The 112,049-nt window shown below is 31.8% G+C and overlaps 8 protein-coding genes and 5 pseudogenes across 10 annotated transcripts; 12 read left to right on the top strand and 1 right to left on the bottom strand.

The window, feature by feature from the left end:
• The first annotated feature begins 13,330 nt into the window (after positions 1-13,330).
• On the top strand, positions 13,331-15,618 carry LOC123192883 (annotated as a pseudogene).
• A 2,661-nt stretch (positions 15,619-18,279) lies between these two features.
• LOC123226799 ((-)-germacrene D synthase-like) lies at positions 18,280-20,664 on the top strand. The gene is made up of 7 exons (XM_044651320.1): positions 18,280-18,422; positions 18,638-18,911; positions 19,007-19,379; positions 19,470-19,688; positions 19,776-19,914; positions 19,999-20,247; positions 20,336-20,664. Exons 1-7 carry the CDS (start codon positions 18,318-18,320, stop codon positions 20,627-20,629), a joined length of 1,653 nt encoding a protein of 550 aa, XP_044507255.1. The 5' UTR covers positions 18,280-18,317; the 3' UTR covers positions 20,630-20,664.
• Positions 20,665-23,410: 2,746 nt separating this feature from the next.
• LOC123192803 (uncharacterized mitochondrial protein AtMg00240-like) lies at positions 23,411-23,785 on the top strand. Its single transcript, XM_044605496.1, has one exon. The coding sequence runs from the start codon at positions 23,411-23,413 to the stop codon at positions 23,783-23,785; it is 375 nt and encodes a 124-aa protein (XP_044461431.1).
• Positions 23,786-27,369: 3,584 nt separating this feature from the next.
• On the top strand, positions 27,370-31,019 carry LOC123214941 ((-)-germacrene D synthase-like). Its single transcript, XM_044634973.1, has 7 exons — positions 27,370-27,559; positions 27,787-28,078; positions 29,032-29,404; positions 29,512-29,730; positions 29,797-29,935; positions 30,019-30,267; positions 30,518-31,019. Exons 1-7 carry the CDS (start codon positions 27,416-27,418, stop codon positions 30,809-30,811), a joined length of 1,710 nt encoding a protein of 569 aa, XP_044490908.1. The 5' UTR covers positions 27,370-27,415; the 3' UTR covers positions 30,812-31,019.
• A 3,296-nt stretch (positions 31,020-34,315) lies between these two features.
• On the top strand, positions 34,316-36,567 carry LOC123219132 (annotated as a pseudogene).
• A 12,730-nt stretch (positions 36,568-49,297) lies between these two features.
• On the top strand, positions 49,298-51,849 carry LOC123219099 ((-)-germacrene D synthase-like). 2 transcript variants are annotated; one of them, XM_044640853.1, is made up of 7 exons: positions 49,298-49,492; positions 49,605-49,878; positions 49,977-50,352; positions 50,423-50,641; positions 50,717-50,852; positions 50,962-51,210; positions 51,292-51,849. In XM_044640853.1, the coding sequence occupies exons 1-7, from the start codon at positions 49,361-49,363 to the stop codon at positions 51,580-51,582; spliced, it is 1,677 nt and encodes a 558-aa protein (XP_044496788.1). In that variant the 5' UTR covers positions 49,298-49,360; the 3' UTR covers positions 51,583-51,849. The 2 variants fall into 2 exon arrangements, with proteins under 2 accessions (XP_044496788.1, XP_044496780.1); XM_044640845.1 differs by having other exon boundaries at positions 49,299-49,492; positions 50,717-50,855.
• A 1,627-nt stretch (positions 51,850-53,476) lies between these two features.
• Positions 53,477-60,147, top strand: LOC123192627 (annotated as a pseudogene).
• Positions 60,148-64,779: 4,632 nt separating this feature from the next.
• Positions 64,780-66,470, top strand: LOC123192549. Its single transcript, XM_044605172.1, has 3 exons — positions 64,780-65,410; positions 65,507-65,734; positions 65,875-66,470. Exons 1-3 carry the CDS (start codon positions 64,780-64,782, stop codon positions 66,468-66,470), a joined length of 1,455 nt encoding a protein of 484 aa, XP_044461107.1.
• An 8,020-nt stretch (positions 66,471-74,490) lies between these two features.
• Positions 74,491-77,037, top strand: LOC123219083 ((-)-germacrene D synthase-like). Of its 2 annotated transcripts, none has more exons than XM_044640811.1 (7): positions 74,491-74,745; positions 74,859-75,132; positions 75,232-75,607; positions 75,678-75,896; positions 75,972-76,110; positions 76,217-76,465; positions 76,547-77,037. In XM_044640811.1, the coding sequence occupies exons 1-7, from the start codon at positions 74,614-74,616 to the stop codon at positions 76,835-76,837; spliced, it is 1,680 nt and encodes a 559-aa protein (XP_044496746.1). In that variant the 5' UTR covers positions 74,491-74,613; the 3' UTR covers positions 76,838-77,037. The 2 variants fall into 2 exon arrangements, with proteins under 2 accessions (XP_044496746.1, XP_044496755.1); XM_044640820.1 differs by having other exon boundaries at positions 74,492-74,745; positions 76,047-76,110.
• A 7,650-nt stretch (positions 77,038-84,687) lies between these two features.
• On the top strand, positions 84,688-85,438 carry LOC123192463 (annotated as a pseudogene).
• A 4,564-nt stretch (positions 85,439-90,002) lies between these two features.
• Positions 90,003-92,395, top strand: LOC123219094 (annotated as a pseudogene).
• A 349-nt stretch (positions 92,396-92,744) lies between these two features.
• LOC123219121 lies at positions 92,745-93,712 on the bottom strand. Its single transcript, XM_044640875.1, has 2 exons — positions 93,303-93,712; positions 92,745-92,990 (listed from the first exon to the last, which is right to left on the bottom strand). The coding sequence occupies exons 1-2, from the start codon at positions 93,608-93,610 to the stop codon at positions 92,933-92,935; spliced, it is 366 nt and encodes a 121-aa protein (XP_044496810.1). The 5' UTR covers positions 93,611-93,712; the 3' UTR covers positions 92,745-92,932.
• An 11,151-nt stretch (positions 93,713-104,863) lies between these two features.
• LOC123219113 ((-)-germacrene D synthase-like) lies at positions 104,864-107,204 on the top strand. The gene is made up of 7 exons (XM_044640865.1): positions 104,864-105,071; positions 105,185-105,458; positions 105,558-105,933; positions 106,004-106,222; positions 106,298-106,436; positions 106,543-106,791; positions 106,873-107,204. Exons 1-7 carry the CDS (start codon positions 104,940-104,942, stop codon positions 107,161-107,163), a joined length of 1,680 nt encoding a protein of 559 aa, XP_044496800.1. The 5' UTR covers positions 104,864-104,939; the 3' UTR covers positions 107,164-107,204.
• The last annotated feature ends 4,845 nt before the right edge of the window (positions 107,205-112,049 follow it).

Here is a 112,049-nt window from a genome sequence, read left to right as displayed (position 1 = left end):
ATTATTTAATTATTTTTCACAATATTTTCTCTTATTCTATTTCTTCTTCTCCTGGCACATTGCCCTCATAATCACCAGCAACAAATTCTTATTAATGGCCACTGACTGTCAAATCTTCATCTTCAAAATTTATGTCATTGATCTATTTTCGTATAAACTATCAGTGTCAAATAAAATGAAAAGAAAATTATGACTATGACTGTAAATCGGTCTAACATCTTAAATTTCTCAATTAATCTTTCCTATGATCTTTGTCTAAACTACACTTTGATTCTAACTCAAGATTGTTTATGCTATAAAAGGATATGATCTTTGTCTATTTCATTTTCTATAAGAGCATTTTCATCAGCGAACATTCTTCTGTTGATGAAAATATCATTGTTAAAGTATTGTGGGGGTGTAAATCTCTTTTTAAAAACTTATTAGAGACAAATAAATATTTCTTGTATCTTTTTTTAAAAATTATAATACACTCATTTATTTTTAAAATATAATTATATCTTCGATAATTTATAAAGTGATATTTGCATTCTTAATTTATTGCGTTTTGTTCATTTCTTTAGAATATAATTGTTATTTTTGAAACTATCAAGAATATATAGAAGTTTAAAAAATTTTAAAAACATTCCAAACTTTTTTGAATTTCAAAAACTCTTTTAAAATTTTTTTAACACCTTTTTTCAAAAAGTTATAATATATTTTCAAATATATGATTTATGTTATTGACACCTTCATCTATATTTATATTAATAAAAATTTTATTTTTTAATTAAAAATAATATAAATTAAGATAACAAATTATTTAATAAAATTTAATAAAGGGAGGAAAATTGATTTTTTCCAAACTTAAAAGTGGGGGAATAATTTGATCAAAACTTTGGTGAGAAATCGTCAGTTGGTCAATCTATATTTATAGAAAAAATATAATATTCCCAACATATGTTACATCAATCACTAATCTCCTATAAGGACAACTTAATTTTAAAAAAATAAATAAACTTTTCTGGTTGGAAATTGGAATAGTACTGTGATATGTTTTGGTTGGCTGTAAATACACCCTTCTGGAGGAAGTAGTTGTCTCACAGTAGCCTTTAAACACAACAAGCTACCACAAAATCTAGATACTGTTATAAATATAACAAAATAAATATACGAGAAAGAAAATTTGAGAGAAAAACATAGAGTAAAACAGAAAAAAATAAGAGCAAAAGCTAACGGAGAGAAGTAAAAAATGTGAATATATATTACTTTTTTGAATGAACCAAATACAAAAAGGAGGGTATTTATAAGCGGAGCTACTGTTATAGAAGCCCAAATTTTTTATTCGGGAAATTTTAAAAAATGGCCAAAATGCCCTCCCATTAGGTAAAAATGCCCAAAATCACTGTTTCAAAAAAAAATACCTATGACTTTTTTTGAATACCAAAATTACCCTTCCTCTCATATTTATATAACTCTCCCACTCACTATGGGGGTTAAATGTAATTTTAGATAAATATGAGAGATTTTTGGATATTTTACATTATAAAGACATTTTGATATTTATTTATTTATTTCAAACTTTTTCTAAAATGTCAAAATTACCTTTCTCTTCATTTATATAACTCCCCTCACTCACTATGGGGTTAAAATAATTTTAGATAAATATGGAGGTTTTTGGATATTTTACATTATAAAGGCATTTTCATATTTATTTATTTATTTCAAACTTTTTCTAAAATGTCAAAATTACCCTTCCTCTCATCTATATAAACCCTCCTCATTCATTTTATTTACACACACTTCTCATATCACTCAAACACTCACTCTCACTTTCATTTTTTTTTCAACATCAATTAGTAGGGATTCGTTCGGATGAAAAAAGTTTGTATTTCTGAATTCGACTCGAAAAAATACTATTTATCGAAAAAAGGTATTTATGCCAATCTTAGCCTAAAACTTAATTTTATTTGTAAAGTCTAGTTTTTATGTCATAATATGGGGGTTAAATATAATGTTTGACAAGTATGGGGGGTTAAATATAATTTAGGATAAATATAGGGGGGGTTTGGATATTTTATATTGTAAAGGCATTTTCATATTTATTTATTTATTTCATTACTTTTTCTAAAATGTCAAAATTACCCTTCCGCTTATCTATATAAACCCTCCTCACTCATTTTATTTACACACACTTCTCATATCACTCAAATACTCACTCTCACTTTCATTTTTTTTCAACATCAATTAGTAGGGATTCCTTCGGATGAAAGAAGTTCGTATTTTTAAATTCGATTCGAAAAAATACTATTCATCAAAAAAATGTATTTATGCCTATCTTAGCCTAAAATTTAATTTTATTTGTCAAGTCTAGTTTTTATGTCATAATATGGGGTTAAATGCAATGTTTGACAAATATGTGGGGTTAATGTAATTTTAGATAAATATGGGGGTTTTTGGATATTTTACATTATAAAGGCATTTTCATATTTATTTATTTATTTCATTACTTTTTCTAAAATATCAAAATTACCCTTCCCCTCATCTATATAAACCCTCCTCACTCATTTTATTTACACACACTTCTCATATCACTCAAACACTCACTCTCACTTTCATTTTTTTTTCAACATCAATTAGTAGGGATTCGTTCGGACTAAAGAAGTTCATATTTTTGAATTCGATTCAAAAAATACTATTCATCAAAAAATGGTATTTATGCCAATCTTAACCTAAAATTTCATTTTATTTGTTAAGTCTAGTTTTTATATCATAATATGAGGGTTAAATACAATGTTTGACAAGTATGGGGGGTTAACTATAATTTAGGATAAATACGAGAGATTTTTGGATATTTTACATTGTTATGGGGGTTTTATATATTTTATAATATATACAGGATTTATATAACATGTTAAAAAAAATAGGTATTGATTTGATACAAGACAACATACAAGGGTGTTAAATAAAAAAAGAGATAATTGAGGGGTCAAATGAAATGTTATTAAAATTAGGGAGCATTTTCATATTAAATATTGTAGGCGCATTATAATTGAAATTATAGGTTTTTTCGAGTTTCACCGCTTTAGGATATATCAATGCACATTTTCCAGATTTCTGAAGAATTTTTCGATTGTTGCCATACTAGGGTATTTCAACTTTTAGATTCCGAATTTCAGTTTTGTTATTTCAAATTTCATCGCTTTAGGATATATCGATTCGTATTTTTCAGATTTCTGAAGAATTTTTTGATTGTTGTCATTCTATGGGATTTCAACTTTTAGGATTCAAATTTCAGTTCTGTTTTTTTGAATTTCACTGTTTTAGGATATATCCACTAGTATTTTTCAGATTTCTGAAGAAATTTTTTATTATTGATATTTTAAAGTATTTCAAAGTATAGAATTTGAATATCTATTTCAAAGTATAGATATTATAAAAACGTTTTAAATAGAACGTTACAAACAGATAGATGCATTTTGATATAAGATAACATACGAAAGTGTTATATAAATTGTTAAATAATTATTGGGGGATAAATAAAATATTAGAAAAATATGAGGAGTTTTTTTTTTTAATTATTAATAATTGTACGACTGATTTACATAGTTATTATTGATTTTTTTTTATTATAAATGAATAATTATCTTCAAAAACTTGTCATTGTAGGATTGATAATTAAAATGGATGGTTATGCATTGGTTCGTTACCAGGGAGAATGGATTCAAGGTCACAACAACACAATGAAATATGTTGGAGGAGCCAAACAATTGATTAAAATCCCTTATGGAACAACATTCGAGGAATTTATTGAGCTTTTGACGGAGTCTTGCAGTATTGATCAAATGAAAAACTACATTCAAGTATCAATGAAGCCAAAAAAAATTGAGCTCGACTGCCCCATCCAGATCCAAAATGATGAAGATGTCTAGGGTCTTCTTGATATGTCCCAGTACTTTCAGGAATGTATTTCTGTTTTTGTTACATGTACCCCAATTGAAGGGTAGAAGGAAGAAGATGAAGATGAAGATGAAGATGAAGATGAAGATGAAGATGAAAAAGAAAGTAGTTGGGTCGAAAAAGAATACGATTTGGAAAAGTTGATTGATTTCAGTAATGACCCGTTATATATTGCAAACTCATGGGCTCATGGAGAAAAAGATATAGTTCCCTATTGGGGTGACTTTGATGGAAATGATATGCCCGACATTCCTTCAGAAGATGTAGAGCCTGAGTATATGGCATCAGTTACCGAGGGTATGGATAGTTTGCAGCTTGAAGATCCTACTTCAGTTGGTGGAAATTATTCTGGGCCATTTTTTGACAATGTCCCCACTAATCCATTTAGGTGGCTTCTTGATTTTCCCCCACAGCCATCAGCATCATCAAGTGGTTCCAGATCAATCTGAGAGGAGAATGGTGTCAAAATTGGTGATATTTTTCATAATAAAGTCCAATTGAAAGACGCCGTGACGCAATTCGCCTTACTTAAAGGATTTCAATTTGGTGTCAAAAAGTTTGACAAGAAACGATGGGAAATTAAGTGCAAGACTGAAAATTGTAAGTGGTATATACATACAACCAAGTCCACTGTCGGTGATGTGTGAGGGATCAACTCTATGAATAGTTGATCAAATTATGCCACATCACAGACAAGCTGGGGCCCGAGCTTTAAGTCAATTAATGAGATCAAAGTTTGTGATGATTGATCAAATTTATCGGCCTAAAGAAATAATTGTGGACATCGTCGATCGATATAAAATTGATATTTCCTACTCACAGGCTTGGCGAACAAGAAATTGGGCTATCAATTCATTGAGAGGTTCATCGGAGGAATCATTTATGCGTTTACCAGATTATTGCTACAATCTACAACGTACTAATCCGGGTACCGTTACTGCTATTGAAACAGATGATGACCATCGGTTTACGAATTTTTTCATGGCATTAGGATGTTCCGTTCGTGCATTCAGAGAATATTTTCGCCCTGTTATTTGCATTGACGCTGCTTTTCTTAAAGGTCGATATCTGGGGCATTTATTTATTACGGTGGCTCTTGATGGTAATAATCAGATATATCCTATTGGTTTCGGTGTCGGTAAAAAAGAAGATTACGACACGTGGTGTTGGTTTCTTATGAGAATTAAAGAATGCATCTCTGACCTCTCTGAGCTTGTAATAATCTCAGATCGACATCATGTTATCTACTCGGTAATGGCTGAAGTCTTTCCAGATGTCCACCATGGATGTTGTTGTCATCATCTTCTGTGTAACATGCGGGCAAAGTATAAACGAGACTCAAAGGTATAGTGTAAACAAGTATTTAAATTTATAACAATTTATCCTTTTCATAAATTTATAAGTAGTTTTACAACCTCAACGACGGGGGTTGGATATGTACGCGTGACGATGTCCTCCAAACGAGTCATACGATCCTCTAATCGAGTCATCTGGGAATAGATATCGTCACGTAATTGAGTCATCTGAGAAGAGATATCGTCGCGAAAACTCGATATCTCATGTAAAATCATAGCACCCCAGTGCACTAATGTAGCATCTGATATAGAAATACTGGGTGATACGAATGGGGGACACTGCTCGGTGGCATGATAGGTAGTGCGGTCCTCCACGCCAGGATGCTCCTCCACGCTAGGGTGGTCCTCCACTCCAGGATGGTCTGTCGTCCGTGGGCTCTGAACAATAGGGAAACATATAGGCTGCTCCATAACAAGAGGCTGAATAGGCTCCTCATGTGTCTCAAAAGTCTTTACGGGTACATTTGAAGGTCCCGAGGATGGAGGAGCCCCGTCTTCAGTCGCGATCGGGATCGAAGAAGATGAGGAGGAATTAGCATCCGGTAAACCGGTGTACTCACGAATCTCAGCGTACCACAGTAAACCCTCCTCGATCACTGATGGACAAAGAGGGAATGTGACATCCTCCTAATGATGAAGATATATAAGTCAAAATAATTGTAACATATAATGAATTAATCGACTTATTAATTTACTAGTACATACCGGAAATCCAGTGAAAATACGACCGATATGAGTCCAAACAGGGACGTCTCGCGTACGCCACCTCAACATCCGTGGGGACGCATAGAGATCGACAAGGTCAATCCAATACTGCAATATAATCATTTACGATGTAAATAAATCAATTTATATTTTTGCCAATTAATATATATAAATAATAATATAAAACTTACCTGAAATGTGAAAGGAAATCCGTAAAGGTCGTATTTACGGATTTCCTGCATCCGTCCGGAACAGACTCTCTCACTCGCCTGTGACATAGAATCGTATGTCATTTGCCATACAGCGACGCCCCAAGGGTAGGAATTAAACCCGTCCAAATGATCAACTAACTGTAAGTACTCCGTGGACACCTTCTTTCGTCGATCATTCCCCAACAAAACCATGTGTAGAATATACAACAAGGCGAGCTTGACAGCGTCAATATCGTCATCCCCCCATGGCCTCGACAAGAAAACACGCTCGATGTCGTGATACTGCACCTTCGGATAACTGCGAAAGTACGTAGATCTGATCCTATGTCCGGAGGAGCGAGGAATATATGAAGAAACATCAGTCCGATGGCTAAACGAAAGCCCTGCCACCAACGCAAACTCAAATGGGCTAAACCTCACATCAACCCCGCTAATCCTAAACCAAAACTCGTCTCTGGCAAAGGGTGGATGTAACTGTCATAGTAGAAATGCATAAACCAATATCCCGCAGAATTTGGTTTCGGGTAAACGAAGGAAGGACCCGAAACATGTCCTCTCAAATAGTCGCAGCTGACACAGGGTCAATGTAGAAGAAATCCAAGATAATGCGGTACGCTGTGCACGAGATATCGCATCTACCCGAAAGTGTCTGGACTCATCGGGAATGCGCAACTCGCTGTCAACCCGTCTTCTTTTGCGAGAAATATCCTATAACAATCACGTAAAATTTGTTAGACATTCATAAAAATAAATATGTAAACAAATGTATTAGTGAAAAAAACATAAAAAGATGAGAAATACCAAATAATCAAAAAGAAAATGATAAAACTTAACAAATAAGAACTGAAATTCGAGTTCTATACGTTCAACTTCTGTAGAATGTTAACAATCAAAAAATCGATCAAAAATAACAAAATATGAATTAAATTATCCTGAAATGACGAAAAATAGATAAAACGGAACTGAAATTCGAATTCTATACGTTGAAATACCTTAAAGTAACGATACTCAGAAAATCGTTCGAAAATCGTGAAAATACGAATCGATATATCCTAAAATGGTGAAATTTAAAAAAACAGAACTGAAATTCAAATTCTATACGTTGAAATACCTTAAAGTGACGATAATCGAAAAATGATTCGAAAATCTTGAAAATACAAATCGATATATCCTAAAATGGTGAAATTCGAAAAAACGGAACTGAAATTCAAATTCTATACGTTGAAATACCTTAAAGTGACGATAATCAAAAAATGGTTCAAAAATCTTGAAAATACGAATCGATATATCCTAAAATGGTTAAATTCGAAAAAATGAAACTAAAATTCGAATTCTATACGTTGAAATACCTTAAAATGATGATAATCAGAAAATCGTTCAGAGATCTTGAAAATACGAATCGATATATTCTAAGATGGTGAAATTCAAAAAAACAGAACTGAAATTCAAATTCTATACGTTGAAATACCTTAAAGTGACGATACTCAGAAAATCGTGAAAATACGAATCGATATATCCTAAAATGGTGAAATTCAAAAAAACGGAATTGAAATTCGAATTCTATACGTTAAAATACCTTAAAGTGACGATAATCAAAAAATCGTTCGGAGATCTTGAAAATACGAATCGATATATCTTAAAATGGTGAAATTAGAAAAAACGAAACTGAAATTCAAATTTTATACGTTGAAATACCTTAAAGTGACAATACTCGAAAAATCGTTCGAAAATCATGAAAATACGAATCGATATATCCTAAAATAGTGAAATTCAAAAAAACGGAACTGAAATTCGAATTCTATACGTTGAAATACCTTAAAGTGACGATAATCGAAAAATCGTTCGGAGATCTTGAAAATACGAATCGATATATCCTAAAATGGTGAAATTCAAAAAAATGGAACTGAAATTCGAATTCTACACGTTGAAATACCTTAAAGTGACGATATTCGGAAAATCGTTCAAAAATCGTGAAAATACGAATCGATATATTCTAAAATGGTGAAATTCGAAAAAACGGAACTGAAATTCGAATTCTATACGCTGAAATACCTTAAAGTCATGATAATTGAAAAATCGTTCAGAGATCTTGAAAATATGATTCGATATATCCTGAAATGGTGAAATTCGAAAAAACGAAACTAAAATTCGAATTCTATACGCTGAAATACCTTAAAGTGACGATAATTGAAAAATCGTTCAGAGATCTTGAAAATACAATTCGATATATCCTGAAATGGTGAAATTCGGAAAAACGGAATTGAAATTCGGAAAAACGGAATTGAAATTCGAATTCTATACGTTGAAATACCTTAAAGTGACGATAATTGAAAAATCGATCAGAAATCTTTAAAATACGAATTGATATATCCTGAAATTGTGAAATTCGAAAAAACGGAACTGAAATTCGAACTTTATTAGTTGAAATACCTATGAATGTCGCTAACCGAAAAATCATTTGAAAAATTGAAAAAAACGAATCGATATATCCTATAAACGAAAAAATCGAAATATTAAGTTGAAATGACGTCGTTACATCGTAAGTTGTGTCAAAAAGCAGCAAAATTCGAAAACTCGAATTTAAAATTTGAAAAATACATATAGAAAAACCTAAAACAGAAAAAACGGATATAAAATTCGAAAACTACACGATCAGAAACCGTAGATAAGAAAACTCTCAATTTAACCCCTCATGAAAATTCTTTAATTGAAAAGGTCCACTGTTATATGATAAATTTCCAAAAAACCCGCTGTGTTGTAACAAATCTCATCCGGCTCCCCAACATTTTAAAAAACCCACTTTACCCCCTAACTAACCATGCCCAATATGCTGCCGTGGGAAAATTCGTGTTGCCGTGGGAAACGCCGTTCTCACGGCAAGACTGTCGATTCATTTGGTAGCCATTTTCGGCCAAATTTTGGTCGTTTCGACCTCCGATTTTCACATACATCAAAGCTAGACGTTGTATAACATAAAACCCCTTAATCAATTCAACCAAAACAACCAAAAATCGAAACATTTTAAGCATTGTTCAAACCGTAAACCCTAAAATTTCAAACCCAAAATTCTCAATCAAATCTCAATAATATCAGCAATAACTTGATCCAAACAAGATTACGGGAGATATACTAACCTTCTTTGCCATTTGCGGTTGCCGGAAAGCAAGAAAATCGACGGAAATGACCTTTGCCGTGGGATTGACGTAGGAGGTGGAAAGCTTTTGGAATTTTCATGGAAATGCACAGTGAAAATGCAAGTTGCCGTGGGAAGAAGTGAAATTTTGCTGTGCTTATAAAGGGGGGTAGTTTCGTAATTTCACTTTTCCCACGACAACGTGTGAAATTTCATAAAAACCCGACGTGGGCTAAGCATTTCCCCGACACCCCAATGTTTTAAAAAACCCACTTTACCCCCTAACTAACCATGCCCAATACGCTGCCGTGGGAAAATTCGTCTTGCCGTGGGAAACACCGTTCCCACGACAAGACTGCTGATCCATTTGGTAGCCATTTTCGGCCAAATTTTGGTTGTTTCTACCTCCGATTTTCACATACATCAAAGCTAGACGTTGTATAACATAAAACCCCTCAATTAATTCAACCAAAACAACCAAAAATCGGAACATTTAAGCATTGTTCAAACCGTAAACCCTAAAATTTCAAATCCAAAATTCTCAATCAAATCTCAATAATATCAGCAATAACTTGATCCAAAAAAGATTACAGGAGATATACTAACCTTATTTGCCATTTGCGGTTGCCAGAACTAAAGAAAATCGGCAGAAATGACGTTCGCCATGGGATGTGGGAAGCTTTGGAATTTTCTATCGCTTGTACAATGAAAATTTGCTGACTTTATATATGGGGGCAGTTTCGTCATTTCACAAAACCTGGGCATTTTTGCTTAAATCTAAATTTTTTGGGCAATTTCACTTTGACCCTTTTAATTTTGCCTATTTTTAATAATTTCCCTTTTTATTCTCTCCTTATTACATTCATTGTTTTCATACTCAAAAGTCATATATGAAGAATTATCCATGCCAAGTGTTCTTATGGTGGGAAGCCACCTTATGAATAACACTCCCTAATAGTTTTAAAAATTGTTGTTTGCTACCTAAATTTTTTAAAATGGAAAAATAGAAAGAATTAAAGAGAAAAAAATTAAAAATAAAGAGAAAATTAAAAATAGAAAAATTTATATAAAATAATATTCTTATATTTCACTTAATATAATTCATCAATGAAAGTAGGTGATAAATGATAATTTATCTCTTTGAAATTTAAAAAGTAAAAATTTTAGTTTTAACAAACATTGGGTGGTCACTAGTCCTTTGGCCTCTTTTATTATAAGCTAACTTGTTGCCATCCTATTGGGTGGAGGTCTTTTTGGTTGTTGTATTTAATTTTTCATTAACTAATCAAGGTGACAAAAGAAATGGAAAATTGAAATTTTTACCACTATTTTAATCCATATATATAAAAATGCCACATATCCTAAAACTTAAATAAATATACCACAACAATAATCAACTTTTCCAAAATACCTCTCTTTAATTTTTTATGCAGACATACTCTCTCTTCTTCTCTACAACTTTTTTTTCTCTTCTTCCTCTTTTTTCAAAGTGATAAAGGAATCACTCTCTCTTTTTCCTCATCTTCAAAAACAAAAGAAGGAAGAAAAATACTGAATTATTCATATTAAGAATTCTTCAAAGTAAGGATAATAAAAAAAAAAGAGTAACCCATAAAAACTCAACCATATCTACTTTATAGGCTGAAAGAAATAACGATTGAAGAAGATCATTTAGTAGGATTTAACTGGAAAAAAATAAAAAATTAACATTTAAGGATTTAAACTGAAAAAAAAAATTTGTATTTAACAAAATAAAAAGAGTAAAAAAGACGTGTGCTGGGAACCAAAGGTTGGCATCAACGCTGTATTAATTATATATAAGGGTTGGCGTACGCCAACCCTTATTGCCTTTTTATATATATATTATATTATAATATATATAATATATAATATTTTAAATTATATTATATTATATTAAATTATATTATATTAGGTATAATATTATATTTTAATTATAATATAATATAAATTATATTATATTATAATATAATATAATTATATTGTATTATAAAGGGTTGGCGCACGCCAACCCTTTGCCTGCTTTTTAATATATTTTGGGTTGGCGTGCGCCAACCCTGTGCCTGCTTTTTATTATTATGGGTTGGCGTTACGCCAACCCATTGACGTTGGTGTCAATGCCAACCTTCAAAAATCTTTTTTTTTTTTAGTTTTTTTAAAATTAAATATCAATCTTATTCTGAGATTTGAAATCTACAGAATAAGGTTATATAGGTCTACCAATCAATTTTTTTTTAAGTTTTTTAACACAATATTATAATTAAAATATAATATAAATATAATAATATATTATTATATAATATTATAATATTAAGAATTCTTCAGATTAATATAATATAATATAACATATTATATATATTTTTATTATATAATTTATATATAATTATATAATATATTATATTATATAATTATATAATATAATATATTATATAATTATAAATATTAAATAAAATATATTATATATTAATATATAATATAATTATAATTAGATAATTATATTATAATATTATATAATATAATATAATTATATAATATTATATATTATATATTATAATATATATAATATATATAATACCTAATAAGGGTTGGCGTTTATTAGTAATGTATATAATATTTTTTATATATATATATATATATATATATATATATATATATATATATATTATATATATAATATATTATATTATAATATTATAATATATAAAATAAATATATTATATATTATATATTATAATATATTTTATATATTATATATTAATGTTAACCCTTATATAATATTATATATTATATAATTATAGAGTCTTGCAGAAGCCCACCTTTTTATGTTGTATTATATATTACACAGTTAACGCCAAGGGTTAGCTTATAATTAAGCAAGGGTTGGCGTCACGCCAACCCTTATTTTCGGGTTAACGCCAAACTTGTTTTACGTTTTTTTTTTAGTGAAATACAAAATTTTTTTTTTTAGTTTAAATCCTCAAATGCTAATTTTTTATTTTTTTCAGTTAAATTCTATTAAATAATCTTTTTTAATTGTCATTTCTTTCAAAGTATAAAATGGATGTGGTTGAGTTTTTTTGGGTTACTCTTTTTTTTGTTATCCTTACTTTGAAAAATTCTTAACTGAAGAATTTAGTATTTTCTTTCCTGTTTTTGTTTTTGAAGATAAAGAAGAAGAGAGAGTGATTTTTTTATCACTTTGAAAGAAAAGGAATAAGAGAGAAAAAAGTTGCAGAGAAGAAGAGAGAGAAAATTTGCATGAAAGATTAAAGAGGGGTATTTTGGGGAAGTTGGTTACTGTTGTGATATATATGTTTAAGCTTTAGGATAGGTGACATTTTTGTATACACAGAATAAAATAGTGGTAAAAATTTCAATTTCCCAAAGAAATATTCATAGAGTAGAATCTCGATTTCACTAACCCTAGCCAATTGTCCCATGTTTGTTATCTTATTAAGACCATTTATGGATACTATTCTATTTGATTATGGGTTCCTAAATAATTGATCTAACCTTTTCCTATTAATCTCTCCCACATCTATTTTTGTTATAATTCTGTTTGTTTATATGAATTATTTGGTTGTGACTAGTTGTGATCCTAATGATTATTATAAATTGTATATCTACCTCACATCCAGCTTTTTTTTTTTCAAATCTAGACTTGAGTTCATTTAACGTTTTCATTGAAATGGAAGTTGTTCGACAATATACAATTTTTTACCTTTCTTGACATTTCTACATCATGGATATGCTACAATGCTTCTAGCGTGACACTTGTGCTTCTTGTACCACACCTTTTGTCTACTCTAAGATGTCATATTCTGTTGACAGTGAATTATTTTCTGATGCCACACTATCGCAACATAATTGGTAGTCTTTAATATCTTACCTTTGCTAGGTTTGATATTGTATTTTCTGTGAATCATGTTAATGATTCCATTATTCACTTTTACTCATCTGAGACATGCATGTCATCAAATGCATTTTTTTGGTACATCAAGGGCATTCTATTTCATGGCCTCGCCCTTTTATCTCCTGACTTATTCTATAAGGTTGGACAGGACTGTCAATGTTTTCACTAGAGGATCTATTACTGAAGCGTGGCTGTGACGATCTAGAACAGCTGATGACTATTTTTTCTCCATTTTATATTTTAGGAAAGTGATGAAACGAAAAAACAGCAAAAACTGAAGGACGAGATTAAAAGACTGCTATTAGCGAAAGTGAAAAAGCCAGCAGAGAAACTTGGGTTGATCGATGCAATCCAGCGGTTAAGCGTGTCTTACCGTTTTGAGACCGAGATTGATCTACTGTTAGATCAAATCTATCAGCTTCACCAACACATTGATTTCGGAGATGACAACGACCACATATATTTTATCTCTCTTCAATTTCGATTACTTAGACAATATGGCTATAGAATCTCCTGCAGTATACTTCTTTCTCCGTGTCCCTTTCTTCTTCAGCTTTAATTAATCACAGTACTGTTTAATTGTGTTATGTGCTGAATTAATATGCAGATGTATTTATGAGTTCAAGGACAACAATGGGAAATTCAAGGCTTCTCTTGCGGAAGACATTCGAGGAATGTTAAGCTTGTATGAAGCTACACATTTAAGGGTGCACGGAGAAACTATACTGGATGAAGCGCTTCTTTTTTCTACTACCCACCTTGAGTCCATGGCAGCCAAATTAATCAATCCACTTGCAGCTCAAGTTAAGCATGCCTTAAATTGACCTCTTCGCAGTGGTTTACCAAGATTAGAGGCAAGACATTACATGACTATCTATCAAGAAGAACCTTCGTACAATGAAGTTCTGTTAACCTTTGCCAAGTTAGATTATAATTCATGACAAAATCTGCACAAGAAAGAACTCGTTGGAATTTCCAAGTAAGTCATATATAAAAATTAAGATTAATTTCTCGCTAGGCTGTACATGCGCTAATTTATCATTGAAATGAGTTGTGTCATTTAGGTGGTGGAAGGACTTAGGCTTCGCTAAGAAGCTACCATATGCGCGAGATAGAGTGGTTGAGTGCTACTTCTGGATGGTGGGAGTGTATGTCGATATGAATTGGCTAGAAGATTTTTAAGCAAACTGATTGCCATAACTTCTATTATCGATGACACCTATCATGTGTATGGCACAGTCGATGAGCTCGAGCTTTTTAACTCGGCACTTGAAAGGTTCCGTTTCCACACTTCAAATTTCCATCTTTAGCTATCTCAAATCCAAATTTTATTATAATGTTTTTAGTTTATTTACAATAAGCTAGAATTTTCCTTTTCAAGTGGAATACTAGTGCCATAGATGAGCTGCCTGATTTCATGCAAATATGTTATGCAACGCTTCTTGGTGTTTACCTGAAATGGAAACAGAAACGGCCTCTAAAGGAAAATTATACCGCGTTCAATATGCAAAAGAAGCGGTACGTTTTATAACAGTCCATTTAAATGTTGTAATTAAAAGCAAGTGGAGGACGCATGTAGGATTCCTGCTTAATTAACTGGCCTTCATTCTTATGCTAATAATTTAGAATTGGTTTTTTGGCTTCTCAGATGAGGACTCTAGTAAGGAATTACTTCATTGAAGCCAAATGGGGTCATGAAAATTATGTACCCACCATTGATGAGTACATGACTGTTGCATTGGTTACTAGTGCCTAACAAATGTTAGCCACAAATTCTTTTGTGGGAATGGGAGATGTTGCAACCAAAGAAGCCTTTGAATGGTCACTCAGCAACCGTAAACTTTTAAGGGCTGCCTCAGTAATTTGCAGACTCATGGATGATATTGTCTCCCACAAGGTATGATTATATACAATATTTAGGAAAGGTGCAAATTTTTTTGGGTAAAATCCTTAATTGTTACCCACTTGCGTCTTTATACATGCAGTTTGAGCAAAAGAGAGGCCTTGTTGCCTCAGCCGTAGAGTGTTTCCAGAAACAGTATGGTGCAACAGAAGATGAAGCATACAAGGCATTTCGAAAACAAATTACGGAAGCCTGGAAGGATATAAACGAAGAACATCTCCGCCCAACAGCCTTGCTAATTCCACTCCTTGTACGAATTCTTGATTTTGCACCAGTGATAGATGTTGTTTACATGGACGGCGATGGCCACTTTTTGGCTCAAATTTGCCTCAAGGATTATGTTGCCTCTCTCTTTATTGATCCTGTACCGATGTAAGCATTCACATGAATAAATTACTATCGTACGTCTTGTTAGAAGTGTAGCGTCCCAGAATAAATAATGGCAGCATGCTATTCTCCCGTCTGTAATTAAAAAATTATTATAAGAATTAATCCGAGTATTTTTATGATAAAATTATATTATAAAAACGTTTGTCTTATCTTTCGTTCTTCTCTTAACACACACAAAAAAAGACAGATAAAGAATATGTTATTTATTTTCAGTTCTTGTATATACATGCTAAAATGAACGAATATATGAATATGAATCGACTGTATTTATATAAATGGTTAATATTGTACATATAAATCCTACATACAAATTGAGGGACATTATTTTAAGATACAGCATTGAGTTGCAGAAATATAATAGTATCCTTCTTGAATGTTCTTCAAGGAGATCTCACAGCATGAAATTCTTTAATAATTTTCAGTGTATCCTTGTTTTGATTTTGAGCTTTAATTGGGTCTTCAGCTCCCAAGTCATGAGATATTATAATTGAAAAACTTAAAAGTCAAAATATGTGGACCAAGTCTGAAGCAGATAATATCAAATTAAAAAAATAATAATAATAAGAGAAGAATTAAGTTGTTACAGTACTATTTCTAGAAGAATTTGTCAGATTGGGTGATAGAAGTAGATTGGCATGTATTATATTTAGAGTTTGTATTTATATATTTTTTAATTAAAGTTTAGAGTTTATATAACTAATTAAGGTTTAGGGTTAAAATTAAAATGTGTACAACTTCCATTTATTACATAAAAATAGATAATAATAAATAACTATTCTAACACTCGTCTAATTAAATAATATTACAATGTATTTTTAAATAGCTAAGTAATATATATAATTATTTATTATTTTATATCTAATTAAATATTTAAAATTTATTTTATATATATTATTTTTGTCTAACAAAAATATATGAAATTTTAAAAAATGAGTGGCTAATAATGTACGATGAGTGAATTTAAATTCAACTAAATGGACTTTAGATCTGCATGGGTCCATCAAATTTTATATATGTGGTCAGAGATTCGCGAATTTGCAAATCAGCCGGCAACGATGGTATTTTTCTAAGTTTGGATATGACACCTGTCCTTCGAATAAATGAAAGTAAGAAACGCAAGGGTTGTGAGTATGACGCATGGGCGAGGAAACAAAATTTCAACTTTTCTAGGCCCAGTCTACAATAGTGGATCGTACCAGGGTTCACGGGTTGTTATAGTGCTATAGACCTTATAATTGTTATGAGGTAACCCCGCTTGTATTACCCATATTATATTATGTGTTGACTAATTAAACATAGTTTACAAACATGATGAATTAAAGTAAGATTGATCCGCTCTGACTAATTGTCGTATTTATACTCAGTTATAAATAGTTTCTTAAAAAATAATTTAATATCTTATTGTTACTCAATTGTTCTCTATTTTGATTATTTTTCCATTAAATTATCATTGCTTTTTTATGTTAAAATTTGTATAAAAAATAATAACAATAACTATTAAAAAGTAAAATTTGATGTGAACTTCAAAAAATAAAATCAATGACATAATTTAGTTCAAATCTTAATTTCAAAACAAATCACTAAACATGGAAGGGACCTACTTATGAACATAAGAATTATATTGGAAATAGATAAGATTTGAATAAATAATATATATAATATAAAAATTTGGTGGAATAAATAAATAATACAATAAAACTTTGAATATATACTTATATAAACTTTGCTCTTTGGCAACATAATAATCAGCCTAACTAACAGGTGGCATTATCGAATAATTTCTTCAGAAAAACACAAAATCCCCTTAACAAAAGTATAAAAACTCATATAATAATATATAATGCTTTTCAAAATTAATAAATTTGTTTTATGTTAAACAATCTAAACAAATCAATAAGCGATTTTTTTTTTTTTTTTTTTTTTTACAAATCCAAAATATCCATAAGAACAAACTTTTACATGTTAAATCAACAGTGAAGAACCGTTTGACATGGATTTCAATACAGTGTTAAAAAAAAACAATAAATTAAAAAAATAATAAACAGCTATAAATGTTATTTTAATAATTTTAGTTATTAATTATTTATATTTTAAATAAATTTGTAACTTTAATAAAAAATAGCAATTAAAAATCTATTTTCTTTTATTAAAAAGTTTTAATAATAAAAAATTTTTGTTATTATTTGACGTTATAATTTTTTTTTTAAAATCTTTAATTTTTTTAATAGAAAAAGGTATAACAACTAATGATGACAAAATTTTTTTGTCACTAAAACTTTCAATAAAATAATATGAATTTATTTTAAATATATAAATAGATATATAGTTATTTGTATTATTTTATAATTGAGTGATTTTAAATTAAAAATAAAGTAATATTTAATCACAAAATGACACATATAAATATGTACTTATTTGTAATGACACATATAAATATGTACTTATTTGTGTAGTCAAAATAACTATGTATAATATTGTTTATGAAATAGCACTTATAATAATTAGGTGCTTTATTTATTTTTTTATTTTTTGTTATTGCTAATTTTATTTAAGGGAAAAAAAGCGTACAGAAGAGCCCATAAAGGGGAATAAAAAAAGGTTAAAACGAGTTAGAAAAAGAAAACGTGCTATACGAACTATTGGCTTTATTCTATCTCTATATAATACATGAGCCTGAAGCCATTCTTATACTCAATTTCGTAAACATAAATGGTCTAATTGCTCTTGTTTTCTCAACCAGAAATTCGTAATGGCTCTTCCAGTTTCAGTACTTCCTACTTCAAATCGTCGCTCAGCAAATTTTCATCCTAGCATTTGGGGGGATCATTTTCTCTCTTATGCTAGTAACTCTCTGGTAAAACACTGCTTATTAATTTCTCTTAATTTAATTTGAACTTGCTTCTAACAGTTTCTTTACTAAGTTTTTTTCAAATGTTACATTGTAAGTTTTACATAGGCCACTGGCGGTCCTCTTTACCATACATAGACAATCCTCAGTTATATATATGTAAATAATCCTACATGTATATTTTTGCTAATTGCCATTTTTTTTCCCATGATATTTTGTAGGAAAGTGATGATAGGGAAAAGCAACAAAAACTGAAGGACAAGATTATAAGAATGCTATTAACGGAAGTGAAAAAGCCGGCAGAGAAACTTGGGTTGATAGATGCAATCCAGCGGTTAGGTGTGTCTTACCATTTTGAGACCGAGATTGATCAACTGTTTGATCAAATATATCAGCTTCACCAACACATTGATTTCAGAGATGTCAACAACGACTTATATTTTATCTCTCTTGAATTTCGATTACTTAGACAACATGGCTATAGAATCTCCTGCGGTATATATATGTTCTTTTTCCTTGTCCCTTTCCTCTTCGGATTTAATTAATCACAATGTTTAATTAATTTTGATGTGTGCTGAATTAATTTGCAGATGTATTCAACAAGTTCAAGGACAACAATGGAAACTTTAAGGCTTCTCTTGCAGAAGACATTCGAGGAATGTTAAGCTTGTATGAAGCTACACATTTAAGAGTACATGGAGAAACTATACTGGATGAAGCGCTTCTTTTCTCTACTACTCACCTTGAGTCCATGGCAGCCAAATTAAGCAGTCCACTTGCAGCTCAAGTTAAGCATGCCTTAAATCGACCTCTTCGCAGGGGTTTACCAAGACTAGAGGCAAGACATTACATGACTATCTATCAAGAAGAACCTTCGCATAATGAAGCTCTGTTAACCTTTGCCAAGTTAGATTATAATTCATTACAAAAGCTGCACCAGAAAGAACTCAGTGGAATTTTCAAGTAAGTCATATATAAAACCACTACCACTATTAATCTCTCGCTAGGTTGTGCATACACTAATTTATGATTGAAATGAGTTGTGGCATTTAGGTGGTGGAATGATTTAGGCCTTGCCAACAAGCTACCATATGTGAGAGATAGAGTGGTAGAGTGCTACTTCTGGATATTGGGGGTGTATTTTGAGCCTGAATATGAATTGGCTAGAAGGTTTTTAACCAAAGTGATAGCAACAACTTCCCTTATCGATGACACCTATGATGTGTATGGCACAGTCGATGAACTTGAGCTTTTTACCTCGGCAATTCAAAAGTTCGGTTTCTACACTTCAAATTCCCATCTTTAGCAATGATCCCAAATCCAAATTTTATTATAATAAGCTTGAATTTTCCTTTTCAGGTGTAATACAAGTGCCATAGACGAACTGCCTGATTACATGCAGGTAATTTGTGCAACGCTCCTTGATGTTTATCATGAAATGGAAACAAAAATGGCCCCCGAAGGAAAACTATACCGCGTTCACTATGCAAAAGAATCGGTAAGTTTTTATTCCAGTCCATTAATTGGGGTAATTTAAAGTAAGTGGATTGCTTAATTGGCATTCATTATTATGGTTTCTCAGATGAAGACTCTAGTAAGGAATTACTTTATTGAAGCCAAATGGTGTCATGAAAATTATGTACCCACCGTGGATGAGTACATGACTGTTGCAATGGTTAGTAACGCCTACGCTATGTTAACCACTAATTCTTTTGTTGGAATGGGGGATGTTGCAACCAAAGAAGCCTTTGAATGGTCAGTCAGCAACCCTAAACTCTTAAGGGCTGCCTCAGTAATTTGCAGACTCATGGATGACATTGCCTCCCACAAGGTATCGGCATATACAATATTTAGAAAAAGTTCAAGTTTTTTCTGATCCAATATATATCAGTTAACCAATGGTGTGTTTATACATACAGTTTGAGCAAAAGAGAGGCCATGTTGCCTCAGCCGTAGAGTGTTTCCAGAAACAATATGGTGCAACAGAAGAAGAAGCATACAGGGAATTTCGAAAACAAATTACAGATGCCTGGAAGGATATAAACGAAGATCTTCTCCGCCCAACAGCCTTGCCAATGCCACTCCTTGTACGAATTCTTAATTTTGCACGAGTGATAGATGTTATATACAAGGAAGGCGATGGCTACTCTTTTGCTCATATTTACCTTAAGGATTATATTGCCTCTCTCTTTATTGATCCTGTGCCGATATAAGCATTCACATGAATAAATTACTATTGTACGTCTTGTTAGAAGTGTGACACCCCAGAATAAACAATGGCAGTACGCTATTCTCCCGTGTGTAGTAAAAAAAATTATTATAAGAATTAATACGAGTGTTTTTATGGTAAAATAACAGGGGAAGGTCTCCATGAATACACTGGACATACGAGGTGTCATGAAAATAATTTACCCAACATTGGATGAGTACTAAGCCTTTGAGTGCACTCATGGGAAAAGAAGAGTAATATTATTTTATATATATATATATATATATATATAAATTAAATATATTAATAATATGTTATCATATTGTTGATGTTATTTTGTTTTAATTTAAAATTATTTAATTACGTAATAATATATTATTTATATATATAAACTATATACAAAAATATATATATACACATAATTTTATTAGAAAGGAAATTAGTCCAGCTTTCATTATCTTCTTAGTGTGAAATTTTATTAATTAAACGTTGCATTTATTCCCAATGATGAGTCATGGATACAATTGTGATCAAAAGTTTAACACTCTGCCTGAAACCAAAATTAAGGTTGTCAATCAATATTCATAATACAGAATGAACGATTAAAACAAATTTTTTTATTTGTTATAATTTTTTGTATATATATTTTTGGTTATAAAGTGGGTTAAAAAGTGTACAACCTTCATTTGATACGCAAAAAGCGATAATAATAGATAGCTATCCCAACACCCCTTTAATTAATTAATAGTGCAATGTTTATTTTTAATTATCCATCTTTAATTTCTTGTGGTTTTTATTTTATCTAACAAAATATGGAATTTAAAAATATGTCATAATTTCCAATGATTGAATTTAAATTCAACTCGATGGACTTTAGATTTACACGGGTCCATCAAATTTCATATTTGTGGTCAGAGATTTGCGCATGTGCAAATCATTGTTGGCCAAATAGCTATGTCCCACCCAAACTTTGATGACATCATTTCACCCAAACTTTAGATGTAAAAGTTCAATTTCTCATCCATGCGTCAAGCCAGTTATTGTAAACCGTAAAATTATAACTACACTTAATATTTAATACAAATTTCAAGGACCAATTTATCTTTATTTTGTTAAAACTACAAAAATAGTCTAAATTAATTTTAAATATTAATTATAATATATTATTTAATTATTTTTCACATATTTTCCCTCACACTATTTCTTCTCCTAACACGATGTCCTTGCAATTACCACCAACAAATTCTTACTCACCACCACTAACCGTCAGATCTTCATCTTCAAAATCCATGTAATTGATCTATTTTTATATAAATTATCCGTGTCAAAAAAAAAATGAAAAGAAAATGTCGCCAGGGCAGGCACCATTGGTGGCTCATCTATTTTTCACCCTAGCATTTGGGGGGCTCAATTCCTGTCATATGCAAGACACTCCATGGTAAATAATGGTTGTAATTGTTGGAAGTGTTATAATGATTATTTGTATGAATTTACCTTTTTAGGCAAACTCAACATTTATTCTAATAATATTTTTTTTGATAATTACTTTTCTTTAGTTGTATTTTTTTTTTGACATTATACTCTAGTATCATCACATTTATTATAAGTTTGATAACTTATGAATTGAAACATTCATATACTCGTTAAAAAATAAATCAATTTTTGGTTGAATTATTAATATGTCCAGATTGAAACGAAAAACAAAACAAATATGAGCATAAGTGCAAAAAGTATGAATGCGAGTGTGAGAGAAAATGTGAGATTTTAATATTTCAAAAGTTGTCTAAATTATGAATTAAAAATTTGAATAGAAACAATTTTTTGACATTAACATAAAATATATGTATATAAAAATATTTATATATATGAGTACAACAAGTGCGAGTTATAATATAAATATTTATCTAAATATATTATATTTATATAATTATTTATAAAAATATTAATATATATGAGTATGAGAAGTGCAAGAGCATTCTCACACTCATGTCTTATAATTTAAATTTTTATTTTATATAAATATTTATATTATAAGATATGAGTGTGAGAATGCTCTCATGTATATAAATATTTTTTATATTAATGACAAATAATCGTTGCGATTTAATTTTTTAATTTATAATTAAGAAAATTTTTGAAATAATGAAATCTTACATTTTTTCTTGCACTCGCATCAACACCGATACTCACACTCTTCTCACTTTTCGCACTCGCACTTTTTGCACTCACACTTTTCACACTTTTTGCATTTTTCACTAGTCCTAGCCATGGGCCATTTTGGCCTAGAAACCGGATTGAAACCAGTTTGTGTAAAACTAGAATCAAAAGTGTTAGAACCAAAATCAATTTGAATGAAAATCAAAACCAGATTTTGACAGTTTGATTCTGGTTTTGGTTTTTTTGAATCGACGGTTAAACATCCAATTCAAAGAGTTATGAATTGGTGGTTCAATAATTTAATTTAAAAAATTTTTAATTTTAAATAAAAATCATTTAAAATTTTTTTAATTTTTTAAATTTGAAAATAACCCCTGTTTTAAACATTTGTAGGGAAAATTTGCAATGCTTCTGCAGCAACATGGCCGTTAGGCTTAGGCTTTTTTTTTTTTTAATTTTTAATATAAAATTTTACTTATAAATACTATTCAATCTTTTAACTCTCTCATTTCTCATTCTTCCAACTCTCTCACTCATTCTCTCAATTCTTAATATTTTCTCAATCTTTCAATTAAATTCTCTCAAATGCAATTAAATTCTCTCTTTATTTTTATCAATTCCAATCAACATGGTTAATTGCAAGGTTGCACCAGTTAATTTAAATGAGAAGATGCAGGTTGATGATGGTACTGAACCAGTAAATGCAAGACACTTCAGAAGCTTGGCTGGTAGGTTAATCTACTTAACTCATACCAGGCCGGATATTGCTTTTTTAGTTGTGGTTATTTCTAGGTTCATGCACTGCCCCTCAAAACATCATCTTGGAGCTGCAAAAAGGGTCTCGCGTTATATAGTTGGAACAATTGATTTTGGGCTGTGGTATGGTCATGTTTCGGATTTTAGGTTGTGTGGGTTCACTGACAGTGATTGGGCTAGCTGTTTGGAAGATAGAAGAAGTACTTCGGGCTACATGTTAAATCTTAGGTCAACTGCCATTTCATGAAGCTCTAAGAAGTAGAGTACAATAGCTCTGTCTTCTTCATCAGCAGAATATTCAGCTGCAACTTCATCAACATGTCAAGGAATATGGTTAAGGAGAATACTTACAGATCTTTGTCAAGAACAAAGTAGGGCGACCGAAATATATTGTGACAACAAAGTAGCATTTGTGATGACTAAAAATCCAGCCTACCATGAAAGAACAAAGCATATAGATATTCAAGTTCATTTTATTCGAGATCTTATGGCCAAGAGGCTGATTATACTGTTGTATTGCAATACACATATGCAGTTTGCAGACATCCTTACAAAGTCTCTCCTTCGTGACAAACATATTTATTTCAGGATTAAGCTTGGCGTTTGAAATTTTGAATCAAGGGGGAGTCTTGAAGGTCGATTCAGAAATTAGAATATGTTAAATATCAGTAAGACTTGGTCTTTAGTTAGTTGGAATAATTCCTAATTTTTCTACATTATGGTCCTATTTTTTCTGTTTTCTTGTTGAGTCGAGGCACGTCTGTGATAGTGCCCAGTTTTTTTCTCATTCTGTTTTTGATATTTTTCTGTTCTATGTAATACTTATTTACAAGCTGATTTAGTTAATGAATAAATATGCCTCTGAGTTCAGTTTCATAGAGAGATAATTGTTTTATTTTTTTGTTAAAATCTGAGTTCTTTTCTCAACAGTAATTAATTTTGGCAGTACATATTAGCCTGACACTAAATCTTGATGTATAAATATCTTATATGCTACAGATATGTTATTAATGAGAAAATAGTGGAACTTTTTTCAGTATTTTTTGCTCTTTTTCTGTTCTTGGTAACTAGATCTTCACGATTGTACTTCCGGAGATCTCACAGCAGAAAAGTCTTTGTTAATCTTCAGTGTATCATTAGCATCCCCTTGACTTTTTTTTTTTTTTTTAATAAATAGGCCAAAGGACTATTTCCCAACCAAAGTATGTTTTTTTTTCTCAAATCCCTCTCCGTTAATTTTGAAAATCTTATTTATCTACTCACAGGCTATTAAAATTAACTGAGTCAGTTAATTATATCATTCTCTCTCTCCCCAAATCTTAAAAACTAATAATTTTCTTTCAGCCTAAGTTTTCAAAAACTGTGTTTTCCCCCTAGGGTTCTAAACTTTTGGATTCAATTTTTTTGACGATAATCGGTGATCTGTTTGAAAAACTCTTTGTCTTCTCCTACGAAGCTTTTTGTCTTTCACGGCTCCTCCGATGTCAATCAGATGTCCACATGGGTGGAGAGAGACAATTGGAGGAAAATGAAGCTTCGAGAGGGAGAGGCCGCGGTAATGGTGTTGAAGATTTGAAAACAAAACCTTAGGGGAAAACTGTCATTTTTTAAAACTTAGGTTAGAGAAAATTTTAGTTTTAAAGTTTTGGGGGGCAAAAAGAGATAAAATTTTAAGAAGTTAAAGTTTCGTTAATTTTAACTACTCATAGATAGGTATTTAAAATTTGTAAAGTTAAAGAAAAACTTGGAAAAGCAGCGTACCTGGGTGGGGTGGGAAATAGTCCTTTGGCCTATATATATATATATATATATATATATATATATATAAAAGTAAGATCTAATTAATTTTAACGGATTAATCTTCCGTATTAAATGAGGTTTAAATAATTTTTTTTAAAGATATAGAAGATATGTATTTAGTAATATTGATTAATTAAGGGCTAAAATAAATACTTCATCGTAGGTTTTGAACGCTCGGGAGGTCTACGAGGCTCTTTCTTAAGTACCCAAGCAGACAATATAGGACAAAGAATATAGAATAAACTGACTGAAAAATAATAAAGAATAAGCGCACTAGAATGTTATATCTTCCTTCACTTTAGATGTCTCTGGAAGAGGGGAGAGGCTTCAGTAGTCAATGGCTGCTCACCGTGGCGAATTAGATTCCAGGCATTAGAAATTTATAATGCAAGTCTCAATCAGGGTGGTGGAGATCAACGTGAAAGGAAAGTTTGGTCTGTAAATGAGTTTGCTGACAGTTCAGATTGCTTGAAAATCGTTGGACACATTTTTGTTGATGGCTCAAATTGCTCAAAAATGGGTTTGTTGATGGTCACATTACCATGTTTACCTTCGGAAACTTTCCATCCTCATTATGCTCGTGAAAAGTGGGTAAATTTTTTTTTTTGGGTAAAAAAAAGTGGGAAAATCTTTTATATTCTGATCGTTCCAGAAGGTTTCAGATTTTCCGAATATTATGTCTTCAGTGTTTCCTTAAATTCTCGTAGTTCATTTAAATTTATTTATTATTTTATTAGATTAATATTTTTTTCATAATTAGTCTATATCTACTATGGGTTTGTATACAAATAATCAATTCAAAGAGTTGTTGAGTTTAGAATTAAAATGGGAATCCATGTTCCCATCCTTAACTAACTAATAAAAAAAAAAATACCAAAATACCACTTACCATTTTAGTTTTGTAAATTATCATATATAATTCCTTCATCCAGTTACTAGCGTTGATATCATTGGAATTATACCAAACAAGTGTGATTTGAGGAATTACACTTGCTTGGCGTATCTTTGACATTGTAATTGCACCTCTTTCATATGTAATTTCGTAAAAACTGTATCTAAAGAGGTGAGATCTGATTGGATTGCACTTGTTAGTGCGGTTTTCGTCTAAAGTACACTTTTCTTGATGCAATCAAGTGACTAGTGCCGGCGATTTTTTTTTCATTTTCATTTTTTTTAAACTTTTTGGAAAAGAAAATGACATTCATACTTTTTTGTTGTTAATTTTTTTTTTAGGGGGCGTTTGGTTTGAATAATATTTTATTATCAAAATAAAGAGATTATTTTGAAGATAGATTACTTAGAAGATTATTAAGTATAAATTATTACGATTTTGATAAAATTTAATAGATATAAATAATTATTGTGCTTGGTTAAAAGTAATAAAAGAATACTAACAAATTATTTTACTTAAATATCCTTGAATATAATTATTTTAAAATAATTTTATATTATTTGTTATATTAATTAAAAATAAATTTATTTTTGTTTCAAAAAATTAATAAATAATAATATAATTATAATAAAATCAAAATTACCTTTATAATTTTTTAATATCTAAAATGAAGGTAGTAATCAGATTACCACCTATATTACCTGTCATATCAGTATTGATAATAAAATATTACTGTAATATTTTATTACTAACAAATCAAATAAGATAATATAAATAATAAAAAATATATTATCAAGATAATTTTAAATGGGTAGAACCAAAACGCCCCTTATAGTAAAGTTGGAATAGCTAGTGGGAACCTAGTTTTCTTTAACCTTTTTTTTCTTCGGTAACGAGTTTTGTCTAACGTTGGGTGCAAACATTATCTCATTTTAATTTTATTTCTAATAAAGTTGGAACAGCTGGTGGAACCTAGTTTTATCTAACCTCTTTTTCAAACCTTGAGTGGAAACATTTTTTCCCTTTTTATAATATTCATACCAAGGTCCGTCTACGTGTTCAAGTCCATCCACTTATTAGTGACCCCTTGATTGATGGCTATAAAAGACCAATGCCACCAACACTTTCAAACCACAAAATCGAATCATTTTCATCCTAAAATTTTCTCTTGCCAAAGTTAACATAATGGAAGCTTGGAGTTCTCTTTACTCGAAGGCCTTGGCACTTGCATCAGCAGAAGAACCCAGAAAAGCTGAGGTGATCCGTCGATCATCTAATTATCACCCCAGCGTTTGGGGTGATTATTTTGTTGTCTCTACTAATGATATGGTATCTATATTTATAAAGCATTTATATCATCATCTTCATATATACTGCCATCAACACTGAAATTCTGTTTTTCAATTTCTGCTACCAAAACGCCATGCGTGTATTCCATTTTTCTCACAGAACAAGAAATTGTCACGTCCATGTTTGCTTCAATACTAGTTATGTTTTTTCATCAAGTTTCTTCATCAAACTAACTAATAATTTTGTTTGTCTTATCTGTTAATGAGAATGACGATCCGGAAGTTGAGGAGAGAATTGAAACACTGAAAGAAGCTGTTGGGAAGATGCTGAGCAATGCAACAGGCAAAGCAATAATGGAAGAACTGTTAACTTTAATTGATGCACTTCAACGCCTTGGCGTGGCCTACCACTTTGAATATCAAATCAACCAGGCCTTACAGTCAATTTACGACAACTATGTCAATAACAACAGTAATAATGGTTGTGAAGACGATGATCTGTATACGATGGCTTTACGCTTCCGGCTTCTAAGGCAACAAGGTTACTCTGTGTCATCAGGTAAATATTATCAAGGCCAAATGACTAGTTCCTACCAAAGTTTGATGAAACAACAGATTCCCACCTTTAAGTTTAAAAAAGTCAATGTCTTATCTTATATTAAAGTTAACTGTTAATTTTAACAGTTAAAAGATATTTATGTAATTTTATCTAAATATTATAATATAAAGTGTAAGGGGGTATAAGTATCATTTGCCAAAACTTAGTAGGGGCTAATGAATATTTCTCCTATCTTATTTCTAAAATTATCATATTTATTCCGCATATTTTAAAAATATATTTACACTCATAATAGTTTTAATATAATATTTACATCCCTAATTCATTGTATTTTATTCAATTCTTTGGAGGTATAATTGTAATTTTTGAAACCATTGAGGAGCATTTTGAAGTTTAAAATTTTAAAAATACACCCTCAAATTTTTTAGAATTTATAAAACCCTCTTAATTTAAAAAAAAATACAATTTACTTCAAATATACCATTATATATCATTGATACATTTATCTATAATTAGTAATTTGTTTATTTTTAATTGGAAGTAATATAAATTAGTGGAATAAAAATTATTTAATAAACTTCCAGGATATATTATTATTTAACTAAAGAGTTCTTTTTTTAATCTTTTCAATATTTTTATAAAAAATTTAATGGATTTTTAAAGTAAATTTAACAAGTGGGGGTTGGAAATTGTTTGTTCATATTTTTTTAAATTTCAATTCATCAAACCTTGAGTGGGAATTAGTCAATTGACCTATTATCGGCTCTATATTTAACATTTACTATTAACTGATATAATAATTGTGGTCGAGTCATTAGATTTAGGGTTTACCTACTATTGGTTCAGCTCTGAAAAGATTATCCAACTCGGATGAAGTTCTCTGTAAAAGAAAAAAAAAACTCGATTATTAACATGTTATATTACTTCATTAATCTAACATTTGGTTTAAACAGATGTTTTCAAGAAGTTCATAGATGCTAACGGTGAATTGAAGGTCACACTGGCAAATGACGCAAGAGCTTTGCTGTGTTTGTATGAATCATCGAATTTGAGAATGGAAGGAGAAGAGATATTGGAACAACTCTTACAATTTTCAACCAGGCGATTGAAATCAATGTTGCCTCATTTAAACACTTGTTTAGCTCAGCAAGTGAATCATTCTCTAGAGCTACCCCTGCACAAAAGGATGCCAAGATTAGAAGCAAGGCAATATATCTCTATCTATGAAGCAGATCCCGCTCGAAGCGATCTATTATTGGAGATAGCAAAGTTAGATTTCAATTTCTTGCAGAAATTGCACCAGGCAGAGCTCCGTGAACTCTCAAGGTTATTATCAGAAAACAAATACGAACAATTAACAAGATTCTCTATATGTAGTCATTTAATTTCCATATGAAATTGGGTTTTCATTTATAAGCGGATTTTTAATTCAGGTGGTGGAAAGACATCGAATTTGCTACCAAGCTATCTTTTGCGAGGGATAGGTTGGTGGAGTGCTATTTCTGGATTTTAGGAGTTCACTTTGAGCCCAAATATTCAGTCAATAGAAAATACGTGACAAAAGTCATTGCAATATCCTCTACCATAGACGATATCTATGATGTATATGGCACAATGGATGAGCTCAAGTTGTTCACTAATGCTATTGAGAGGTAAAAATTTGGACTATAGAATAACTATATCTTATGAACACAAGTTTACATCATGCTTAAATTCAGGTGGGAAGTTTTGGCTGGAAATGAGTTACCCGAATACATGCAAGTATGTTACTTTGCTCTCTTAGACGTTGTGAAGGAAATGGAGGACAACCTGGTGAATGAAGGACTATCTTACCAAGCGGAATACGCGAGAGAGGCAGTAAGATTTCTGAATAATTAATCAGCTAGTGAATATAACAGTATAATTGCAAGAAGATTAATTTAAATTATTACTTTTGTCAGATAAGGGCCCTGGTGAGGGCTTACTTCGTGGAAGCAGTCTGGTTCAATACTAAATATGTGCCAACATTTGAAGAATACTTGGAGATATCCATGATCAGCGGCGGATACCCTATGCTTTCTGTCGAAGCTCTTGTAGGTTTACAAGAAGTGGCAACTAAGGAAGCCTTCGAATGGGCAATTAATGTTCCCAGAATCATCAGATCTTCCGGTTTAATTGCTCGACTTGTTGATGATATCCATACTTACAAGGTTCTCATCATTTATTTGCAAAATCAAATGCATTTGCAACCATGATTATATAAATAATAAAACTATGTATATATGCTTTTAAATATATAATTAGGTATACAAATAATGTATAATCATATAATTAGTTAATTTTTAAATTAAAGATAAAATAATCATTAGATAACAAATTATATGTATATCTAGTCATATAATAAAAAATATGTATATATAACATTGCTTTAATATAAATTGGTTTAACTATTATAATTAGGTTGAGGAAGAGAGAGGGGATGCGCCATCGGCAGTGCAATGCTACATGAAAGACTACGATGTGTCCGAGGAAGAAGCATGCAACAAAATAAAAGAGATGGTGGACATTGCATGGAAAAATATTAATGAAGAAATTCAAAAACCAAACCATCCTCCTTTGCCACTTCTTCTTCCACCTCTAAATCTAGCTCGAATGATGGAGGTGTTATATGAAAAAGGAGATTGTTACACCAACTCATCGGGAAAAACCAAGAAGAGAATCGCTTCAGTACTTGTTGATCATATTCCCATATGATCATATCTGGACATTTTAATCAATTTCCACAAGAACTTATAATTAATCATAATATTATAAATAATTTGGATGGCTAAAGATTGTACTACCACTGCAACGTGTGTTACAATACATAGACATGTATTTTGAAATGTTGTAAGGCCGTTGTTGTACATCAAACCCCTCTCTCTATCAATAACAAAAAATAAAATCAATTGATCTGTCTCTATTATAGATTAAAAACATTACTAAAGTTTGTATTTTTTTTCCTCTATGGTTTGTACAAAAATTTACTCTAATTTAAAGTCTGAAATCTAAATTGATTAATTTGTTTTTTTCTCTATGGTCTGTACATTACTTATCATATAAAAATTTGGATAATGTATTATATTATATTAAGAATAATAGTTAATTAAATACTTTATATTTGAATTATTATATTAATTTTTAATAAGAGATTCGTGAAAAATACTAAAACTTTTATGAAATTATCATATTTTAAAAAACGTATTATTAATGATGTATTATAATAAATCTGTATATGCACCTTCTATATTTTTTTGATATACAAATTTTATTTTTTGTAAGACCTTTGTTGTACATCAAACCGTTTTCTCAATCAGTAACAAAAAATAAAATCAATTGATCGGTCTCTATCACAGATTAAAAACACTACTAAAGTTTGCATTTTTCTCCTCCCTGATTTGTACAAAGACTCACTTTTATTTAAAGTCTAAAATCTAAATTGATTAATTTGTCTTTTTTTTTTTTTGTGGTTTGTACATTACTTATTGTATAAAAATTTGGATAATGTATTATGTTATATTAAATTTAATAGTTAATTAAATATTTTATATTTGACTTATTATATTGATTTTTAATAAGAGATTCATAAAAAATACTAAAACTTTTATGATATTGTCATATTTTCAGAAGCATATTATTGACGATGTATTATAATAAATCCGTATATATACATTCTATATTTTTTTGATATAAAATTTTAAGACTTTTTTATAATTTATGTACTATTTTTTTTTCTTTCCTGTATTTACTATGTAGGCCTCAAATTAAATCTTTTAATCGAGATTTAATTTGAAGAAAAGAAAACATCCCGATGTTATGGATCATACACGCCATCTGTCGCCTAACTTAACACATTCATGTTGAAATAGTACACTAAAGCAACTTATTTTTTCTCATTTTTTTATTTGATATTAATATCCATCAATTCTTTACAAAAAAACAACAACAATTTTCTATCGTATTTAAACATTATAAACATGAAAATTTTCATCCTCAAAAAGGTTTAAAGACGTACAAATTAAGCTTTGATGTTTTTTCCATTCTCCGTTATTTTGAAATTATTTATAATTTTAATAGTTATAATATAATATTTATATTTATAATTTTTTATATTATGTTTAATTTTTTATGGGTATAACAATTATCATTTTTAAAATTATTAAAGGTATATTGATATTTTTAAATTTTAAAAAAAGGTTCTCATATTTTTTAAAATTATAATTTATCTTTTAATATACGATTATACGATAAATATTCTTCTATCTATAGGAAAAGAGAAAAAATAATAAAAGTGAAAAAAAAAATATATAAATAAGAGGTTTTTTACATAATTTTGGATGGAAAAATGTTATTTATCTCGAGCAATATTATATACACACATTTTTAGTATTCAATTTTAGTACAGAAATAATATATCATTATGTGATTTGATATTATTTTATTTTTAATTTAAAATCATCTAATCATATAATGATATATATCAATATATCTAAAGTATATACAAAAAATATGTACATATAATTTTATTAATTTATCTTAACTAGGGGTGTAAAAGTGTTGTTAGACTAAACCTTGGATAGGAAAATGTGAATTACTCTTTAATTAAAATGTCTTATGATTTGAACCTATCCTCGACTTGTACGTCTCTATATCTTGGTCACTTAATATTATCCTTTGTAGTGATGCATCTTTGATAGTTATGATTAATTAAGACGAGATATTATTTTGATAATGTATTATTATATGATTTGAATCTGATTTACACATTATAGAATCCACTCCACTGGATCAAGAGATAAAGACGAGATTATGACATAACAACAAAAAATGAAATATCATGGGGCCTAAATGTAATATGATTAGGTGTAAGTTGCTTTCTAATATGTGAAAATATAATTTTATATAATATTTTTTCCAGTGAATAAATCTTACTTGGAATATATGAATCTCCTTGTTTATATAATTAAATTAGTAGTCGCCTGTAAAAGAGATTCAATCATGGTCACCCAACCCATTGATAACCACATAGTATATAACAACGTTGTGCAAATTGTCAGCATACACAAAAATGATTTTGTATACAAAATCATAGTATACAAAATCATGGACAACATGATTTTGTATTATTTTTACTCAAGGGTTACATTGGCATACACAAAAATGTGACTGACTTAGTGGCTGCTAATTTTGCATCTCACCTCAATTGGATTTCGTCAATGAAAATGTCTTTTTGCTCACAACTTCATATTTTCTTGCATCCAGTTAGTTTTATTTATATCATGTAGAAATTTTGCAATATAAAATTCCATTGAAAGCAGCAAAACACAAGGTGATTTTGATTTTTTTCAAACTTTATGTATGTGACTTTTGAAATGCATTAAAACTTGGGTGAAAATAAGTTGGTTGGCCTGGAAAATGTGATTGACTTAATGGCTGCTAATTTTGCATCTCACCTCAATTGGATTTCGTCAATGAAAATGTCTTTTTACTCACAGCTTCATATTTTCTTGCATCTAGTTAGTTTTATTTATATCTTTTGTGTGTTTCTTTTTTTTTTTTTTTTAGTCTCCATCGTTGATCTTCTCTATGACAGCTTCTATTGGCATTATTTTTTTTATTTTAATATATAAATAATATATCATCATATTATTCAATAATAATATATCATCTCATTATATAATAATACAACATTTATATATCTAAATTATATATAAAAAAATATATACGTATAGTTTTATTAATTTATCTTAATTAGGGGTGAAAAAGTTTTAAGACTAAACCTTAGGTGGGAAAATATAAATTACTCTTTAATTAAAATATCGTATGATTTGAATCTATCTTCACCTTATATATCTCTATGTCTTGGTCATTCAATATTATCTTTCATAGTAATATATTTTTAATAGTTATGAGTTATTAAGACATATTAGTTTTAATATTATTTTGATTATATGTTATTATATAATTAAATATTATTTTATTATTAATTTAAAATTATTTAATTATATAATATATCCTAAACCTAATATGAATTTATTGAAAAAAAAAGACAAAAATCTAAAAACATAAACACATCACGTGGCCAGGGAAAAATCTTCATGCTTCTTTTTTCTCGGGCTGTGTCTATATATAGAGTGCGTTTGAAGACTCTGAAAACTCACACCATCTCTTGAAACAAAGCTATATTAAGCATTCTGCGCCATTTATCCTTTTCTTTTCTTGAAATAAATTATAATGTCTCTTCAACTTTCATCCGTTCCTTCTTCGGTAGAAAATAATGCCAAGCAAGAAACTAAACGTCGATCGGCAGATTATCATCCTAGCATTTGGGGGCATCATTTTCTCTTATATGCTAGTGATTCTGTGGTAAATTAATTGTTTCTTCTAATTTGCAAACTGCAGTGATAAGCTGCTTAACTAATCAAAATATAAGAATTAAGTCCTACATATCTTCTCACCAATCTATTTTGCTTGTTCAGGATACTGATGATAACGCAGAACTGCTGAAGCTGAAGGAGGAAATTATAAGCATGCTAAGGGATGACGCATATAAGCCTGAGCAAAAACTTGAGTTAGTTAATGCAATCCAACGCTTAGGGGTGTCTTATCATTTTGAAAGTGAGGTCAGGGAAATCTTAGAAGAAGTCTATAAGGCTCACAATGAAACTGACTTGGGAGATGGCACTGATGAGTTATACTCCATCTCTCTTAGATTTCGATTGCTTAGACAACATGGCTATAAAATCCCATGCGGCATATTTTATAAGTTCTTTCTCAGCATTTTTTTTTTTTAATTTCTTTGAATAGTGTTATTTAGATGTGTTGGGCTGTGGGTGAATGAGCAGATGTGTTCAACAAGTTGAAGGACCATAATGGGAGTTTTAAGGCATCTCTTACAGAAGATGTTCGAGGAATGTTAAGCTTTTACGAAGCCTCACATCTCAGAATTCATGGAGAAACGATACTGGATGAAGCCCTTGCTTTCACTACGAATCAGCTTGAGTCCTGGGTAGCAACTCAACCAAGCTCTCATCTTGCAGGGCAAATTAAGCATGCCTTAACTCGACCTCTTCGCAAGACCTTACCTAGGCTGGAGGCAAGATATTACATGAACATCTATCACGAAGAAGCTTCCCACAATGAAGTTATATTAACTTTTGCAAAGTTAGATTTTAACATATTACAGAAGTTGCATCAGAAGGAACTCAGTGTAATTACTAAGTAAGTTATTATAAAATTAACCATATGATTTATTTCATGCATTTTATCATTCTAATAAAGTTGTGATTAGGTGGTGGAAGGATTTAAACTTCGCGCAGAAGCTACCTTTTGCAAGAGACAGAATTGTTGAGGTTACTTCTGGATATTGGGAGTGTATTTTGAGCCAGAATATTTAAAGGGTAGAAGACTTTTAACCAAAGTAATCTCCATTACTTCCATTATCGATGACATCTATGATGTGTATGATACCATTGATGAACTTGAGCTATTGACCTCAGCAATTGAGAGGTAATATTTTTCGTACTCTCAATGATCTTTAGTCTTCTCTAACCGAAAATTTATCAGTATATTTTCTTTTCTCAGGTGGGATATGAGCGTCATAGATCAACTGCCGACTACATGAAACTATGTTATAAGGCCCTCCTTGATATTTACAGTGAAATTGAATCAGAAATGACAAATCAAGAAAAATTATTTCGTCTTGATTTTGCAAAAGAGGCGGTGAATCTTTTCATTTCAAAACTTCAATTATTGTAGTTTAAAACAAAAATAAGATTCTTAGTACCTAATACTTACTAATAATGTTAAATTGGATTTTGGTTTGACAGATAAAAAGTATAGTTAGAAATTATCATACTGAAGCCAAATGGTGTCATGAAAATTATTTTCCAACACTGGATGAGTACATGAGTGTAGCATTGGTTACCCACAACATCTTTTGTAGAAATGGGAGATGTTGCAACCAAAGAAGCCTTTGAATGGCTATTCAGCTACCCGAAGGTTTTGAAGGCTGCCTCAATAATTTGCAGACTCATGGATGACATAGTTGGACACAAGGTATGTGCTGAACTAAATTCATTAATTAAGTCAGAAATATGACCAATATATAAGTGTGTAAGTTTTTGTTAAATCGTATAGCATGAGCAAAAGAGAGGACATGTTGCCTCAGCAATTGAATGTCACATGAAGGAACATGGTGTTTCAGAAGAAGAGACGATTAAAGTGTTTCGTGAGCAAATTGCAAATGCATGGAAAGATATAAATGAAGCTTTCCTTAAACCAACTGCTGCTCCAGTGCCTCTGCTTGATCGTATTCTTAATTTTTCACGTGTAATAGACCTTTTTTACAAAGACGATGACTGCTACACCAATTCTTATTTGACCAAAGACCATGTTGCTTCATTGCTCAGAGACCCCGTACAGCTCTGAAAGTTCAGTAGTATAAATTCGTCAATTATGCTGTGTGCCAATCTACTGTGTTTTACCGGTAAGCAATGCTAAAAATAAACTAGCCTAAGCAGTAGTTTGATTGACAAAAAAATAAAAGTTTGAATGATGAAAAAAAACTTCATGTGTAAAAGAATACAGTAATATATCTGGTAGTAATGAAAGTGTTCTTTTGAGTAATTTGATTCACCAATCTTTGGATGAATTCCTCTTCTCGAAAAGAAATTACCATCATGAGCACCTCATTCTGAACATGTAATTCTATATCCAATCTCTTTTATTATTTTTTATAACAATTTCTCCTAGTCAGTCTTCATGACTTCCTAATTATTTAGCCTTACTAGAATAATATATTGTTTGAGAATAGTAATATAAAATAAATAAATATATACATATATATATATATATACATATATATACATATATATATATATATATATACATATATATACATATATATACATATATAAAGATATATACATATATACATATATATACATATACATATATATACATATATATACATATATAGATATATACATATATATACATACATACATATATATATATATACACATATATATATATATACATACATATATATACATACATATATATATGTGTATATACATGTGTATATACATATATATACATACATATATATGTGTATATACATATATATACATATATAAAAGAGTAACAATTTACAATTTAATTGGGTGAAGAACTAAACTTCTAACAGAAATTGCACTCTGATTCAATTAAGAGATCGCCCTATTTGACGAGAACACAAAAATAATAATAATAATTTACAGAACTTATTGTCCTCCATGGTAAATTTTTAGAACTTATCGCCCTATTTTAAAATGTTTTTTCAATCCAATTATAAACAAATGATCGAATCACATCACAAAACAATTATCAATTCACAGGCTGCGGCATCGTTTTAACTTTGTCTTGCTGCGATCCACCGTTCTTACTGTTGCACCTTCTCTCTCTTTCACTTTTGGTCCTGTCCATCACAAAATCTTCATAAATTGAACACAACGACGGCCTCCATTCCTCCATCAATGAACCTCCAGATCGGTCGCCTCTCTTCTGCCAGTAGCTCCATGATATAAATTGAACAAGAAGTTGGCTGGAGCAGAAGGTAACAGAGTAGTAATAAAGTAAGGTGTTACGGTGTTGTTTTTTAATTGAAAATAATGGACGTTGCATCATCGTATTACACATGTAGATACGCTATGTTTTGGGGGAAATTAGTTAGCCAATTTTGGCGCTCATATATTGTACAAGTGGGAAGAAATGAAAACAGTTATTCAATTGCAAGAATCCTTTGTTTCTCTTGTTCTCTGTATTCTGAATCTTGCAATCTCTCTTATCTCCTTTTGTGGTTCTTGTTAGTTCATTGGCGGCATCATTGGTATCATAGTTGATTCTGGCCATGGCGGAAACTCGTAATCAAGACTTGAGAAGGGAAATCACCCAAATGATTTCTCAGGTTATTGCTGATGTTGAGATTAGGCAACAAAATCGATTACAAGAAACACAAGAACGAATGCAACAATTAATGGAAGATCTTAAACAGCTGATTAGCGAGCTTAGCCTTCCGCAGACCGAAGGAGTGTTGCAAGCAACAACCAGACGAGATGAAGGAGTTGTTTGATGTGGACATGAATTGAGGCAGCAATGGGAACAACAAACTCGCTTGGATTTCCCAAGATTTTATGGCGATGATTTTGATAATTTGATCTTGAAGGTTGAGTATTATTTCGAAGTCAATGCAACACCAGATGTTGATTGAATTAAGATAGCAGCATTGCACTTAGAGGGGAGGGAAATATAGTGGCATCAAAGTTTTACTAAGAATAGGAATGGTTTTTTGATAGCGTGGGAAGAATATTCTACAGCTATGAGGGCACAGTTTGGAAGCTATAAGCATGACTATTCACTTGTTGATCTCCGCCATTTGAAGCAAGTTAGTACGTTGAAGCAATACGTGGATGCATTCAAGGAGCTATGCCCATGAGCAAGAATCCAAGAAGATCAAGCTTTGAGCTTCTCCCTTCCGGGCTTGGTAGACTCCTTACAGATGCCTATGAGAATGTTCAAGCCAAAATCTTTAACGAAAGCTTACACTCTAGCAAAGTTGCAAAAAATTACAATTGTAGCCATTAAGAAGCAATCAAAGCCCGTTACAAGAATTCCTCAATTTCCATGGGGGCCAAAGCTCGGAACAACAGCTGCAACTACTGGTAATCCTCAAATTAAACCCAATAATTCTGCTGGTTTATTACCGACTCCTAATATCCCAAAATCGTCGTAAGCATTGCCATATAAACTAGCTACTAGTAAGGTGTTTGATGAAAAAAGAGCTAAGGGTCTTTTGGTGTGATGAAAAAGTTGGGCCTAGTCATAAGTGTCAGAAACAAGCCTATGTAATTCAATTGCATGTGGAAACAGAAGGAGGTGAGGGCTTAGAGAATTATAGTGATGTGGCAGAATCAGTGATTGCTAATTATGAGGACAATTGTGAAAAGGAGGAGCATGGACTTATGCAACTATCTTTGCAGACGTTACAAGGTTCATCCAATCTTTAAACCATGAGACTTACTAGAATGCATGGTAGAAATAGAGTGCATATTATGGTGGATTCCGATAACACTCATAATTTTTTGAGTGAACAAACAACTTATAGATTGGGATACTGAATACAGAAGGTTGATGGCATGAGAGTAACAGTGGCAAATAGGCAAGATTTGTAGTGTAAAGGCTATTGTAAGGGTTTGGAAATAAGGGTGCAGGGTTAGCTAAATAAGGTGGATGCATACACACCACCATTAGAGAGTTATGATTTGATTTTGAGTACTTAATGGCTAGCTAAGTTAGGTGATATCACCTACAATTTTGAGGCTTTAACAATGAAGTATTCCATTGATAGTAGACCATATTTATTACAAGGGGAAGGCAATGAAACGGTTAGTGTAATTGAAAAGGAACACCTGAGTAAACTCCTTGGCAAACAACCACAACTGGCATCTATTCAATAAGGCAGTTGGTCAGTTATATGAGTTGCAGGTTTTGGATGTAATGATGCAACATACATGACCACAAATGGAGAGCTTACTAAAGAAGTATGCGACTATCTTTAAAGTACCAAAATAATTACCTCGATCCAAGTTACAAGATCATAAAATAATTTTGAAGGAAGGTGCCTAACCTAGTAACCTAAGGCCATATAGATATAGAGGGTTATAGAAAGATGTGATAGAAAAATTAATCACGAAAATGTTAGAATCTAGAGTCATCAAAAAAAGTTGTAACCTGTATGTCAGGCCCATAGTGTTAGTGAAGAAGAAAGATGACACGTGAGGAATATGCATAGATTATGGGGCACTAAACCAAGTAATCGTAAAAGATAGGTATCTCATTCTGTTAATAGAAGAGTTATTAGATGAGTTATGAGATGCTACTATTTTTTTGAAGATAGATCTTCTATTAGGGTATTGGCAAATTCGAGTGCACCCTTCTTTGATCGACAAGACAGCTTTTAAAACACATGAGGCCCATTACAAGTTCTCAGTAATGCCCTTCAAACTTACGAATGCACTATCTACTTTCCAAAACATTATGAATTGTGTTTTCAAACCATACTTGCAAAAATTTGTGTTAGTTTTCTTTAATGATATTCTTGTTTATAGCAAGATAAAGATTCCCATTTGTAGCCTTGGAGATAGTTTTGCAGTTTTTTTATGGCAAGAAGTCTAAATGTACTTTTAAACCATTAAAGGTTGAATATCTTGGCTATGTTATAAGCCAGTAAGGTGTTATAACTGATTTATAGAAAGTTCAAATGGTGAAGAGTTGGCCAATTCCCAGGACACTCAAGTAGCTATGGGGGTTTCTTGGATTGTTAGGATATTAACATAGATTTATAAAGAATTATGGACAAATTGCCCAACCTCTCACTAATCTGCTAAAAAAGGATTTGTTTAGGTGGCCTATGGAAACACAATAAGCTTTTGAGAAGCTTAAGCATTGCTTATGTTCGACACCTATCTTGGTTTTACTAAACTTCAATGACACCTTTCAGATTGAAACTGACATATCAAGTGGAGGTGTTGGTACAACTCTCGTGCAAAGAGGTCATCCAATAGCTTATATAAGTAAAAAGCTCTTTCCATAAAACCAGTTTCCCTCTATTCATGAAAAGGAAATGCTAGCAATACTTTTTGTTCTTCGAAAATAGGGAATTACTTGAGCAATCAACACTATGTAATTAGGACTAACCACCAAAGTTTGAAGCACTTGCTTGATCAAAGGGTTGTCATTCCTACACAACAAGCGTGATGACAAAAATCCAAGAAGGTTGGCAACATGATCAAAAATTGTAGGCTATCATAACTACAAAACAAAGCAATCAAGGAACTTATGGGTGGTATGATTGGGTCAATAATCAATTGAGAAGGAAGGGGAAACTTGTCATTGCTAGTGACCCTCAATTATAGTAGACTTTGTTGCAATTGTTTATGATTCTCCAACGGAGGCTACTCAGGTGTTATGGCTACCATGAAAAGGATGTCTTCAGTTGGGTATTAGAAAGGAATGTAAAAGTCAATTTGTAACTACATTAGAGGATATGTAATGTGCCAACAATACAAACCTGGAAATGTGACAATGCTATAACTTTTACAACCCTTACTAACACCTGTAGGAGTCTTCATTGACTTAACAATGGACTTCAAAGAAGGTCATCTAGAATTAAATGGAAAGTCTGTCATCTTGGTGGTGGTAAATGGACTAACAAAGTTTGCACACTTCATGGCTCTTTGACACTTTTTTTTTGTGCATGATATTGTTTAACTAGTCATAGAAAATATTTACAAGTTGCATGGCAACCCAAATAGCATTGTGAGTGATCAAGGGTCAACATTCTTGAGTAGCTTTTGGCATGAATTATTTAAATTGCAAGTTTTTGATGTCCACTATTCGACTACATACTATCCACAATCTAATGGCCAATCTGAAGTTGTTAACCGTTGCCTAGTGAGTTATTTACGGTGGATGGCTAGAGAGCTGCCTCACACATAGGTTACTTGGTTTCCATTAGCAGAACACTAGTATAAAACCAATTATCACTCAAGTATTAAAATGACGTCCTTTGAAGCCTTGTATGGCTATGTTGCGCCTATTCACATTCCTTATTTCCCTTATGATTTTGTCTCTACTAAATTTAACACTATGCTCTAGACAAGAGAAGCCACCATTGTTATACTCAAACGCAATTTGCAGAAGGCACAATAGAGAATGAAGGATCTTACCAACAAAAATAGATCTGATTGCAACTTCCAAGTTGGTGATTTAGTTTATGTGTGGTTACAACCCTATTGCCAAAGTTTAATGCATTCAAGTAACTTGAAAATGCAACATAAATACTTTGGTCCATTCCCAATCAAAGAGGTTATTAGCAAGGTTGCATATCACCTTCAGTTTCCAGCAAATGCTATGATCTATGACCTTTTTCATGTGTTACTTTTGTGGCCTGCATATTATAGATTATTGGCTTCACCCACATTACCACCCTTCTACCAATTTTAAAGGTATCCTTTGGCCATCCTGGATCGGAAACTTGTGCGCAAAGGTGTTACCCCAGCTGTCAAATTGCTCATTCACTGGCAATAAGAAACCCTAACATCAGTAACTTAAGAATATGCTAATTCCATTCATCAGTAGTTTCCCTCTTTTTCCCTTGAGGACAAGGATATTAGGAGGAGGGGTAGTTGATATAAATTGAACAAGAAACTGACTACTGAACAAGAAGCTAGCTAGGATAAAAGGTAACAGAGTATTAATAAAGCAAGGTGTTACGATGTTGTTTTTGTATTGGAAAAGATGGACGCTATATTATTGTATTACACATATAGATATGTTGTGTTTTAGATGAAATTGATCAACCAATTTTGGTGCTCATGTATTGTACAAGCGAGAAGAAATGAAAACAGTTATTCAGTTGCAAGAATCCACTGTTTCTCATCTTCTCTATATTTTGAGTCTTGTCATCTCTCTTATCCCCTTTTATGGTTCTTGTTAGTTCATTGGCAGCATCACTCCAGTGCAACAACAACCTCGTTTCCTCCCCTCTCAGCTCGACTTGCTTTGCCATGGGACTAACACCTGCTGCCTCAGGTGATCCACAACATGACACTAGCTCCAATAAGAACCTCATGCTTACAACTGCTGCATGTGGTTGGAAAATAACAAGTGCAGAAAAATTTCTCAGTTCTCCACTGTTGTAGTCGTGCAGATGATATGTGGCAATTTTATTATTTATAGAGGTACAAAGAGTAGATAAGATTTTCCCTAAATTTTTTGAATTATTACAAAATTTGGATATTCAAATGGGTCAATTTGACTGTGGACCAAGTGGATCCATCTCTGACAACTAGGATACTCAAGTTCTACTCGAGTTTCCACCGAAGATTTACCTTTTTCAAAACCATAATTTTTTATTTTATCTTTTTATGTCATTTTTTCAACATTAAAAAAAATATAAATATTCGTAATAGTCCCATTGTTGAGCCGGCGTTATAATTAATATTTTAAGATATATCTAGTTGACTTTGCGGTTGTTGGAAAAGTCTCATTAATTATTAGCCAATTGTCAATAGAATTTAATTTTGATCATTAATTAAGATCTCTTAATTGAAACTTTGTTTGGTGGAGTCCACACAATTTAATTATAATATAGAAAATATTAAATTTGATTTATCTAAAATTATTTCCTTAAAAAATTTTTATCATAAAATAACATAACAGTTTATTTATATTCATTATACTCATTATGTATAATATACTTATAGTACTGAGAATTGTTATTGGTTTGATTGAAAGTCAATCCAATCATAGGGATTATCCAAACTGAATAGGGTTGGTTCATAATTCTATGTATAGTTGATATAATTAGATGACATAATTATTGGCAATGGGTCTCAATCATTATATAATTTAAGAAACGCCATTGGACGATATACTATGTTCCCATTTTTTTTTTACTCAAATAAAAAATAATACAATTATGTAGATAAATATTGATATAATATAATATTATATCATTAAATATTATTTTATTTTTAATTGAAAACTATTTAATCACAAAATAATATATTATTATTTGTGTGTAAAACACTACTACAAAAAATTAATATATTTATCGAAAAACCAAATTTATTTTCAAATAAATGTAATCCATATTTTATAATTAATAATTAAGTAAAATTGCTTCAAATATTATTTTTAATATTTATTTTAATAATTCAATCATCAAATCAATCAGTTCGATCTTAAGTTGACTTTAATTCATCTTTTACAAAGTCAATATCTATTTGATTATATAAACACTACTATGATAATTATGCTTAGCAGAATAGACATTTATCTGTTTAGTTGTCACAAATGGCAATCAATTCTCTCAAGTTTGATTAGGAAGATTTTAATAAACTAATATAAAAATAGCTAATATCAATTTAACTTGTAACATAAATTTATAATACAACTATACAAGAATTGTTGAGTGCTACTTCTAGATATTGGGAGTGTATTTTGAACCAAAATATTTTAAGAGTTGCAGACTTTTAACCAAAGTAATCTCCATTACTTCTATCACCGATGACATCTATGATGTGTATGGCACCAATAATGAACTTCAGCTATAGACCTCAGCAATTGCGAGGTAATATTTTCATACTCTAAATGGCCTTTAGTCTTCTCAAACTCAAAATTTATCATCATCTTTTCTTTTTTTAGGTGGGATATGAGTGTTGTAGACCAATTGTCTGACTACATAAAACAATATTATACGGCCTTTTTTATATTTACGGTGAAATTGAACGAGAAATGATAAGTTAAGAAAAATTATACCGCTTTGATTTTGTAAAAGAGGCAATGATGCTTTCATTTCAAGACTTCATAAATTATTATAATTTAAAACATGCGTAAGATTCTTAGTATGTGTTAACAATTTCAAATTGGATCTTGATTTGACAGATGAAGTTAGAAATTATCATACTGAAGTTAAATGGTGCCATGAAAATTATATTCCAACACTGGATGAATACACAAGTGTAGCATTGGTTACCAATGCACACCAGCTGTTACCCACAACATCTTTTGTAGAAATGGGAGACGTTGCAACCACAGAAGCCTTTGAATAGGGTTTTGAAGGCTGCCTCAATAATTTGCGGACACATGGATGACATAGTTAGACACAAAGTTTGTGCTGAACTAAATTCATTTCTTATTCTGACAACCGAGCCTGATCCTAATTACCTATTTCATCAAGTTTAACAAGCTTAAGTTGAAGCCAGTGCTCGCCCGGTCAAACTCAAATTGAATCTGAACTACATCATATTTAAACTCAATTTGGTTCAAATTCATTCCTAGTTGTCTGACTCAAGGCTCTATACATACTTATATTCAATGGAAGAAAGAACAACAACTTTGTATTTTTTAGAGCTCCACTTAATCAAGTTTCCTCCCAAGGAAATGTAGTATCCACTTATTGATTTTTTATCCCCCAAATCACCTGCCCAATTTACATCACAATAGGCTTCCAATGTTAACAAATAATAAACCAAAATCAAACTCAAACAGAATTAGATTTGATCTAACCCAGATCAAACATGGAATCCAGTCCATTTTACTAAGAGATAAAGACGAGATTATGACATAATAACAGAAAATGAAGTAGAAAGAAAATGAAACATCATGAGACCTAAGTGTTATATGATTAGGTATAACGTTGTTTTTTCTAATATATGAAAATATAGTTTTATTTGATATTTTTTTTCTTATAAATAAATTTTAAATTAAAGATAAAATAACATACAATTATATAATAACACATAATAGTATATATATATAATTATATATCCAAAATAAATATACATAATATTATATTTGAAAAAAAAATACTAAATACTCTCCAGCAGAACATTTTCATAAAATCATAGATGTAAGGATAAATTTATATGCTTTGGCGTGAAGCTATCATAATTTCAGTTCAACATTAAAATTCTGCAAATTGTTGATAATTAAATTTTAATATAATTCCTTTAAATATATTACAAAGATTTAAAAGATATTAATAATTATAAAATTATTAACAAGATTGATTTGTCTGCATTCAACCACATATTATTCTACCCAATCCTTTAATGACCACATATTATATAACAATGTGGACAACATGCATACTATTATTGTCTCTGCATCGTGCTGCACATTGTTTTTAAACTCTGGTTATTAAATAAAATAATCATTTTTTTATAAATAAATTATATAAGGGTGATTGTAGTTAAATTGACCATTCATCTATTATGATTCGATACATTTTTTTTCAATTAAATCATAATTAAAAGTAGAATCATTGGATTGTCACCAAAACTATTGTTGTTTCGGCCAATTCTCTTCGGATTTTAAGACCATGATTTTAAGGGCTAGTGTGGGTCATATATAAATTTTCAAGCTCATGTAGCAAACTTGAGAATACTGAAAAAACATCATACTGAATCTCAAACCCTAATTAATAAATACACATATTATTCACATTCTTTTATTATCCGTGTATTAAATACATTAAACATGAATTATATATTATATTTTATATTTATTGTATTTTTAAATTTTTGACTAAACTTAAAGTATAAAATTATCTCTTCAATTCTCAATTATGTTATATTAAGTTTAATAGTTAATTATATATTTTATATTTGAATTTTATATTAATTTTTAATAAAACATTCGTAAAAAATACTAAAATTTTTATGATATTGTCATATTTTCATAAACATATTATTTACGATGTGTTATAATAAATCCAATATATACATTCTATTTTTTTATATATATATAAATTTTAAGACTATTTTTATAATTTATGTACTTACCTGTATTTACTGTGTAGGCCTCAAATTAAATCTTTTAATCGAGATTTAATTTGAAGAAAAGAAAACATCGCGATGTTATGGATCATACACGCCATCTGTCGCCTAACTTGACACAAACATGTTGAAATAGTACAGTAAAGCAACTTATTTTTTCTCATTTTTTTATTTGATATTAATATCCATCAGTTCTTTACAAAAAACAACAACAATTTTCTATTGTATTTAAACAATATAAACATGAAAATTTTCATCCTCAAAAAGGTTTAAAGACGTAAAAATTAAGCTTTGATGTTTTTTCCATTCTCCGATATTTTGAAATTATTTATGATTTTAATAGTTATAATATAATATTTATATTTATAATTTATTATATTATGTTAATTTTTTATGGGTATAACAATTATCATTTTTAAAATTATTAAAGGTATATTGATGTTTTAAAATTTTTAAAAAAGGTTTTCATATTTTTAAAAGTTATAATTTATCTTTTAATATACGATTACACGGTAAATATTCTCTTATCTATAGAAAAAGAGAAAAAATGGTAAAAGTGAAAAAAATATATATAAATAAGAGGTTTTTTTACATAATTTTGGATGGAAAAATGTTATTTATCTTGAGTAATATTATGTACATATATTTTTAGTATTCAATTTTAGTATACAAATAATTTGTTATTATATGATTTGATATTATTTTATCTTTAATTTAAAATCATCTACTCATATGATAATATATTATCAGTATATCTAAAGTATATACAAAAAATATGTACATATAATTTTATTAATTTATCTCAACTAGGGGTATAAAAGTATTGTTAGACTAAACCTTGGATGGGAAAATGTGAATTACTCTTTAATTAAAATGTCTTATGATTTGAACCCGTCCTCACCTTGTACGTCTCTGTATCTTGATCACTTAAGATTATCCTTTGTAGTGATGCATCTTTGATAGTTATAACTAATTAAGACATTAGTTTAGATATTATTCTGGTGATGTATTATTACATAATTTGAATCTAATTCTGTGCGAGCTGAGGAAATCCGTAATCTCTATTTCCAGCGGGTTAGTAGTTGTACTAATTACTGCATTTATCTGGTAAAGACTAATTCCTACACAATTTATCAGCTAAAGAAATCATCTGATCATGTTATTTTATCATTCTACTTCATCCAAATATTGATCCCCAGAAGCCATGCATTATTTCTATCAGTAAAACATCCATGTATATATGTTTACTTGAAAACAGGATTGGAGATGTGGTAATGGAGAATTTTACTTCTTGTAGATGCATAATATAGTTTTCTAGGAACTTCCCTCGTACGAGATTTTAGCTACTAATGAACAACAAATCATATTTCCTTTTGAATGTGCCAGCGAACTGAAGTTGTTGATGATGCATCCTGGGTTATGGGATTTTTGGATATTATTGACCCAGCACTAGACAGAATTAAGAAACTATTGAACTTGGAACGCAACTCATACAACAAAGAACCTTCAAGATATAATCCAGGAGTTAACGAAGATGACACTGATGAGGAATCAGCTGGCACTTCCCCAGGTATGAGTAGATGAGTTAAAATCATCTACTCATATGATAATATATTATCAATATATCTAAAGTATATACAAAAAATATGTACATATAATTTTATTAATTTATCTCAACTAGGGGTATAAAAGTGTTGTTCGGCTAAACCTTGGATGGGAAAATGTGAATTACTCTTTAATTAAAATGTCTTATGATTTGAACCCGTCCTCACCTTGTACGTCTCTGTATCTTGATCACTTAAAGATTATCCTTTGTAGTGATGCATCTTTGATAGTTATAACTAATTAAGACATTAGTTTAGATATTATTCTGGTGATGTATTATTACATAATTTGAATCTAATTTGAATCAAAGGATAAAAACAAGATTATGACATAACAACAGAAAATGAAATATCATGGGACCTAAATGTAATATAATTAGGTATAAGTTGCTTTCTAATACGTGAAAATATAATTTTATATAATATTTTTTCCAGTGAATAAATCTTACTTGGAATATATGAATCTTTTTGTTTATATAATTAAATTAGTTGTTGCCTGTAAAAGAGATTCAACCATGTAAGATTGCTTGATATAAAATCCATTCTCTTATCATTTAAAAAAAAAAAAAACACTAAATACACTCCAGCAGAACATTTTCATGAAATCATAAATGGTTTGTAAATGTTAAGCATAAATTTATATACTTTGATGTGAAGCTTTCGTAATTTCAGTTCAACATTAAAATTCTTCAGACGGTTGATAATTAATTCAAACTTTCGTATATCACAGCGTTGTACAAATTGTCATCACATGCGGACAACATGCATACTATTAATAATTAAAATAATCATTTTTTTTATGGATGAATTATATAAGGGTGATATTGTCTTATTTTTACTCAAGGGTTACATTGATATACACATAGAACAGAGCACTTTTTATATATTATTATGTATATACTTTTTATTATGTATCTTAAGTAATATTATGTATGTACTTTTTATATATAATTTTAATATATAAATAATATATTATTATATGATTTGATATTATTTTATTTTTAATTTAAAATAATCTAATTATATAATGATACATCATTAATATATTTAAATTATATATACCAAATTTATATGTATAGTTTTATTAATTTATCTCAACTGGCGTGAAAGAGTTTTGAGGTGGGAAAATGTAAATTATTCTTTAATTAAAATATTTTATAATTTGAACTTGTCTTCACCTTATATGTCTCTATGTCTTAGCCATTTAACACTATCTCTCGAAAAACAAAGCTATATTAAGCATTCTACGCTATTTTTCCTTGAAATAAAATATAATGTCTCTTCAAGTTCTAGCCGTTCCTTCTTCGGTCGAAAATAATGCCAAGCAAGAAACTAAACGTCGATCGGCAGATTATCTTCCTAGCATTTGGGGGCATCATTTTCTTTCATATGCTAGTGATTCTGTGGTAAATTAATTGTTTCTTCTAATTTGCAAACTGGAGTGATAAGCTGCTTAACTAATCAAAATATAAGAATTATGTCCTACGTATCTTCTTACCAATCTATTTGCTTGTTCAGGATACTGATGATAACCCAGAACTGCTGAAGCTGAAGGAGGAGATTATAAGCATGCTAAGGGATGACGCAAATAAGCCTGAGCAAAAACTTGAGCTGGTTAATGCAATCCAACGCTTGGGGGTGTCTTATCATTTTGAAAGTGAGGTCAGGGAAATCTTGGAAGAAGTCTATAAGGCTTGCAATGAAACTGACTTGGGGGATGACACTGATGAGTTATACTCCATCTCTCTTAGATTTCGATTGCTTAGACAACATGGCTATAAAATCCCATGCGGTATATTTTATAAGTTCTTTCTCCTCAGCCTTTTTTTTTTTTAAATTTCTTTGAATAGTATGTTATTTAGATGTGTTGGGCTGTGGGTGAATGAGCAGATGTGTTCAACAAGTTCAAGGACAATAATGGGAGTTTTAAGGCATCTCTTACAGAAGATGTTCGAGGAATGTTAAGCTTTTACGAAGCCTCACATCTCAGAATTCATGGAGAAACGATACTGGATGAAGCCCTTGCTTTCACTACGAATCAGCTTGAGTGCTGGGTAGCAACTCAACCCAGCTCTCATCTTGCAGGGCAAATTAAGCATGCCTTAACTCGACCTCTTCGCAAGACCTTACCTAGGCTGGAGGCAAGATATTACATGAACATCTATCATGAAGAAGCTTCCCACAATGAAGTTATATTAACTTTTGCAAAGTTAGATTTTAACATATTACAGAAGTTGCATCAGAAGGAACTCGGTGTAATTACTGAGTAAGTTATTATAAAATTAACCATATGATTTATTTCATGCATTTTATCATTCTAATAAAGTTGTGATTAGGTGGTGGAAGGATTTATACTTCGCGCAGAAGCTACCTTTTGCAAGAGACAGAATTGTTGAGTGTTACTTCTGGATATTGGGAGTGTATTTTGAGCCAGAATATTTAAAGGGTAGAAGACTTTTAACCAAAGTAATCTCCATTACTTCCATTATCGATGACATCTATGATGTGTATGGTACCATTGATGAACTTGAGCTATTGACCTCAGCCATTGAGAGGTAATATTTTTCATACTCTCAATGATCTTTAGTCCTCTCTAACCGAAAATTTATCATTATCTTTTCTTTTTTCAGGTGGGATATGAGTGTCATAGATCAATTGCCTGACTACATGAAACTATGTTATAAGGCCCTCCTTGATATTTACAGTGAAATTGAATCAGAAATGACAAATCAAAAAAAATTATACCGTCTTGATTTTGCAAAAGAGGCGGTGATGCTCTCATTTCAAGACTTCAATTATTGTAGTTTAAAACAAAAATAAAAATCTCAATACCTATTACTTACTAATGATGTCAAATTGGATTTTGGTTTGACAGATGAAGAGTATAGTTAGAAATTATCACACTGAAGCCAAATGGTGTAATGAGAATTATGTTCCAACACTGGATGAATACATGAGTGTAGCATTGGTTACCAGTGGGTACCAATTGTTACCCACAACATCTTTTGTAGAAATGGGAGATGTTGCAACCAAAGAAGCCTTTGAATGGCTATTCAGCTACCCTAAGGTTTTGAAGGCTGCCTTAATAATTTCCAGACTCCTGGATGACATAGTTGGACACAAGGTATGTGCTGAACTAAATTCATTAATTAAGTCAGAAATATGACCAATATATAAGTGTGTAAGTTTTTGTTAAATCGTATAGCATGAGCAAAAGAGAGGACATGTTGCCTCAGCAATTGAATGTCACATGAAGGAACATGGTGTTTCGGAAGAAGAGACGATTAAAGTGTTTCGTGAGCAAATTGCAAATGGATGGAAAGATATAAATGAAGCTTTCCTTAAACCAACTGCAGCTCCAGTGCCTCTGCTTGATCGTATTCTTAATTTGTCACGTGCAGCAGACTTTATTTACAAAGATGATGACTGCTACACCAATTCTTATTTGACCAAAGACCATGTTGCTTCAATGCTCAGAGACCCCATACAGCTCTGAAAGTTTAGTAGTATGAATTCGTCAATTATGTTGTGTGCCAATCTGTTGTGTTTTACAAGCAAGCAGTGATAAAAATAGACAACCTAAGCGGTAGCTTGGGTGATAAAAAAATAAAAGTTTGAATGATAAAAAATAAAACTTTATATGTAAAAAAATATTATAATATATTAATATCAAACTTTTTATTTATCTGATAATAGCGAGGGTGTCCTTTTGAGTAATTTGATTCACCAATCTTTGGATGAATTCCTCCTGAGCACCTCATTCTGAACACGTAATTGTTATCCAATCTCTTTTATTATTTTTTATAACAATTTCTCCCAGCCAGTCTTCATGACTTCCTCATTATACAATCTTTCTTACTAACATGATATATTGTTTGAGAATAGTAATATAAAATAAATATATACAAAAGAGTAACAATTAACAATTTAATTGGGTGAAGAACTAAACTTCTAACAGAAATTGCACTCTGATTCAATTAAGAGATCGCCCTATTTGACGAGAACACAAAAAATAATAATAATAATTTACAGAACTTATTGTCCTCCATGGTAATTTTCTAGCCCTCAGAACATCAACAGGGTTGCAGAGAATGCTGGAATGACGGATGGCCCTGCAATTGCACGTAAAAATAAATAAATCAATCAAATGAAGAACCACAAATTGGAAATTTATCAAGAAAAAATTTTTCCTACTACACAATCCTATTCGTTCTTAAGCTTTCAATTTAAAGAGCTCAAAACTCAATCTCCGTACAAATCGTGTCAACATATATTTTAAAATGTTTTTCAATTCCAATTATAAACAAATGATGGAATCACATCACAAAACAATTATCAATTCATAGGCTGCGGCATCGTTTTAACTTCTTTATCCAACGGAAATATCGGATAATTAACAATTACCCCGAAATTTTGGCTACAGCTACGAACACGAGATTTCCCTTGCTGCGATCCACCGTTCTTCCTTTTGCAGCCTCTCTCTCTTTCACTTTTGGTCCTGTCCATCACAAAATCTTCATAAATTGAACACAATGACGGCCTCCATTCCTCCATCAATGAACCTCCAGATCGGTCGCCTCTCTTCTGCCAGTAGTCCATGATATAAATTGAACAAGAAGTTGGCTGGAGCAGAAGGTAAAAGAGTAGTAATAAAGTAAGGTGTTACGGTGTTGTTTTTTAATTGAAAATAATGGACGTTGCATCATCCTATTACACATGTAGGTATGCTATGTTTTGGACGAAATTAGTTAGCCAATTTTGGCGCTCATATATTGTACAAGTGGGAAGAAATGAAAACAGTTATTCAATTGCAAGAATCCTTTGTTTCTCTTGTTCTCTGTATTCTGAATCTTGCTATCTCTCTTATCTCCCTTTGTGGTTCTTGTCAGTTCATTGGAGGCATCATTGGTATCATAGTTGATTCTGGCCATGGCGGAAACTCGTAATCAAGACTTGAGAAGGGAAATCACCCAAATGATTTCTCAGGTTATTGCTGATGTTGAGATTAGGCAACAAAATCGATTACAAGAAACACAAGAACGAATGCAACAATTAATGGAAGATCTTAAACAGCTGATTAGCGAGCTTAGCCTTCCGCAGACCGAATGAGTGTCGCAAGCAACAACCAGACGAGATGAAGGAGTTGTTTGATGTAGACATGAATTGAGGCAACAATGGGAACAACAAACTCGCTTGGATTTCCCAAGATTTTATGGCGATGATTTTGATAATTTGATCTTGAAGGTTGAGTATCATTTCGAAGTTGATGCAACACCGGATGTTGATTGAATTAAGATAGCAGCATTGCACTTTGAGGGGAGGGAAATATAGTGGCATCAAAGTTTTACTAAGAATAGGAATGGTTTTGTGATAACGTGGGAAGTACAGCTATGAGGGCACAGTTTGGAAGCTATAAGCATGACTGCTTACTTTTTGATCTCCGCCATTTGAAGCAAGTTGGTACACTGAAGCAATACGTGGATGCATTCAAGGAGCTATACCCATGAGCAAGAATCCAAGAAGATCAAGCTTTGAGCTTCTCCCTTTCAGGCTTGGTAGATTCCCTACAGATGCCTATGAGAATGTTCAAGCCAAAATCTTTAACGAAAGCTTACACCCTAGCAAAGTTGCGGGAAATTACAATTGTAGCCATTAAGAAGTAATCAAAGCCCGTTACAAGAATTCCTCAAGTTCCATGGGGGCCAAAGCTTGGAACAACAACTGCAACTACTAGTAATCCTCAAATTAAACCCAATAATTCTACTGGTTTATTACCCCTTCCTAATATCCCAAAACCGTCACAAGCATTGCCATCTAAACTAGCTACTAGTAAGGTGTTTGATGAAAAAAGAGCTAAGGGTCTTTTGGTGTGATGAAAAAGCTGGGCCTAGTCATAAGTGTCAGAAACAAGCCTATGTAATTAAGTTGCATGTGGAAACAGAAGGAGGTGAGGGTTTAGAGAATTATGGTGATGTGGCAGAATCAGTGAGTGTTAATTATGGGGATAACTGTGAAAAGGAGGAGCATGGACTTATGCAACTATCATTGTAGACGTTACAAGGTTCATCCAATCTTTAAACCATGAGACTTACCAGAATGCATGGTAGAATAGAGTGCATATTCTGGTGGATTCCGATAACACTCATATTTTTTTGAGTGAACAAACAACTTATAGATTGGGATGCTGAATGCAAAAGGTTGATGGCATGAGAGTAACAGTGGCAAATGGGCAAAATTTGCAATGTAAAGGCTATTGTAAAGGTTTGGAAAAAAGGGTGTAAGGTTAGCTAAATAAGGTGGATGCATACATACCGCCATTAGAGAGTTATGATTTGATTTTGAGTACTCAATGGTTGGCTAAGTTAGGTGATATCACCTAGAATTTTGAGGCTTTAACAATGAAGTATTCCATTGATAGTAGACCATATTTACTACGAGGGGAAGGCAATGAAATGGTTAGTGTAATTGAAAAGGAATACCTAAGTAAACTCCTTGGCAAACAACCACAACTGGCATCCATTCAACAAGGCAGTTGGTCAGCTATATGAGTTGCAAGTTTTGGTTGCAATGATGAACATACATGGCCACAAATGGAGAGCTTACTAGTGAAGTATGCGACTGTCTTTGAAGTACCAAAAGAATCGCCTCCATCCAAGTTACAAGATCATAAAATAATTTTGAAAGAAGGTGTCTAACCTACTAACCTAAGGCCATATAGATATGGAGGGTTGTAGAAAGATGTGATATAAAAATTAATCAAAGAAATGTTAGAATCTAGAGTCATTAAAAAAAGTTGTAACCTATATGTCCGCCCCATAGTGTTGGTGAAAAAGAAAGATGACATGTGAGGAATGTGCATAGATTATGGGGCACTAAACCAAGTAACCGTAAAAGATAGGTATCTCATCCCATTAATAGAAGAGTTGTTGGATGAGTTATGAGGTGCTACTATTTTTTTGAAGATAGATCTTTGATTGGGGTATTGGCAAATTCGAGTGCACCCTTCTTTGATCAACAAGGTAGCTTTCAAAACACATGAGGCCCATTACAAGTTCTTTGTAATGCCCTTCAAACTTACGAATGCACTACTTTGCAAAACATTATGAATTGTGTTTTCAAACCATACTTGCAAAAATTTGTGTTAGTTTCCTTTGATGATATTCTTGTTTATAGCAAGATAATGATTCTCATTTGCAGCCTTGGAGATAGTTTTGCAACTTCTTTTGGATCATCAACTTTATGCCAAGAAGTCTAAATGTACCTTTGGAGCATTAAAGGTGGAATATCTTGGCTATGTTATAAGTCAAAAAGGTGTTACAATTGATTTAAAGAAAGTTCAGGCGGTGAAAAGTTGTCCAATTCCTAGGACACTCAAGCAACTATTGGGGTTCCTTGGATTTTCAAGATATTACCATAGATTTATAAGTAATTATGGATAGATTGCCCAGCCTCTCACTAATCTACTCAAGAAGGATTTGCTTAGGTGGCCTATGGAAACACAAGAAGCTTTTGAGAAGCTTAAGCATTGCTTATGTTTGACACTTATCTTGGCTTTACCAAACTTCAATGACACCTTTCAGATTGAAACTGACACATCAAGTGAAGGCATTGGTACAGCTCTCGTGCAAAAAGGTCATTTGATAGCTTATATAAACAAAACTCTTTTTCCACAAAACCAATTTCTCTCTGTTCATGAAAAGGAAATGCTAGCAATACTCTTTGCTCTTTGAAAGTAGGGAATTACTTGAGAAATCAAAACTATGTAATTAGGACTAACCACCAAAGTTTGAAGCACTTGCTTGATCAAAGGGTTGTCATTCCTGCACAACAAGCGTGATGACAAAAATTCAAGAAGGCTGGCAACATGATCAAAATTATAGGCTATCATAGCTACAAAACAAAGTAATCAAGGAACTTAATGGGCAGTATGATTGGGTCAATAATCAATTGAGAAGGAAAGGGAAACTTGTCATTGTTAGTGACCCTCAACTATAGCAGACTTTGTTGCAATTTTTCCATGATTCTCTAGTGGTGGCTACTCGGGTGTTATGGCTACCATGAAAAAGATGTCTTTAGTTGGGTATTAGAAAGGAATGTAGAAGTTAGTTCGTAACTACATTAGAGGATGTGTAGTGTGCCAACAATACAAACTCGAAAATATGGCAATACTATAACTTTTACAGCCCTTACTAACACCTACAAGAGTTTTCGCTGACTTAACAATGGACTTTATAGAAGGTCATCTAGAATTAAATGGAAAGTCTATCATCTTGGTGGTGGTAAATGGACTAACAAAGTTTGCACACTCATAGCTCTTCAACACTTTTTTTCTGTGCATGATGTTGTTTAATTAGTCATAGAAAATATTTACAAGTTACATGGCAACCCAAATAGCATTGTGAGTGATCAAGGGTCAACATTCTTGAGTAGCTTTTGGCATGAATTATTCAAATTGCAAGTTTTTGATGTCCACTATTCAACTGCATACTATCCACAATCTAATGGCCAATCTGAAGTTGTTAGCAACTGTCTAGAGAGTTATTTATGGTGGATGGCTAATAAGTTGTCTCACACATGGCTTACTTGGTTTCCATTAGCAAAATACTGGTATAAAACCAATTATCACTCGAGTATTAAGATGACATCCTTTGAAGCCTTGTATGGCTATGTTGTGCCTATTCACATTCCTTATTTCCCTCATGATTTTGTCTCTACTAAAGTTGACAATATACTCTAGACAAGAGAAGCCACCATTGCTATACTCAAACGCAATTTCCAGAAGGCACAACAAAGAATAAAGGCTTTTATCAACAAAAAGAGATCTGATTGCAACTTCCAAGTTGGTGATTTAGTTTATGTGTGGTTATAGCCTTATTGCCAAAGTTTCATGCATTTAGGTCACTTGAAAAAGCAACCTAAATACTTTAGTCCATTCCCAGTCAAAGAGGTTATCGGCAAGGTTGCATATCACCTTCAGCTTCCAATAAATGCTATAATCTATTACCTTTTTCATGAGTTACTTTTGTGGCCTACATATTATAGATTATTGGCTTAGCCCACATTACCACCCTTCTACCAGTGTTAGAGGTATCCCTTGGTCATCCTGGATTGGAAACTTATGTGCAAAGGTGTTACCCTAACTATCAAATTGCTTTTTCACTGGCAGCATAGAACCCCAACATCAACAACTTGGGAATATGCTAATTCCATTCATCAACAGTTTCCCTCTTTTTCCCTTGAGGACAAGGATATTAGGAGGCGGGGTAGTTGATATAAATTGAACAAGAAACTAACTATTGAACAAGAAGCTAGCTAGAGTAGAAGGTAACAGAATATTAATAAAGTAAGGTGTTACGATATTGTTTTTGTATTAGAAATGATGGATGCTATATTATCGTATTATACATGTAGATACATTGTGTTTTGGACGAAATTGGTCAGCCAATTTTGGCACTCATGTATTGTACTAGCGGGAACAAATGAAAACAATTATTCAGTTGCAAGAATCTTCTCTCTTTTTCTCTGTATTTTGAATCTTGCCATCTCTCTTATCCCCTTCTATGGTTCTTGTTAGTTCATTGGCGACATCACTCTAGTGCAACAACGACCCCGTTTCCTGCCCACTCGGCTCGACTTGCTTTGCCATGGGACTGACACCTTATGCCTTGGGTGATCCACAACATGACACTAGCTCCAACATAAACCTCATGTTTACAATTGTTGCATGTGGTGGGAAAGTAACAAGTGAAGAAAAATTTCTCAATTCTCCACTGTTGTAGTCGTGCGGATGATATATGGCAATTTTATATTATTTATAGAGGTACAAAGAGTATATAAGATTTGCCCTAAATTTTCTGAATTATTACAAAATTAGGATATTCAAATGGGCCGATTTGATTGTGGGCCAACTGGATCCATCTCTGACAGCTAGGATACTCAAGTTCTACTCGAGTTTCCATCGGAGATTTACCTTTTTCAAAACCACAATTTTTTATTTTATCTTTTTATGTCATTTTTTCAACATAAGAAAAAAAGGAAATCTAAAATATTCGTAGTAGTCCCATTGCTGGGCCGACGTTAGAATTAAATTAATATTTTAGGATATATCTAGTTGACTTTGTAGTTGTTTGAAAAGTCCCATTAATTATTAGTCAATTGTCAATAGAATTTAATTTTGATCATTAATTAAGATCTCACAATTGAAACTTTGTTTGGTGGAGTCCACACAATTTAATTATAATATAGAAAATATTAAATTTGATTTATCTAAAATTATTTCCTTAAAATTTTTTTTATCATAAGAGAATGTAACAATTTATTTATATTCATTATACTCATCATGTATAATATACTTATGGTACTGATACTTAGATGACATAATTATTGGCAACGGGTCTCAATCATTATATAATTTAAGAAACGCCACTGGACGATATACTATGTTCTTGGTTTTTTTTTTTTACTCAAATAAAAAATAATAAAATCACGTAGATAAATATTGATATAATATAATACTATATCCTTAAAGATTATTTTATTTTTAATTTAAAACTATTTAATTATAAAATAATATATTATTATTTGTATATAAAAACACTATTATAAAAAATTAATATATTTGTCAAAAAACCAAATTTATTTTCAAATAAATGTAATCCATATTTTATATTTAATGATTAAGTAAAATTGTTTCAAATATTATTTTTAATAATTCAACAATCATATCAATCAGTTTGACCCTAAGTTGACTTTAATTCATCTTTTACAGAGACAATATCTATTTGATTATATAAACACTAATATAATTATTATGTTTAGCAGAATAGACATTTATTTGTTTAGTTGTCACAAATGGCAATCAATTCTCTCAAGTTTGATTAGGAAGATTTTAAAATACTAATATAAAATAAACAAATATCAATTTAACGTGTAACATAAATTTATAATACAACTATACAAGAATTGTTGAGTGCTACTTCTGGATATTGGGAGGGTATTTTGAGCCAGAATATTTAAAGGGTTGAAGACTTTTAACCAAAGTAATCTCCATTACTTCCATCACCGATGACATCTATGATGTGTATGGTACCAATAATGAACTTGAGCTATAGACCTTGGCAATTGTGAGGTAATTTTTCCATACTCTAAATGGCCTTTAGTGTTCTCAAACTCAAAATTTATCATTGTCTTTTCTTTTTTCAGGTGGGATATGAGTATTGTAGATCAACTGTCTGTCTACAGGAAACAATATTATACAACCCTCCTTGATATTTACAGTGAAATTGAATCAAAAATGGCAAGCCAAGAAAAATTTACCGCTTTGATTTTGTAAAAGAGACGGTGATGTTTTCATTTCAAGACTTCACAAATCATTGTAATTTAAAACAAGTATAAGATTCTCAGTATGTGTTAACAATTTCAAATTGGATCTTGATTTGACAGATGAAGTTAGAAATTATCATACTGAAGCCAAATAGTGCCATGAAAATTATATTCCAACACCGGATGAATACACGAGTGTAGTATTGGTTACCAATGCACACCAACTCTTACCCACAACATCTTTTGTAGAAATGGGAGACGTTGCAACCACAGAAGCCTTTGAATGGCTATTCAGCTACCCTAGGGTTTTGAAGGCTGCCTCAATAATTTGCGGACACATGGATGACATAGTTAGACACAAAGTTTGCGCTGAACTAAATTCATTAATTAAACTCAGAAATATGATCAACATATAAGTGTGTAAGTTTTTGTTAAATGGTATATATAGCATGAGCAAAAGAGAGGTCATGTTGCCTCAGCAATTGAATGTCACATGAAGGAACATGGCGTTTCAGAAGAAGAGACGATTAGAGTGTTTCGTGAGCAAATCGCAAATGCATGGAAAGATGTAAATGAAGCTTTCCTAAAACAAACTGCTGCTCCGTTGCCTTTGTTTGATCTTATTCTTAATTTTTCACGTGAAATAGACCTTCTTTACAAAGATGATGACTGCTACACCAATTCTTATTTGACCAAAGACCGTGTTGTTTCATTGCTTGGAGACCCCATAAAGCACTGAAAGTTTAGTTGTATAAATTCATCGATTATGTTGTGGCCCATCTATTGTGTTTACAAGCAAGCAATAATAAAAATAAATTTGTTCCATTGGAGTCAGCAAAGCCAAGCCAACCCAAGAAAATATAACTTAATTCGTATATTTATTGCCTACAATTCAAAATTAATCTAACTCCAAAAATTGACACTGACTTGCTTTCAAACTCAGACAAATACTGAATTTATTTTGAATCCCAACCATCCTGAGAAAATTTTATGTGGCGGAATGTGAATTTGAGACTAACTTGCCTCCAAACTTGAATGAAATATTAAGCTCCCATCTTTTTAAACTGTATGACACAATAGCCGGAACGGAGGAAAGAGAAGCAGAAGGTGCTTGACCAAAGAGAGGAATGAAATGTTATTTAACATACAATACAAGGTTACTACTGTCCCGACTCCCGATGGTTCATTCCATTTTAGATGCGCTATGCATAACAAAATCAAGCCACTCATTTAATCAGCTTGGGTCGTACTCTTGTTGTTCCTAAGAAAGATTTTAGGCCGGCCTACCGTAGAACTAAATCCATTCACTATTGGACATGTCGCTTATTTTCTATAACAATTTCTACTAATCAGCCTTTATGACTTTCTAATTATTTAGCCTTACTAGCATCAAATATTGTTTGAGAATAGTAACATAAAATAAATATATACATAAGAGTTGCAGAGAATACTGGAATAATGGATGCCCCTGGATTTTGCCTGCAATTGCACATAAAAATAGATAATCAATCAGATGAAGAGCCACAAATAGGAAAATTTTCTAGTAGAAGTATTTCTACAGTACAATCCTGCGCGTTCGAGGAAAATCGTTTTTGATGGTTGGTTGATGATTATAAGTTAAATACGCAAGGGCATTACCTTTAATCACATAATCATCTTTCTTGATGCTAGATTAATTAATGGTTTTATGGTTGAAAGAATTATTGTTTAAAGATATATTAAATGTTTTTAATATATGTTGAGCCCCTAAAGATATTAAACTCTATTTACTTAGGACTAGATTCGAACTATATTAAATATTACGATTGTGTTGTGGAGGTCAAAACTAAGAAATTGGAGAAGGTTTTTCAAGAGTTAAGGAGAAAACCAATTTATGGAATCCAACCTTACATGTAAGCTTGAGCTCGGGCTTAGGTTCTCCTATATTTGATAGCTTAGGCTCTGGCACATAATTGTGTTTGGTAAGCTCGTTTTTTAACTCATTTAAATTGAGCTTGTTTTTGAGCTTTGATAAGTTTAGTTCAAATTCTTCCTTATATTTATAAGTTTATATTTTTACGCCTTTCAACAAAGATTCTAGAAGAACCAAACAGATTTTGGAAGCTGAATGGGAAGCAAAGATGCGTTGAGACTTGAGAAGATCTCCAAATTTTTCACAAATTTATTTTCCTACCTGTTAAGAGGTATATTAGTTATTGAATATGTGCAAATTGTGAAGGATAAAAGATATCTAAAGGTTGTATTTGTTATTGTATAGAAAGTGAAATCTAGACCAAACCCTAATTGCAAATTGAAATTGAAAAATGCAAACAAAACTTGAAAACCTGAAATTGAATTGAACTAGGTTCGGGCAAGCCCGAAGATCCAAATTTGAAAAGTTCAAGTGAACCCAAGCCAAAAAAAGTGAGCTTGAATAATCAAACATGAAAAAGTTTGGGCAAATTCTAAGTCAAACTCGAGATTGACTCAAAAAGCAAGTTTGAACAAATTCAGGCAAGACCAAACTTAGCTCAGAATTGTCTATCTTGTTTCACGTATTTATGAGCCAATCTCGAGCTCCTATTTTGACCACCGAGTCTGATCCTGTTACCCATTTCATTAGGCTTAACTAGCTCAAGTCGAAGCTGGAGCTTGCCTAGTCAAAATCAAGTTGAATTAGAATTATACTATATTTAAACTTAATTTGGTTTGAATCCACCCCCAATTATCTAACTTAAGGCTCTATACATACTCATATTCAATGGAAGAGAGAACAACAACTTCGTATTTTTTAGAATTCTACTTAATCAAGTTTCCTCCCAAGGAAATGTCATATCCGCTTGTTGACTTTTTATCCCCCAAATCACTTGTCCAATTTACATCACAATAGGCTTCCAATGTTAAGAAATAACAAACCAAAATCAAACTTAATTAGAATCAAATTAAATAAAAATTAGATATGATCAAATATGAAATCCACTCCATTAGACCATGAGATAAAGACGAGATTATGACATAATAACAAAAAATAAAAAAATAAAATGAAACATCATGGGATTTAAATACAATATGATGAGACCTCACATTGCTTTCTAATATATGAAAATATAGTTTTATATGATATTTTTTCAATGAATAAATCTTACTTGGAATATATGAATCTCCTTGTTTATATAATTTAATTAGTAAAGAGATTCAATAATGTAAGATTAATTAATATAAAATCCGTTCTTTTATCATTAAAAAAAAAAACACTAAATACGCTCTAGCAGAACATTTTCATGAAATCATAGATGATTTTTAAATCTTAAGCATAAATTTGTATGCTTTGACGTGAAGCTTTCATAATTTCAATTCAACATTAAAATTCGGGAAATTAAAATAAATGCCCTTTTTAGTGGGGTAATAAACAAATTTACCCCAAATTTTGGGGTTAAAGATAAATACCCTTAAATTAAAGTATTTAAACGAAAATGCCCCAAATATCCCCTTAAATACCAAAACTACCCTTCTAATTTAAATTACTATTTTATTTAAGGGTAATAAACAAATTTACCATAAATTTTGGGGTTAAAGCATAAATACCCTTAAATTAAAGTATTTAAACAAAAATACCCCAAAATAATACCAAAACTACCCTTCCTCTATTTCTATATAAACCACATATCTTCCTTCATTTTTAACATATCTGAGAGAGATTTCTGAAGAGAGAAAATAAGTTCGTGTTCAAGATTTCGGGCGTGAAGAGAAAAGTTCGTCATTACAAGGTATTTATCCCTGTCATTATTTTAATCGTTATTATTTTATTAATAATGCAATTATATGTGATATTTTATATAATAAATTATAGTTGTATGTAATATGTAAAATAATAAAAATTTGATAGGTTATGTTTTAAATATTATAGTAGTATAGGATAACATGATATTACTTCAATCGTTATTATTTTATTAATAATATAATTATATGTGATATTTTATATAATAAATTATAGTTCTATGTAATAAGTAAAATAATAAAAATTAGTAGGGTATGTTTAATAATATTATTTTGTCAAATTGAAGTATGAAATAGGTATAATTGTGTAATAGACATCTGCAAATACTATTTTCAGTCGTATTATTTATGTTGATTATATATTTGATTTGGGCAATATATAATTTACCCCCAAATTTTAGGAGTTACGCAAAAATACCCTTATATTAAAGTATTTAAACGAAAATGCCCCAAATATCCTCTTAAATACCAAAACTACCCTTTTAAATTAAATTATTATTTTTTAAAGGGTAATACCAAAACATGATATATTTAAGTAGTCACAATATATAATTGAATTATGGAATAGGTATAATTATGTAATAGACATCTGTAAATATTATTTTCAGTCATATTATTTATGTTGATTATATATTTTATTGTAGGATTAATCTAAATGGCTAGATATGCTTCAATTAAATATGGGGAAAATTGGATAGAAAAGGGTGATAATGTTATAAAATATGTTGGAGGTAATAGGAAATTGATTAAAATTCCAGAACACACATCATTCGAAGAATTAATCGAAATAGTGAGTGACAAGTGTAATATAGATCGACGGATATTTAACATTCAGTTGAGTATGAAACCGAGGCATCTCGACGACGGTGCTCCGATAGAAATTTCGAATGATGAGGATGTTGAGGTTCTTAACGGTCTATCTAACCTCTTCAAAGAATGTGTTCCAGTTTTTATTATAACTATAGTTACTGATGATAGTTATGAGACTCAACAAGCAAATGAAGATTTTCAAGGTGGTGAGTCGAGCAGTTATCTAGAAAATCAAACTATTGGTGTAGAAGAGATTCAAAATATCGAGATCAATCCGAAAGAAGAATTCTTAGAGGAAGATTTTGCACATATAAATGAAGTTAACGTTGATGCATTGTATCGCACAGAAGAATTCCTTAATGGGGACGAAGCAACTTTTCCAGACTGGAGTGAATTTAATGGAAAGGTTGAACAGGATATTCCAATCGAAGAACTAGAGATTGAAGAGAAGACCTATGGTAATAACGATATTGGAGGTACGAGTTATTTTCCAGAAATAAATCCTGCTGGTGGGAATGTTCTTACTGATGCATTTCATTGGTTACCACATTTTCCTGATCAACCATCTACATCTAGAAACTCTAAAGCATCGACCGATACTGATTCTCCAAAAGTTGGTACATTATTTCCTAGTAAACAACATGTCATTGATGCGATAACTCAAGACGCGCTTCGTAGGGAATATCAATTTTTTGTGGAAAAATCAGACACGCTTAGATGGGTTCTTAAATGTTGTAACAAAGAATGTAAATGGCGTGCATGGGCAGTTAGGGTGGGAGAAACTGATAGCTTTGAATTACGTCGTATGGATAGCTGTCACACATATTACAGAAATCAGATATTACCTCATCATAGGCAAGCAAGTGCTCGAGCTTTGGGGCAAATTTTGAGGACCAAATTCATTTTAGTTGATCGTGTTTATCAACCGAAGGAGATCATTGTTTATATCGTCGACCGATATAAAATTGATATATCATACGCACAAGCATGGCGGGCGAGAAATTGGGCACTTCAATCATTGAGGGGGACACCAGAAGAGTCGTTTATGTTATTGCCAGAGTATTGTCTCAATTTAGAGCGTTGCAATCCAAGGACGGTGACACATATACTAACGGATGAGGAGGATCGATTTAAATACTATTACATGGCATTCGGTTGTAGTATCCGTACATTTCAGCAACATATTCGATCGGTTATTTGTATTGATGCTGTTTTCTTGAAGGGTCGATATCTAGGTCAACTATTTATTGCTGTCGCATTAGATGAGAATAATCAAATATATCCACTTGCTTTTGGGATTGGTCCCAGGGAAGATCATGACAAATGGTGCTGGTTTTTAACAAAGCTGAGGGATTGTATTGGTGAGGTACCTCATTTGGCCATCATTTCAGATCAACATGTCAGCATATTTTCTGCATTGGCTGAAGTTTTTCCTGGTGTGCATCACAGTTATTGTTGTCACCATCTCCATTGTAACATGCGGTCCAAGTACAAAAAGAATGCTAAAGTCGCATGGATGTACTGGAAAGCAGCCAAGGCGTACACTGAATTTGAATTCCAACAGGTCATTAAGTTACTGTCCCGTTTGCACCCTGAGGCAACTGCATACCTGTGTGAAGTGGGTTTTGATCGATGGGCACGAGTATATTTTCCAGGCCATAGGTACAATGTAATGACTACCAATATTGCTGAGTCATTTAATGTCTTGGTCAAACACGCTCGAGGTTTACCTATTACTATGCTGATCGAGTTCATTAGAGGTACATTGCAGCGATGGTTTTATGAAAGAAGAAATCATGCCAGTAAGTTCATATTCACTGTTATACTATGTTATAAATGTGTGTTACTAAACTTATACTTGGTTACTAACCAGATGACTTTATATTTATATGATTTACAGATGCTTGTACCAGTCCAGTCACACCTTGGGTTGAAGATAAGATCGCAAAACGTGTACGGAAGTCTTCGAATTTAGAAGTGCATCCTATAACAACTGAGCGATACCAGGTTCTTGGTAATGGCCAATATGATGCCCTGGTAGACCTGACGGAGTATACATGTACTTGTAGAAAATTTCAATTATCAAAGATTTCATGCATGCACGTTATTGCTGTAGCCAGATATATGAAGCTTACAACCTGCCTTCAATGGGTGCATTCATACTACAACACAACTTTTTATCGAACAGTTTATGCAGACGCAGTCAATCCATTGGGAGATCAGTCAGAGTGGCTTCATCTGGAGGAGGCAACTATTATCCACCCACTATATGTGCATCGTCATCGTGCAGGGCGTCCAGCAAATAAAGCAGATGTCCTTCTCAAGGAGAGGTTGTTGAACAACTTATCTGTAGCCGATGTCACCAACCTGGACATACAAGACAGAACTGCAGAAGCCCTGTTCCAATACCTAGTTTTGTACCATCAAGTTCAGGAAGAAAGAAGAAAGATGGGAAATAAATACACTTGTTATTTGTACTTGTTAATTTTAATATAAATGTTGTTTTTGTACTTGTTTTTGTAACTCTAATGTTCGTGGATGTTGATTTTAATATAAATATTGTACTTGTACTTGTTTCTGTAAACCTAATGTTTATAATTGTTACTGCGAATATTATCTTTTTATATTGGTTTTTTTTCCATTATATTTGTCGTTTACGGTAATTATATAAAATGTAAATGCATATAAATGAATCAATATATAGATAAATATATATACAAATGAATAAATAACATATATACAAATACAAATAACATATACAATAACCGTCAATCAATATCCTGAAAATATAGCTGCGTGCCTAAACGAGTGCGCAGGCGTAACGAGTCCTCCCCCTCAAAGGATAACGAGCGGTGAAGTGCTAAACACTCGATGTATCGTAACATGATCACCCCACAGTCACCTGATAGGGGCGCCTGCTGCGGTATATCCACCACCCTATGCAATGCAAATGGATCGTCCCGTGGACTCCGATGCGAATCGGCCCAAAATGATGTTGCAGCTAGCAAATGTGGTATCATCGACGTATATCCCAACATCTTTCGCTCTGACCTATGTCATACACATGAGTGTACCCCAAAATGCAATTTTGGTCCTCTGACCTATGTCATACACATGACGTTTCTCGAACAAGTTCGGCTCTGCATACCACTTCTTGAATACCTCCTCACGTTCAATTTTCGATAACTACACAGACTGTCTCGTTCGTTGGCCACGTGGTTTCAGAGGATTCGTGTATGGACTACGAATCAAGGGTCCCTTCTTGACAATCCTACCACGAACTGTGCGAAAAGACTATACCAAAACAAATGAAACATTAGGTAAAATGAATAATAAATTATTCCAAGCGAACTTAATAAATTTATTAAAAATCTAAACTTTTTAATACCTTCTGCATCGCTGGAGTCATAGCTGGAGAATCCGCAAGTGAAGCTATATCGAATGTATTTTCCTTCGAGACCGACTGTATTCAAATACATGAATTGACTAAATGGGATGATAAATTATTTCATTGAAAATAAGTTATTAAATTTCTTGAAAATTCAATTACCTGCTCATGGTCCTCATGTGCAGTGATCTCAACAACATTATCAGTGACCTCATCATCCTGGGAAACAATATCGATCATCTGTTTTCCTTTGCTTGGAGTGTTGAGATAGACCAAACAAAGATCATATTGTAACAGGATAAAAAGATTAAACAACTGTTGAAATTAACAAATGTAAGATTTGATAGAAGAAATTTCTGGCACTTCACCTCAACCTCCTCACAAAGCGATACTGGAGCATCCGCATGTGGTGATCGATCGACATCATGACAATATTAACATTTAATATTAGTAAATCAAACTATTGAACAAAAGAATAACAAAGTATTCATTATACAATGTACGTATCTCTAATGTCGAAACAGACGTCACAATGGGATCCGTAATCGGTGTAGCCACAGAAACGTCAGGCCGCTGTCACAAAGGATGATATTAACAAGTTTAGAAAAAATCAAACTACAAATGTGTAAATGAGATATAATATTGGATATCTATTTAGACTAACCGGAATAATCACAGTAGGTGTCGACGGAGAAGACCGCATATGAAGTGATCCATCGTCGCCGACATCCTGTATCAGTATTAGCAATTAATATTAATTAATCAAAGCGTTATATTTAATGAGATTAATAGATGTACAATCAAATAATTCAGATATAACATTTATTTCAAAATGACATTCTAATTACCTGAACCATCGTAGAAGGTGCCATCGAGAAGACCTCATGCGATGATATATAATCGCTAATATCAATAGTCAATCTCATATCTTCTCGGGATTGTCTTTCATCAAATAACCGACGTTGTAATAATTTTAACATATTAAAATTTATTTCAAAAGTAACATTCTTAAAATACTAAAAGTAGTTAACACTCACATCGACAACAGGTGGAGACGGGAACGTGAAAGCCCCTGTCGATAGTCTGTCACCATCGTCCCGAGAAGACTATAATATAATTTACAATTATTATAAGGTTACAGATGATTGTGTATATAAATAGATGAAATATCTTGTAAAATATTAACTTTTTTACCTGTCTGACAGTATCTGTGTGGTGATGAGAGTGTCCGACCTCCGTACGAGTCGTCGTATCCACTATACGACTCAATCTATCCTCCATAAGAGTCATCCTACCCTCAATACGATTAAACCTATCTTTCATCCTAGCCTCTAATCCAGTAAGTCGAGATAAGATAAGATCTCCCCATCTAGCCAATGCAGCATCAAACTGATGAATGGAGAAATCTGGTCCAGTGGTAGGAGGATCATCTGATATCTGCTCAGTGGTAGGGGGCATAGGCATAGGATCCGGTGATATGTGCTCGGTGGTAGGGGGCCTAGGCACTGGATCCGATGATATGTACTGATCGATAGGGTCACTAAACAGGCACGTAGGAGGAGGCTGAACACAAGCATCAACATAAGGAGGGCCAACGATCGGAGAACTAACATCACGAGGACTCGATGGTGCATCTCCTGACGCCGAAGAAGATCAACTATCCAACACCCCTGTATATCGAACAATATCTTCATACCACTTCATATCTCTCTCAACCAGAGATAAATCTAATGGAAAATTAACATCATCCTACAAAATAATAATTAATAAAGAAGTAATGACATTATTAGTTTCTTAAACCAGATGATGAAATTGTTCTTACCCATAGATAAAAGGTGACCAAACAATTTCCTTGTAATAGAAATGAAAATTAATTTTATTGACGAATAATGGCAGTTTAAGGAATCAAGCTATTATTCTTTTAATTGAAATTGTTGCTTTTTTTAATTAAAATGATTAAATTTTTTTATTGAATTAACTAAACTTACAAATTTTTTAATTGAAGAGATTAAATTTAAACTATTTTTTATTGAAAATAATTACAAATTAATTATCTTAATTATAAACAAAATAAATAATTATAATTATATTTGTTTGAAAACTTTAAAACGAAATATTAAAAGTTTAGTCTCTTCAATATATAGAAAAAGTTCGACAAATTAGTACTTACTGATTATTGTTAATTATTGTTATAGTTAGAGTATATGTTAATACTTAATAAATTAGTACTTACTGAATCTCCAGTGAAGATAGCTGAGATAGAATCCCATCCCGGAATGTCCTTCGTGTGCCATCTCAACCGATCTGTGGTCTTCGATGAAATGTAGAGGTTGATATCTAGCAAATGACTGAATCGAAGGCCTGTCATAATAGCAAACTCATATGCACTGAATCTGACATCCACGTCATTAACCCGAAACCATAACTCCTCTCCCTAAGTCACCTTATTTACCGCTCGAAGGATGAAGGAATGTATTAAGACCCCACTAAATTGACTATCCTTCAACTCTAGGAAGTGTCCAAAACATGTACGCCGAAACATTTGTAATTGTCTCTCTGTTAATAATTTTTTTATCACGGCTCCAACATTTCTATATCCACGTGTAATAACTTGAGCCTTAAAGTGTTTTTCGAGAGGAAATCGCAATTCATCTCTGCTTTCGTCTATTTTTTTCTTTTGTACAGCTCCTTGTATTAAAATTAAATTACAATTATATTAAATTTATATAAATTTTAGGGAATAAATTATTCAATTCTATACATAGAGGCCTTATTCAAAAAAACAGATATCAAATTCGAATTCTACACGTCAAAAAACCTTAAGATGGTTAAATTTCAATTTGATCCCATATGGAAAATATCAAAAAAGCCCTAAAATTTAATAGAATTCCATTCTGCCCCCCTGATTCCAACAAGAGGAAACGCATGCTATTAAACTTCTGGAAAATCGCAATTTGCCCCACCACTCGAATTCGCGCGTCAACCGCTCGAATTCGTGAGTCAACCGCACAAATTTGGGGGGTTGATCGTGATTTTGCCAGCCCACAAAGCTTTCCAATTTATACTATGCCCCACCACACGATGAAAACACGCATTTTCATACCCAACCACACGATTCCGTGTAGTCCACGAAGTTTGAAAAGTTTAAAACACCTCCCCGTCTACACGAATTCTGACCACACTAATTCATGTGGTCACTGCGCCATTCGCGTGGTGACTGCCGAATTCGTGTGGCCACATTTCACCTTCCAAACTTCGTTTTTCAAACTCCATTTCAACAACAATCAACTCTACACCTAATCTAACATAAAAGCCCTAACATAATTCATCAAAATCAGCAAACAATCAAGCATTTTCTTCGAAAATTTCTAACCGTAAACCCTAACGCAAAACACCCAAATTTCGCATCAAATCGTGAAATGAAATGCACAAAGAGATGACAAGGGTTGTTTTACTAACCTTTTTGTCCATCGTCGTTGCCGAAAACGTCGGAAAAATCACCGGATGAAATTGAAGTTGCCGAGCACGTGAATCGTGTGTTCAAAATTTTCAGTTTCGTGTGTTTGGCTGTTGTGCGCATGGTTATGGACGATTTTGAGTGGAGGGGCATTTTCATCTCTTCGCAATTTTGGGGCATTTTCATTTAATGTTAAGATTTAGGGGTAATTTCGTTTTAGCCCTTAATCTTTGGGGCAATTATTTTAATTTCCCTTAAAATTCTTCAAACTGTTGATAATTAAATTTTAATATAAGTCCTTTATATATATGTTACAAAGATTTAAAAGATATTAACAATTGTAAAATTATTAACAAGATTGACTTGTATGCTTTCAATCGCAAATTCTCTTACCCGACCTATTGATGGCCACATATTATATAACAACATTGTGCACATTGTCAACACGTGTGGACAACATGCAAACCTTTTTTTTTTTTTAAGATGAATTATGTAAGGGTGATTTTGTCTTATTGTTTACCCAAGGGTTAAATTGGTACATATATAAAGGTAAGTATGTCATATTCATTTTGATAAGGACCAAATTTTCCTATGAGAGGTAGAAAAAACTCAATCAGCAAATTAGTGGGTATTATTATTATTTTTCTCTCCATAGTTCATCTTTTGTCTAATAGTTTCTATTGACATTAATCTTTTTAATTTTTTATGAAAGTTTCTCATATATTATTGTCCTCATTTTTAATCGTTATGGTGCTTTTCTCACATTCAAATAATTTTATTTTGTGTCGGTCTCATCATTTTTGACCACTTTTTATGTATTCTCATTTCCAACACTCACTCTCAAAATCTTGTATAATATTTAGGTAATTATAGTTAGGGAAATTATAAAAAATAGGCAAAAGTAAAGGGGTTTAAGCAAAATTACCCAAAAAATTCAGATTAAAACAAAAATATCCAATTTTTGTGAAATATCGAAACTACCCATATATAAACACAACAAATTCCCCCTGTCCCCACTGTAAGTTTACTATTCAAAAACAGGGGAAAATTCGAAATTTTCCCCTGTCCCACGGTCATCCCACTGTCTGCTAGATTTTCGACAATTTTCGTGGTTTCCGATGACCGAAAATGGCACAGAACATTAGCATATCTTCCGTCATCTTGTTTGAATCAAGTTATTGTTCATATTATTGAGATTTGAGTGAGATTTTGCTGTTTAAAACTTTAGGATTTCAATTTTGAACAACGTTTAAAATGTTTTGATTCTTGGTTGATTTCGTTGAATTGGTTGAGGGGTTTTGTGTTATAGCCTATGTAGATTTGATTTGTGTTGAAATTGGAGGTTAAAACGACGAATTTTGGCCAGAAATCCCTTCTGAAATGTTCGGCAGTTCGACAGTGGGAACAGTGTTTCCCACTGTCGAACAATTTCTCCCACTGTTGACAGTGGGTTAGGGGGCTTAATTAGTATTTTCAAAATATTATGGAGCTGTGTGAGATTCCTCATTCCACTGTGGACGTTTTTGAAATTTGCCACGTGACAGTGGGTTGTTGCGACACTGCCGCGGGATGGGGGGAAATTTAACGTTTTCAAAATTTTAAGGGGAGGGGGAACAAAGGGAGATCTACGGGGGGTCCATGTGAAATTTTACACTGAACAGTGGGTAGGCCTTGAAAACCGTGGGTTGGGTGGAAATTAACTTTTTTAAAACTATAGGGTTTATATGAGATAGACTTTGAACGGCCATAACTTTTTATCCGAGAGGAGTTACGAGGCCTGTAATATATCAACGCGAAACTCATTTCGAGCTCTATAACAACAACTTGCTTTGCTGGTTGCACCAAATTTGGAGGCCAAAATAAAACTATTTCAATGTGTATTATGCAGTTTTATTATTTTATCAAATTTAGGATTTTCGGTTTTTATGATTTTGAATTTGTTTGTAACCGGATTAGACTTTTTTCATGTGACATTTTCAAATTTACTATTTGTAATTATGATGTGATTTTTTAGACACGTTTTACGATGTAATTACAAAATTTTTGATCGATTTTTCGATTTTCTCGTTCATAAGCTATTTGAACATGTAGTTTTATAAATTTAGATCTGTTTTTTAGATTTTCGAGTAATTTTTTTATTATTAACATTCTAAGGTATTTTAATATATCTATTTATTCATAACATGTTATTTTCAATATAGTTTTCACGAATTGATTTTTTCGATTTGAATTCAAAAATACGAATTTCTTCTTTTCGAATGAACCCGTAGTAATTAATATTAAATAAAAATGAGAGTGAAAGTAAGTATTTAAGTGATATAAAAAATGTATGTAATGAGAATAAGAGTGAGGGGATTTATATATATGAGGGGAAGGGTAATTTTGACATTTTAGAAAAAACTATGGGCATTTTTGCTTAGGAATAGGGAATTTGGGTATTTTTGCTTGAAAATAGTGAATTTGAGTATTTTTACTTAATATAGGGGTATTTTGGGCATTTTTCATAACTCCCCTTATAGTTAAACTAATAATTTACTTATAATTCAATACAACTTTTTCAATTAAATCATAATTAAAAATAGAGTCATTGAATTTTAAAACCATGGCTTTTAAAAGGCTAATGTCGGTCATATCTAAATTTTCAAGCTCATGCAACATACCTCGAGAATAGCAGAGAAACATCACACTCAACCTCAAACTCATGGTGAATTAATTGCTGAAAGAGAGATTATACATTCAGGGCAATATCTATACAGCATCCCGATGTGATGGATATATACAGCATCGTGTTTTACATTGATTTTGTCGCCCAACTTGACAAAATCAATAGTTTGCTATCGCCATCCACCGACTATTTAAAAAGGACAACAACTAATTTTTTATTTTTTTTTTCAAATTACTTATGGTTCTAATAATTATAGTATGATATTTATTTTATAATAATTTATTATATTATGTTTAATTTTTTAATTAATGTAATTATTATTATTTTTAAAATTATTAATGGTACAGTAATTTTTAAAATTTTCAAAAAGTTCACATTATTTTCAAAAATTATTATTGGATGAGAAAGTATTAGAAATAAGAGGTTTTTTACATAATTTTGGATGAGAAAGTATTATTTATCTTGAGCAATAATAATATGTCATTATGTGATTAGATATTACTTTATCTTTAATTTAAAATTATCCAGTTATATAATAATATATCATCTGTATACTTAAACTAGATATAAAAAATATATACATATAGTTTTATTAATTTATCTTAACTAAGGGTGGAACTGTTGTGAGACTAAACCTTAGGTGGGAAAATGTAAATTACTCTTTAATTATATTATGTCATCATTTGAACCTATTCTAACCCTGGACGTCTCTATGTGTCGATCATTCAATACTTTAGGAAAATGTAAATTATACTTTAATTAAAATATCTTATAATTTGAACGTATTCTCACCTTGCACGTGACTATGTTTTAGTCATTCAATACTATCTTTCGTACCGATGCATCTTTGGTATTTATAACTAATTAAGACACATTAATTTTGATATTATGTAATTAAATATTATTTTATTATTAATTTAAAATCATTCAATTATATAATAATATATTATCTATCTATTCAAAATTTGTTATGAATTATTTTGTTGTGAGTTTTCATGCTTCTTTTGCTCTGAGCTATGTCTATATATAGCATCATTTTGGAGACTCTGTAAACTCACACCATCTCTTTAAACAGAGCTCAATTAAGCATTCTACGTCATTTATCCCTTTTTTCTTGAAATAAATTAAAATGTCTCCACAACTCTCAGCCGTTCCTTCTTCGGTCGAAAATAATACCAAGCAAGAAACTAAACGTCGATCGGCAAATTATCATCCTAGCATTTGGGGGCATCATTTTCTCTCATATGCTAGTGATTCTGTGGTAAATTAATTGTTTCTTCTAATTTGCAAACTGGAGTGATAAGCTGCTTAACTAATCAAAATATAAGAATTATGTCCTACATATCTTCTCACCAATCTATTTTGCTTGTTCAGGATACTGATGATAACGCAGAACTGCTGAAGCTGAAGGAGGAAATTATAAGCATGCTAAGGGATGACGCAAATAAGCCTGAGCAAAAACTTGAGTTGGTTAATGCAATCCAACGCTTAGGGGTGTCTTATCATTTTGAAAGTGAGATCAGGGAAATCTTAGAAGAAGTCTATAAGGCTCACAATGAAACTGACTTGGGAGATGGCACTGATGAGTTATACTCCATCTCTCTTAGATTTCGATTGCTTAGACAACATGGCTATAAAATCCCATGCGGTATATTTTATAAGTTCTTTCTCCTCAGCCTTTTTTTTTTTTTAAATTTCTTTGAATAGTATGTTATTTAGATGTGTTGGGCTGTGGGTGAATGAGCAGATGTGTTCAACAAGTTCAAGGACAATAATGGGAGTTTTAAGGCATCTCTTACAGAAGATGTTCGAGGAATGTTAAGCTTTTACGAAGCCTCACATCTCAGAATTCATGGAGAAACGATACTGGATGAAGCCCTTGCTTTCACTACGAATCAGCTTGAGTGCTGGGTAGCAACTCAACCCAGCTCTCATCTTGCAGGGCAAATTAAGCATGCCTTAACTCCACCTCTTCGCAAGACCTTACCTAGGCTGGAGGCAAGATATTACATGAACATCTATCATGAAGAAGCTTCCCACAATGAAGTCATATTAACTTTTGCAAAGTTAGATTTTAACATATTACAGAAGTTGCATCAGAAGGAACTCGGTGTAATTACTAAGTAAGTTATTATAAAATTAACCATATGATTTATTTCATGCATTTTATCATTCTAATAAAGTTGTGATTAGGTGGTGGAAGGATTTAAACTTCGCGCAGAAGCTACCTTTTGCAAGAGACAGAATTGTTGAGTGTTACTTCTGGATATTGGGAGTGTATTTTGAGCCGGAATATTTAAAGGGTAGAAGACTTTTAACCAAAGTAATCTCCATTACTTCCATTATCGATGACATCTATGATGTGTATGGTACGATTGATGAACTTGAGCTATTGACCTCAGCCATTGAGAGGTAATATTTTTCATACTCTCAATGATTTTTAGTCTTCTCTAACTAAAAATTTATCATTATCTTTTATTTTTTCAGGTGGGATATAAGTGTCATAGATCAATTGCTAGACTATATGAAACTATGTTATAAGACCCTCTTTGATGTTTACAGTGAAATTGAACCAGAAATGGCAAATCAAGGAAAATTATATCGTCTTGATTTTGCAAAAGAGGCGGTGATGCTTTCATTTCAAAACTTCAATTATTGTAGTTTAAAACAAAAATTAGATTCTTAGTACTTAGTACTTACCAATGATGTTAAATTGGATTTTGGTTTGACAGATGAAGGATATAGTTAGAAATTATCACACTGAAGCCAAATGGTGTCATGAAAATTATTTTCCAACATCGGATGAGTACATGAGTGTAGCATTGGTTACCAGTGCGTACCAATTGCTACCCACAACATCTTTGGTAGAAATGGGAGATGTTGCAACCAAAGAAGCCTTTGAATGGCTATTCAGCTACCCTAAGGTTTTGAAGGCTGCCACAATAATTTGCAGACTCATGGATGACATAGTTGGACACAAGGTATGTGCTGAACTAAATTCATTAATTAAGTCAGAAATATGACCAATATATAAGTGTGTAAGTTTTTGTTAAATCGTATAGCATGAGCAAAAGAGAGGACATGTTGCCTCAGCAATTGAATGTCACATGAAGGAACATGGTGTTTCAGAAAAAGAGACGATTAAAGTGTTTCTTGAGCAAATTGCAAATGCATGGAAAGATATAAATGAAGCTTTCCTTAAACCAACTGCTGCTCCAGTGCCTCTGCTTGATCGTATTCTTAATTTTTCACGTGTAATAGACCTTCTTTACAAAGACGATGACTGCTACACCAATTCTTATTTGACCAAAGACCATGTTGCTTCATTGCTCAGAGACTCCGTACAGCTCTGAAAGTTCAGTAGTATAAATTCGTCAATTATGCTGTGTGCCAATCTACTGTGTTTTACCAGTAAGCAATGCTAAAAATAAACTAGCCCAATCGGTAGTTTGATTGACAAAAAAATAAAAGTTTGAATGATGAAAAAGAAAACTTTATGTGTAAAAGAATACAGTAGTATATCTGGTAGTAATGAAAGTGTTCTTTTGAGTAATTTGATTCGCCAATCTTTGGATGAATTCCTCTTCACCAAAAGAAATTACCATCATGAGCACCTCATTCTGAACATGTAATTCTATATCCAATCTCTTTTATTATTTTTTATAACAATTTCTCCTAGTCAGTCTTCATGACTTCCTAATTATTTAGCCTTACTAGCATAATATATTGTTTAAGAATAGTAATATAAAATAAATAAATATATATATATATAAGAGTAACAATTTAATTGGGTGAAGAACTAAACTTCTAACAGAAATTGCACTCTGATTCAATTAAGAGATCGCCCTATTTGACGAGAACACAAAAAATAATAATAATAATTTACAGAACTTATTGTCCTACATGGTAATTTTCTAGCCATCAGAACATGAACGGGGTTGCAGAGAATGCTGGAATGATGGATGGCCCTGAATTTTGCCTGCAATTGCACGTAAAAATAAATAAATCAATCAAATGAAGAACCACAAATTGGAAAATTATCAAGAAAAAAATTTTTCTACTACACAATCCTATTCGTTCTTAAGCTTTCAATTTAAAGAGCTCAAAACTCAATCTCATTACAAATCCGCGTCCTGCTAAGACTCAACATATATTTTAAAATGTTTTTTCAATCCAATTATAAACAAATGATCGAATCACATCACAAAACAATTATCAATTCACAGGCTGCGGCATCGTTTTAACTTTGTCTTGCTGCGATCCACCGTTCTTCCTTTTGCACCTTCTCTCTCTTTCACTTTTGGTCCTGTCCATCACAAAATCTTCTTAAATTGAACACAACGACGGCCTCCATTCCTCCATCAATGAACCTCCAGATCGGTCGCCTCTCTTCTGCCAGTAGCTCCATGATATAAATTGAACAAGAAGTTGGCTGGAGCAGAAGGTAACACAGTAGTAATAAAGTAAGGTGTTACGGTGTTGTTTTTTAATTGAAAATAATGGACGTTGCATCATCGTATTACACATGTAGATACGCTATGTTTTGGACGAAATTAGTTAGCCAATTTTGGCGCTCATATATTGTACAAGTGGGAAGAAATGAAAACAGTTATTCAATTGCAAGAATCCTTTGTTTCTCTTGTTCTCTGTATTCTGAATCTTGCTATCTCTCTTATCTCCTTTTGTGGTTCTTGTTAGTTCATTGGCGGCATCATTGGTATAATAGTTGATTCTGGCCATGGCGGAAACTCGTAATCAAGACTTGAGAAGGGAAATCACCCAAATGATTTCTCAGGTTATTGCTGATGTTGAGATTAGGCAACAAAATCGATTACAAGAAACACAAGAACGAATGCAACAATTAATGGAAGATCTTAAACAGCTCATTAGCGAGCTTAGCGTTCTGCAGACCGAAGGAGTGTCGCAAGCAACAACCAGAGGAGATGAAGAAGTTGTTTGATGTGGACATGAATTGAGACAGCAATGGGAACAACAAACTCGCTTGCATTTCCCAAGATTTTATGGCGATGATTTTGATAATTTGATCTTGAAGGTTGAGTATTATTTCGAAGTCGATGCAACACCAAATGTTGATTGAATTAAGATAGCAGCATTGCATTTAGAGGGGAGGGAAATATAGTGGCATCAAAGTTTTACTAAGAATAGGAATGGTTTTGTGATAGCGTGGGAAAAATATTCTACAGCTCTGAGGGCACAGTTTGGAAGCTATAAGCATGACTACTCACTTGTTGATCTCCGCCATTTGAAGCAAGTTAGTACATTGAAGCAATACGTGGATGCATTCAAGGACCTATGCCCGTGAGCAAGAATCCAAGAAGATCAAGCTTTGAGCTTCTCCCTTTCGGGCTTGGTAGACTCCTTACAGATGCCTATGAGAATGTTCAAGCCAAAATCTTTAACGAAAGCTTACACTCTAGCAAAGTTGCGGGAAATTACAATTGTAGCCATTAAGAAGCAATCAAAGCCTGTTACAAGAATTCCTCAATTTCCATGAGGGCCAAAGCTTGGAACAACAGCTGCAACTACTGGTAATCCTCAAATTAAACCCAATAATTCTGCTGGTTTATTACTGACTCCTAATATCCCAAAACCGTCACAAGCATTGCCATCTAAACTAGCTACTAGTAAGGTGTTTGACGAAAAAAAAGCTAAGGGTCTTTTGGTGTGATGAAAAAGTTGGCCCTGGTCATAAGTGTCAGAATCAAGTCTATGTAATTCAACTGCATATGGAAACAGAAGGAGGTGAGGGTATAGAGAATTATGGTGATGTGACAGAATCAGTGAGTGTTAATTATGGGGACAACTATGAAAAGGAGGAGCATGGACTTATGCAACTATCATTGCAGATGTTACAAGGTTCATCCAATCTTTAAACCATGAGACTTACTAGAATGCATGGTAGAAATAGAGTGCATATTTTGGTGGATTTCGATAACACTCATAATTTTTTGAGTCAACAAACAACTTATAGATTGGGATACTGAATGCAGAAGGTTGATGGCATGAGAGTAACAGTGGCAAATGGGAAAGATTTACAGTGTAAAAGCTATTGTAAGGGTTTGGAAATAAGGGTGTAGGGTTAGCTGAATAAGGTGGATGCATACACACTGCCATTAGAGAGTTATGATTTGATTTTGAGTACTCAATGGCTGGCTAAGTTAGGTGATATCACCTAGAATTTCGAGTCTTTAACAATGAAGTATTTCATTGATAGTAGACCATATTTACTACAAGGGGAAAGCAATGAAATGGTTAGTGTAATTGAAAAGGAACACCTAAGCAAACTCCTTGGCAAACAACCACAACTGGCATCCATTCAACAAGGCAGTTGGTCAGCTATATGAGTTGCAGGTTTTGGATGCAATGATGCAACATACATGGCCACAAATAGAAAGCTTACTAGAGAAGTATGCGGTTGTCTTTGAAGTACCAAAAGAATTGCCTTCATCCAAGTTACAAGATCATAAAATAATTTTGAAGAAAGGTGTCTAACCTAGTAACCTAAGGCCATATAGATATAGAGGGTTGTAGAAAGATGTGATAGAAAAATTAATCAAGGAAATGTTAGAATCTAGAGTCATCAAAAAAAGTTGTAACCTATATGTCAGGCCCATAGTGTTGGTGAAGAAGAAAGATAACACGTTAGGAATGCGCATAGATTATGGGGCACTAAACCAAGTAACCGTAAAAGATAGGTATCTCATTCCATTAATAGAAGAGTTGTTGGATGAGTTATGAGGTGTTACTATTTTTTCGAAGATAGATCTTCGATTAGGGTATTAGCAAATTCGAGTGCACCTTTTTTTGATCAACAAGACAGTTTTCAAACACACATGAGGCCTATTACAAGTTCTCAGTAATGCCTTTCAAACTTACAAATGCACTATCTACTTTCCAAAACATTATGAATTGTGTTTTCAAACCATACTTGCAAAAATTTGTGTTAGTTTTCTTTGATGATATTCTTGTTTATAGCAAGATAAAGATTCTCATTTGCAACCTTAGAAATAGTTTTGTAGCTTCCTTTGGATCATCAACTTTATGCCAAGAAGTCTAAATGTTCCTTTGGAGCATTAAAGGTTGAATATCTTGGCTATGTTATAAGTCAATAAGGTGTTACAACTTATTTATAGAAAGTTCAGGCGATGAAGGGTTGGCCAATTCCCAAGACACTGAAGCAGCTATCAGGGTTCCTTGGATTGTCAAGATATTACCATAGATTTATAAGGAATTATGGACAGATTGCTCAGCCTCTCACTAATCTACTTAAGAAGGATTTGTTTAGGTGGCTTATGGAAACACAGGAAGCTTTTGAGAAGCTTAAGCATTGCTTATGTTTAACACCTATCTTGGCTTTACCAAACTTCAATGACACCTTTCAGATTGAAACTGACATATCAAGTGGAGGCATTGGTACAACTCTCGTGCAAAGAGGTCATCCAATTGCTTATATAAGCAAAATGCTCTTTCTACAAAACCAATTTCTCTTTGTTCATGAAAAGGAAATGCTAGCAATACTCTTTGCTTTTCGAAAATGGGGAATTACTTGAGAAATCAACACTATGTAATTAGGACTAACCACCAAAGTTTGAAGCACTTGCTTAATCAAAGGGTTGTCATTCCTGCACAACAAACATGATGACAAAAATCCAAGAAGGTTGGCAACATGATCAAAAATTGTAGGCTATCATAGCTACAAAATAGAGCAATCAAGGAACTTATGGGGGTATGATTGGATCAATAATCAATTAAGAAGGAAAGGGAAACTTGTCATTGCCAGTAACCCTCAATTATAGTAGACTTTGTTGCAATTGTTTCATGATTCTCCAGTAGAGGCTACTCGGGTGTTATGGCTACCATGAAAATGATGTCTTCAATTGGGTATTAGAAAAGAATGTAGAAGTCAGTTCGTAACTACATTAGAAGATGTGTAGTGTGCCAACAATACAAACCCAAAAATATGACAATGTTACAACTTTTACAACCCTTACTAACAGCTGCAGGAGTCATCACTAACTTAACAATGGACTTCATAAAAGGTCATCTAGAATTAAATGGAAAGTCTGTCATCTTGGTGGTGGTAAATTGACTAACAAAGTTTACACACTTCATGGCTCTTCGACACTTTTTTTTCTATGCATGATTTTGTTTAACTAGTCATAGAAAATATTTGCAAGTTGCATGGCAACCCAAATAGCATTGTGAGTGACCAAGGGTCAACATTCTTACGTAACTTTTGGCATGAATTATTCAAATTGCAAGTTTTTGATGTCCAATATTCGGCTACATACTATCCACAATCTAACGGCCAATCTGAAGTTGTTAACCACTGCCTAGAGAGTTATTTACGGTAAATGGCTAGAGAGCTGCCTCACACATGGTTTACTTGGTTTCCATTAGCAGAATACTGATATAAAACCAATTATCACTTGAGTATTAAGATGACATCCTTTGAAGCCTAGTGTGGCTATGTTGCACCTATTCACATTCCTTATTTCCCTCATGATTTTTTCTTTACTAAAGTTGACACTATGCTCTAGACAAGAAAAGCCACCATTGCTATACTCAAACGCAATTTGCAGAAGGCACAACAGAGAATGAAGGTTTTTACCGACAAAAAGAGATTTGATTGCAACTTCCAAGTTAGTGATTTAGTTTATGTGTGGTTACAGCCCTATTGCCAAAGTTTCATGCATTTAGGTAACTTGAAAATGCAACCTAAATACTTTGGTCCATTCCCAGTCAAAGAGGTTATCGACAAGGTTGCATATCACCTTTAACTTCCAGCAGATGTTATGATCTATGACATTTTTCATGTGTCACTTTTGTCGCCTGCATATTATAGATTATTGGTTTCACCTACATTACTACCCCTTTACCAGCTTCAGAGGTATCCCTTGGCCATTTTGGATCGAAAACTAGTGTGCAAAGGTGTTGCCCAAGCTGTCAAATTGCTTATTCACTGGCAGCATGAAACCCCTACATCAGCAACTTGGGAATATGCTGATTCCATTCATCAGTAGTTTCCCTCTTTTTCCCTTGAGGACAAGGATATTAAGGGGAGGGGTAGTTGATATAAATTGAACAAGAAGCTGACTATTGAACAAGAAGTTGGTTAGAGTAAAAGGTAACAGAGTATTAATAAAGCAAGGTGTTATGATGTTGTTTTTGTATTGAAAATAATGGACGTTGTATTATTGTATTACACATGTAAATACATTGCGTTTTGGACGAAATTAGCCAGCCAATTTTGGCGCTCATATATTGTACAAGTGGGAAGAAATGAAAACAGTTATTCAGTTGCAAGAATCCTTTGTTTCTCTTCTTCTCTATATTTTGAATCTTGTCATCTCTCTTATCCCCTTCTATGGTTCTTGTTAGTTCATTGGCGGCATCACTCCAGTGCAATAGTGACCTCGTTTCCTCCCTTCTCAGCTTGACTTGCTTTGCCATAGGATTGACACCTTCTGCCTCGGGTGATCCACAACATGACACTAAGTCCAACAAGAACCTCATGTTTACAACTGTTGCATGTGGTGGGAAAATAACAAGTGAAGAGAAATTTCTCAGTTCTCCATTTTTGTAGTCGTGCGGATGATATGTGGCAATTTTATTATTTATAAAGGTACAAAAAGTAGATTAGATTTGCACTGAATTTTTGAATTATTACAAAATTAGGATATTGAAATGGGTCGATTTGACTGTGGGCCAAGTGGATCCATCTCTGACAGCTAGGATACTCAAGTTCTACTCGAGTTTCCACTAGAGATTTACCTTTTTCAAAACCACAATTTTTTATTTTATCTTTTTATGTCATTTTTTCAACATTAAGAAAAAATCTAAAATATTCGTAGTAGTTCCATTGTTGGCCGGCGTTATAATTAATATTTTAGGATATATCTAGTTGACTTTGTAGTTGTTTGAAAAGTCTCATTAATTATTAGTCAATTGTCAATAGAATTTAATTTTGATCATTAATTAAGATCTCTTAATTGAAACTTTGTTTGGTGGAGTCCACACAATTTAATTATAATATAGAAAATATTAAATTTGATTTATCTAAAATTTTTTTCTTAAAATTTGTTTATCATAAGATAACATAACAATTTATTTATATTCATTTTACTCATAATGTATAATATACTTATAGTACTGAGAATTGTTATTGGTTTGACTAAAAGTCAATCCAATCATAGGGATAATCCAAACTGAATAGGGTTGGTTCATGATTCTATGTATAGTTGATACAATTAGATGACATAATTATTGGCAACGGGTCTCAATCATGATATAATTTAAGAAATGCCACTAGACGAAATAGTATGTTCTCTTCTTTTTTTTTTCTACTCAAATAAAAAATAATAAAATCATATGGATAAATATTGATATAATATTATATCATTAAATATTATTTTATTTTTAATTTAAAACTATTTAATCACAAAATAATATATTATTGTTTATATATAAAACACTACTCATAAAAAATTAATATATTTGTCAAAAAACCAAATTTATTTTCAAAGAAATGTAATCCATATTTTATATTTAATGATTAAATAAAATTGTTCTAAATATTATTTTTAATATTTATTTTAATAATTCGACCATCATATTAATCAGTTCAATCTTAAGTTAACTTTAATTTATCTTTTCATAGAATCAATACTTGATTATATAAACACTGATATGATAATTATATTTAGGAGGATAGACATTTATCTGTTTAATTGTCGCAAATGGCAATCAATTCTCTCAAGTTTGATTAGGAAGATTTTAAAATACTAATATAAAAATAACAAATATTAATTTAACTTGTAACATAAATTTATAATACAACTATACAAGAATTGTTGAGTGCTATTTCTGGATGTTGGGAGTGTATTTTGAGCAAGAATATTTAACGGGTTGAAGACTTTTAACCAAAGTAATCTCCATTACTTCCATCACCGATGACATCTATGATGTATATGGTACCATTGATGAACTTGAGCTATTGATCTCAGCAATTGATAGGTAATATCTTTCTGACTCTAAATGACCTTTAGTCTTCCCAAACTCAAAATTTATCATTATTTTTTTTTTTTTTAGGTGGGATATGAGTGCTATAGATCAACTATCTCATTACATGAAACAAAATTATACGACCCTTTTTTATATTTACAGTGAAATTGAACGAGAAATGGTAAGCCAAGAAAAATTATACCGATTTGATTTTGTAAAAGAGGCAATGATGTTTTCATTTCAAGACTTCATAAATTATTACAATTTAAAACATGTGTAAGATTTTTAGTATGTGTTAACAATTTCAAATTGAATCTTGATTTGACAGATGAAGTTAGAAATTATCATACTGAAGTCAAATAGTGCCATGAAAATTATATTCCAACACTGGATGAATACACGAGTGTAGCATTGGTTACCAATGCACACCAACTGTTACCCACAACATCTTTTGTAGAAATGGGAGACGTTGCAACCACAGAAGCCTTTGAATAGGGTTTTGAAGGCTGCCTCAATAATTTGCGGACACATGGATGACATAGTTAGACACAAAGTTTGTGCTGAACTAAATTCATTAATTAACTCAGAAATATGATCAACATATAAGTGTGTAAGTTCTTGTTAAATGGTATATATAGCATGAGCAAAGGAGAGGTCATGTTGCCTCAGCAATTGAATGTCACATGAAGGAACATGGCGTTTCAGAAGAAGAGACGATTAAAGTGTTTCGTGAGCAAATCGCACGTGCATGGAAAGATATAAATGAAGCTTCCCCAAAACAAACTGCTGCGCCAGTGCCTTTGTTTGATCTTATTCTTAATTTTTCACGTGTAATAGACCTTCTTTACAAAGATGATGACTGCTACACCGATTCTTATTTGACCAAAGACCGTGTTGTTTCATTGCTTGGAGACCTCATAAAGCACTGAAAGTTTAGTTGTATAAAATCGTCGATTATGTTGTGGCCAATCTATTGTGTTTACAAGCAAGCAATAATAAAAATAAACTTGTTCCATTGGAGTCAGAAAAGCCAGGCCAACCCAAGAAAATATAACTTAATTCGTATCTCTATTGCCTACAATTCAAAATTAATCTAACTCCAAAAATTGACACTGACTTGCTTTCAAACTCAGACAAATTCTGAATTTATTTTGGATCCCAACCATCCTGAGAAAATTTTATGTGGCGGAATGTGAATTTGAGACTAACTTGCCTCCAACCTTGAATGAAATATTAAGCTCCCATCTTTTTAAACTGTATGACACAATAGCCGGAATGGAGGAAAGAGAAGCAGAAGGTGCTTGACCAAAGAGAGGAATGCAATGTTATTTAACATACAATACAAGGTTACTACTGTCCCGACTCCCGATAGTTCATTCCATTTTAGATGCGCTATGCATAACAAAATCAAGCCACTCATTTAATCAGCTTGGGTTGTACTCTTGTTGCTCCAAAGAAAGATTTTAGGCCGGCCTACAGTAAAACAAAATCCATTCACTATTGGACATGTTGCTTATTTTTTATAACAATTTCTACTAATCAGTCTTTATGACTTTCTAATTATTTAGCCTTACTAGCATCAAATATTGTTTGAGAATAGTAATATAAAATAAATATATACATAAGAGTAACAATTTACAATCTAATTGGGTGAATATCTAAACTTCTAATAGAAATTGAACTTTGATTCAATTAAGAGATTGCCCTATTTGACGAGAACAAAAAAAAAAAAAAGCTAATTTACAGAACTTATTATCCTACATGGTAGATTTTTAGCCATCAGAACATGAATGGAGTTGCAGAGAATGCTGGAATAATGGATGGCCCTGAATTTTGCCTGCAATTGCACATAAAAATAGATAATCAGTCAGATGAAGAGCCACAAATAGGAAAATTTTCTAGTAGAAGTATTTCTACAGTACAATCCTGTGCGTTCTGAGGAAAATCATTTTTGATGGTTTGGTTGATGATTATAAATTAAATACGCAAGGGCATTACCTTTAATCACATAATCATCTTTCTAGATGCTAGATTAATTAATGGTCTTATGGTCGAAAGAATTATTGTTTAAAGATATATTAAATGTTTTTAATATATGTTGAGCTCCTAAAGATATTAACCTCTGTTTACTTAGAATTAGATTCGAACTGAATTAAATATTACGATTGTGTTGTGGAGGTCAAAGCCAAGAAATTGGAGAAGGTTTTTCAAGAGTTAAGGAGAAAACCAATTTATGGAATCCAACCTTACATGTAAGCTCGAGCTCGGGCTTAGGTTCTCCTATATATGATAGCTTAGGCTTTGGCACAGAGTTGTGTTTGGTAAGCTCGTTTTTGGATTCATTTAAATTGAGCTTGTTTTTGAGCTCTTACGAGTTTGGTTCAAATTCATCTTTATATTTATAAGCTTATATTCTTACGTCTTCCAACAAAGATTCTTGAAGAACCAAATAGATTTTGGAAGCTGAATGGGAAGCAAAGAAGCGTTGAGACTTGAGAAGATCTCCAAATTTTTCACAAATTTATTTTCCTACCTGTTAAGAGGTATATTAGTTATTGAATATGTGCAAATTGTGAAGGATAAAAGATATCTAAAGGTTGTATTTGTTATTGTATAGAAAGTGAAATCTAGACCAAACCCTAAATGCAAACCGAACTTGAAAACCTGAAATTCGAATTGAACTAGGTTTGGGCGAGCCCGAAGAACCAAATTTGAAAAGTTCGGGTGAACCCAAGCCAAAAAAACTGAGCTTGAATAATCAAACATGAAAAAGTTTGGGCAAATCCTAACTCAAACTGAGATTGGCTCAAAAAGCAAGCCTAAACAAATTCAGGCAAGACCAAGCTAAGCTCAGAATTGTCTGTCTTGTTTCATGTATTTATGAGCCAATCTCGAGCTCCTATTTTGACCACCGAGTCTGATCCTGTCACCCATTTCATTAGGCTTAACGAGCTCGAATCAAAGCTAGAGCTCGCCCAATCAAAATCAAGTTGAATTCGAATTATACTATATTTAAACTTAATTCGATTTGAATTCATCCCTAATTATCTGACTGAAGGCTCTATACATACTCATATTCAATGGAAGAAAGAACAACAAATTCGTATTTTTTAGAGCTCCACTTGATCAAGTTTCCTCCCAAGGAAATGTCGTATTCACTTGTTGACTTTTTATCCCCCAAATCACTTGTCCAATTTACATCACAATAGGCTTCCAATGTTAACAAATAACAAACCAAAATCAAACTTAATTAGAATTAAATTAAATAAAAATTAGATCTAATCAAATATGAAATCCACTCCACTGAACCAAGATATAAAGACGAGATTATGACATAACAACAGAAAATAAAAAAATAAAATGAAACATCATGGGATCCAAGTATAATATGATCAGATGTAACATTGTTTTCTAATATATGAAAATATAGTTTTATCTGATTTTTTTCAATGAATAAATCTTACATGGAATATATGAATCTCCTTGTTTATATAATTTAATTAGTAAGATTGCTTAATATAAAATCCATTCTTTTATCATTTAAAAAAAAAACACTAAATACGCTCCAGCAGGACATTTTCATGAAATCATAGATGATTTTTAAATCTTAAGCATAAATTTATTTGCTTTGACGTGAAGCTTTCATAATTTCAGCTCAATGTTAAAATTCTTCAAACTGTTGATAATTAAATTTTAATATAATTCCTTTATATATATATATATATATATATATATATATATATATATATATATACAAAGATTTAAAAGATATTAATAATTATAAAATTATTATTAATATGCTTTCAACCGCAAATTCTCTTACCCAACCCATTGATGGCCACATATTATATAACAACGTTGTGTACATTATCAACACATGTGGACAACATGCAAACTATTTTTTTTTTTTTAAGATGAATTATATAAAGGTGATTTTGTCATATTCATTTTGTATAAGGACCAAATTTTTCTATGAGAGATAGAAAAAACTCTATCTGCAAATGAGTGGATATTATTATTATTTTTCTCTCCATCGTTCATCTTTTGTCTTATAGTTTCTATTGACATTAATCTTTTTAACTTTTTATGAACGTTTCTCCTATATTATTATCCTCATTTTTAATTGTTATTGTATTTTTCTTACATTCAAATAATTTTATTTTGTGTAGATCTCATTATTTCTGATCACTTTTTATGTATTCTCATTTCCAACACTCACTCTCAAAATCTTGTATAATATTTAGGTAATTATAGTTAAAATAATAATTTACTTATAATTCAATACAACTTTTTCAATTAAATCATAATTAAAAATAGAGTCATTGAATTGTCACCACAACCGTAATCGTTTCGGCCAGTTCTCTTTGAATTTTAAAACCATGACTTCTAAAAGGCTAATGTCGGTCATTTCAAGCTCATATAACATAGCTCGAGAATAGCAGAGAAACATCACACTCAACCTCAAACTCATGTGAATTAATTGCCGAAAGAGAGATTATCCATACAGGGCAAAATCTATACAGCAGCCCGACGTCATGGAGATATACAGCATTGTGTTTGACATTGATTTTGTCGCCCAACTTGACAAAATCAATAATTTGCTATTACCATCCACCGACTATTTAAAAAGGACAACAACAATTTTCTACCATATTTAAAACATTATAAACAAGAAAATTTCATCCTCAAAAAGGTTTTAAAACAAGAAAATTATTAATGGTACAGTAATTTTTAAAATTTTCAAAAAGTTCACATTATTTTCAAAAATTATTATTTATCTTTTAATATATGATTTTATGATAAATACACCCCTACTTATAGGAAGAGTAAAAGAAATTATGAAAGTGAAAAAAAATAGAAATAAGAGGTTTTTTACATAATTTTGGATGAGAAAGTATTATTTATCTTGAGCAATACTATATACACATACTTTTTATATATAATTTTAGTATACAAATAATATGTTATCATGTGATTAGATATTACTTTATCTTTAATTTAAAATTATCCAGTTATATAATAATATATTATTTGTATACCTAAACTAGATATAAAAAATAGATACATATAGTTTTATTAATTTATCTTAACTAAGGGTGGAACTGTTGTGAGACTAAACCTTAGGTGGGAAAATGTAAATTACTCTTTAATTATATTATGTAATCATTTGAACCTATTCTAACCCTAGACGTCTCTATGTGTCGGTCATTCAATACTTTGGGAAAATGTAAATTATTCTTTAATTAAAATACTTATAATTTGAACGTATTCTCACCTTGCACGTGTCTATGTTTTAGTCATTTAATACTATCTTTCGTACCGATGCATCTTTGGTAATTATAACTAATTAAGACACATTAATTTTGATATTATGTAATTAAATATTACTTTATTATTAATTTAAAATCATTCAATTATATAATGATATCTATTCAAAAAATTTGTTATGAATTATTTTGTTGTGAGTTTTCATGCTTCTTTTGCTCCGGGCTATGTCTATATATAGCATCATTTTGCAGGCTCTGTAAACTCATACCATCTCTTTAAACAGATCTCAATTAAGCATTCTACGTCATTTATCCCTTTTTTCTTGAAATAAATTAAAATGTCTTCACAACTCTCAGCCGTTCCTTCTTCGGTCGAAAATAATGCCAAGCAAGAAACTAAACGTCGATCGGCAAATTATCATCCTAGCATTTGGGGGCATCATTTTCTCTCATATGCTAGTGATTCTGTGGTAAATTAATTGTTTCTTCTAATTTGCAAACTGGAGTGATAAGCTGCTTAACTAATCAAAATATAAGAATTATGTCCTACATATCTTCTCACCAATCTATTTTGCTTGTTCAGGATACTGATGATAACGCAGAACTGCTGAAGCTGAAGGAGGAAATTATAAGCATGCTAAGGGATGACGCAAATAAGCCTGAGCAAAAACTTGAGTTGGTTAATCCAATCCAACGCTTAGGGGTGTCTTATCATTTTGAAAGTGAGATCAGGGAAATCTTAGAAGAAGTCTATAAGGCTCGCGATGAAACTGACTTGGGAGATGGCACTGATGAGTTATACTCCATCTCTCTTAGATTTCGATTGCTTAGACAACATGGCTATAAAATCCCATGCGGTATATTTTATAAGTTCTTTCTCAGCATTTTTTTTTTTTCAAATTTCTTTGAATAGTATGTTATTTAGATGTGTTGGGCTGTGGGTGAATGAGCAGATGTGTTCAACAAGTTCAAGGACAATAATGGGAGCTTTAAGGAATCTCTTACAGAAGATGTTCGAGGAATGTTAAGCTTTTACGAAGCCTCACATCTCAGAATTCATGGAGAAACGATACTGGATGAAGCCCTTGCTTTCACTACGAATCAGCTTGAGTCCTGGGTAGCAACTCAACCCAGCTCTCATCTTGCAGGGCAAATTAAGCATGCCTTAACTCGACCTCTTCGCAAGAGCTTACCTAGGCTGGAGGCAAGATATTACATGAACATCTATCACGAAGAAGCTTCCCACAATGAAGTTATATTAACTTTTGCAAAGTTAGATTTTAGCATATTACAGAAGTTGCATCAGAAGGAACTCAGTGTAATTACTAAGTAAGTTATTATAAAATTAACCATATGATTTATTTCATGCATTTTATCATTCTACTGAACTATCTAATAATGTTACGATTAGGTGGTGGAAGGATTTAAACTTTGCGCAGAAGCTACCTTTTGCAAGAGACAGAATTGTTGAGTGTTACTTCTGGACATTGGGAGTGTATTTTGAGCCAGAATATTTAAAGGGTAGAAGACTTTTAACCAAAGTAATCTCCATTACTTCCATTATCGATGACATCTATGATGTGTATGGTACCATTGATGAACTTGAGCTATTGACCTTAGCAATTGAGAGGTAATATGATTCATACTCTCAATGACCTTTAGTCCTCTCAAACCCAAAATTTATTATTATCTTCTTTTTTTTTTCAAGTGGGATATGAGTGTCATAGAATTTTTGCCTGACTACATGAAACTATGTTATAAGAACTTCTTTGATATTTACGGCGAAATTGAACTAGAAATGGCAAATTAAGGAAAATTATACTGTCTTGATTTTGCAAAAGAGGCGGTGATGCTTTCATTTCAAAACTTCAATTATTGTAGTTTAAAACAAAAATAAGATTCTCGGTACCTATTACTTACTAATGATGTCAAATTGGATTTTGGTTTGACAGATGAAGAGTATAGTTAGAAATTATCACACTGAAGCCAAATGATGTAATGAAAATTATTTTCCAACACTAGATGAGTACATGAGTGTAGCATTGGTTACCAGTGGGTACCAATTGTTACCCACAACATCTTTTGTAGAAATGGGAGATGTTGCAACTAAAGAAGCCTTTGAATGGCTATTCAGCTACCCTAAGGTTTTGAAGGCTGCCTCAATAATTTGCAGACTCATGGATGACATAGTTGGACACAAGGTATGTGCTGAACTAAATTCATTAATTAACTCAGAAATATGCCCAATATATAAGTGTGTTAAGTTTTTGTTAAATGGTATATATAGGATGAGCAAAAGAGAGGCCATGTTGCCTCAGCAATTGAATGTCACATGAAGGAACATGGTGTTTCAGAAGAAGAGACGATTAAAGTGTTTCGTGAGCAAATTGCAAATGCATGGAAAGACATAAATGAAGCTTTCCTTAAACCAACTGCTGCTCCAGTGCCTCTGCTTGATCGCATTCTTAATTTATCACGTGTAATAGACCTTCTTTACAAAGATGATGACTGCTACGTCAATTCTTATTTGACCAAAGACCATGTTGCTTCATTGCTCGTAGACCCCGTACAGCTCTGAAAGTTTAGTTGTATAAATTCAATAATTATGCTGCGTGCCAATCTACAGTGTTTTACAAACAAGCAATAATAAAAATAAACTACCTTAAGAGGTAGCATTTTGACCAAAAAAAAAATGTAATAGCAAAAAAAATAATTCATGTATAAAAAAATATTATGACATATTAAGATCAAAATTTTTCTTTATCTACAAATAGTGGAAGTGTCTTTTTGTGTGATTTAATTCACCAATCCTCAGATAAATTCCTCATCGCCAAAACAAATTTACCCTTATCGCACCTCATTCTGAACATGTAATTCTATATCCAATCTCTTTTATTATTTTTTATAACAATTTCTCCTAGTCAGTCTTCATGACTTCCTAATTATTTAGCCTCACTAGCACAATATATTGTTTGAGAATAGTAATATAAAATAAATATATACATAAGAGGAACAATTTACAATTTAACTGGGTGAAGAACTAAACTTCTAATAGAAAGTACACTCTTGATTCAATTAAGAGATCGCCCTATTTGAAGAACACAAAATAATAATAATTTACAGAACTTATTGTCCTACATGGTAATTTTCTAGCCATCAGAACATGAACGGGGTTGCAGAGAATGCTGGAATGATGGATGGCCCTGAATTTTGCCTGCAATTGCACATAAAAATGAATAAATCAATCAAATGAAGAACCACAAATTAGAAAATTATCAAGAAAAGATTATTTCTACTACACAATCCTATTCGTTCTTAAAAGCTTTCAATTTAAAGAGCTCAAAATCAATCCCGTACAAATCCGTGTCCTGCTAACACTCAACATATATTTTAAAATACTTTTTAATCCAATTATAAACAAATGATCGAATCACATCACAAAACAATTAACAGTTATCAATTCATAGGCTACGACATCGTTTTAACTTGTTTATCCAATGGAAATATTGGATGATGAACAATTTACCCGAAATCTCGGCTACAGCTACGAAAGCGAGCTTTGTCTCGCAGCGATCCACCGTTCTTCCTTTTGCAGCTTCTCTCTCTTTCACTTTTGGTCCTGTCCATCACAAAATCTTCAGAAATTGAACACAACGACGGCCTCCATTCCTCCGTCGATGAACCTCCAGATCGGCCGCGTCTCTTACGCTGGTAGCTCCGGCGCATCAACGACCTCGTTTCCTCATCTCTCGGCTCGACTAGCTTCGCCACGGGACTGGCGCCTTCTGCCTCGGGTGATCCACAACACGACACTAGCTCCAACAAGAACCTCATGTTTACAACTGCCGCACGTGGTGAGAAATAACAAGTGAAGAGAAATTTCTCAGTTCTCCATTGTTGTAGTCGTGTGGACGATAAGTGGCAGTTACCTGGATTTTATTTATCATTTATAGAGGTAGAAGTAGTGGATAAGATTTGCCCTGAATTTTCGGAATTATTACAAAATTAGGATACTCAAATGGGCCGATTTGACTGCGGGCCCAGTGGTCCAATTGACAGCTAGGATACTCAAGTTTTACTCTACTTGTGTTTCCACTGGAGATTTACCTTTTTCAAAATCATAATTTTTTATATCATTTTTTCAACATTAAAAAAAAAAATCTAAAATATTTGTAGTATTCCCATTGCTGGGCCGGTGTTATAATTAATATTTTAGGATATATCTAGTTGACTTTATAGTTGTTTGAAAAGTCTCATTAATTATTAGTCAATTGTGAATAGAATTTAATTTTGAAATTAACAAGTCCTAATGTTATCGTTAAGGTCTCTTAATTACAAACAAAAGGCCAAAGGACTATCTTTCATCTAAATTTTAATGCCAATATAAATAAACATTTATAAGTTAATTTTTATTAAAAAATTTTGTTAGAAATAAAAATAAAATCGTTATTTTATCAATAATATTATAAAAATATAAATTTTATTAAGTTTTACTCATTGAGTTTTAAAAATTAATAACTTTACTTTAACTATCAGTAATGATGTTTTAACTCACATACCAACCATTATCTCTCTGACGAAAGAAAAAGTGTCTAAAATCAACAAAATAACGAGGTTTTGTCAATTCATCCAAATCAACACATCTTCATCAATTTGCTTAAAATTAATAAAGACGCATATTTGTGGCACACTATAAAGGGTGAGAGATTATGGTCAATGTGTCTTCAAGCAAAAGAAATGTGGTCAATGGCTAGATCTAGTGGCCGAAGAGGGCAAGCAATAAACCTTAAGTTTTGAAAGGGATAAATGTTACTTTTCAAAATTAAAAAATTTAGGTATAAATGAAATTGTTAATTCTTAAAATCTTGAGGGAAAAACTTAATGAAATTTATATATTTTTAATATTACTGATAAAATGGTGATTTTATTTTTATCTGTAACATAAAATTTTAACATAAGTTAGTGTATAGGTGAGATTTTGAGTTTTTCAAACCTCATATATGTGTATTTATTTTGACATTAAAACTTAGATGGGAAATAGTCCTTTATTGAACTTTCAAACAAATTGTTTTTAAGAAATTATATAAAATCATATCAATATTTTAAATGTAAGTCTCTATTTCATGAAATTGAATAATTGCTTCTTATGTTTACTTATCTTATTTTATAAATATACATGTGACATGGAAATTTAATTATTTTTTCTAATTTTAAAGAATTTTCAACCATAAGTTTTGTGTATACTGCTAATACAAAATTTTATTTGTGTGATAAATTAATTATATAAAGTCAATCTTACATTTATCTAATTTTTTCTCGACAAACTCAGTTTGGCCCACACAATTCAATTATAATATAGAAAATATTAAATTTGGCTTATTGATTTTCTTTTTTCCTAAGATAACATAACAATTTATTTATATTCATTATACTCATCATGTATAATATATTTATAGTACTGAGAATTGTTTTAATAATTAGAAATAAATTTTAACTTGTATAAAAATAATATCAAATATCAATTTAACTTGTAACATAAATTTATAATACAACTTTACAAGTATCTTTCTCTTGACAAAAAAATAATAATAATAATTTTCAAAGCCAGTAAAATAAAGGTGGCTGAGAGAATACTGCAAATCTTTTCTTAAAACGGCAGGCAATAATAAATTTGTCCCCACCACCAAACGAGAGTCTGTTGACAGATGCGTTTTTCTCTGGAAAATTCTTTCGACTTATCAAGAAAACAACCAATCAAAGGCCAAATGCGAGCTACTAAGCTGCTGAAAAACGAAGACGCAATTAGTTTTTATTTTTATTTTTTTTATCATAACAATTTGTTTGCCTTGACATATGTGATGGCACTAAAATATCCAGTGTTGAGTCACTTTCTGAGTTAAGAATTGTTGAGTAGCTTCCATGGCAGGGCATCTGGTATACAGAGAATTTGTCCATGATTTTGGTGGTTCCAGACCCACCTGGAAAATATGCAGTAAATATGCAGTGTCTACTCATCTGAACATGTCGTGGCGTGGACATAACTACAACTGAATGAATCAAATCTGATGGTGCTGCTGAAGAAGAAATTGATTTTCAAGAAGTTGACTGATGGGAACATAAGGAATGCTTCTGTGGTCCTCTTTCTTCAGGATTCACCATTGTTTGCTAATCAGCTTATAAATTTTCCTTTTTCTCTTTTTTGGACTATATCTAACACTAACACAGATGCTATTTGGCTCTACCTTCATCTCAAAAGTTTCCCCACATTCATCATAAAAACATCACTCTAGGTTTTTCTTTTCCTAGATGATACACTTTTCATCTTAAATGATCCATATATAAATCCATCCATTATGCATAGCTAGTTTTCGGTTCAGTTTGGTGAGGGCAAGTTACAGTCCAATAAAATTATAACAAATTAGGAGAGTCTTATCCTTAACAATGACAACATGGATGAGTTCAAATCAATATATTTCTGAATTCATTACACAGTTCACTTATTAAGCTGATGTTCCCCCAAAGTGCATGGTTTCCATCGATGGAAGGCCAACCAACAGAAATCAGAAAACCATTCATAAATAGTGCTCACTGACGAAGGCCAGTGTAAAGGATTACCAGCTTGTTTTGTGAATGTATAAGTCACTGTCGGCCATTTGGGGAAGACATGTTGTGGCCATATTGAGAAGACATATTGTCAGAAGGAGGCGTTGGTGGCGCTCTAGGTCTTGCATATTCTGCAAATATAACCCACCCATCCAAAAACTACAAAAGACAGAGAGAAATCATTTCCCAGAAACAATTGTAAATAAGAAAAACAACTTCAACATCAACAATGAGCTAATCAAATGCATTAATTTTATTTTTTGGCTTAAGGATATAACGATATTACTGAAATTAGAAAACTAGGTAATTATATTATCCAAAGTAGATAACGTAAAGTAAAAATAAGCTTAAGATTAAGAAAAAAAGGCATTTTCAATAAGAGTCCGGCTAGCCTGTACAAGATGACACAACATCATTATATACATTTTTTTTTTTTTGGGTAAGTCACAACATCATTATATTTGCTTGAATAAGAACCCTGATCAGCCCTCAGAAAAAAATATTTGATGATATTCAAAATATTAATCAGAGGATCCAAGCGAATATTCAGAAGTGAAAAGGAATAGGAAGACAACGAAATGGTCTCTATAACATTAATCACTTTCTTCCCCTTGCCTAACATATTTCAAGAATCAAAGACTATCCATATGTGTTACCATAACAGCATGGGATCAACATATTATAAAATGAACAGATTGACAAAAATGGACATTAAACAGTGATAGAAGAAAATAAAAAGGTGCCTAACAAGGATGGAGTGAATTAATCTTTGCATATCGGTACAGGTTTTAAACAAACATTCTGCAAGAAAATTGAGAAATTATGAGCCACCTGTCACTTTAATATGATTTCATTTTCTTTTTTTTTTTTCCCCAATAGGGAATTGTGAAAGTTGTACTCTCACTTTGCTAACTTGAGGTTCAGAATTTTCACTTCCTACTGATGCCGTGCGCCCAGGCACAGAATCAGATATTTTATTTGAAGGACACATTTTTTCTGGGTGAAAATGGAAAGAAAGGTATGGAAGATTTTTGAAAATGAGGAATGGCAACCTTAAATCATACACAACTTTTTACTCTTGGCAGTATCTTATACATTCCAGCCACTGTGGCATTACCACTATCCAAATTCATCTAACATATCATGTGTTTCTGTCTAAAACTTATAGTTAACCATAATGAGTGAGCATTACATTGACCATGATTACACCGCAATTGATGGGCTTTGGACCTTCCTACCCTCTACCAAGTATATTTCAAGCTATATTCAACAGTACAGCTGACTTGAGCATTTTTGGGGAAAAAAATTATAATAAATAAGAAACAGAGCTGAGCAGAGCATGCTCCACAGCACTTTGAGTCAGCTATACGAACATTAGTATAGTGTTCAACAATATAAATGTGGTGTCTTGTCAACTCACCTTGCCATTAATTGTTATTATTTTGAGTTCTAATTCCCTTATGTTGTGTGAAAATTTAATTCAATCTAATGGAATTATTTATCTTTTGCACTTAGGAAGCTTTGAATATTTTTTGAAGTAAGTTGGGCCAAGAAGTCTAAAACTGAAGCAGATTTACAAATCAACAAAAATCTGTGATGCTGACTAGGTGTGGGCATGTGAAATGGCGAAAGCAAAATTTGAAAATTAAATCTGGATGTCTAAATCAGTTGAAAAAGTCCACAAAATGTCAAGATTTGCTGTCTAAAAAAGGGATAATTATTAATTGGAAAACATGATTAATTGAGATAGATAAGGAAGAATATTTTTGGAGGAAGGATATTCATTAAAATATATATCTTTTCCTTTCTTTTTGGGAAGATATGTATCACTTTTGCTTGATTGGATTAAGAGATTATGATTGACTTTTATTTTTCAAATTTTAGTAGGGAGACAATATATATACTTTTATTTTTATTTTGTGGGAAAAATTCATCATTGTACTTGGAGGATTAAAGAGCTAAATATGGTTTACAGTGGCTAAATATTTTTTCTCTTGGTTGAAGGGATCTGAAACCATGAAACTATAATGATTGTGAGATTTATTTTTGTTCTTTAATACATCTTTTTAATTATTTGAGTATTGATTATCTTTCTGAATTATTTTTCGTAGTTGTGTTGGTTGATTGCTAAGACGCACGATTAGTTTATCAATTAATATAATCTACTACTAGTTTAGGTGTTGAATCCGTAATTGTTCAATCAATCTAATCGAAGTGGCAACTAGGTTTATCGTTTGCTGCATCAGAAACTGTAAATCCTAGGAAAATAATCAACTGAATTAAATGTAACGTCGTACGTTTGTGTTGTCTTGCTTCGTTAGTCTTTCTAATTCGTAATGCTATTGTTTAATTAAATTTGCGATTGTATTCGAATTATTAATCAATAAGGGTTAATTGGAATACATGTTTTTGGTTAACTAATCATAAGGAATGACAGATAATTAATACCGCAACGAATATTTGAGTAATTAATTTGATATTTTTGATATCGATGATCAATCGTAATTCTAATAGTGGATATGACCGTAGATCAAGATTTGTTAAATTGATTTATTCTTCTTAGATTACTTCACTATAGCTAGTAGTTGGCCTTACGCCTAGCTGTGTTACGGAATCGTGTTCAGGTCTTTCTTTTCTTTAAATAGAAAGTCATAATGTACTTCTGCTGTAAGAGAATGGCTTGTTGCGCACGAGCTTGAGGCAAATTCGAAGAAGAGGCCCGTATCTCGATAATGAGCTAAACAGCTTCTATGCCCATCTTTCTTATCCTATCAAGCTTGGTTTGAATGGCTTCTGTGGATCGTTGTTTCTATCGTTATCAATGGAATGCCCTTATTAGTTTAGTAAAGTTTATGGGTTGCTATTGCGCTTTCCGTTCCCTTGTGTCATGATGGTTTACGGGCGAGTTATTTATTTATTGTTTTTCATTATAATTTGTATTAAACTCAAAACCCCCCTTTTATTTCCTTGTTTTGATTGATTGGTGATGACGTAATAATTAAAACTCTTCGAGTGAACGATCTCTGATTTCCTTGACTACATTTTTATTGCAGAAATTTAGAATTTTAATTTGGGTGTCGACGACAGTACATACCATGAACTAAAGCCAAAAAAATCAAGCCTGAATGATCAAACATGAAAAAGTTTGGGCAAACCCAAATCCAAGCTCGAGATTGGCTTAAAAATCGAACCTGAACAAATTTAGGCAAGTCCAAGCTTAGCTCAAAATCATCTGTCTTGTTTCACATATTTTTGAGCCAATCTTAGGCTCTTATTCTGACAACCGAGCCTGATCCTGATTACCTATTTCATCAAGTTTAACAAGCTTAAGTTGAAGTCAGTGCTTACCAGGTCAAACTCAAATTGAATCTGAACTATATCATATTTAAACTCAATTCGGTTCAAATTCATTCCTAGTTGTCTAACTCAAGGCTCTATACATACTCATATTCAATGGAAGAAAGACAACAACTTTGTATTTTTTAGAGCTCCACTTAATCAAGTTTCCTCCCAAGGAAATGTAGTATCCACTTGTTGATTTTTTATCCCCCAAATCACCTGCCCAATTTACATCACAATAGGCTTCCAATGTTAACAAATAATAAACCAAAATCAGACTTAAACAGAATTAGATTTGATCTGAGCCAGATCAAACATGGAATCCAATCCATTGTACTAAGAGATAAAGACTGAGATTATGACATAACAACTGAAAATGAAGTAGAAAGAACATGAAACATCATGGGACCTAAGTGTTATATGATTAGGTATAACGTTGTTTTCTAATATGTGAAAATATAGTTTTATTTGATATTTTTTTCTAATAAATAAATTTTAAATTAAAGATAAAATAACATACAATTATATAATAACACATAATAGTATATAAATAATTATATATCCAAAAGAAATATACATAATATTACATTTAAAAAAAAATACTAAATACTCTCCAGCAGAACATTTTCATAAAATCATAGATGTAAGGATAAATTTATATGCTTTGGCGTGAAGCTATCATAATTTCAGTTCAACATTAAAATTCTGCAAATTGTTGATAATTAAATTTTAATATAATTCCTTTAAATATATTACAAAGATTTAAAAGATATTAATAATTATAAAATTATTAACAAGATTGATTTGTGTGCATTCAACCACATATTATTCTACCCAATCCTTTAATGACCACATATTATATAACAATGTGGACAACATGCATACTATTATTGTCTCTGCATCGTACTGCACATTGTTTTTAAACTCTGGTTATTAAATAAAATAATCATTTTTTTATAAATAAATTATATAAGGGTGATTTTGTCTTATTATTTTACTAAAGGGTTAAACTGGTACATACATAAAAGTGAGTATGTCATATTCATTTTGTATAAGGACCACGATTAGATTTTCTTAAGAGTGGTCATTTCCAACTGTTGTTGTGCCTTTCTCACCCTCAAACAGCTTCATTTTGTATTGGTCTCATCATCTATGACCGCCTCTATATATCCTTACTTTCAACACTCACTCTCGAAATCTCATAGTATTTAGGTAATTGTAGTTAAATTGATCATTCATCTACGATTCGATACAATTTTTTTCAATAAAATTATAATTAAAAGTAGAATCATTGGATTGTCACCAAAACTATTGTTGTTTCGGCCAATTCTCTTCGGATTTTAAAACCATGCTTTTAAAGGCTAGTGTGGGTCATATATAAATTTTCAAGCTCACGTAGCAAACTCGAGAATACTTAAAAAACATCATACTCAATCTCAAACCCTAATTAATAAATACACATATTATTCACATTTCTTTATTATTCGTGTATTAAGTACATTAAACATGAATTATATGTTATATTTTATATTTATTGTATTTTTAAATTTTTGGCTAAATTTAAATTATAAAATTATCTCTTCAATTCTCAATTATTTGTGAAAATATCATTGATATTTAAAAAAACCCAACAATATTTATTTTTTAATTCCTAACTCTAATTTTACATTTTTCTCTTCTATAGTTTGTACAAAGATTCACTCTTATTTAAAATTTGAATATAAATTGATTAATTTGTTTTTTTCTCAATTGACTGGTATATTACTTATTGTATAAAAATTTGGATAATGTATTATATTATATTAAGTTTAATAGTTAATTATATATTTTATATTTGAATATTATATTAATTTTTAATAGGAGATTCGTGAAAAATACTAAAACTTTTTATGATATTGTCATATTTTCATAAACGTATTATTGACGATGTGTTATAATAAATCCAATATACACCTTCTATATTTTTTTTATATATAAATTTTAAGAATTTTTTTATAATTTATGTACTTTTTTTTTTTCTTACCTGTATTTAATGTGTATGTTATGGATCATACACGCCATCTGTCGCCTAACTTGACTTGACACAAACATGTTGAAACAACAACAATGTTGAAAATCAGTACACTAAAGGAACTGATTTTTTCTCTTTTTTTTACTTGATATTAATATCCATCCAGTTCTTTACAAAAAACAACAACAATTTTCTATTGTATTTAAACAATATAAACATGAAAATTTTCATCCTCAAAAGGTTTAAAGACGTACAAATTAAGCTTTGATGTTTTTTCCATTCTCCGATATTTTGAAATTATTTATGATTTTAATAGTTATAATATAATATTTATATTTATAATTTATTATATTATGTTTAATTTTTTATGGGTATAACAATTATCATTTTTAAAATTATTAAAGGTATATTGATATTTTAAAATTTTAAAAAAAGGTTCTCATATTTTTAAAAGTTATAATTTATCTTTTAATATATGATTACACGGTAAATATTCTCCTATCTATAGAAAAAGAGAAAAAATGGTAAAAGTGAAAAAAATATATATAAATAAGAGGTTTTTTACATAATTTTGGATGGAAAAATGTTATTTATCTTGAGTAATATTATGTACATATATTTTTAGTATTCAATTTTAGTATACAAATAATTTATCATTATGTGATTTGATATTATTTTATGTTAAATTTAAAATCATCTACTCATATGATGATATATTATTAGTATATCTAAAGTATATACAAAAAATATGTACATATAATTTTATTAATTTATCTCAACTAGGGGTGTAAAAGTGTTGTTAGACTAAACCTTGGATGGGAAAATGTGAATTACTCTTTAATTAAAATGTCTTATGATTTGAACCTGTCCTCACCTTGTACGTCTCTATATCTTGATCACTTAAGATTATCCTTTGTAGTGATGCATCTTTGATAGTTATAACTAATTAAGACATTAGTTTAGATATTATTCTGGTGATATATTATTATATAATTTGAATCTAATTTACACATTTTAGAATCCACTCCACTAGATCAAGGAATAAAAACGAGATTATGACGTAACAACAGAAAATGAAATATCATGGGACCTAAATGTAATATAATTAGGTATAAGTTGCTTTCTAATATGTGAAAATATAATTTTATATAATATTTTTTTCCAGTGAATAAATCTTACTTGGAATATATGAATCTCCTTGTTTATATAATTAAATTAGTAGTCGCCTGTAAAAGAGATTCAATCATGTAAGATTGGTTGATATAAAATCCATTTTTTTATCATTTAATAAAAAAAAAAAAACACTAAATACACTCTTCAAACTGTTGGTTTGTAAATCTTCATGAAATCATAGATGCTTTGTAAATCTTAAGCATAAATTTATATGCTTTGACGTGAAGCTTTCATAATTTCAGTTTAATATTAAAATTCTTCAAACTGTTGATAATTAAATTTTAATATAATTCCTTTATATATTTATTACAAAGATTTAAAAGATATTAACAATTGTAAAATGATTAACAAGATTGATTTGTAAGCTTTCAACCACATATTATCTTACTCAACCCATTGATGACCACATAGTATATAACAACGTTGTGCAAATTGTCAGCACAGGTGGACAACATGCATACTATTATTAATTAAAATAATCATTTTTTTTTTATGGATGAATTATATAAGGGTATATTTTGTATTATTTTTACTCAAGGGTTACATTGGTATACACAAAAATGTGATTGACTTAGTGGCTGCTAATTTTGCATCTCACCTCAATTGGTTTTCGTCAATGAAAATGCCTTTTTCTTCACAACTTCATATTTTCTTGCATCTAGTTAGTTTTATTTATATCATGTAGAAATTTTGCAATATACAATTCTATTGAAAGCAGCAAAACACAAGGTGATTTTGATTTTTTTCAAACTTTATGAATGTGACTTTTGAAATGCATTAAAACTTGGGTGAAAATAAGTTGGTTGGCCTGGAAAATGTGATTGACTTAGTGGCTGCTAATTTTGCATCTCACCTCAATTGGATTTCGTCAATGAAAATGTCTTTTTGCTCACAGCTTCATATTTTCTTGCATCTAGTTAGTTTTATTTATATCATGTAGAAATTTTGCAATATACAATTCTATTGAAAGCAGCAAAACACAAGGTGATTTTGATTTTTTTCAAACTTTATGAATGTGACTTTTGAAATGCATTAAAACTTGGGTGAAAATAATTTCGTCAATGAATGTGATTTTGATTTATATCGTGAATGTTTTTTTTTTTTTCAGTCTTCGTCGTTGATCTTCTCTATGACAGCTTCTATTGGCATTAATTGTTTTTTTATTTTCAGCTTTATCGTTCACTAATCTTCCCTCTGAAAGCTCATCCTATGTTGTTGTCCTCACTTTCAACCATTATTGTGTCATTCTCACTTTCAATAACTCCACTGTTGCCCAACTTGACAAAATCACTTAGAAATAGTACCCTAAAGCAACTTATTTCTTCTCATTTTTTAAATTTGAAAAGGACTAGGAGGTGTTTTTTACGTAACTTTGGAGGGGAAAGTGTTATCTATCTTAAGTGATATTATGTATATATTTTTTATATATAAATCATATATCATCATATAATTTGATATTATTTTAAAATCATCTGTTTATATAATGATACATCATTAATGTATCTAAAATATATATAAAAAATATGTACGTATAGTTTTATTAATTTATCTCTGCTGGGGGTGAAAAAGTTTTGAGACTAAACCTTAGGTAGGAAAATGTAAATTATTCTTTAATTAAAATATCTTATAATTTGAACTTATCTTCACCTTGTACCTCTCCATGTCTTAATCATTCAATATTATTTTTTATAGTGATATATTTTTAACAGTGATGAGTTTTTAACACACATTAATTTTAATATTATTTTGATGATATGTTATTATATGATTAAATATTATTTTGTTATTAATTTAAAATTATTTAATTATATAGTGATCTTATATGATTTTATTGAAAAAAAAGACAGAAATCTAAAAACATAAACACATCACGTCGTGTTAGTTGGGTATGTGAAAAATTTTCATGCTGCCTTTTTCTAGGGCTGCGTCTATATATAGTGTGTCTGAAGACTCTGCAAACTCACACCATCTCTTGAAAAACAAAGCTATATTAAGCATTCTACGCTATTTATCCTTTTTTCCTTGAAATAAATTATAATGTCTCTTCAAGTTCTAGCCGTTCCTTCTTCGGTCGAAAATAATGCCAAGCAAGAAACTCAACGTCGATCGGCAAATTATCATCCTAGCATTTGGGGGCATCATTTTCTCTCATATGCTAGTGATTCTGTGGTAAATTAATTGTTTCTTCTAATTTGCAAACTGGAGTGATAAGCTGCTTAACTAATCAAAATATAAGAATTATGTCCTACATATCTTCTTACCAATCTATTTTGCTTGTTCAGGATACTGATGATAACCCAGAACTGCTGAAGCTGAAGGAGGAGATTATAAGCATGCTAAGGGATGACTCAAATAAGCCTGAGCAAAAACTTGAGTTGGTTAATGCAATCCAACGCTTGGGGGTGTCTTATCATTTTGAAAGTGAGGTCAGGGAAATCTTGGAAGAAGTCTATAAGGCTCACAATGAAACTGACTTGGGAGATCACACTGATGAGCTATACTCCATCTCTCTTAGATTCCGATTGCTTAGACAACATGGCTATAAAATCCCATGCGGTATATTTTATAAGTTCTTTCTCCTCAGCTTTTTTTTTTTTTTAAATTTCTTTGAATAGTATGTTATTTAGATGTGTTGGGCTGTGGGTGAATGAGCAGATGTGTTCAACAAGTTGAAGGACAATAATGGGAGTTTTAAGGCATCTCTTACAGAAGATGTTCGAGGAATGTTAAGCTTTTACGAAGCCTCACATCTCAGAATTCATGGAGAAACGATGCTGGATGAAGCCCTTGCTTTCACTACGAATCAGCTTGAGTGCTGGGTAGCAACTCAACCCAGCTCTCATCTTGCAGGGCAAATTAAGCATGCCTTAACTCGACCTCTTCGCAAGACCTTACCTAGGCTGGAGGCAAGATATTACATGAACATCTATCATGAAGAAGCTTCCCACAATGAAGTTATATTAACTTTTGCAAAGTTAGATTTTAACATATTACAGAAGTTGCATCAGAAGGAACTCGGTGTAATTACTAAGTAAGTTATTATAAAATTAACCATATGATTTATTTCATGCATTTTATCATTCTAATAAAGTTGTGATTAGGTGGTGGAAGGATTTAAACTTCGCGCAGAAGCTACCTTTTGCAAGAGACAGAATTGTTGAGTGTTACTTCTGGATATTGGGAGTGTATTTTGAGCCAGAATATTTAAAGGGTAGAAGACTTTTAACCAAAGTAATCTCCATTACTTCCATTATCGATGACATCTATGATGTGTATGGTACCATTGATGAACTTGAGCTATTGACCTCAGCCATTGAGAGGTAATATTTTTCATACTCTCAATGATCTTTAGTCTCCTCTAACCGAAAATTTATCATTATCTTTTCTTTTTTCAGGTGGGATATAAGCACCATAGATCAATTGCCTGACTACATGAAACTATGTTATAAGGCTCTCCTTGATATTTATAGTGAAATTGAACCAGAAATGACCAATCAAGAAAAATTATACCGTCTTGATTTTGCAAAAGAGGCGGTGATGCTTTCATTTCAAGACTTCAATTACTGTAGTTTAAAACAAAAATAAGATTCTCAGTACCTATTACTTACTAATGATGTCAAATTGGATTTTGGTTTGACAGATGAAGAGTATAGTTAGAAATTATCACACTGAAGCCAAATGGTGTAATGAAAATTATGTTCCAACACTGGATGAGTACATGAGTGTAGCATTGGTTACCAGTGGGTACCAATTGTTAGCCACAACATCTTTTGTAGAAATGGGAGATGTTGCAACCAAAGAAGCCTTTGAATGGCTATTCAGCTACCCTAAGGTTTTGAAGGCTGCCTTAATAATTTCCAGACTCCTGGATGACATAGTTGGACACAAGGTATGTGCTCAACTAAATTCATTAATTAAGTCAGAAATATGACCAATATATAAGTGTGTAAGTTTTTGTTAAATCGTATAGCATGAGCAAAAGAGAGGACATGTTGCCTCAGCAATTGAATGTCACATGAAGGAACATGGTGTTTCGGAAGAAGAGACGATTAAAGTGTTTCGTGAGCAAATTGCAAATGGATGGAAAGATATAAATGAAGCTTTCCTTAAACCAACTGCAGCTCCAGTGCCTCTGCTTGATCGTATTCTTAATTTGTCACGTGCAGCAGACTTTATTTACAAAGATGATGACTGCTACACCAATTCTTATTTGACCAAAGACCATGTTGCTTCAATGCTCAGAGACCCCATACAGCTCTGAAAGTTTAGTAGTATAAATTCGTCAATTATGTTGTGTGCCAATCTGTTGTGTTTTACAAGCAAGCAGTGATAAAAATAGACAACCTAAGCGGTAGCTTGGGTGATAAAAAAATAAAAGTTTGAATGATAAAAAATAAAACTCTATATATAAAAAAATATTATAATATATTAAGATCAAACTTTTTATTTATCTGATAATAGCGAGGGTGTCCTTTTAAGTAATTTGATTCACCAATCTTTGGATGAATTCCTCCTGAGCACCTCATTCTGAACACGTAATTCTTATCCAATCTCTTTTATTATTTTTTATAACAATTTCTCCCAGCCAGTCTTCATGACTTCCTCATTATATAGTCTTTCTTACTAACATGATATATTGTTTGAGAATAGTAATATAAAATAAATATATACAAAAGAGTAACAATTTACAATTTAATTGGGTGAAGAACTAAACTTCTAACAGAAATTGCACTCTGATTCAATTAAGAGATCGCCCTATTTGACGAGAACACAAAAAATAATAATAATAATTTACAGAACTTATTGTCCTCCATGGTAAATTTTTAGCCATCAGAACGTGAACGGGGTTGCAGAGAATGCTGGTATGATGGATGGCCCTGAATTTTGCCTGCAATTGCACGTAAAAATAAATAAATCAATCAAATGAAGAACCACAAATTGGAAAATTATCAAGAAAAAATTTTTCCTACTACACAATCCTATTCGTTCTTAAGCTTTCAATTTAAAGAGCTCAAAACTCAATCTCCGTACAAATCGTGTCAACATATATTTTAAAATGTTTTTCAATTCCAATTATAAACAAATGATGGAATCACATCACAAAACAATTATCAATTCATAGGCTGCGGCATCGTTTTAACTTCTTTATCCAACGGAAATATCGAATAATTAACAATTACCCCGAAATTTTGGCTACAGCTACGAACACGAGATTTCCCTTGCTGTGATCCACCGTTCTTCCTTTTGCAGCCTCTCTCTCTTTCACTTTTGGTCCTGTCCATCACAAAATCTTCATAAATTGAACACAATGACGGCCTCCATTCCTCCATCAAGGAACCTCCAGATCGGTCGCCTCTCTTCTGCCAGTAGTCCATGATATAAATTGAACAAGAAGTTGGCTGGAGCAGAAGGTAACAGAGTAGTAATAAAGTAAGGCGTTACGGTGTTGTTTTTAATTGAAAATAATGGACGTTGCATCATCCTATTACACATGTAGGTATGCTATGTTTTGGACGAAATTAGTTAGCCAATTTTGGCGCTCATATATTGTACAAGTGGGAAGAAATGAAAACAGTTATTCAATTGCAAGAATCCTTTGTTTCTCTTGTTCTCTGTATTCTGAATCTTGCTATCTCTCTTATCTCCCTTTGTGGTTCTTGTCAGTTCATTGGCGGCATCATTGGTATCATAGTTGATTCTGGCCATGGCGGAAACTCGTAATCAAGACTTGAGAAGGGAAATCACCCAAATGATTTCTCAGGTTATTGCTGATGTTGAGATTAGGCAACAAAATCGATTACAAGAAACACAAGAACGAATGCAACAATTAATGGAAGATCTTAAACAGCTGATTAGCGAGCTTAGCCTTCCGCAGACCGAATGAGTGTCGCAAGCAACAACCAGACAAGATGAAGGAGTTGTTTGATGTAGACACGAATTGAGGCAACAATGGGAACAACAAACTCGCTTGGATTTCCCAAGATTTTATGGCGATGATTTCGATAATTTGATCTTGAAGGTTGAGTATCATTTCAAAGTTGATGCAACACCGGATGTTGATTGAATTAAGATAGCAGCATTGCACTTTGAGGGGAGGGAAATATAGTGGCATCAAAGTTTTACTAAGAATAGGAATGGTTTTGTGATAACGTGGGAAGAATATTCTACAGCTATGAGGCACAGTTTGGAAGCTATAAGCATGACTGCTCACTTTTTGATCTCCGCCATTTGAAGCAAGTTGGTACATTGAAACAATACGTGGATGCATTCAAGGAGCTATACCCATGAGCAAGAATCCAAGAAGATCAAGCTTTGAGCTTCTCCCTTTCAGGCTTGGTAGATTCCCTACAGATGCCTATGAGAATGTTCAAGCCAAAATCTTTAACGAAAGCTTACACTCTAGCAAAGTTGCGGGAAATTACAATTGTAGCCATTAAGAAGTAATCAAAGCCCGTTACAAGAATTCCTCAAGTTCCATGGGGGCCAAAGCTTGGAACAACAGCTGTAACTACTAGTAATCCTCAAATTAAACCCAATAATTCAACTGGTCTATTACCCATTCCTAATATCCCAAAACCGTCGCAAGCATTGCCGTCTAAACTAGCTACTAGTAAGGTGTTTGATGAAAAAAGAGCTAAGGGTCTTTTGGTGTGATAAAAAAGCTGGGTCTGGTCATAAGTGTCAGAAACAAGCCTATGTAATTCAGTTGCATGTGGAAACAGAAGGAGGTGAGGGTTTAGAGAATTATGGTGATGTGGCAGAATCAGTGAGTGTTAATTATGGGGATAACTGTGAAAATGAGGAGCATGGACTTATGCAACTATCATTGCAGACGTTACAAGGTTCATCCAATCTTTAAACCATGAGACTTACCAGAATGCATGGTAGAATAGAGTGCATATTCTGGTGGATTCTGATAACACTCATATTTTTTTGAGTGAACAAACAACTTATAGATTGGGATGTTGAATGCAAAAGGTTGATGGCATGAGAGTAACAGTGGCAAATGGGCAAGATTTGCAATGTAAAGGCTATTGTAAAGGTTTGGAAATAAGGGTGTAAGGTTAGCTAAATAAGTTGGATGCATACACACCGCTAAATAAGGTGGATGCATACACACCGCCATTAGAGAGTTATGATTTGATTTTGAGTACTTAATGGTTGGCTAAGTTAGGTGATATCACCTAGAATTTTAAGGCTTTAACAATGAAGTATTCTATTGATAGTAGACCATATTTACTACGAAGGGAAGGCAATGAAATGGTTAGTGTAATTGAAAAGGAACACCTGAGTAAACTCCTTGGCAAACAACCACAACTGGCATCCATTCAACAAGGCAGTTGATCAGCTATATGAGTTACAGGTTTCGATTGCAATGATGAACATACATGGCCACAAATGGAAAGCTTACTAAAGAAGTATGCGACTGTCTTTGAAGTACCAAAAGAATTGCCTCCATCCAAGTTACAAGATCATAAAATAATTTTGAAAGAAGGTGTCTAACCTACTAACCTAAGGCCACATAGATATGGAGGGTTGTAGAAAGATGTGATAGAAAAATTAATCAAAGAAATGTTAGAATCTAGAGTCATCAAAAAAAGTTGTAACCTATATGTCTACCCCATAGTGTTGGTGTAGAAGAAAGATAACACGTGAGGAATGTGCATAGATTATAGGGCACTAAACCAAGTAACCGTAAAAGATAGGTATCTCATTCCATTAATAGAAGAGTTGTTGGATGAGTTATGAGGTGCTACTATTTTTTTGAAGATAGATCTTCGATAAGGGTATTGGCAAATTCGAGTGCACCCTTCTTTGATCAATAAGGTAGCTTTCAAAACACATGAGGCCCATGACAAGTTCTTAGTAATGCCCTTTAAACTTACGAATGCACTACTTTGCAAAACATTATGAATTGTGTTTTCAAACCATACTTGCAAAAATTTGTGTTAGTTTCCTTTGATGATATTCTTGTTTATAGCAAGATAATGATTCTCATTTGCAGCCTTGGAGATAGTTTTACAACTTCTTTTGGATCATCAACTTTATGCCAAGAAGTCTAAATGTACCTTTGGAGCATTAAAGGTGGAATATCTTGGCTATGTTATAAGTCAACAAGGTGTTACAACTGATTTATAGAAAGTTCAGGTGGTGAAGAGTTGGCCAATTCTTAGGACACTCAAGCAACTATTGGGGTTCCTTGGATTGTCAAGATATTACCATAGATTTATAAGTAATTATGGATAGATTGCCCAACCTCTCACTAATCTACTCAAGAAGGATTTGCTTAGGTGGCCTATGGAAACACAAGAAGCTTTTAAGAAGCTTAAGCATTGCTTAGGTTTGACACTTATCTTGGCTTTACCAAACTTCAATGACACATTTCAGATTGAAACTGACACATCAAGTGAAGGCATTGGTACAGCTCTCATGCAAAAAGGTTATTTGATAGCTTATATAAACAAAACACTCTTTCCACAAAACCAATTTCTCTCTGTTCATGAAAAAGAAATGCTAGCAATACTCTTTGCTCTTTGAAAGTAGGGAATTACTTGAGAAATCAAAACTATGTAATTAGGACTAACCACCAAAGTTTGAAGCACTTGCTTGATCAAAGGGTTGTCATTCTTGCACAACAAGCGTGATGACCAAAATTCAAGAAGGTTGGCAACATGATCAAAATTATAGGCTATCATAGCTACAAAACAAAGTAATCAAGGAACTTATGGGTAGTATGATTGGGTCAATAATCAATTGAGAAGGAAAGGGAAACTTGTCATTGTTAGTAACCCTCAACTATAACAGACTTTGTTGCAATTTTTCCATGATTCTCTAGTGGCGGCTACTCGGGTGTTATAGCTACCATGAAAAGGATGTCTTCAGTTGGGTATTAGAAAGGAATGTAGAAGTCAGTTCGTAACTACATTAGAGGATGTGTAGTGTGCCAGTAATACAAACCCGAAAATATGGCAATGTTATAACTTTTACAGCCCTTACTAACACTTGCAAGAGTCTTCGCTGACTTAAATATGGACTTCAAAGAAGGTCATCTAGAATTAAATGGAAAGTCTATCATCTTGGTGGTGGTAAATGGACTAACAAAGTTTGCACACTCATAGCTCTTCAACACTTTTTTTCTGTGCATGA

This window comes from Mangifera indica, chromosome 1 (assembly GCF_011075055.1).
Source record: "Mangifera indica cultivar Alphonso chromosome 1, CATAS_Mindica_2.1, whole genome shotgun sequence".
NCBI classification, from domain to species: domain Eukaryota; kingdom Viridiplantae; phylum Streptophyta; class Magnoliopsida; order Sapindales; family Anacardiaceae; genus Mangifera; species Mangifera indica.
Note: the sequence above shows the minus strand (reverse complement) of the source record. Positions and strands in the feature narration are given on the sequence as shown.

Bases quoted from the DNA above. Each gene is read 5' to 3' on its own strand.
- LOC123192803 (XM_044605496.1), top strand. From the start codon at position 23,411: ATGGTTAATTGCAAGGTTGCACCAGTTAATTTAAATGAGAAGATGCAG.
- LOC123192549 (XM_044605172.1), top strand. From the start codon at position 64,780: ATGGATAGCTGTCACACATATTACAGAAATCAGATATTACCTCATCAT. The intron at 65,411-65,506 runs GTGTGCATCACA...ACTGGAAAGCAG, and splicing joins ATTGGCTGAAGTTTTTCCTG to CCAAGGCGTACACTGAATTT. The intron at 65,735-65,874 runs GTACATTGCAGC...TATGATTTACAG, and splicing joins GCTGATCGAGTTCATTAGAG to ATGCTTGTACCAGTCCAGTC.
- LOC123219099 (XM_044640845.1), top strand. From the start codon at position 49,361: ATGTCTCTTCAAGTTCTAGCCGTTCCTTCTTCGGTCGAAAATAATGCC. The intron at 49,493-49,604 runs GTAAATTAATTG...TTGCTTGTTCAG, and splicing joins CATATGCTAGTGATTCTGTG to GATACTGATGATAACCCAGA. The intron at 50,642-50,716 runs GTAATATTTTTC...TTCTTTTTTCAG, and splicing joins TTGACCTCAGCCATTGAGAG to GTGGGATATGAGTGTCATAG.
- LOC123219083 (XM_044640811.1), top strand. From the start codon at position 74,614: ATGTCTCCACAACTCTCAGCCGTTCCTTCTTCGGTCGAAAATAATACC. The intron at 74,746-74,858 runs GTAAATTAATTG...TTGCTTGTTCAG, and splicing joins CATATGCTAGTGATTCTGTG to GATACTGATGATAACGCAGA. The intron at 76,466-76,546 runs GTATGTGCTGAA...TAAATCGTATAG, and splicing joins ATGACATAGTTGGACACAAG to CATGAGCAAAAGAGAGGACA.
- LOC123214941 (XM_044634973.1), top strand. From the start codon at position 27,416: ATGGAAGCTTGGAGTTCTCTTTACTCGAAGGCCTTGGCACTTGCATCA. The intron at 28,079-29,031 runs GTAAATATTATC...TGGTTTAAACAG, and splicing joins AGGTTACTCTGTGTCATCAG to ATGTTTTCAAGAAGTTCATA. The intron at 29,936-30,018 runs GTAAGATTTCTG...TACTTTTGTCAG, and splicing joins CGGAATACGCGAGAGAGGCA to ATAAGGGCCCTGGTGAGGGC.
- LOC123226799 (XM_044651320.1), top strand. From the start codon at position 18,318: ATGGCTCTTCCAGTTTCAGTACTTCCTACTTCAAATCGTCGCTCAGCA. The intron at 18,423-18,637 runs GTAAAACACTGC...GATATTTTGTAG, and splicing joins CTTATGCTAGTAACTCTCTG to GAAAGTGATGATAGGGAAAA. The intron at 19,380-19,469 runs GTAAGTCATATA...TGTGGCATTTAG, and splicing joins GAACTCAGTGGAATTTTCAA to GTGGTGGAATGATTTAGGCC.
- LOC123219113 (XM_044640865.1), top strand. From the start codon at position 104,940: ATGTCTCTTCAAGTTCTAGCCGTTCCTTCTTCGGTCGAAAATAATGCC. The intron at 106,437-106,542 runs GTGATGCTTTCA...TTGGTTTGACAG, and splicing joins TTGATTTTGCAAAAGAGGCG to ATGAAGAGTATAGTTAGAAA. The intron at 106,792-106,872 runs GTATGTGCTCAA...TAAATCGTATAG, and splicing joins ATGACATAGTTGGACACAAG to CATGAGCAAAAGAGAGGACA.
- LOC123219121 (XM_044640875.1), bottom strand. From the start codon at position 93,610: ATGAGGTTCTTGTTGGAGCTAGTGTCGTGTTGTGGATCACCCGAGGCA. The intron at 92,991-93,302 runs GTAAATTGTTCA...GTGCAATTGCAG, and splicing joins AGCTGTAGCCGAGATTTCGG to GCAAAATTCAGGGCCATCCA.